The following is a 144,179-nucleotide window of genomic DNA, read 5'->3' on the forward strand; positions in this document are numbered from 1 at the left end:
ATACAGTAAATCTTTATGCACTTTCGGTAAAAAGTAAAATGTAGGAATTTTAGTATACTTCACATTCAGAAAATCAAATTCAGAATTTGTTAGAACACCTTTTATATTTGCTTCTTTTAGTATATTATAAAGGTCAGATTGTTGTTTCCTTATGGGGTTGTTTTTAAGTCTAGTGTATGTTGATGTATCATTTAGTGTATGTTGATGACCACGAATTCAGTTGTAATAAAATTAATTTTCTAGATATACAGATCGAAATTCTTAATAGTCAGATTAACACTAGTACTTATTTCAAACTAACTGATGCCAATAACTATATACACAACGAGAGTTGTCACCTCGAAAAATGGAAGTCAAATATCCCAAAGACCAATTTCTTCGTATTAAAAAGAACTGTTCCAATATTGATGAGTATGAAACACAATCAGAAATAATAAGTGAAAGATTTAAAGAGAAAGGATACAACATTCAAACTATACACAATGCTAAAAAAGAATTTAAACACATAGATAGAGCTACATTACTCATGCCCAAACAAAAACAAACCAAAATACTATCAAACAGAGATGATTCTTTATTTATACCATTTTTCACCAATTACAGCACTCAGCACTTTGAAATTAAAAAGATTCTTAAGTGACACTGGCACTATATTAAAGACGATCAGATCTTGGGCAACAAAGTTAAGAATAATCCTGATATTCTATTTAAAAGGGCAAAAAAAATAAAAAAACTATTTGTCCCTAGTGAATACAAAAACAAAAAGAAAATCTCAGATGTAGACCTTTTGGGGACAAAACTAGTAGGATTTTACCCTTGTCATACATGTAAAGCCTGCAAACATGGTACTAAAATCAAGGAAGTAAAATCTCAGAACACACAAAAATCAATCAAAATGAAGGAATTAATAAGATGTGGTGAAAAAATATTATTTATTGCATACAATGTACATGTAACCTACAATATTTTGGACAAACGAGCAGTATGCTCAGAGATAGGATACGTGAGCATCTTTTACTTACAGAGAAAAATTCTTTAGAAACTGCACTATATAAACATTTTATGGAAGTCCATAATGGAGACACAAAGCATCTGAAATTTTGGGGTGTAAAAAAAGTATTTTTAAATAATAAATGGCTAGATTACGAGTTTTGCGTTATGAGTGGCTCGGTACTAACTTGCAAGTTATTTTCAGTGCTCACCTCCCTATAGCGCTGCTATTACAGGTTTGCAAAAACCCGGTGTTAGCAGGCAATATGGCAGCATTGAGCTCCATACCGCACCCAAATACCAGCGCTGCTTTGAGCTGGTTTTACGTGCTCATGCACAATTTCACCATAGACATCAATGGGGAGAGCCGGCTAAAAAAAAGCCTAACACCTGCGTAAAGCGTAAAGCTCCGTAACGCAGCCTCATTGATTCCTATGGGGAAAGAAAAGTTATGTTTACACCTAACACCCTAACATAAACCCGAGTCTAAACACCCCTACATTACACATATTAACCCCTAATCTGCCGCCCCTGACGTTGCCGCCACCTACATTACACTTATTAACCCCTAATCTGCCACCGCCACCTACCTACACTTATTAACGCCTAATCTGCCACCCCCAATGTTGCCGCCACCTACATTATACTTATTAACCCTTAATCTGCCGCCTCCAATGTCGCCACCACGATACTAAAGTTATTAACCCCTAAAACTTACCATAAGTCTAACCCTAATGTAACCCTAACCTTAACACCACTAACTTTAACATAATTAAAATAAATCTAAATAAAAATTACAATTAATACCTAAATAATTCCTATTTAAAACTAAATACTTACCTATAAAATAAACCCTAAGCTAGCTACAATATAACTAATAGTTACATTGTAGCTATCTTAGGTTTTATTTTTATTTCACAGCTAAATTTGTATTTATTTTAACTAGGTAGACTAATTACTAACTATCTACATAGTTAAAATAAATACAAATTTACCTGCAAAATAAAACCTAACCTGTCTTACACTGACACCTAACATTACACTAAAATTAAATCAATTACATTAATTAAATACAATTAACTAAATTACAAAAAAAATAAACACTAAATTACACAAAATAAAAAAGAAATGATCAAATATTTAAACTAATTACACATAATCTAATAGCCCTATCAAAATAAAAAAGCCCCCCCCCAAAAAACAAAACAAAACCTAGCCTAAACTAAACTGAAAATAGCCCTTAAAAGGTTTTTTAAGGGTTTATTGGGTGGGTTTTATTTTTAGCTTAGGGTTTTGGGCAAGGAAAAAGAGCTAAATGCCCTTTTAAGGGCAATGCCCATCCAAATGCCCTTTTCAGGGCAATCAGGAGCTTATTTTTTTTTTAGATAGGATTTTATTTGAGGGGTTTGGTTGTGTGGGTGGTGGGGTTTACTGTTGGGGGGTTGTTTGTATTTTTTTTACAGGTAAAAGAGCTGATTTCTTTGGGGCAATGCCCCACATAAGGCCCCTTTAGGGGCTATTGGCAGTTTAGTTTAGGCAAGTGTTTTTTTATTTTGTTGTTTTTGTTTTATTTTTATAGGGCTATTAGATTAGGTGTAATTAGTTTAAATATTTGATCATTTCTTTTTTATTTTGTATAATTTAGTGTTTTTTATTTTTTGTAATTTAGTTAATTGTATTTAATTAATGTAATTTATTTAATTGTAGTGTAATGTTAGGTGTTAGTGTAAGACAGGTTAGGTTTTATTTTACAGGTAAATTTGTATTTATTTTAACTAGGTAGTTAGTAAATAGTTAATAACTATTTACTAACTAGTCTACCTAGTTAAAATAAATACAAACTTAGCTGTGAAATAGAAATAAAACCTAAGATAGATACAATGTAACTATTAGTTATGTTGTAGCTAGCTTAGGTTTTATTTTATAGGTAAGTATTTAGTTTTAAATAGGAATTATTTAGGTATTAATTGTAATTTTTATTTAGATTTATTTTAATTATGTTAAAGTAAGTGGGTGTTAGGGTTAGGGGAGAAGGGTATAAGCGCCTACTGTGTACCTATAGCCTAGGGAAGGTGCACCTAGCAAGCACCCAAGTGAAAAATGGAAATAGAAAATATGCCTAGGCGCCAACTATACGAAGGCAGGTAAATATAAGTGAAGTGGAATTAAAATCAATTTAATACATACAGTGCAAATACAATACAATAAATTACAATATAAACCAATATTTCATGGATCCATGATGGTTTTCACAATAAATGAAGAGAATGATTTAAAATCAATAGAGTATAAAAATATTAATTTTATAAAAACATTAATGGTATAAAAACAATAATAAACCTTCTTATAAAAATATCAAGACTGGAAATAGTAATGGTGTGTCCTATAGATATTGGGGTCTGACCAGGATCCTAACTGTCATGAACTCCAAGGAGTGCAGATAGTGCGGGCCAAAAATTAATATGTGAAATATGTGAAAAATCTGTGAGTAAAGTCTCAAAAAATTGTGTTTGTATGTCAAACGAATCAAAAAATCCAAAATTGGAAAAATTAAAAAATATATAAAAAATATATAAATATGTATGAAAAAATGTCTAATCAAATGTGAGTAACTGTGTCCTAGCAAACAACCCAGTGTAGACCAAAGATTGTGATAAGTAAAATAATAAAGTTCAATATTAAAGTCCAATAGTGAAAGTCCTGTTTTAATCCTATTCCCCTTGATAGATGTGAGTATCTCCAGAACACAATGTTGATTGTAGAAAATATCGCAAAATAAGTGAAGAAATGTGCCTAGTAATGGGCTAGTTTACAAATATGGTCCCTCCTAAAAAAACGAAAATACTCTTGAGAAAGGCCTGATACGGGCCGAAACGCGTAGACACTGGTAAGCCTTATTCTATTTGTTATATATTTTTGTACAATCTACACTATCTCTATTTTTGTTTTTTTTAGGAGGGACCATATTTGTAAACTAGCCCATTACTAGGCACATTTCTTCACTTATTTTGCGATATTTTCTACAATCAACATTGTGTTCTGGAGATACTCACATCTATCAAGGGGAATAGGATTACAACAGGACTTTCACTATTGGACTTTAATATTGAACTTTATTATTTTACTTATCACAATCTTTGGTCTACACTGGGTTGTTTGCTAGGACACAGTTACTCACATTTGATTAGACATTTTTTATACATTTTTTTATATATTTTTCATATATTTTTCCAATTTTGGATTTTTTTGATTTGTTTGACATACAAACACAATTTTTTGAGACTTTACTCACGGATTTTTCACATATTTCACGTATTAATTTTTGGCCCGCACTATCTGCACTCATTGGAGTTCATGACAGTTAGGATCCTGGTCAGACCCCAATATCCATAGGACACACCATTACTATTTCCAGTCTTGACATTTTTATAAGAAGGTTTATTATTGTTTTTATACCATTAATGTTTTTATACCATTAATATTTTTATACTCTATTGATTTTAAATCATTCTCTTCATTTATTGTGAAAACCATCATGGATTCATGAAATATTGGTTTATATTGTAATTTATTATATTGTATTTGCACTGTATGTATTAAACTGTTTTTAATTCCACTTCACTTATATTTACCTGCCTTCGTAAAGTTGGTGCCTAGGCATATTTTCTATTTCGGTGTTAGGGTTAGACTTAGGGTTAGGTTTAGGGGTTAATAACTTTAGTATAGTGGCGATGATTTTGGGGGCAGCAGATTAGGGGTTAATAACAGCAATGTAGGTTGCTGCGATGTTAGGGACAGCAGATTAGGGGTTCATAATATTTAACTAGTGTTTGAGATGCGGGAGTACGGCAGTTTAGGGGTTAATATGTTTATTATAGTGGCAGCGATGTTGGGAGCGGCAGATTAGGGGTTAATAATTTTATTTTACTGTTTGCGATGCAGGAGGACCTCGGTTTAGGGGTTAATAGGTAGGTTATGGGTGTTAGTGTACTTTTTAACACTTTAGTTATGAGTATTATGTTACAGCTTTGTAAAGTAAAACTCATAACTACTGACTTTCAGTTTACGGTACGGATCTTGTAGTTATAGGCTGTACCGCTCACTTTTTGGCCGGACAGGCAAACTCGTAACACCGGCCCTATGGAAGTCCCATTGAAAAAGGACTTTTTGAAAGCTGCGGTAGTTACATTGCGTTATGGCCAAAAAAGTGTGCGGTACAGATATACCTGCAAAACTCGTAATACCAGCGGTAGTGAAAAAGCAGTGTTATGAGACTTTTTCACTCATAACGCATAACTCGTAATCTAGCCAAGAGGAGGTAATATAGAGACCCTACTCCTTAGACAAGAGGCAGAATATATTTTTAATTTTAAAACATTATACCCCTCAGGTCTCAATGCTGAATTTGACTTGAACTTTTTAATATAAATATAATTCTTATTTTCCCCCCTTTTGTATTATTCACATATCATATCACTACATGTTATTATCAATTTATATTAGTAAACTAGTCATTACCCAAGTAGTTTTCTTTTTATTATTATTATTTCATATTCCCTATTTATATGATTTCTTATATTGGCACATTATATATATATACAGTAGTGTAGTATATATATATATATATATATATATATATATATATATATATATATATATATTTGTATACACATGCACGTGCACACATGCTCTATTGTATATATTTTATTTATAATATATACATATTTATTTTGTTTATTAATGAGTTTTTCACTAAATATTCTAAGGCACATTTTTTTCATCAGACACACGATTAGTACATATTTGAAAAATACTTTTATTTCTACTTATATTTTAATATAATATATAGATCAAATGATATATAAATCATGTGATGTAACATATAAAATATTGTTTTATCTTATTTTTAATCGCTGTTAAATACATTTATGTATTATTTTATATATGTATCTATCGGCCAGATTAAAAGTTTTTCGTTATGAGCTGTGCGGTGCTACCACGCAGTTTCTTTCTCACCGCTCACTTACCTACAGCGCTGGTATTACAGGTTTTTACAAACCCAGCGTTAAAAGGCAAGAAGTGAGCATAGAGCAAAATTGTGCTCCATACCGCACTCCAATACCAGCGCTGCTTAAGTCAGCAGTGAGCTGGTTGTACGTGCTCGTGCACGATTTCCCCATAGACATCAATGGGGAGAGCCGGCTGAGAAAAAGTCTAACACCTGCAAAAAAGCAGCGTAAAACTCAGTAAGGTAGCCCCATTGATTCCTATGGGGAAACACATTTTATGTTTACACCTAACACCCTAACATGAACCCCGAGTCTAAACACCCCTAATCTTACACTTATTAAGCCCTAATCTGCCGCCCCCGACATCACCGACACCTACATTATTCTTATTAACCCCTAATCTGCTGCTCTGGACACCGCCGCCACCTACATTATACTTATTAACCCCTAATCTGCTGCCCCCAAAATCGCTGACACCTACATTATATTTATTAACCCCCTAATCTCCCGCCCCCAACGTCGCCGCCACTATATTAAATGTATTAACCCCTAAATCTAAGTCTAACCCTAACCCTAACGCCCCCTAACTTAAATATAATTTAAATAAATCTACATAAAATTACTATCATTACCTAAATTATTCCTATTTAAAACTATTACTTACCTATAAATTAAACCCTAAGCTAGCTACAATATAACTAATAGTTACATTGTAGCTAGCTTAGGGTTTATTTTTATTTTACAGGCAAGTTTGTATTTATTTTAACTAGGTAGAATAGTTATTAAATAGTTATTAACTATTTAATAACTACCTAGCTAAAATAAATACAAATGTACCTGTAAAATAAAACCTAACCTATGTTACACTAACACCTAACCTAACCCTATAATTAAATAAATTCCCTACATTAAATAAATTAAATTAAATTAGCTTAATCACAAAAAACACTAAATTACAGAAAATAAAAAACAAATTACAGATCTTTAAACTAATTACACCTAATCTAATAGCCCTATCAAAATAAAAAAGCCCCCAAAATAAAAAAAAAACCTAGCCTAAACTAAACTACCAATAGCCCTTAAAAGGGCCTTTTGCGGGGCATTGCCCCAAAGAAATCAGCTCAAAAGAAATCTGTAATTTGTTTTTTATTTTCTGTAATTTAGCGTTGTTTTTTGTGATTTAGCTTATTTAATTTAATTTTTTTTTTTTTTTTAAAGAATTTTTTATTGAAGCTTCAAAAGGCAGAAAGAATACAAAATACAACAACAACAATTGCCCAATCATAAAATGAACAGAGTACGGTACGGAAATTGTGTCACCTGTTATATCTGTTAGGCTAGTAGAGGAGTAACTGAACTAGGTATCAAGTTAAGTCATACATTATTAGGGCTCACATAACCATAATGATACAGTAAGGTCAGCCTCAGCATGAAGAGACCTATGTTGTGTCTAGGAATGTGTCAGATATATGCTTGGGCAAACTGAAATGAAACTTAATTTTATATTTTAATATTTGTAATCTGGTCTCCACATCTTTAGGATGAACAGGATGAGAATTACTGCAATGATGTGGGAAGTTAGCTTTTAGAATGACCATAAGTAGGTCTTAGAGCATTGGAAGAAAGAGGGATTGCAGTGGGCAAGAGCCACTTGAGTTGTGGGAGGGGGGAGGTAAGGGGGAGGAAAAGCAGGGGGGGCGGAGCCCACTGTGAAGAGGCTGCATTATGGGTGTATTTAAAAATCTATATGTGCCATATATGTACATAGGAATGGCTAAATTAGGAAACTATGAGAGGCATCCCATGTGCTATGTGTATCTCTCTGGGGCAAGGGTATATATATATCAATGGAAGGTGGGGAGAGCTAAGCTTTCTATGTGCCCCCTAAGTGAGTTTATGTTGTGATTGGGGGACAAGACGTCATATACGGGTATATAACAAACGGTACATATGTAAATGATTGAGAGAAGGGTATTCTTATAAGACATGTCTTATAGCAGATATAGGGAGTGAACCGTAACTAAATAGCTGTGCTCATATATAATAAACAGAATAAGTGTAAACGGACAAAAAAAAAAAAAAATGTAGGTAGTAGCTATTAGCTAGATAATGCAGTTTCCCCAATATTGTGAGATAAACATATAGGATTACCACTATGATGTGAAACAGGGCTAATATATACTAGTGGGATACAATATAGGGCAAATTTAGGCTAGCTGGGCGACTTCAGACTTACAACATTTAAAATATAGTATTGAACAGTAGAGAACTTATAATAACGTAGCTCGCCCTACCTTTTAGCTTGGGAGGTAGTAGGGACCGCGCTTTAGAGGAGATAAACTGCACATATAAGTACTTCTATCTTTTAAACAAAAATAGTCCCATATGTAAAATTCTATATGAACCCATAAATATATATAGAGACATAAATTGATACATATGGGTACTCTTTTAGATACGTATAAACATACATAGAGAGTGTAAGAAAAAAGTAGGAATAATGTGTTATAATATGCTAAAGGTGCATAATATGTTCTAAAGAGTCATGGCTCTGTGTGTTGAAACTAGGAGAGACTATATAATGCTGAAAAACTATGCAAGAGTAGGGTTATGAAATAGAAACATAGCATAGAGCAGAGAGTAATCTCCATGAGGATTTACGTTGGGCTTATAGCAGAAGACCCTCTACAGAATTTAGCATTGTGACAGAGGATTTCCCCAAACTATAGAGCTGATCTAAATACATTATTAAAGTCCCAGGATCCAGCTTGCAGAAAATCAGCTATCGAGTTCCACCAATCATCAGGCATGGTGCCGTCATTAGTGGTATATGAAATAAACATTGTGAGAAGTTACCAATGCTTGTATTTTATGTCTTTTAACTGTCTCTGAGTGTCGCATCAACATAAGCTTAGTCGCTGTACACAACGCCATCTGACCTGTATGAGATGAGCTAATAACAGCCTAACCCACTCCAGTCTGTATATCACCTACGGCAGTATGTCTCCGGATCTGGGGGTACTTCAGGTCACAAGCTAGGGAAAAGTCAGAGCGCTGAATTGCCTGATCATGTCTTCTGTTATCCACTCTTGTTAATGATAACATCGGGAGTATTTGAAAAAGGTATTGTGGTACATCTACTACCCGGTCTGATGGAATATACATACGGTGAGGTTCACTCACAGTGAGAGCAGTGACATTGACTGTAGATGAGAGCGGGTATATATCCCTGCCGGTGTTCAATGAAAGCAGCTGAGCGGTTCCGAGAGAGTTGTAAGACCTGTTGTTAGCATACTTAGAACCGTCCATCTGGGAGAGCGAGTCCGTGTTGAGCAGTTCCTGGCTTAGTGGTGAGCAGTTAGTTACTGAAGGTGTGATACAGCTAGGTGTAAATAGAGCCTCCGCTTCCTCAGCCAAGATCCGGAGAAGCTGCTTAATGTCGAGGTAAGTATCATTAGCTGTGTCTTCACTACAGGGCCCCGCACTGATACCATGGGTGTTGTCGCTCCACTGAGAATCGGCTACCGCCATGGTTATATAAGTAGGTTGCTGAGCTAGTATTTCCATGTGTGTCTAGCTTAGACGCTCATATCTTCATCCTTGTCTGCGGATTAGAATTGTCAGGTAAAGCCGTAAACGGCTAATCTTGTCCTTCGTGAGTCCTCTCGGGAAGCTAAAAGATGGCTGCCAGCATGGGGCCTGATATACCTCAGATCAAGATCACATTGAGTGGCTTCATTCTGATATGTCCCAAAGTCTTTAAACTTCTCCAGTGAGGGCTATGGTTGACAGCTATCCGGTAAGAAGCATTTCTACTGAGCTGAACGGTCAAATATATGAATTTTAGTAGAAAATAGCAGGAGCTATGTTATCATGCGACCGTTCAGGCTCAGTGCTGGCTCCGCCCCCTAATTTAATTTATTTAATTGTATTTAATGTAGGGAATTTATTTAATTATAGTGTAAGGTTAGGTGTTATTGTAACTTAGGTTAGGTTTTATTTTACAGGTAAATTTGTATTTATTTTAGCTAGGTAGTTATTAAATAGTTAATAACTATTTAGTAACTATTCTACCTAGTTAAAATAAATACAAACTTGCCTGTAAAATAAAAATAAACCCTAAGCTAGATACAATGTAACTATTAGTTATATTGTAGCTAGCTTAGGGTTTATTATATAGGTATTTTGTTTTAAATAGGAATTATTTAGTTAATGATAGTAATTTTATTTAGATTTATTTAAATTATATTTAAGTTAGGGGGTGTTAGGGTTAGGCCTAGGTTTAAAGGGTTAATACATTTAGAATAGTGGCGGCGACGTTGGGGGCATCAGATTAGGTCTCAAACAAAAACAGTTAGGAGCACCAAAAAGCAAGTGAAAAAGCAAAATTTATTTACAGTTAATTTAAACATGAGGGTTAATTAACCCCAGGGTAAGAGTGTGAAAACAGAAAACAATAAACAGAGAACAAAAACGGCTGACCGGTTTCGGCGTCTGCCTTAATCCTAGCCTGCTTAAAAAGTGATTGTAAATTCACAATTTAAAAACCCTTCTCTGTGTTTCCATTGGGTGTGGAGTACAGACCCTTCAAGTAATTAACCAATGTCAAACTTCAACTTGATTTAGTTAAATTTATTCAGACACCTGATTCCCTACTGACACACTGTTAATAGGTGTGGCGATTTTGGATTAGCTAACTTGAAGTCTTTTATTTTGTTGTGAACTTTCAAATGCTATCATCCAAAACTGCATAAAAGTGCTCCTCGTCACATCTATTCAGCCACAAAGTGTGGTGTTCATAATAAGACATTATGCTTATATAACCAAAGTTTGTATTTTTGTAGTCTCATTTGTCAATTTTTAAGTTCTCTTTTATCTACCTCATCTTGGTAAAAGGAAAGAAAGAAAGAAATGTTACCTGGGACCGCCAGGATCAGAAATTGCCCACTGACTGTTGTGTATGTGACCTCAAGACCTGGGATGTGATTGCGGTTCTTAGATTACGTGTGTGTTTGTTTGTATGCTGGAGTGACGTGTGGTACACACCTCTATTTTGACCCTATGGGCTTTCGTTCCCCTCAGCTGCCAAAGCTAAACTACGCCTCTATCTCGAGTGATGTACGCTAAGGGGGTGTGTTGAGTACCTTTTATTAAGTGTTGATCGAATTTACTGGAGGGATTACTCTAACCAAATACCTTCCCTTGATATAAGGAACGTTATTCCCAGTAGGTGTGTAAAAATGATCTGGATCTAGACCCTTGTTATACTTCCCATACTGGGTATACCAAACCGTATATACTGCAAGTTTCTTAGCTGCGGGCGATTCAGACTCGTCATTATGTTACGTGTGAACAGTAATTTCAGTCCATCTAGATACATGTATGAATTTAGATTAGTGAATGGATTGTATACGTGTACTGTGTTGCTAGACTCCTTGTTGACATGTTATAAACCACTGTGCTGGCACTTTAACCCTGAATAACCTCCATATACTGAATTACTATAGTAAACGCACCTTCTCTATATTCATAACCAGTGTAAGATATGGAGGGGGGGGGGTTGTGGGTCTGGGGGGACTTGGGGAATGGGGAAGTGGGGAGAGAAGGGGGGGGGGAGAAGGGGGAAAGGAATTGAAGAGTTTAGTATGGGCCTAAGGGGGGAAGCTAAAGCTACCAAAAGTTAATTAAATCAAACTCTGAATTAAGACCCTCTGGAAACCTGGTTCTCAACCGAAAAATCCAGAAGGCCTCCCTTTCACCCAGTTTACGGGTTCTATCGAGCCCTTTGTTTTGTACTGGTACCCTCTCAATGATGGTCCACGAGAAGTACCTGGGATCTTTTTGGTGTAACCCCGAAAAGTGATTAATCAGAGGGGTAGTTAGCTCCCCTGCTCTTATATCAGCCAGATGTTCCTTTATTCTAACTCGCGCCTCTCTGGTCGTGAGACCTACATATTGGAGGGCACAATGTGTGCATGAAATTAGATACACCACGAAGTTTGACCGGCAATTTAGGCACAGTCTCTTCTGGAAGGTTTCACCCGTTACCAGGCACCTAAATGTGTCTCCCACTACCACTCTCTCACATGCTTTACATGAAAGATAGTTGCACCTATAGGTACCATTGAGTCTTAACCAGGTCGAGCCACTGGTTTCTTCCTGTCTCAGTTTAGTGGGGGCTATTATGTTGCCTATCGTACGATTCCTTTTGTAAGCGAATCGTATGCCCTCATTCACTATATCTTTCAAAGCATCATCAGCCAAGAGAAGTTGATAGTTGTTTTTGATTATCTGGCATATCTGGTGGTACTGCCGTGAGTAATCTGTTGTAAATTGAATTCTACTACCTTCATTTAGTTGTTCCCACCAGTTCTTATCTTTTCTCCTGTTCCTATTTTTGTTCTCCGGCTTTCTTTTAGATTGTTCTAGTAACCGGGCCCTGTCCAATCTACTGACTAGATCTCTTTCTCTTGTGACTATCAACTTACAGTACCCTCTTTCTAGCAACCTAGTTTCGAGTTCATCTGCTTGTTTTTCATATGTGTGTTAACTGGTGCAGTTTCTTCTCAAACGGATGAACTGCCCTCTCGCTACCCCTTTAAAAACTCTCCTTGGGTGGCAGCTTGTTGCATGGAGGAGTGAGTTACCTGAAATCGGTTTCCGATAGGTTTCAGTCATGATTTTTTGTCCTGTCTGGCCCTTCAGTGTAATGTCAAGGAAGTTAACCGTATGTTCCTGAACCTCTGAAGTGAAGCTGATCCCTACCGTATTCTGGTTTAGATTCTTAATAAAGTCATCTAGATCCTCTCTTGAACCCTCCCAGATAAACAACAGATTGTCTATGAACCGTTTGTACCACACTATCTCCTGCCTGAAGGGGTTCAGCTCTCCAAAGACGTGGGAGAGCTCCCACCAACCCATGAATAGGTTGGCGTAGGAGGGGGCAAACTTGGCCCCCATTGCCGTCCCACGCTTCTGGAGAAAGAACTCCCCCTCAAACAGGAAATAGTTGTGGGTAAGAAGAAACTTGGTTATTCTTATAACATACTTGGTAAATGCCTGATTCCCTGTATACCATCTGGAGAGAAAGAATTCTAAAGCCTCCAATCCCTTCTCATGAGGTATAGTTGAATAAAGAGACTTGACATCAACAGTTAACCAATGATAATTGCTTTGCCAAGTTACTTCAGTGAGTAAATTTAGGACATGTTTTGTATCAGCTAAAAAGCTCCAAAGTGTATTTACCATTGGCTGCAGAATGTCATCCAGCCATTCTGAAAGATGTTCAGTGAGGGGTACATCACTCGAGATAGAGGCGTAGTTTAGCTTTGGCAGCTGAGGGGAACGAAAGCCCATAGGGTCAAAATAGAGGTGTGTACCACACGTCACTCCAGCATACAAACAAACACACACGTAATCTAAGAACCGCAATCACATCCCAGGTCTTGAGGTCACATACACAACAGTCAGTGGGCAATTTCTGATCCTGGCGGTCCCAGGTAACATTTCTTTCTTTCCATTTACCAAGATGAGGTAGATAAAAGAGAACTTAAAAATTGACAAATGAGACTACAAAAATACAAACTTTGGTTATATAAGCATAATGTCTTATTATGAACACCACACTTTGTGGCTGAATAGATGCGACGAGGAGCACTTTTATGCAGTTTTGGATGATAGCATTTGAAAGTTCACAACAAAATAAAAGACTTCAAGTTAGCTAATCCAAAATCGCCACACCTATTAACAGTGTGTCAGTAGGGAATCAGGTGTCTGAATAAATTTAACTAAATCAAGTTGAAGTTTGACATTGGTTAATTACTTGAAGGGTGTGTACTCCACACCCAATGGAAACACAGAGAAGGGTTTTTAAATTGTGAATTTACAATCACTTTTTAAGCAGGCTAGGATTAAGGCAGACGCCGAAACCGGTCAGCCGTTTTTGTTCTCTGTTTATTGTTTTCTGTTTTCACACTCTTACCCTGGGGTTAATTAACCCTCATGTTTAAATTAACTGTAAATAAATTTTGCTTTTTCACTTGCTTTTTGGTGCTCCTAACTGTTTTTGTTTGAGAGATTTTGTGGCCATTGTGAGCACACACAGCGAGTTGAAAACACTTTTTAAATCCCCTATTGCGGAGGCTTGGCATTTCCCAGCTTGGACACTCACCAGCAGCAAAGAGGAGTATCACAACATTATCAACAGCACCGCAAGGACATATGAGACAGATCAACCTGAAACAGGACTGTGGTGAGTCTGTTTATGATATATACATATGTGATACCATTTGAACTGCGTATATTGAAGACATCCTTATTTCTATTTTTATCTTGCTATTGTCAGGGGACATTGGGGTGGACCCATGGACATAGCATGACCATGAACTCTTGTCTGTATAACCAGGCTGGTTATGTATTGTGATTCATCATTAAATTCACATATGAAAGTTTACACTACGTACACACCCAACCACAGCACCCCTTCTTTTCTCTGACGGCATCAGATTAGGGGTTAATAAATATAATGTAGGTGGCGGCGATGTCCGGAACGGCAGATTAGGGGTTATTAAGTATAATGTAGGTGGCGGTGATGTTAGGGGCGGCAGATTAGGGGTTAATAATATTTAACTAGTGTTTGCGATGCAGGAGTGCGGCTGTTTAGGGGTTAATATGTTTATTCTAGTGGTGGCAATGTTCGGAACGGCAGATTAGGGGTTAATAATTTCATTTTAGTGTTTGCAATGCGGGAGGGCCTTGGTTTAGGGGTTAATAGGTAGTTTATGGGTGTTAGCGTACTTTTTAGCACTTTAGTTATGAGTTTTATGCTATAGCATTGTAGTGTAAAACTCATAACTACTGACTTTAGAATGTGTTACGTATCTTGTCGGTAGAGGCTGTACCTCTCACTTTTTGGCCTCCCAGGACAAACTCGTAATACTGGTGCTATGGAAGTCCCACAGAAAAAAGGGTTTACGAAGTTTACGTAAGTCGGTTTGTGGTAAGGCCAACAAAGTGTGCAGTACACCTATACCTGCAAGACTCGTAATGGCAGCGGGCGTAAAAAAAGCAGCGTTAGGACCTGTTAACGCTGCTTTTTTACCTTAACGCACAACTTGTAATCTAGCCGAATGTATTTTATATGTATCATTGTTTTCTCATAAATTGACACAATGTGTTCATAGATTTTGGTGGTTGGTAAATACTTATGTCAATCAAACTTTTTCAGCAGTTTGCTGATTGGTTAATCAACTGCTTTTGAGGACCAATAGGATTCAACTTTTACTTATTTAAAGGACATTTTAATTAGCAGTGAACATCTTGATAAAGGCCACCTGGGCAGAAACCGGAAGCGAGTTCACTGACTTACTTGGATCCACACCACCTTTGAATAGCCCTCCCTTGTTTGGAACTTTGTTTTATGCTATAAGGGCTGTTATAAGCTTGGAAAAATTTGCTATACATTGCAATAGGCGTCCTCGTCGCAGATCACATTATATTTGGTGACTGGCAGGATTTTGCAGTGTTCTTCCGTTGGACAAGCTACTATTCACAGATACAGACATAGTCTGTTTGAAGCCTTATTTGTTTGGGCTCACACATCGCTATCTTTCTTTCCATAAAGCTTACTATCCACTAAGCTGAATTTTGACTCTACGGAATTCCTTGGGTTTGTGATACAGACATTGCCTAAATCTATTTCATGCACCAGAGCGAGTAAAGCCGGCATTGAACCTATCACCCACTTTGGATTTCACACAGTTGCCTCTCCACCAATCCCATGCCTCAGATTGAGTCAAGGTAACAGACAACATCACCCCCAGACCTGTGACATGTCTTGGATTATGGAGCAAGCATTGCCAACCAATCATGCAAGTACGCATCTGGTCACGTGACCCGGAACCATCTTGGCTTTCTTTCTCACATCGCAACACGCATTGGCCAAATTTGTTTACCAACAACCTAGTTGTAATATTCTGAACTCTCCGGCTCCACAATTTCTATAAGGTACTGTTAACCTTTGTCAACTCATTGCTGAGACTTTTCTGGCTATTATTAATATAGCTAAATAAGGTGTACATTATAACCTCATTGCTCTTATATGTTTAGTAATCTATATAACTATAACTCACATTTTATGATTATTTCTTACAAAACCTTGCAAAGTAAATTTTATTGGTATATATTATATCTGTATATGTTTTAATATTAACTTGTTCTTAATTTAATGTGTATAAACTTTTTAACTTACTTTTATATAAGCTGTTTATATAAACCGATCTTGGGTTTATCACATCATTATTTTATTATAGCCCTTATCTTAATTTGCTTTTCGTTTAGCGCTCACCTATACTGTTTGTTTTTTCTTTATTTTATTACATCTTGAGGAAGGTGTTATATATTTTGTAGGTGTAGCTACAATTGAGTTTTAGAAGTGTTTCCCCTCATACTGTTTTGTTTCCACAGCAGAGCTGTCAAGTAAGATAAGTATAGAGTAGTTGCCATTGTTTTTAGCAGAAATAAAATCATTAGTAACCTTGGTGGGGGCAGTCTCAGTTGAGTGTTGAGAAAAGGAGGCGAGATTGCAGGAGGTCAAACAGTGAGTTGGAGGACAGGAAGCGGGTTAGGTGGCCAAAAACTAGTTTTTCCAGGGTGTTTTGAAGCTAGATAAGTTAACATGATTAAGGTCAGTTGATGACCGAAACGTCATTGTTCTATGTAATGTCTCACTAATAAAAGGATATTGATGTATACCTAGTGGTGCTGCTGTCTTTTGATTCATTGAAGCTAGATAAAACAGTTATATGGGGATGTAGTTTGCAGGAGAATTTGGGTTGAGGGAAGGTTTTTTGAGGATGGGGGTGACCTTTACATGTTTTAAAGAAGATGGAACTTAACCGGTAGAAAGGGATAGGTTGAATATGTGAGTAAGAGCTGGAGTGAGGGTGGAAGACAGAGAAGGTGTGAAGGGATCAGGTGTAGTGAGGCATGAGGAAGACAATAAAGAACCCACTTCAGTGGCAGAGGGGGTGACCTGGGCTGAGATGGAAGATTGCAGGCTTGATGGTATGCATTTTGTTTAAAAAGTAGTTTGCCAGGTCTTGAGCACTAAAGGCAGATGAAGGAGGTGGTGCAGGTGGGTAGAGGAGAGAGATGAAAGCAGAGAAGGGTCATTTATGGTTCGAGGAGTGTGAAGATAGAAAAGAAGAGAGTTAAATCACATTCACCTAGATTACAAGTTGTGCGCTAAACCCAGTGTAAATAACGCTAAAATGTATCAGTACCGCACTTTCCATAGCGCTGCCATTACAAGTTTAAAAAAAAACCTTCTAAGCTCTATACAGCACAAAAGCCAAGTCCTAACTTGACATGCTCGTGCACGTATCCCCCATAAACATCAATGGAGAAAAAGTGTTAAAAAAAACAACACCTGCAATTGCGGAATGGCAATCGCTATAACACATTCCCCTTGATGTCTATGGAGACAAAAAAGTTTTGTTTAAATCTAACACTCTAACATTAACCCCTAGTCTAAATACCCCTAATCCACAGTCCCCCAACATCGCCAACACTAAATAAACCTATTAACCCCTAATCCGCCGCCCCCCGACAACGCCAACACTAAATAAACCTATTAACCCCTAATCCGCCGCCCACCCGCATCGCCAACACTACAATTAACCTATTAAACCCTAATCCGCCGCCCACCTGCATCACTAACACCTAAATAAAACTATTAACCCCTAATCTGCCGACCCCCGCATTGCAAATACTAAACTAAACCTATTAACCTCTAAAGCACCAAACAACCACATTGCAAATACCAAGCTAAACCTATTAACCCCTTATCCACCAAACACCCACATCTAAACTATTAAATTAAACTATTAACCCCTAAACCTTGGGGTTCAAATCAGCCAATAGGATTTCAGTAGCTCTCATCCTATTGGCTGATTTTACCTTGCATTCAATCTTCAGTGTGCGGACGATCGCATGAAAAGGGCCCTCCACGTCAGATGTCTGTGTGGCCGCCATTCCAGCAATGTGCCATTTTCGCTCCGAGTAACCAGGATGAAGATGAAAGATGGTGCTGCCCTGGAAGAACATCTTCTGTGCCTGGATGAAGACTTTGCTCCGCCTAGAAGAAGATGGATGCCCGGACTACATTTTTTGGGGTAAGTGTTTTTTTTAGATTAGGGTTTTTTTTTTTTTAATGTGATGCAAAAGAGCTGATTGTCCTTTTATTGGTAATGCCTATACAAATGCCCCTTTAGGGGCAATGGGTAGCTTAGTTTTTTTATTTTGGGGGGGGGTTGGGTGGGTTTTACTGTTAAGGGGTTAATTTGTATTTTTTTTTTTTTTTTTTTTAATTTTCAAACAAGCTTTATTGGTAATATCAGGTGCAGACATTACATGTATATCAAAATATTTGCAGGAAAAGAAAATCTTACAATTATACATGTTATCACAGACGTCAATTTATATATAGTTTGAGTTCTTAGAAGACAGTGTGAAAAGTCCGTTAGAAACTGAGGATGATCATCAATCTGGTAACCTTTGAGAAAGGTTCAGCGTCAGTTGCGTTCATTACCAGTGTTTTTAACATTGTTACCTTTTAATGATATGTGAAACTTTGAGAAAAATCATCAGAGTATAATTTCTTATCAAACCCAAATTACAATTATATTGACCTCTCATGGGCCTAAGAATAAGTTAACATATTAAAGAGTTTGGGCACGCATTTGTGACAAGCTTAATTCAATAGGGGGGGATCAGAGGGAGTGGAAGATAAGGGGTCATGCATAGTTAATGCGGTTCACTCCCAGCTACAGCTAATACTAATCTTGCATAATCTAGGTTTGATTGTGAGGCTCAGTAACTAATAGGTAGCATTTAGTACTTTATATAAGCTGGCTGTAGGGTATATATAGGGGGCACTATTCTTATTACCGGGTATGCTTGGGGACATAAAGTTGAGGTGCCTTACTTCTCTTTATCTAGCAGTGAGAGGGCTGCGACACTTTTAATTACTGTTAATGTCCTTAGACTCTCTGTCTTCTATTAGATGGTTACCCCATATTAGGTGAGGAGCTCTACTCTCTAAAGTAGGACACTTTATATTTTGAGGGGATATATCCAGCGCTTTGTTTGTTCCATCTACCATGGGCCTCGGCCGCAGGCTTCATGGAGGGAGATTATGCATAATAATTGCCCCTTTAGTTCATTAATTGCATCACATTATTAACAACATTTCAGGACTCTGATTAAGCCGCTATGTTTAAGTTTATGGAGCCCCTTTCTCCCCCAGTCTTATTCATATTGAAGCACAGTCGTATACCAAGCCGATCAAGCTCTCTAACTGATATTACCTTGTATCATGTATATCTTAAATACTCAAGGTTTATAACAGAACACATAAACAAACCAAGTTAACTGGGAACATCGTATAACTACTATAACATCACACAAAATAACATACACATCTCCAACTCAGCTGCATAGTTTGGACACCTTGCCGCAAAATTATTCCAGCCTATAGTTGCAGTGGGTGATAAATGTATATTTACCTCCAATTAACCCCCTGTGTCCAGCTGGCCATAGTAGACAATATTGGTGTGAGTTTTTGTGCGGCAACTGCCAAGCCAGTTCATATTTCGCATGGCTATCAGAGCTGGAAGTCTTGTTAACCCAGGTAATGTCTCTAATGCTTTAGTCATATTACCGCATACCTCAAATAAATGAGCTGACCCGTAATTGCAGTCTGTTAGGATTGTTGGTGTACCTCTGGCATTGCGATGGGTTCTGTGTGACATTCCAGTCTTGAATGTTATCTTTGCTTTACGCTGAGACTTCACCGCTGTGCCCTTCTCTGCTGCCACCTGTGTTACGGCACTAGTGATCTGGCTTTGACGTTCCTGGAAGTCCGTTAACATAGAGGGCAAGTCCGCTTGACAGATCTCCTCTTTGTGTCGCTCTTTAATGTTCTTGCTTGGAGTATAGATCTGTCGGTGCATGAGCTGTGTTGAGCTCCTGTGTGTTCCAGTAAGTGAATCTGCCTTCAGTGTATGTATCGCTCCATTTATCTCTTGCGTGACAGGGGAAGGATCACTTACTTCTGAGCCTGTCTGGGTCTGTCCCGGTGTGGGAGCACTAGTGGGTCTCTTACTCTCCTGATGTGCCTCCAAGCGCTGCATTAGATATTCAAATGGAGCTCTATCTATTAGCGCTTGCATGCGTGTAGTGAATCTTGCCATGGATTCCTCGTGGCGTAGCTGTTTATGTTCCTCCGCCATATTGGAAGTCTTCTGCTTTTTGCTAATATAGTCTAAACAAATTTGTGCTTTTCTTTCGCTGTTACTGGTATGTTGGTATAAACCTCTGATCCGTTAGAGCTGTGTGGTGGTGAAGAATCGGTAAGTCGGGATTAACCGACAGCACCAATAACCCGTTTCTTCCCGGGGGGGGGGTGGATACCTATCAGTGGGCCGCCGCCCTAGGCCATAGAGTTCCGAGCTGAGTCCCCAGGGTCATAAAAACGGCAGATGGGGTGGTTATGAGACCAAAACTACTAGAGCCGTGGTATCTTTATAGTTTTTATTTGTATTTCTGCCGTTTGGACACAATAATCAGCGGATTAGTGTCAATTCTGCTGGAGCCTTCAGAAGTTGCGTCCATTCCAGGACATTGCACGGACACGCCCCCTAATTTGTATTTTTTTAATGTAAAAGAGCTGTTAAACTTAGGACAATGCCCTACAAAAGTCCTTTTTAAGGGCCATTGGTAGTTTATTGTTAGATTAGGGGGTGTTTTTATTTTGGGGTGGCTTTTTTGTTTTTATAGGCGTATAAAATTAAATTTTTTTATTTTGGATAATTTCATTTTTTTTTGTAATCTTACATTTTTTTTATGTTTCGTAGTTTTAGACTTTGTAATTTTTTGTAATTTTAGGTTTTTGTTTTTTTCGTAGTGTTTTTTTTTAATTTTGTAATTTAATATTTTTTGTATCTTTTATTTTTTTATACGGAGTCCCAGAGGTGTAACACAAGATTTTTTTATAAATCGTGCACACATTTTGCTAAATCGTGAGCACATTTTACTAAATCATGAGCACGATTTATAAATAATTATAATCATTCTATTCCACCTTAAAGGGACATTATACACTAGGTTTTTCTTTGCATAAACTTTTTGCAGATTATGCATTTATACAGTCCAACTGGGAGTTTTTTGTAAAAATGTATAGTTTTGCTTATTTTTTTAATAACATTGTGCTGGTTTTCAGACTCGTACCCAAGCCCCAAAGTGTCAGATGTATTTGTGCGTTTACAGACCACTGCTGGCTCCTGTTTGCCTAAACTGTCTTTTCATATGCAGGGAATGGGGGGGAGGAGTATCTGCACCCAGACCCTTTCACTGGGTGTTCCAGCAAATGTCATCAACGGTGCTAAATTTGGAGCTTCTAAGTAAGTTTTTAAAAGGTTTTATACTGGATTTTTAGATCAGTATCTGTGCATATTATTCTTTATAGTAGTGTCTATTACATGCAGTTATATGAAAATGAGTGTATACTGTCCCTTTAAGCATGAATCATCCCCTTACAAATTAGCCTGCTCCTCCCCTAGCTAGTCATGTTTTGATGACCTATCTACAGGAGGAGGAGCTCCCACCCACCAGCTACTAGTTCTTTCTGTTCAGTTCAGTGTGTCCGTAGGGACGTGCACTCAAAGGAGGCAGAGGAGACAGGGGAGGCAGTGCCTACCCCACCATATGTGGCCAAAGCTTAATTAAATTTTAATTAAGAAAAAAAAAAAGTCCAAAATTCCCCCCCCCCCCATGTAATGCTATGGAGAGGCAGGTACAGGAACGCTTCTCTCCATTGCAGTACATGGGTCAAAGGAAAAGCTGTGCTGCAGCACCACCTGTGTTCTGTCAATATATTAGCAGCAAAAATTGGGGCCCCTCTTAAAGGGACATTAAACACTAAATACATGCTAGATAGAATGATGCATACAAAGAAAAGATTAGTCCATGACTAACATGTAGATGTATTTTTTAAAGTTTCATTAGTTGTTTAAAAAGTGACAAAATAAGTGTAAAGTTTTAGTGTCTATAAAACAATGGGAGCTGCCATGTTGTAACTTGTGTTACCTTCTCTGCTGTGGCCAATTAGGGTCAGTTATAAATAGGTCACTAGAGTGTGCAGCCAATGGTTGTGCTGGATTTAACAGAGTTCTGTACTTCCATTTCTAACAGGAACTGAAAAGCTCACAATTTCAGAATGGAATTACAGGCAAAGAGGACAAAATAAATAATGAAAGTATATTGCAGAGTTGTTTTATTATATACAATTTATCATTTTATATTATCATCTCAAAGTGTTTAATGTCCCTTTAATGCCTCTTAGCAATTGAAGGATATATATATATTAATCAGAAGGAGGATGCAGTGAGCAGGGTCATGTGACACAAATGGAAGCTGAGGTAACCTAAGATCAGATGACACCAAGTAGAAGAGTAAAGTAGTATTCTACATCTCTTGTGATTCACAAATTGTGTTCAGATACAGCTCATTAACAGGGGGGGGGGGGACGACGACAGTAAGTGAGCATAACCTAATACTGACAGGAAGTCAAACGGTCAATTCAAATTTAAATCCATCATTTAAAACCCAGAGTTTGAAGTTAAAGGGACACTCAAGTCAAAATTAAACTTCATGATTCAGATGCAGCATACAATTTTAAACAACTTTCCAATTAACTTCCATTAACAAAATGTGCACAGTCTTTTTATATTTACACTTTTTGAGTCACCAGCTCCTACTGAGCATGTGCAAGAATTCACTGCATATACATATATGCATTTCTGATTGGCTGATTGCTGTCACATGATACAGGGGGAGTGGAAATAGACATAACTTTGCAAAAATCTACTACTCATTTAAAGTTCAGACTAAGTGCTATTGCATTGTTATCTTATCATGCATTTGTTGATTATGCAAATCTACAGTGTTGACTGGTCCTTTAAGTGTGCAGTGTCCACATTATTTAAACTAAAGTTTTTAAAATTGAATATTACCAAGCCTCCCTTTTTCATGGTTATTTGATTTAATTAGGTACAAAATCCATATATGCTACTTTTATTATGTACTTCATTCTTTTGGTATCCTTTGGTGTCCTTTGTTGAAGAGCATACCTAAGTGGGATGTGCACGTGCGTTTCTTGAACACCATATTGCAGCAAATGTGTTGGCAGTATTGATAACTTGTCCTTTGTGTAAAACTTGTATGGTAAATTATTTCTATTTTTACAATACAGTAGTGAGTAGAGAAGAGATTGTGTATCATTCTAATTTCTTAGTAACTGGCACTGTGCCACAGAATTGTGTGAGTGTGTATGTGAGCAGAGTGTGTGTGGGTGTCAGTGAGCAGAGTATGTGTGCTTTATTCTCCAGGTAATCAAAACATCTCCGATGAGCTGGTGCTTTAGTGCAGTGTTTCTCAACAATGGTCCTCAAGTACCCCCAACAGGCCAGGTTTTCATTATAGTGGAATCAGTGCACAGGTGAAGTAATCAGCTGATCAGTAACTCAATGGTTACTAACTTGCTCTCACCCATCACCTGATTATGTCACCTGTGCACTGGTTCAGCTATCATTTAAACCTGCCCCGTTGGGGGTACTTGCGGCCCTCTGTACATGTGTTTCTCCGGGCGTATCATATCTAGTGCCTCACCAGCCTCTGACCTCACTGCACGTCACTGCCGTAGAGATGGGAAGTCTGATTCATCTTGATGAATCAGTTTATTTTGGACAGTTCGTTTAACTGAGTCAGTTCATGAACCAATTCATCAGTTGAATTCACTTGTTGGGCACGTGATGCATGAGGGACGAGCTTCAGATTCTTCTATTACGGATGCCCCACGAATCCCATTCTTGACCCCCGAATCACTGTCTGACTCATCCTGACACACAATGTAACATTACATCTATTTTTTTACCCATATCATATGGATAACCAGTCTTTTATTGTATATGAAAAACTAAGACAAATACATACAACATGGTGCATAGAAAAGAGTATGCTGCATATATTGTGTGGGTTCCAACACAGTGCATAGAACAGAGTATGCTGCATTTTGTACTGTTGTATTTGCCTAATAGTTGCATATCTGACAAAAGACTGGTTATCCATGATCATGCACAGGTTGTATAATACATTTAAATTAACAGAATAACTATTATCCCAGAGCTCCACAGCAATATTTGGGGTTAATTTAGGGGCAGTTAGGGTTAACAGGGGTCCTTAGGGTTAAGTTATGGTGCGGAGTAATTTAATTTAAGGTGCAGTTAGGGGTAAAGGCAGGGGTCTATTGAGAACTGCTGTGACCTGATATTTGAATTAGTGTACTGTTAACTGAGTGTTTCATTGCAAAGGAGTTTTATGATTCAGACAGAGCATGCAGTTTTAAGACACCTTCCAATCTACTTCCATTATCAAATTGTGCACAGTCTTTTTATATTCACACTTTCTGGGGAACAAGATCTTACTGAGCATGTGCACAAGCTCACATGGTATACGTGTACTAGTCTGTGATTGGCTGATGTCTGTCACATAATACAATGCTAAATAATCTGTGATTACCTTGTATCTATGGCTTTGCACCAATCCCCTTATCTCAGAGGTGTGTGCATACTTGAATTTAGCAAAACAGTGATCACTCACGATTTAACGAGAGTCAGCTCAGTGTTATCTATATGGTACACAACTAGCTTTTGTCTTGCTGTGAAAAATTTATAAAATGCTATGGATTTAAGTTCTTATAAATTATATTAATATAACAATGTTGGTTGTGCAAATCTAAGGAATGGGTAGTAAAGGCACAATGGGGCCTATCTATTAAGCTCCGAAAGGAGCTTGATGCCCCGTGTTTCTGGTGAGTCTTCAGACTCGCCAGAAACACCAGTTATGAAACAGCGGTCACAAAGACCGCTGCTCCATAACCTATCCGCCTGCACTGTAGCGAATCATGTCCACCTGATATTGCTAAATGCCGACAGCATACGATGTCGGCATTTAACATTGCACAAACATGGTGGATGAGTTAAGGAGCAGGGGTCTTAAGACCACTGCTTCTTAACCTATGTTTCCGGACGAGCCTGAAAGCTCGTGCAGAAACAGCTGCATTCGCAGCTACATAAATCCACCCCTTATTCTGTCTGTATTGATCCTCACTGACCACTGACTCACTGAACTGAAACTGAAAGTAATATTAGCTGGTGAGCCTGATCTGTAAGTGGGAGAATTAATGCTTAAGGTAGAATAGCATGATTATAATTAATTATAAATCATAAGCACGATTTAGCTAAATCATGAGCAGGATTTAGCAAAATGTGCTCACGATTTATAAAAAAAATATTGTGTTGGTGGAAAATTCCACTCTACGTTACTGGTTGTTGTAACATTTTGACATTCTCATCTGTACATTGTACTTTGATAACTTTCAATAAAGCTTTTTTAAAAATTGAAAAAAAAAAAAATATTGTGCGACACCTCTGGGGTGTATAGGTTTATTTAGTGTTGAAGATGCGGGGGGCAACGGATTAGGGGTTAATACTTTAATTTAGTGTTGGCAATGTGGGTAGGCGGCGGATTAGGGGTTAATAGGTTTATTTTAGTATTTGCGATGCGGAGGGTGGCGGTTTAGGGGTTAGTAGGTAGTTTATGGGTGTTAGTGTACTTTGTAACATTTTTCTTATGAGTTTTGTGAAATACTTTTGTTTCACAAAATCCATAACTACTGGCCTTTGATAGCGGAATGGATTGTGGCGGTATAAGCTATAACGCTAGCGGAATAACCTGACCGCAAAACCTGTAATACGGGTGAGCTGAATATTCCACACTCAAAAGCCATATTTTGAATGCTGAATGGATCGTTGTGGTATAGGCTAAAACGCTAGTGGTATAGCCGTACTGCCGCGACTTGTAATACGAGTGAGCTCAGCTGAATATTCTGCTCGCAAAGGCCAATTTTTCAGCGGTATAGCCGTACCGCACAACTTGTAATCTAGGTGATGTGTCTGTACTGGGGGGGGGATATAGTGTGTGCTTCTGCATGCCCATGTAACTGTCTGTAAGGGATTTCACATTTTTCATGATTCCATACACAAATAATTAATCAAACAGTTAATGTATTAGCAGTTTATATTAAAACTTTGCGTTTTGATAACACACATATATATATATATATATATATATATATATATACACACAGTTAAAATACATATATAGTACATAAAAACACATATATGTCCTTAAGTTAAATGCCTTTAAGAAATGTTACACTGGTATTTCACTCTGCTGTTCTGTTCTGAAGCAGTGTTATTATCTAGCAAGAGTCGGATGTTGCATTCAAAAAGAGATAATGCTACCTCACTAGTGTGAGAATATTTGATTGTTATGAGAACGCATTTTGGGGCTTGGGAGGCTTTGCCCCCTCCTTGTGGGAATGTGTGTCCCGTGCGTCCATGGCTCATGGACTCTTGCCACTATGAAAGAAATGAATTTGGCAGTTTCTTACATAAATTATGTTTTTTCAAGTTTAGTTTGAGAAATATAATAAATCTACCCCGAACAGGAAACCTGTTACTAAAAAAGTTTTTCTTTCTGGTAAAAGAATGGCTTTTGTTGACACTTCTTTAAATTAAGGTTCCAAGGAAGATTATCAGAATATTAATCTTAAGGATTTTTCAAGCTCATCTTTTGTACCCCAATATTGTATAGATTCATCTTGGAACGTATTGTTTCTTTTAGCAATTTATTTTGCTAGAAGAGTTCTCTGAATTGTCTGCTCTTCTTTGTGAGACTCCTTATCTTATTTTACATCAGGATAAGGCAGTCCTTCACACTTTATAGTTTTTTTGTCTACCTAAACTAGCATCTCCATAAAATATTTTTCTAAAGATTGTAGTTCTTCTTTGTGTCTTAGGCAATTAAGAAATTAAAGAAGGAGCAGAAGGTGTCCTAGCCATTTTTCCATTAAGCTCCCCACAAGCTTAACATAACAAATTTCACACAAGTTTTAGAGAATGAAAAAGGGGGCTTCCACAGCTGACAAGGAGTAAATATCAAAGTTTTTCTAAACAATTTTAAATAAATACAAAACACTTCTGACTATAAAAAAAAAATTCATTTTTATGTATAGAAAAAAGTATAAAAAAATATATATATATTGAAATTGAAAAAACAGTTGCAGTATATCAACAACAATGTAATAGCAACGTTTATAGCAACAGTTTTAACAAACCATAGCAATATATCAACAACAATGTAATAGCAGCATTTATAGCAATAATGTTTCTGTGTTAGTCTAAACAGCAGTTTATACAGCACTAATTCTGCAGCAAAAAAATAAACCTTTTATGTTCACTAAAAAAGTTTTTTATATTTCAAAAGGTATTAAGCATAAAGAACATATATAAAAAAAATATATATATATATATATATATATATATATATTCAAATTTTAAAAAACAGTTGCAGTATATCAACAACAATGTAATAGCAGTGTTTGTAGCAACAATTTTAACAAACCGTAGCAATATCTCAACAACAATAAAATAGCAGCATTGTATCTGTATTAGTCTAAAAAGCACAATTGTGTCAGTTTATACAGCACTAATTAAACTGCAAAAAATTATCCTTTTATGTTTACTAGAACATTCATATATTTCAAAAGGTATTAAGCAAAGAAAAACAATATGTTTTAAAAAACAGGGACATCTCCCTTTAGATTTGCTAGTGTTAAAAAATATACCACCTTAATAAAAAATGGTTTTACCACAATAAAAAATAAAAAATTTACCAAGGTGGTGAAACCATTTTTTATTAAGGTGGTATATTTTTTAACGCTAGCAAATCTAAAGGGAGACATCCCTGTTTTTTTAAAACATACTGTTTTTCTTTGCTTTCAGAAGTGTTTTGGATTTATTTAACCCCTTAACGATGCATGTCGTACAGGGTACGTCTTACACAAGCTGGTCTTTAAAGACCAGCGACATACCCTGTACGTCGTTAAGGGTTTCAAGCAGCTGGAAGCCATCCTGATCGCTTCCAGCCGCTTTCAAGGTATTGCAGTGATGTCTCGATATTGAGGCATCACTGCAATACCTTTTTAGGCACACAGATGCAGAGAGAGCCACTCTGCAGCCCTCTCTGCATCGGCCAGTGATGGTGCCGATCGTTGGTGGGTGGGAGCCATTGTAGGGAGGTGGGTGGGCGGCCCATCACTAGGTAACTTCCTTCCGGCTGTGGTTGATGCGCGCGGGAGCGCGCTGGAGCTCACCCGCGATCTAGCCAGACCAATTGATGGGGGAAAATGTTTTGAGGGGAGAGGGTGGTGGGTTCAGAGGAGGGGTGATCTGGGGGTGATCAGGGGGTGATCTGGGAGGGGGTAGGGTAGGGTAGGGAGGGGGGCAGCTACACTACAGAAAAAGTTAGGTTAAAAATAAATAAATAATATTTTATTGCAAATTGGGTACTGGCAGACAGCTTGAGGGCTAAGGGAGGATCCTACAAAGCAGAATTTTTTATTTTTTTTTAATAATTAAAAAAAAAAAAAAAAAACACTTTTATTTTAGTACTGACAGAATACTTAAAATTTGTTTACCTGATAAATTGGTTTCTTTCATGGTGGTTATAGTCCAAGAGACCTGCCCACAGTTATATTCATCAATTAGTGACAGTTCAAGTTTGCACCTTCTCCTGCTTTGTCCTTTCTTGCCTTTCTATTTTTTTTCCCTTTTCCTGGCTAAATTGACTGAGGTGATCAGAGAGAGGGATCGGGGGCTCTTGGTGTTTTGTGTGTGTCTTTGCCTCCTTTTAGTGGCCAGGCGTTCAATCTCAGGTGTATGAAAGAAATAATCATGTTAAGCACACATTTTGTTAAATTTAATCTAAAATCCTCCATACTTGTTTCATAAAGGGCAGGGTTACAACCCTTTCTGTGCTTGCAAATTGCTTATTGAATTGTGTGTGCACTTAAAGGGCCATACCCAAATGTTAAAACACTTGAAAGTGATGCAGCATAGCTGTAAAAAGCTGACTAGAAAATATCACCTGAACATCTCTAAGTAAAAAAGAAAGATATTTTACCTCAAAATTTTCTCAGTAGCCACATCCCATTGTAAAGGACTTCTAAGCAGCAAATCAGTATGTATGTCCCGGGACAGCTAAGGGAGTGAGCTTACATGCACACTCATCTTATTTTCCTATTCAGTTTAAGGAAGTTTACTTTGAAATCTCATGAGAGTTAAGTGAAATCTCATGAGATCACAGTAAAAGAGTTCATGACCTCCTCACTGCTGATACTGATTGGCTGCTGTTCATTTCTTCATTTTTAATTTTTTTTTACCTGAAGCTGGGCAGCAGCTGAATTATAACTTTTTACACAGAACTTACCCTGCTGAGCTGAGGAAACTGTGAGGTAAAATATCTTCCTTTTTTACATAGAGATGCTCAGGTGATATTTTCCTGTCAGCTTTTTACAGTTATACTGTATCAGTTTCAAGTGATTTAGCATATGAGTATTATGTCCCTTTAATTAGGTACAGGAATGAAGCAGCCCATTGGGAATATTGTCAGAACATTGTTAGGTAAAACTTTACAACTGAAAAAGAAGTGAATTGTGCAGCTAGATAAACATTGAAAGCAATAGCAAGCTAAGATGGTCACTTGCTATTTGTATTGAGTTTTATAAACTTGGACAATAAAACATATATAATAGACATGTGCAGCCGCGAAAAATTCGGTTCTGATCGATACGGACCGATTCGAATTTCAGTTCGGATCGATTCGAATTCGGAAGAAATTGAATGAATTCGTTTCAGATTCATTCGGATTCTTTTGGATTCGTGTGAAATTCGGTTCGATTCGGTTCAAATCTATTCGAATTTTCGGAATTTAAGTGGGATGTGCTGTGTATTACACTAGTATACTGTACAATACTAGTGTAATACATGGCCATCCGAATCCATCCGAATAAATTCGAATCGATTCGGATTTATTCGGTAGATTCAGCACTGCCGCAATTCGGAAATTTGAATCGATCCGAATTCCGAATTCGACAAAATTCGTCCCAATTTCGATTCGGACTGAACCGAATCGCACATGTCTAAAAAGAATTACAAGTTGTTGAGGTTTGTGAAATTGCTGAGGCTTTAACTTGGATACATGTTGATTCACAAAATTCACTACAAATTATAACAGAAATAAACAATGAAAAAGGAAGAAAACAAAAAAGAATGAGATAAAGGAAGAGAATATAAGTGAGGCTAGTTAAACATGTTAATGTGTATATGATGTCATTTTTTTAGGCTAATAGGAGAATCTTTTAAAGTAGATTTTACAGCAACTTGGCTAATTTGGATTAAGAAGGTTTTGATATAGTGTGATTTAGTGGGCGATTCCCCAGTTAAGGTCCCCTTTCAATTTCTACTATTCGGTTTAATGTCCTTTAAAGGGACATTAAACACTAAATACATGCTAGATAGAATGATGCATTCAAAGAAAAGATTAGTCAATGACTAACATGTAGATGTATTTTTTAAAGTTTCATTAGTTGTTTAAAAAGTGACAAAATAAGTGTAAAGTTTTAGTGTCTATAAAACACTGGGAGCTGCCATGTTGTAACTTGTGTTACCTTCTCTGCTGTGGCCAATTAGAGTCAGTTATACATAGGTCACTAGAGTGTGCAGCCAATGGTTGTGCTGGATTTAACAGTGTTCTGCACTTCCATTTCTAACAGGAACTGAAAAGCTCACAATTTCAGAATGGAATTACAGGCAAAGAGGACAAAATAAATAATGAAAGTATATTGCAGAGATGTTTTATTATATACAATTTATCATTTTATATTACCATCTCAAAGTGTTTAATGTCCCTTTAAGATCGTTCTACCAAGACTACAGCTCCATCATGGGCATAATATATATCTCACAGGTGAATATGAAGATATCACTGTATTGTAGACCCTTTCTTCAAGTGAGGGACACAAAACCATAAGAATATTGCATATGAAGACCACACCTAACTCTTCACATAAAAACATGCTTGAAGAGACTGTAAAATCAAAATAAAATGTCCATGATTCAAATAGTGTGCAGTTTTATGCAACTTTGTAATTTACTTGTATTATCAAATTTGCTTTGTTCTCTTGGTAGCTTTTGTTAGAGTATACATAAATAGGCTTATAGGAATTAGGAGTGTGCATGTGTCCTTAGCATTCTATGGCAGCAGTGTTTGCAACTATGTATAACAATGCTTGCGAACATTGCTGCCAGATGACTAGGGACATGTTGACGCTCCTGAGCTCACATGCGATTACCGTTTAACAAAGGATACTAAGAGAACTATGCAAGACTTAAAAAATAAGTAAAATGGAAACTTGTTTGAGATTTTGTGTTATATCCAGTCAGTTTAAGATTTTCACTTTACTGTCTCTTGTAACACCTTTTTACTTTTAGCTGTAGATTGAATGTTTCATGCACCATTTTTTCCTGCTCACAGCTGTCTGTGGACAGACAAGTGTACAATGATAGTCATTTAACATAATTGTGTGGTGTTTCTTTGTTACATTTTAAATGTTCTGTTAGATACTACAGGCTGAAACCTGTTTTGTATCTTCCTGTAATTTTTGTATTCACTTTTTTTCTGTTAATTTGCAACGCTTGTAAATACACCAGGACTTTAGCATTTGAAATGATACTGTTCAGCAGAAAATGTTAGTCTTCATTTTGATGTTTATTCTATCGTTGTATTGTTTATCAATGTAAAAATGTAATTTGCTTCCTTTGTTGTACAAATAAACAGCTACAATAACCTTAAAAAAATAAATAGGGTAGGGCTTTTAGTGACTGTTCCATGTCACTGTTATATACTGTACATATAATAGTTTATATAATATATGTAGTCTGCACATTGGCCATGGTGAGCGGTCCATACAAGGGGGCAGGGCTGGTGGGCCCCCACAAATCTGTTTTCCCAGGACCCCGCAAATGCTAATGGTGGTCCTGATGTGAGGTAATGTAATCCTTGTGGCTACTGTTTGTCTGCTTTCTGCTAATCAGGAAAGTGAGACAAGTATTTCAGTAATAAACTTGGCACTAATGTGCGTCTGTGCATTAACTTACCTATAACTGCTTTGGTTGTTTTGTATAGATTTTTTTCTGTACAGATCTGTAAACGTATTATTGCAACACCTGAGCTGCATGTTGTATTTTTCTATATGTTACATCTTAATTATTATTTATGATTTTACGATTTGTGTATTCTTTTCAGAATTGAACAATCTTGCCAGATCTTATTAGAATAATTGATCTGTGCATCATATTAAAACATCACAGAATGATTATTTCAATATTTATATATATATTTTTGTGGGGGTACTCACCTGTACTGAGCACCCCCAACGCTGGCAACTCATAACAGTTAGTATTTGTAATCATCATGTAAATACTCTAGTTTTCACAAGAGGGGGCTGCAGAATACATCAAACATTGTAAATAATGTCCCTTTCTAGAAGTTACTGAGCAGAATGTATCATTCAATAATAAATGAGTAACAGGAACTTTTTTTTCAAACCTGTTCTCAAACCTCCCTAACAGGCTGATTTTCAGGATTACCTAGGTAAAATAAGCATGTTTATTAATCAGCTGATTATTTTACCTATACTCTAGTTCAGTTATCCTCAAAATCTGGCCAGTTAGTCAGGCCTGAGGATAGGTTATATATATATATATATATATATATATATATATATATATATATATATATATATATATATATATATATATATATATATATATATATATATATATAGAGAGAGAGAGAGAGAGAGAGAGAGAGAGAGAGAGAGAGAGAGAGAGAGTGCAGAATTATTAGGCAAATTAGTATTTTGACCACATCATCCTCTTTATGCATGTTGTCTTACTCCAAGCTGTATAGGCTCGAAAGCCTACTACCAATTAAGCATATTAGGTGATGTGCATCTCTGTAATGAGAAGGGGTGTGGTCTAATGACATCAACACCCTATATCAGGTGTGCATAATTATTAGGCAACTTCCTTTCCTTTGGCAAAATGGGTCAAAAGAAGGACTTGACAGGCTCAGAAAAGTCAAAAATAGAGTGAGATATCTTGCAGAGGGATGCAGCACTCTTAAAATTGCAAAGCTTCTGAAGCGTGATCATCGAACAATCAAGCGTTTCATTCAAAATAGTCAACAGGGTCGCAAGAAGCGTGTGGAAAAACCAAGGCGCAAAATAACTGCCCATGAACTGAGAAAAGTCAAGCGTGCAGCTGCCAAGATGCCACTTGCCACCAGTTTTGCCATATTTCAGAGCTACAACATCACTGGAGTGCCCAAAAGCACAAGGTGTGCAATACTCAGAGACATGGCCAAGGTAAGAAAGGCTGAAAGACGACCACCACTGAACAAGACACACAAGCTGAAACGTCGACTGGGCCAAGAAATATCTCAAGACAGATTTTCCTAAGGTTTTATGGACTGATGAAATGAGAGTGAGTCTTGATGGGCTAGATGGATGGGCCCGTGGCTGGATTGGTAAAGGGCAGAGAGCTCCAGTCTGACTTAGACGCCAGCAAGGTGGAGGTGGAGTACTGGTTTGGGCTGGTATCATCAAAGATGAGCTTGTGGGGCCTTTTCGGGTTGAGGATGGAGTCAAGCTCAACTCCCAGTCCTACTGCCAGTTTCTGGAAGACACCTTCTTAAAGCAGTGGTACAGGAAGAAGTCTGCATCCTTCAAGAAAAACATGATTTTCATGCAGGACAATGCTTCATCACACGCGTCCAAGTACTCCACAGCGTGGCTGGCAAGAAAGGGTATAAAAGAAGAAAATCTAATGACATGGCCTCCTTGTTCACCTGATCTGAACCCCATTGAGAACCTGTGGTCCATCATCAAATGTGAGATTTACAAGGAGGGAAAACAGTACACCTCTCTGAACAGTGTCTGGGAGGCTGTGGTTGCTGCTGCACGCAATGTTGATGGTAAACAGATCAAAACACTGACAGAATCCATGGATGGCAGGCTTTTGAGTGTCCTTGCAAAGAAAGGTGGCTATATTGGTCACTGATTTGTTTTTGTTTTGTTTTTGAATGTCAGAGATGTATATTTGTGAATGTTGAGATGTTATATTGGTTTCACTGGTAAAAATAAATAATTGAAATGGGTATATATTTGTTTTTTGTTAAGTTGCCTAATAATTATGCACAGTAATAGTCACCTGCACACACAGATATCCCCCTAAAATAGCTATAACTAAAAACAAACTAAAAACTACTTCCAAAACTATTCAGCTTTGATATTAATGAGTTTTTTGGGTACATTGAGAACATGGTTGTTGTTCAATAATAAAATTAATCCTCAAAAATACAACTTGCCTAATAATTCTGCACTCCCTGTATGTGTGTATATATATATATATATATATATATATATATATATATATAATTTTATTTTTTTCTTCTTCAGTTCCAGAAAATTCCAAGTTTAAGTGAATAAGGCTGCCAGTAAAATTGGCAATTGCTATCCCCCCAGATTGTTTCTAGTTCCTACAACCATGGACCCAAGTAATGGAATATTTTTAAATGGAAATGGAAAGTCTGTTAGTGACATCAAATATGCAAATAATTTCCCACTATAAAATATTTCTCACAGTTGGCAAGTCTGCAGATAGAAAACACAGGCATCTGCAATATGTAAGGTTAGATATTCCCTAGATAGTATTTAGTAATTATTATGTAACCATATGGCAGCTCTTCAAAAGGGGTCATTGTGTGAGCTAGCTGTGGTGAAATTTTAGTGGAACAATGGGAGATTTATTTTTTATTCCTAAGTGAATTTGCTGAAAAGGGCCAATTTATGCAATTCGAGGGACATTTGGGGCCCAATATTTTTAAAATTCCACAGTAAAAACTCTCCAAAATTTATGATATCGTAAAGGGGTCATTGTGTGAGGTAGCTGTGGTGAAAATGTAGTGGCACAATGGGAGATTTTGCTTTTATCCCTAAGTGAAATTGCTTGAAAGTGATGATTTTTGCAATTTTAGGGAAGTTTGGGGCCCTATATTTTTAAAATTCCACACTAAAAAGTTTCCATACTTTGTGATATCTTAGTGGGGTCATTGTTTGAACTAGCTGTGGTGAAAATGTAGTGGCACAATGGGGAATTTTGTTTTTAACGCTTAGAGAAATGCTGGAATATGACTTTTTTTTTTACATTTGAGTGACATTTATAACAAAAATGCTTGTTGTATTCATTAAAACATTTCTTATTAGCATATATGTATGGTACAGCCTTTAATAGTCTTAAGAAAGTACTAACAAATAAGTGTCTGATAGCTTGACTACTGTTTTAAACCTGTCTGATAGCTCCAAAACAGTGTCTGATAGCTTGACTTGGATTTTTAAACTGTCTGATAGCTTGACTCCAGTTTCAAATGTTACCTGGAAATGCTTATTATTTTAGAAATTTACTTTTAAACGAATGGGCACTATACTTTTGAAAAAAAAAAAAAATTTAAATTATGTAAAACGATATATACTGTAGTTGTTCTACTGTTATAGAGTTTCTGACTATGTCAAACCTTCATAAAACAAAAAATACGCTACTTTGTTCTTGTCTTGTCACGAACCTCAGGAAGTAGTGAAGTAGTTTTCCTTTTGGTCACTAGGTGGCAACGTTGAATTTCCATATTCGTTAGCAAAGCTAATTCTTTCTATCACCACATTGAATTTTGTTGGTGTGTGGTTAGAAAGTGTGTGCTGTGAGCTTGGAATTACTTTTGACTTATTGTCTACAAAGGTTCACTCCTAGACTGAAAGAGTGAAATTGAGGTAAATATATTTTAGAGACGAACAATAGAATGAATATCTTAAAAAAACGAAGATGGGGTGCTGCATGTGTGAGATGGTTATAGAATGGGGATCGACGTTACTGGTGAAGTGATTGTAATGTATGTTAAAGCATTAGTGTCAGAAACATCCTCAATGTGTCACAATTACAATGTTGCAATGACTATTACAATAGTGCATAGATATTGTTAGGCTTTCCCATTTCTTTTGACATCTTTAACCCAGTTGCTCTATCTTTTTGGATGTATATTGTGTTTTTTTATGCATGTGGCTTGATAAAAAAAGAAATGCCTGAAACACACCCACCTAAAGTTAGACACTTTTTCGTTATTCATTATTCAAAATCTAATGGGAATTTCCATGTTAAATAAAAACAAAAATATATATATAAAAAAAATAAGCTTTATGTCACATAATAAATACTACCCAACCATACCCCTGACTGAGCATAACAAAATATCAAAGTTAGGAATCTAACTAGGGGATTAGACCCCACAGGAGCCCCCTAAGTGCACTGCCCGATCCACTCTCATAGATGATATTGAACATACATGCATCATATAAACATCTGCCCTATTATCCAAGTAAACCCCAGGGAGCAGAATCCAATTACATCAAAGTTAGGACCCTAACTTAGGGAAAGGACCCTGCAAGAGCCCCCTAAATGCACTGCCACTATCCACTCTCATAGGTGATACACACATCATCTAAGCACCTGCCCTATAAAAACTAGGCTTAGTGATTACTACTCAAATATACCCCAGACTGAGTAGAATCGAATGATACTATAGTTAAAGGGACACTGAACCCAAAATTTTTATTTCGCTATTCAGATAGAGCATGCAATTTTAAACAACTTTCTAATTTACTCCTATTATTAAATTTTCTTCATTCTATTGGAATCTTTATTTGAAAAGCAAGCAAGAATGTAAGTTTAGATGCAGGCCCATTTTTGGTGAAAACCCTGGGTTTTTCTTGCTGATTGGTGGATAAATTCACCCACCAAAAAACAAGTGCTGTCCAGGGCTCTGCACCAAAAAAGGCTGGCTCCTTAGCTTAGATGCCTTCTTTTTCAAATAAAGATAGCAAGAGAGCAAAGAAAAATTGATAACAGGAGTAAATAAGAAAGTTGCTTATAGGAACAGTCAACCCAACAAATGTTTACTCATACAGATAGAGTTTATTAGGATAAATAGTTCAAACTGTAGCCCAGTTTTCGCTAAATATATAGTTTTCAAGTAAAATTACTTACTACATGTCCCGGCCGCCAGCCACCTCCTCTCCCCATCTTCCTCCCTTCCTCTTCTGCCAGTGATCACAGTAACTTTGCGGTCCTCCATGTTCCCATTTTTGGCGCATGCGCAATGTGCTGATTTTAGTGCAGGTGGTGTAATGGGAAGACTTTGTTCAACATGTAAATAAAAAATAACACTTCAGAATGGCCATCACTGTTATTTGTAAAGAAATAAATTCAATCATCATCATTCATCATCATTCATCATTCATCATCATTCATCCATCCATCCTAAAAAAAAAAATATATATATTTTTTCCACCTCTCCCAGAAGCATGCAATCCAAGCTTAATCAAATTAGCAGAACTTCCTTTCTGCCTATCTGTAACCGAATCCCACTAGCAAATGTCCCTTGCATGTTTCCTGAAGAATGTAACCTAACGGCCAATGTTGTCCTTTCTAGTTTGTTCTGCCGCTAGTAATGAACAGCAGTATGCTAATTGTACAACCATTGAACGGGTTAAAATCAATAAGATGGCAATATCCACACACAACAGGTGCACAAACATCTCTGTCTCTGCAGTGGCCCTGTAATCTCAGCCAGATAGGATAGCGTATCAATTGTACCATTCAAAAGCATACAGCCGACTACTAATGCCTCACACTGATTAAAGATACCTCTCTCCCAAACAAAACCAGCCTACAATAATTGACTTTTCTTTGCTCTTTGAACGACTTTTAGGCACTGAAGTAATATTTTCAATGAGTCAACCAGCATTTTATTGTTCAGTCCGGAGAAGTGATGCCAAAATGTAAAGTCAGTGAATGTGGGTGTAATTAGATAACTTCACATTTGGCAGGTCAGGAAGCTGTGACTTTATTTAGCAGTCAGTGTTTTGTGGCAGATGAAGATGTAGACAGAGAGCAACAGATATTTGAATACTAGAATGAATCAGAGCTGAACTGCTCTGTGACCGGTAAATGGAGAGAAGCCCACTGGTCCGCCGCATATGGGAACCGCTAGGAAACTGAGCAGTTATTTTTAGTTCCTACTTCAAAAGGCCCCCTGCACTAAAATCAGCACATTGCGAATGCGCCAAAATCGGGAACGTGGAGGATCGCAAAGTTACTGCGATCACTGGCAGAAGAGGAAGGGAGGAAGATCGGGAGAAGAGGGGGCTTTTAAACCTATATATTTAGCGAAACTGGGCTATAGTTTGAACTATTTATCCTAATAAACTTTATCTGTATGAGTAAAAACATTTTTTTCAGTTGACTGTCCCTTTAAAGGGACATGAAACCCATTTTTTTTCTTCCATGATTCAGATAGAGAATACAATTTTAAACAACTTTCCAATTTACTTATATTATTTAATTTGCTTCCTTCTCTTGATATCCTTTGCTGAAAGGTTTATCTAGGCAAGCTCAGGAGCAGTAGAGAACCTAGGTTCTAGCTGTTGATTGGTGGCTGTGTGTGTATATATATATATATATATATATATATATATATATATATATATATATATATATATATATATAGTGATTGGCTCACCCATGTGTTCAGTTAGAAACCATTAGTGCATTGCTGCTCCTTCAATAAATGATACCAAGAGAATTAAATAAATTAGAAAATAGGAGTAAATTATAAGTTGTTTAAAATTGTATCCTCTATCTGAATCATGAAAGAAATTTTTTGAGTTTCATGTCCCTTTAAAATTACATGCTCTCCCTGAATCCCGAAATAAAAAATTTGGGTTCAATGTCCCTTTAAGACCTTAACTTGGGGATAGGACCCCTCAAAAGCCCCCTAAATGCACTGCCCCTATCCACTCGCATAGGTGATAATGCAAATGAATATATATTGAACATAAATACATCATATAAACATCTGCCCTATAAAACTAGGCTCTGTGTCACTTAGTGACTACTATCCAAGTAAACCCCAGAGACACAGTACAGAGACACAGCAACACCACTTATAATGTCCAAAACTTCTTTTATTCCATATCAAGAAAGGGAGCAAACAGCAGGTAAAAAGAACAACGTTTTGGGTCAAACACCCTTATTCATGTTAATACATTGTATGTACACACAAGCCAACTTAAAGTGATGGTAAACTCTCCCCTTTTTAAAATCAGATCTGGAATGTAAGCGCTATTTTAGATGGAGTTTAATTCATTCGCTGTAATGAAGATGCAGTATAACATGCTTTTTAATATAGATATGAAATTCAAATACTGCATGCTCTTCCGCCCACTTCAAAAGTAAAATTTTCTGTGAGCTAACAGATTGAATTGTTGTCCAATCAGCGCTCTCCCCATATGGCACTTTTGTTGTAGCTAGAGCATTGATTGGAGAGTAATTCAATCATTTAGCTGACAGGAAAATTGACTTTTGAAGTGGGAGGTGTAACGTGGGGTATTTGAATTTCATATCTATATTAATAACTAAGTTATAGCGCATCTTCATTACACATGATGAATAAAACCCTATTTTAAAATAGCGCTTACATTCCAGATCTGATTTTAAAAAGGTAGAGTTTATCATCACTTTAAGTAACTAAGCAGGTGAGACCACACCTATTCAAGTAACACCTTAATTACACCTTTATATTTTTGAGACAACACCTATTCAAGTAACACCTTAAAGCAGTGCTTTCCAAACTGTGTGTCGGGACACACTAGTGTGTCGGCAGCAGTGTATAGGTGTGTCCCTGCTTCAGCACAAATTTGTTTAAATTTAATTCTTTTTATTTTTATTGTTTTTTGGTTTCTGACTTTCCACCTGCCTGCTACGCATATCACATGGTTGACACGTGATTGATACCTAGTGAGTCACAGATCATCTTAACCAATTGGCACAGCTCAGTAGGAACTATTCCCATTGGCGGCTTTGGTGGCACATTGGCTCCTGACTGCACGTGTAGTCTCCTTAATTGGCTCGTAACTGCACGTGTAGTCAGTGAGTGGGACAGCAGTGCGTTTGTAGCGTTGGCAGTAGTCAGTCGGACTCACAGAGCTCTGAGGGCTGCAGCTTAAACACTGAGCTGAAGTCAGTGGGGTTTTTTTGCAGCTAGCTCCCAGTAGTGCATTGCTGCTCCTGCTCTTGATATATGGATAGGAAGTGGAAGCTTAAAAATACTTGATGATGAAATGTGAGTGTCTTTATCTAATATTCCACCAAATATTCCGAAACTGTGTTCATCCCATCAACCTCATACATCCCATTAAACTAGTAAGTAGCTATTGGTGTTATTAAACTTTTTTAAATTCTTGCACATACTTACTGTTACTTGTATATACATTTTGTTATTATATAATTTATGCATGTCTCCATATCTCTTAAAACAAGTTAGTTTAACCTCCTTTTTGCTAGTACAACTGAATTAATTACTGTGTCGCGAAATGATGTAGGTTTAAAAAGTGTGTCACCAACATGAAACGTTTGGAAAGCTCTGCCTTAAAGGGACACTCAAAATCAAAATTTAACTTTCATTATTCAGATAGAGTATGCCATTTTAAACAACTTTCTAATTTACTTCCATTAACAAAATGTGCAATTTTTTTTTATATTTAAACATTTTGAGTCACCAGCTCCTACTGAGCATGTGCAAGAATAAGTGTGTATGCATTTGTGAATGGCTGATGGCTGTCACATGGTACGTGTATGCATTTGTGAATGGCTGAATGTCAGAAGAAAAATCTACTACTCATTTGAACTTCAGACTAAGTGCTATTGCATTGTCTTGTTATCTTGCATTTGTTGATTATGCAAAATCTACTGTGTTGACTGGTCCTTTAATTACACCTTTATGTTTTTGAGACCACACCTATTCAAGTAACACCTTAATTACACCTTTATGTTTTTCTGTTATATATATATATATATACTGTCCTCTAGTGTCTAGCACCTGTATAAACTATTTTGGGAAAAAAAACAATTTTTCTACAATTTAAAACACATCAAAACAGAAGTGGAAAGCAGCAGTTCTAACATATAGATTTACTCAAAGACAAATGCAAATATGTCAAATAGCTTTGTCAAATCCCTCTAGATCTCAATATTTATATGAATACGCTCAAATCCAGTTCCCTATTCATAACTTTGGGGATTAGTGACTCCAGTTTATTGATCCAAAAAGCTTCACGCCTTTTAAGAAGTAATTCCCTGTTACCTCCTCTTCTAGGAATGAGTACATAGTCAATAACCTGAAATCTCAATTGTGAGATAGTGTGGCCTTTTTTCAAAAAATGGTATGCTACTGGGGCATTAAGGTAATTGGTCCTAATATTCGACTTATGTTGTAGGATTCTGTCCCTGACCCGTTGGGTCGTACCCTTTAATCCTAAACTTCTGTCCTGTGAGGAAGTGGGTAAACCTATCCCCTTTAGTCATATTGTTACAATTTGAACAATTAAGACAGGGAAAACAGCCATTATTCTCAGAGGTTATAAAACCTTGCCTGCATTTCTTTTTACTACCCACATCAGCTCAAATTATCTTATCTCTTAAAGGGACACTCAATCAAAATTAAACTTTCATTATTCAGATAGAGCATGCCATTTTAAACAACTTTCCAATTTACTTCCATTAACAAAATGTGCACATTCTTTTTATATTTAAACTTTTCGAGTCACCTCACCAGCTCCTACTGAGCATGTGCAAGAATAAGAGTGTATGCATTTGTGAATGGCTGATGTCTGTCACATGGTACCTGTATGCATTTGTGATTGGCTGATGGCTGTCACATGGTACAGGGGGAGTGGAAAAAGCCATAACTTTTAAAATTGTCAGAAAAAAAAATCTACTTCTCATTTGAAGTTCAGACTAAGTGCTATTGCATTGTCTTGTTATCTTGCATTTGTTGATTATGCAAAACTACTATGTTGACTGGTCCTTTAAGCTGGAAAGTCTAGTATACACAGGCATAGGTGGCTGTTTAAAGACTTTCACTTCTGGATTACAATCACGCAGAATGTGCCAGTGTTTCTTTATTATTTTTTGTATTCTTGGGCTACAGGCATTGTACTCTGAAACAAATACCATCCTGTCAGGGTCCTTTTTTACTTTGGCTATTCTCCTTATTGACCCTTCCATTCGGTAATTTTAATACCTCCTTAATAACCTCCTCTTCCAAGGAATCATCCCTCACAATCTTTCTCACCCTGAGCATTTGGCTAAAAGGCAGCAAACTAATTAAAGCAGGGGCATGTGCGCTGGAATTGTACAGAAGGCTATTTCTGTCTGTGTCCTTTCTGTACAAATCTGTTTTTAGCAGACCCCCATCTTTATATACCTTAGTGTCTAAAAAGTTTATAGACTCTTCACTCCAGGACAATGTGAATTTTATGCTTTTTGTTGCAGAATTAAATTCCAGCACAAAGTGCTGGAGGGTGCCAACGTCACCCACCAAATGCCGAAGTTATCGTCTGTTATGCCACCAAGTGGCGCCACATATAAGAAAAAGTTTATTTTCATATACAAATCTTTCTTCAAAGGTATTCATAAAAATGATAGCATAGGTATTGGAGACGACGGACCCCATAGCTGTTACTTGTTTTTGCATGTAATATGTATCCTCAAACTAAAAGTAATTACAGTATAATATAATTTCAAGAAGTTCAATTATAAAATGTTGTTCTTATGAGAATCTATTACTTTTAGAAATAACAAAATGTATAGCATCTAGGCCGCTAGTATGGGCTATTGATGTGCAGAGGCTTACAATATATAGGCTGTACAAGATACATTTATCAATAGACCCAGATAAACTATTGATTTTCTCCAAAAAGTCATTAGTGTCTTTAATAAAATACATAGTTTGAGACACAAATGGTCTTAAAAGTGTATCTAGGTATATGGAGATGTTTGTAAAAATAGAGGCAGTGCCTGCCACAATTGGACGCCCAGGAGGGGTCTCCAAACTTTTATGCACATTTAGAGGTGTATAAAAAACTGGGGTTATAAACTCATCTTTAATTAAAAAAATCCTTAGTTTCATTGTCAACGACACCATTCAGGAATATGTGCAAAAACAAGGAACAGCTATGGGGTCCAACGTCACCCCTACCTATGCTTACGTAAAACGGACCCTGACAGGATGGTATTTGTTTCAGAGTACACTGCCTGTAGCCCAAGAATATAAAAAATAATAAAGAAACATTGGCACATTCTGAGTGATTGTAATCCAGAAGTGAAAGCCTTTAAACAGCCACCTATGCCTGCGTATACTAGATTTTCCAGCTTAAAGGGACAGTCTAGGCCAAAATAAACTTTCATGATTCAGATAGAGCATGTAATTTTAAACAATTTTCCAATTTACTTTTATCACCAATTTTGCTTTGTTCTCTTGGTATTCTAAGTTGAAAGCTTCACCTTGGAGGTTCATATGCTAATTTCTTAGACCTTGTAGGCCACCTCTTTTCAGAATGCATTTTAACAGTTTTTCACCACTAGAGGGTGTTAGTTCACGTATTTCATATAGATAACACTGTGTTCGTGCACGTGAAGATATCTGGGAGCAGGCACTGATTGGCTAGACTGCAAGTCTGTCAAAAGAACTGAAATAAAGGGGCAGTTTGCAGAGGCTTAGATACAAGATAATCACAGAGGTTAAAAGTATATTATTATAACTGTGTTGGTTATGCAAAACTGGGGAATGGGTAATAAAGGGATTATCTATCTTTTAAAACAATAAAAATTCTGGTGTAGACTGTCCCTTTAAGAGATAAGATAATTATAGCTGATGTGGGTAGTAAAAAGAAATGCAGACAAGGTTTTATAACCTCTGAGAATAATGGCTGTTTTCCCTGTCTTAATTGTTCAAATTGTAACAATATGACTAAAGGGGATAGGTTTACCTACCCCCTCACAGGACAGAAGTTTAGGATTAAAGGGTACTATAATTGCATTGCCTCCTTTGTAATTTATTTGATCAAGTGTCCGTGTGGCATAATTTACATTGGCGAGACGACCCAACGGGTCAGGGACAGAATCCTACAACATAAGTCGAATATTAGGACCAATTACCTTAATGCCCCAGTAGCATACCATTTTTTGAAAAAAAGGCCACACTATCTCACAATTGAGATTTCAGGTTATTGACTATGTACTCATTCCTAGAAGAGGAGGTAACAGAATTACTTCTTAAAAGTCGTGAAGCTTTTTGGAACAATAAACGAGAGTCCCTAATCCCCAAAGGTATAAATAGGGAACTGGATTTGAGCGTATTCATATAAATATTGAGATCTAGAGGGATTTGACAAAGCTATGTGACATATTTGCATAGTAAATCTATATGTTAGAACTGCTGCTTTCCACATCTGTTCTGATGTGTTTTAAATTGTAGAAAAATGGTTTTGATTTTTAAAAAATAGTTAAACACTAGACGACAGTATATATAACAGAAAACATAAAGGTGTGATTAAGGTGTTAATTGAATAGGTGTGGTCTCACCTGCTTACAGTTGGCTTTTGTGTACATACAATGTATGAACATGAATAAGGGTTTTTGACCCAAAACGTTCTTTTTACTCCCTTTCTTGATATGGAATAAAAGACGTTTTGGACATAAGTGGTCTCTGTACTTTGGTATTATCTGTTGAGATTAGCAGTTGCCCCTACACAGCGTGTACATACCTTGGGGCATTTGTGCTGGATATTAACTACAAGTAAACCCCAGAAGAGCAGAATCCAATGACATCAAACTTAGGACCCTAACTTGAAGATAGGACCCCGCAAGAGCCCCCTGAATGTACTGCCCCTATTCACTCTCGTAGGTGATAATGAAAAAACATGCATCTTTTAAACATCTAACCGAAAAAACTAGGCTTTGTGTCACTTAGTGACCACTACCCAAGTATACCCCAGACTGAGCAGAATCAAACAGCACCAAAGTTAGGACTGTAAGTTTGGGATAGGACCACTCGAGCCCCCTGAATGCACTGCCCCTATCTACTTTCATAGGTGATAATGCAAATACATACATCGTATAAACACCTACCATATAAAAACTAGGCTTTGTGTCACTTAGTAACTACTACCCAAATGTACCCCAGACTGAGCAGAATCAAATGACACCAAAGTTAAGACCCTAACTTGGGGACAGGACCCCTCAAAACAAGCCCCCTGAATGCACTGCCCCTATCCACTCTCATAGGTGATAATGCAACTACATACATTGTATAAAACATCTGCCCTATAAAAATAAAGCTTTGTGTCACTTAGCGACTACTATCCAAGTAAACCCCAGAGAGAGTAGAATCCAATTACATCAAACTTAGGACCCTAACTTGGGGATAGGACCCCGCAAGTACTCCCTAAATGCACTGCCCCTATCCACTCTCTTATGTGATAATGGCAAACACATACATTGTATAAACATCTGACCTATAAAAACTAGTCTTTGTGTCACTACCCAAATATACCCCAGACTGAGCATAATCAAATTACACCAAAGTTAAGTCCTTAAATTGGGGATAGGACCCTCAAGAGCCCCCTGAATGCACTGACCATATCCACTCTTATAGGCGATACATACATCATATAAAGAGCTGCCCTATAAAAACTCGGCTTTGTGTCACTTAATGACTACTACCCACGTATACCCCAGATTGAGCAGAATCAAATGACACCAAAGTTAAGACCCTAACTTGGGGATAGGACCCCTCTAAAGCACCCTGAATGCACTGCCCCTTTCCACTCTAATAGGTGATAATGCAAATACATACATCATATAAACATCTGCCCTATATAAACTAGGCTTTGTGTCACTTAGTGACTACTACTCAAATATACCCCAGACTGAGAAGAATCAAATGACACTAAAGTTAAGACCCTAACTTGGGATAGAACCCTTCAAAAGCCCCCTTAATGCACTGCCCCTATCCACTCTCATAGGCGATAAAGCAAATGAAGATATCATATAAACATCTGCCCTATAAAAACTAGGCTTTGTGTTGCTTAGTGACTACTACCAAAGTAAAGCCCCAAGAGAGCAGAATTCAATTACATCAAACTTAGGACCCTAACTTGGGGATAGGACCCCTTGAAGAGCCCCCTGGATGCACTGCCCCTATCCACTCTCATATGTGATAATGCAAATACATACATCATATAAACACCTCCCCTATAAAAACTAGGCTTTGTATCACTTAATTACTACTACCCAAATGTACCCCAGACTGAGCAGAAACAAATGACACCAAAGTTAAGACCCTAACTTGTGGATAGGACCCCTCAAAACAAGCCCCCTGAATGCACTGCGTTTGCCATTATCACCTATAAGAGGAAATAGTGGTAGTGCATTTAGTGGACTCTTGCAGGGTCCCATCCCCAAGTTACGCTCTTAACTTTGGTGTCATTTGATTCCTCTCTCTCTGGGGTTTACTTGGATAATCGTCTCTCTAAGTGACACAGTCTGGGGTATACTTGGGAAGTAGTCATTAAGTGACACAATGGCTAGTTTTTATAAGGCAGATGTTTATATGATGTACGTAGTTGCATTATCACCTATGATAATGGATAGGGGCTGTGCATTCAGGGTGCTCTACATGGCTTCTATCTCCAAGTTAGGGTCTTAAATTTAGTGTCAATCGATTTTACTCAGACTGGGGTATACTTGGGTAGCAGTTACTGAGTGACACAAAGCCTAGTTTTTATAGGTCATATGTTTAAATGATTTATATATTTGCGTTATCACCTATTGGTGTGGATAAAGGCAGTAGAGTCAAGGGGATCTTGCTGGGTCCTATCCCCAAGTTTGGGTCCTTACTTTGATGTAATTGGATTCTGCTCTCCCTGAGGTTTACTTGAATAATAGGGCAGATGTTTATACGATGCATGTATGTTCAATATCATCTATGATAGGGGCAGTGCAGTCAAGGAGCTCCTGAGGGGTCTAATCCCTAAGTTAGATTCCTAACTTTGTTATTATTTTGTTATGCTCAGTCAGGGGTATGCTTAGGTAGTAGTCATTATCTGACACAAAGCTTATATTTTTTATTTGTTTTTATTTAATATGGAAATTCCCATTACATTTTGAATAACGAAAAAGTGTCTAACTTCAGGTGGGTCTGAAAAAAGCATGTTGGCGCCATATTTTGCACTAATCTGAGAGGCAGTAAATGCACAATTAAACTTCTATCATTATAGTTAGAGCATGCAATTTTAAACCCCGTTTTCCCATTTTGTTAAAGCTAATTTGCTTTGTACACTTGGTATCCTTTGTTGAAAAGCATACCTAGGTAGGCTTAGGAGCAGCAATTCACTACTGAGAGCTAGTTGCTGATTGGCGGCTGCACAGATATATCTCTTGTTATTGGCTCACTCAATGTGTTCAGCTAGCTACCAGTAGTTCATTGCTGCTCCCGAGCCTAGACCTTTACAAAGGATGCCAAGGAACCAAGCAAATTAGAAAATAGAAGTAAATTGGAAAGGTGTTTAAAAATGTGCTCTATCCGAATCATGAAAGTATAATTTGACTTTACTGTCCATTTATACCTACAGTTATTTATAAATGTATTTGTGTTTATAATTTATATCTATTTATAGAACAAATGGCTCCTAAGCGGAAGCATAGCACTGAGGAGCAAGATAAAAGAGAAAAACTGGTAAGTCTGAATTTTCTATTGTTAAGAGCTGATGCTTTTATAATCTTTGGCATTTCATTTTTTTTTTTCTCTTAAAAAAACAAACCTGTCTAATATATTAAACAATGTCATATTCACTCTAATACTTTTAGGTCAAAATAACAAAAGACTAATACATCACTGTTATAAGATAATAATGTGTAAAGAAAAAACTTTTTTTATTTTAATGAATCGTTTGTATTTTTTTAAAGGGATAGAAAGGTCAAAATTGAAATGTGAATGGGTCCATTTAATAATACATACATTTTTCCAATATACTTCTGTTAGCAAAAATGTTTCTGGTAAAAATGACTGCTGTTTGCAGAGGCATACGCAGGTATGCTGTGCACCAGTAACACCTTCTCAGAGTCAGCAGTGGTTTATAAGAGACAAATTAAGTTTTCACAGACACAACTCACACCACAAGAAGCTCTCTGAGTTTGAATACTGATGCACAGGCCCTCACAGCATATATGCGTATGCAGCTGAAAAACAGTAATAGCTTTTACTAGAAGCATATTTGCTAATGGAAGTATTTTGCAATATGTTTTATTTAGAATTGAAATGCACACAAGCACATTTCAATTTTGACCTTGCTATCCCTTTAATGGAATAATCATGAAAGAATTATTTTTTTTTAATTTCGTGTCCAATTAAATAAAGTTAAATTAGTAGTGCAAGCCATTGGCAGCACAATTTTTTATTTTTTATTTTTTTTTAAATGCGGTCAGGATTGGCCAAGAAAAAAAGTAAAGCTTACCTTTTCTCTTGCAAGGTGTATCCAGTCCACGGATTCATCCTTTACTTGTGGTATATTCTCATTCCCTACAGGAAGTGGCAAAGAGAGCACACAACAGAGCTGTCCATATAGCTCCCCCTCTAGCTCCACCCCCCAGTCATTTTCTTTGCCGGCTCTAAGCACTAGGGTCTCTCTCGGGAGGGTAAAGTGAATGTGGTGTTAGAGTTGTAGTTTTATTATCTTCAATCAAAAGTTTATTTTAAATGGTACCGGTTTGTACTATTTACTCTCTAGCAGAAAAGTGATGAAGATTTCTGATGAGAGGAAAATTATTTTAGCATGTTGTAACTAAAATCCACTGCTGTTCCCACACAGGACTGAGGAGTACCAGAAAACTTCAGTTGGGGGGAACAGTTTGCAGGGTGATCTGCAATAAGGTATGTTCAGTCATTTATTTCTAGACAAGACTGAGATAATGCTAGAAGAGACTGACAATATCCCCATGAGGGGAGGGTAAGCTATGTTCACAGACTTAGTAAGGAATTGAATGCTTACATAATAGGGCTAATATACTGGTTGACACTCATTAAGGGCAATCGATTGTTTAGCTAGAAAAAATCGTTTTGCAAGACACTTTGAAAGCCCTTTTGGGTTCTTTCTGGGGTTATTACCCACATGGCTGTTTTTTATTCACTTAGGAGTGATTTAGTAGGCCTCACAGCTCTGGAGTAGAGTGGGAGGGGCCTAATTTCGCGCCTCAGATGTGCACTTAGAATTCCAGAGAAGTTCATGCTGCTTCACATGGAGGGTCCTGTTGCTGTTTGAGGACCTTTAAAGAAGCTATATTCCCCCAAATCTGATTCCTAAGGGCAGGTAGGGCCACAGCAAGGCTGTGGCAAGGTGCTGTAGTAATTTTAACTGGGTGTTTGCTTTAAGCTGCTCCGGTTTGGGCATTAAGGGGTTAATCGTTCTGCAACTTGTGGTGCAATCTTATTAAGGCTTTAGGTACATACTGTGAAAATTTCAAAAGGATTGCTGCATTTTTCACCGTTTTGTAAAATTGTGTGCTCTTTTTATCTCTTAAAGGCACAGTAACGTTTTTTCAAATTGTGTTTTTTATTTGATTAAAGTGATTTCCAAGCCTGTTTGTGTATACTACTAGTCTGTTAAACATGTCTGACACTAAGGAAAATCCTTGTTCAATGTGTTTAGAAGCCATGGTGGAACCCCCTCTCAGAATGTGTCCCACTTGTACTGATATGTCTATACACTTTAAAGATCATATTGTTGCACTTAAGAATGTGGCCCAAGATGATTCTCAGACCGAAGGTAACAAGGGTAGCCCGTCTGCCTCTCCCCAAGTGTCACAACCAGTTACGCCCGCGCAAGCGACGCCTAGTACCTCTAGTGCGTCTAACCCTTTTACATTACAAGACTTAGCGGCAGTCATGGATAATTCTCTTACAGCCTTCTTATCTAAACTGTCGTGTTACCTGCAAAGCGTGATAGCTCCGTTTTAAGAACAGATTATGAGCATTCTGACGCTTTGGTAGCTGTATCCGATATACCCTCACAACGCTCTGAAGTGGGAGCGAGGCATTTGATGTCTGAGGGAGAAGTCTCTGATTCAGGAAGGGTTCCTCCTCAGACAGATTCAGATACATTGGCTTTTAAATTTAAACTAGAACACCTCCGCGTTTTGCTTAGGGAGGTATTAGCTACTCTGGATGACTGCGACCCTTTGGTGATCCCAGAGAAATTGTGTAAAATGTACCTAGAGGTCCCTGTTTACACTGATGCGTTTCCAGTCCCTAAGAGGATTGCGGATATCGTTACTAGGGAGTGGGATAGACCAGGTGTTCCCTTTGTTCCCCCTCCTGTTTTTAAGAAGATGTTCCCCATATCTGACCCTGTGCGGGACTCGTGGCAGACGGTCCCTAAGGTTGAGGGGGCTGTTTCTTCACTTGCTAAACGCACAACCATACCAATTGAAGACAGTTGTGCTTTCAAAGACCCTATGGATAAGAAGTTAGAAGGTTTACTTAAGAAAATTTTTGTTCAACAAGGTTTTCTTCTCCAGCCTATTGCCTGCATTATTCCTGTAACTACTGCAGCCGCCTTCTGGTTTGAGGCGCTGGAAGACTCGCTCCAGACGGAGACCTCATATGAGGAAATTATGGATAGAATTAAGGCTCTAAAGCTAGCTAATTCTTTTATCACTGACGCCGCTTTCCAAATAGCTAAGTTAGCAGTAAAAAATTCAGGTTTCGCCATTTTGGCGCGCAGGGCGCTATGGCTAAAGTCCTAGTCGGCCGATGTGTCGTCTAAATCCAAGCTTTTGAACATCCCTTTCAAAGGAAAGACCCTCTTCGGGCCTGAATTGAAAGAGATTATTTCAGAAATCACCGGGGCAAAAGGCCATTCTCTCCCTCAGGACAAGTCCTTTAAGACAAAGAACAAAGCTAATTTTCGTTCCTTTCGTAATTTCAGGAACGGCCCCGCTTCATCCTCTACAGCTGCAAAGCAAGAGGGTAACGCTTCACAGCCCAAGGCAACTTGGAAACCTTACCAGGGCTGGAATAAGGGGAAACAGGCAAAAAAGCCTGCAGCTGCCACCAAGACAGCATGAAGGGGTAGCCCCCGATCCGGGACCAGATCTAGTAGGGGGCAGACTCTCTCTCTACGCTCAGGCCTGGTCAAGAGATGTACACGATCCTTGGGCGTTAGATATTGTATCCCAGGGATATCTTCTAGAATTCAAGGGTTCTCCTCCAAGGGGGAGGTTCCATATTTCTCGTCTGGCTACAGATCAGACAAAGAAAGAGGCGTTTTTACGCTGTGTAGAAGATCTACATACAATGGGAGTGATCCAACCAGTTCCAATCGTGGAACAAGGGCTGGGTTTTTACTCAAACCTGTTTGTGGTTACCAAAAAAGAGGGAACTTTCAGACCCATCCTGGATCTAAAAATTCTAAACAGAGTCCCATCATTCAAAATGGAGACCATTCGGACAATCTTACCAATGATCCAGGAAGGTCAATATATGACTACCGTGGATCTAAAGGATGCATACCTACACATTCCTATCCACAAAGATCATCACCAGTTTCTCAGGTTCGCCTTTCTGGACAAGCATTACCAGTTTGTGGCTCTTCCTTTCGGCTTAGCCACTGTTCCCAGAATTTTCACAAAGGTGCTAGGGTCCCTTCTGGCGGTACTAAGACCGCGGGGCATAGCAGTGGCGCCTTACCTAGACGACATTTTAATTCAGGCACCGTCTTTCCAAAGAGCCAAGTCTCACACGGAGATTGTGTTGGCATTTCTGAGGTCTCACGGGTGGAAGGTGAACATCAAAAAGAGTTCTCTTTCCCCTCTCACAAGGGTTCCCTTCCTAGGGACTCTAATAGACTCGGTAGAAATTAAAATATTTCTGACGAAGGTCAGAAAATTAAAACTCTTAACTACTTGCCGGGTTCTTCATTCCATTCCCCGGCCATCTGTGGCTCAGTGCATCGAGACAATCGGATTAATGGTAGCGGCAATGGACATAGTCCCTTTTGCTCGGATACACCTCAGACCACTGCAACTATGCATGCTCAAACAGTGGAATGGGGATTATGCAGATTTGTCTCCTCAAATTCAGTTGGACCAGGAGACCAGAGATTCTCTTCTCTGGTGGTTGTCTCAGGACCACCTGTCTCAGGGAATATGTTTCCGCAGGCCAGAGTGGGTCATTGTAACGACAGACGCCAGTCTGTTAGGCTGGGGTGCGGTTTGGGACTCCCTGAAAGCTCAGGGCTTATGGTCTCGGGAAGAAACGCTTCTCCCGATAAACATTCTAGAACAGAGGGCGATATTCAACGCTCTTCAGGCATGGCCTCAACTAGCTGCGGCCAAATTCATCAGATTTCAGTCGGACAACATCACGACTGTAGCTTACGTCAATCATCAGGGGGGAACAAAGAGTTCCCTAGCGATGACGGAAGTAACCAAAATAATCAGGTGGGTGGAGGACCACTCCTGCCATCTCTCAGCAATTCACATCCTAGGAGTAGACAACTGGGAGGCGGATTTTCTAAGTCATCAGCTCAGCTGACTCGGCTATGGGGCACTCCAGAATTGGATCTGATGGCGTCCCGTCAGAACGCCAAATTTCCTCTCTACGAATTTCCTCTCTACGGGTCCAGGTCCCGGGACCCCAAGGCGGTATTGATAGATGCTCTAGCAGCGTCTTGGTCCTTCAATCTGGCTTATGTTTTTCCACCGTTTCCTCTCCTCCCGCCAGGAGAAGGCTTCAGTGATTCTGATAGCACCTGCGTGACCACGCAGGACTTGGTATGCAAACCTAGTGGACATGTCATCTGTCCCACCATGGACACTGCCAATGAGACAGGATCTCCTAATACAAGGTCTGTTCAAGCATCCAAATTTAGTTTCTCTACATCTGACTGCTTGGAGATTGAATGCTTAATTCTATCAAAGCGTGGTTTCTCTGAGTCAGTTATAGATACTCTGATTCAGGCTAGAAAGCCTGTCACCAGGAAAATCTACCATAAGATATGGTGGAAATATCTTTGTTGGTGTGAATCCAAGGGTTACTCATGGAGTAAGATTAGGATTCCCAGGATATTGTCCTTTCTCCAAGAAGGATTGGAGAAAGGATTGTCAGCTAGATCCTTAAAAGGACAAATATCTGCTTTGTCTATCCTGTTACACAAGCGTCTGGCAGACGTACCAGACATTCAAGCGTTTGCTCAGGCTTTAGTCAGAATCAAGCCTGTCTATAAACCTGTGGCTCCGCCATGGAGTTTGAATCTAGTTCTTTCAGTTCTTCAAGGGGTTCCGTTTGAACCTTTACATTCCATAGACATTAAGTTGTTATCTTGGAAAGTTTTGTTTTTGGTAGCTATGTCTTCTGCTCGAAGAGTTTCAGAATTATCTGCCTTACAGTGTGATTCATCTTACCTGGTGTTCCACGCAGATAAGGTGGTTTTGCGTACCAAGCCTGGTTTTCTTCCTAAAGTTGTTTCTAACAAGAATATTAACCAGGAAATAGTTGTTCCTTCTCTGTGTCCTAATCCATCTTCGAAGAAGGAACGTCTTTTACACAATCTTGATGTAGTTTGTGCTTTAAAGTTCTATTTACAAGCAACTAAGGATTTCAGACAAACATCTTCCTTGTTTGTTATCTATTCTGGTAAGAGGAGAGGTCAGAAAGCGACTGCTACCTCTCTTTCCTTTTGGCTGAAAAGCATCATCCGTTTGGCCTATGAGACTGCTGGCCAGCAGCCTCCTGAAAGAATTACTGCTCATTCTACCAGAGCAGTGGCTTCCACATGGGCTTTGAAAAATGAGGCTTCTGTTGAACAGATTTGTAAGGCAGCGACTTGGTCTTCACTGCATACTTTTGCCAAATTTTACAAATTCGATACTTTTGCTTCTTCGGAGGCTATTTTTGGGAGAAAGGTTTTGCAAGCAGTGGTGCCTTCCGTTTAAGGTACCTGTCTTGTTCCCTCCCTTCATCCGTGTCCTAAAGCTTTGGTATTGGTATCCCACAAGTAAAGGATGAATCCGTGGACTGGATACACCTTGCAAGAGAAAACAGAATTTATGCTTACCTGATAAATTACTTTCTCTTGCGGTGTATCCAGTCCACGGCCCGCCCTGGCATTTAAGTCAGGTAAAAACATTTTTTATTTAAACTACAGTCACCACTGCACCCTATGGTTTCTCCTTTTTCTTCCTAACCTTTGGTCGAATGACTGGGGGGTGGAGCTAGAGGGGAGCTATATGGACAGCTCTGCTGTGTGCTCTCTTTGCCACTTCCTATAGGGAATGAGAATATCCCACAAGTAAAGGATGAATCCGTGGACTGGATACACCGCAAGAGAAAGTAATTTATCAGGTAAGCATAAATTCTGTTTTTATTGGCTGACATAAGCATCAATCAGCTGACAAGACATTGCTAAATTGTTATTGAAGAGTGTAAATGTAAACTGTTGGAAGTGTTTCCCACCTTTAAAGTAACGTTTCCAATCACACAAACTAATCAGCTCTCATCAAAGATGTTCTCTTTTTTTAACCCATTCAAAGGGATTTAATAAAGCTCTGCATCTTTATACTGGGCGAAGCCATCTTGGTACCTACATATAATTGCATCCTGTGGCAGAAGCAGTGCACTTTCACAGATCAGTACTGACTTTTTGATATCTGTACCTTGCACTTTGGGTTAGCTTGCACAATAGAAAGCAAAAGATTCACATTTTTGTTGGTTTGTTTACAAAGTTTAAAAGTTAAAGGGACAGTCTAGTCCAAAATAAACTTTCATGATTCAGATAGGGCATGTAATTTTAAACAATTTTCCAATTTACTTTTATCACCAATTTTGCTTTGTTCTCTTGGCATTCTTAGTTAAAGGGACAGTCTACTCAAAATTAAGCTTTCATGATTCAGATAGGGCATGACATTTTAAACAACTATTCAATCAACTTTTATCATTAAATTTGATTTTTTTTCCCATGGTGGTATTTTTCAAAAGCTAAACCTAGCTAGGCTCAAACTGATTTCTATAAACTGCATGTCTGTCAAAAGCACTGAGATAAGGGGGCAGTCTGCAGAGGCTTAGACACAAGGTAATCACAGAGGTAAAAAGTATATTAATATAGCTGTGTTGGTTATATAAAACTGGGGAATGGGTAATAAAGGGATTATCTATCTTTTTAAACAATACAAATTCTGGTGTAGACTGTCCCTTTAAAAGCTAAACCTAGGTGGTTCATAAATCTAATTTCTAAACCCTTGAAGGCCGACTCTTCTCTCAGGGCATTTTGACGGTTTTTCACCACTAGATTGTGTTAGTTCATGTGTGTCATATAGATAACACTGTGCTCACGCACGTGGAGTTCCTATGAGCCAGCACTGATTGGCTAAAATGCATGTCTGTCAAAAGAACTGAAATAAGGGGGCAGTTTGCAAAGGCTTAGATACACTTTTAACCTCTGTGATTATCTTGTATTAATATAACTGTGTGTGTTATGCAAAACTAGGGAATGGGTAATAAAGGGATTATCTATCTTTTAAAACAATAACATTTCTGGTGTAGACTGTCCCTTTAATTAGCAAATATAAAACGACCTTCAAATACTATAGAGAAATGCAGCCACTGCAAAAATGTACAGCCCCTGCTCTGTATTTTGCATACTAAACTGAAATGCATAATACATCTTGTTACGAAGACAACAATGTCGCTAATCTATGAATGTGCACCTCTCACTCAGTACAAGAATAGTTAAACTCCAAGATGGCGGTGCACAGTGTGATGATGCAGAACTTCACTAACCAGTACTTGTGATGGGTAAACTTTCCAATTTACTTCCATTTTTTAAATTTGCTTAATTCTCTCTGTATCCTTTGTTAAAGGAGCAGCAGGGCACTACTGTGAGCTAGCTGAACACATAAAGTAAGCTAAGGACAAGAGGCATATATGTGCACCACCAATCACCGGCTAGTGTGTTGCACTGCACAAGACTAAATCCGTCTCATTTCCAGATGCGGCTTGCAGCTGCCATCTTTGGCATTCGAATCAGCCAGAAATAGTTGAATGCACATGTCTACTAGGTATGTTTTTCAACAAATGATACAAAAATAATTAAGTAAATTGGAAAGTTGTTTAAAATTGCATGTTCTTTGTGAAAAGTGAAAGTTTTATTTCGGCTTAACTGTCTTTTTAAATCTTCATGATAACTCCCTTTTTTTTTTATTAAAGGGACATTATAGTGGAAAAATTGTAATGTCTAATTCATTAGAGCATGTCATGTTAACACTAGTGGCTCTGCAATGCTATTTTCTTTATCCCCTGTAAGGGATTTAAACGCATTAATAAAGTGCCTCTTGAGAACCATAAAGGCTGTGACACACTGCAAGCGATGCGGCGCGAGGCGAAGCAGCTGCTTCGCTCCGCGTCGCATCGCTTCTGAAGTTCAGATATTTCATCTCTGAGCGCTCAGCTACGCGACCTGACGCAGCAGAGTGCTCAGAGATGAAAAGGCAGGACACACTGAGCGCGCACAGCCGCATCTACACGCTGCGCACCGCTCCGCTTGCAGTGTGTCACAGCCTTAAAGCATTGCTGGTCACCCAGTCAGCAGATGTAGTTGATTGGGTCGTATCCGCTCAGGAATTTCAGCATGTAATTTTTTTCCACTATAACCGCCTTTTAACATTACCAGTTGTATCATTTTGTTTACTTTTTCTCTTTTCTTGCACCTGCAGAGTGCTATGTTAGATAAAGAGCGTCACAGCCGTCCATTGCCCATCGACCCAAAAAGCATCCATATGTGGGATCCTATCACAACTGAAGATACTAAAGAACCAGAAAAATCTGCACTGGAGACAGATAGTCAATCTACATCCAGAATAGGCAAGAATGATTGGTGTTCTTGCTCCAACTGCATAGCAATGCCTACAGAAGAAGAATCTGTGTGTTGCAGAGAGATTAGAAATATTGATCCTCATTTACCTAATGAGAATTTGTGTGTATGTGATGCACATTTTGTCCAGACATACCTGATGAACAGAGCACATTTAAAAGAGCTACACCGTTATGCTTCAGGATTTAAGAAGCTAAGGTTACCTAGTGTTAATGCATTGCAAGAAATGTAAGTATCCAGTCTGTGTAATGTTTGTATGCATAATGAATGTGTATATAATATATAGCCTTACGTTTGTGTATTTTACTTTGTAAAAATAGAAAGCTTACAAGCAGCAACATTTCTAAATATGCAAAACAGAAAGAGGGCGCCTCAAATGGTGCAGTACTTTCAAATGATGTAAATATATATACTCATGTTGTGAGCTCGCTCGCCTCAGGTGCAGTAATAAAGAGGTCCAGACCAGATATTTATCAATCAAGGGCTCACCTCAGGAGAGGTAATCTTTATTACACTGTTGCAACAGTGTCCCAGCACAAAACACAGCAACGCAAGACTAACACATTTTCATATACATGCATTTTTATACTATTACAGTAACTTACAAAGCAGAGAGCTAATTGGCTGATAATGATTGGCCAATAAATCTCACGTGATTAGTGGTTGCTAAAAAAACTGGTTCTCTATGTTAGAATTAGTAAGAGATGCTTTCTTGGAATTTGGCCAGATACTAATTGGGTTGGAAAAATAATACTAGACAAAGAGGCCTTGATTTTAAGACATTTAGAAAACAATCTATGAGAAAAAGCCAAAACAAAGTTATATGTATGTGTAACTTATTAGGTTAGAAGCAAGTTGTTAGAAAAATGCAGATACGTAGCTTATTAGGTTATAAGTGAATTGCTGGAAAATACAGAAGTAATATATCTGCAGTTTCAGAGAAGAGTTCAGTAAAAGAAAAGGAAAAGTTTGGTTAGACATATAAAATAATGAAAATAGAATAAGCAGCTCATAACACTCAGAATAAAAATTACTCGCAATACAGGGAGTACTAAGGAGTGCAGGTCTGGCAGACTGGACCATTAGGCACCATCCAGCAAGCTTATACTCCGGTCACCTTCAGGGAAGTAACAAGTTCTCCAGATAACAGCCTGTTCCCTTGATTGCCGTTATAAAATCTCTACCTAAAACTGCATTGAAGGTTATTGCAAACTCCATCCCCACAAATCATCAGCCTCCGTTTGTAAATTGACACAAGAGCTATGTTGTGTTGGTACTCTTGGCCAAAAGCTTAATCACACAGTCCGGAAAGTAGCATAAAAGCAATAAACATTTAATAAAAGCTTATAAAAACACTCACTTTTATATAATGAATTAAAGCATGTCATTTTTTTTAATGTTATGGCTCTTTAAATTACAGGGAAAGGGGGCAAAATAAAGGGGGGGTATATACCGGTTTTCATATAACTCATGTAATAGATACTACTATAAAGAAGAATATGCATAGATACTGATCTAAAAATCCAGAATAAAATATTTTTAAAACTTACTTAGTTTCCAGTTTATCACTGTTGATGAGGTTAGTCTGGGACACCAAATGAAAAAGGGGCTGAGAGCAGATCCTTCCCCCTCCTTCCCTCCCCTGCTTATGAAAAGACCCATTATACAAAAAGTAGCAAGCAGGAGTCTGTATACATCTAAAACTTTGGGGCTTGGTTAGGAGTCTGAAAATCAGCACAATCTTATTTAAAAATAAGCAAACCTATACATTTTTACAAAACACTCCCAGGTGGGCTATATAAATGGATCATCTACAAAACATTTATGCAAAGGGAAATTCTAGTGTACAATGTCCCTAAGTCTCACACTGTTTAATGGCATTTTAAAGGGACACTGTATTAGTCATACGAAAGAGCAGCATTTAAACATTTAGGGTTTTTTTTAGCCTGAAAAATGTGAAGTAACCGCGTTTGATTTTACATTTGAACTAAAATACCAGAGTTACTTGTGCACATCATACTTCTGGTTATTGGCTTTTCCTTCACATTTTTACATGTTTAGATGAGATTTGTTGTCAAGGTAAATTCACAAAATGTTAAGAATATAATTAAAAATATGATGCAAAAAAATATGATTTATGGCTAAAGGAAATTAACCCCTTAAAGACCAGTGCTGTACCCTGTACGACGATGGTCCTTAAAGGGACAGTATACATCAAATGTTATATAGCTGCATGTAATAGGCACTACTGTAAAGAATAATATGCCCAGATACTGATCTAAAAATCCAGTATAAAACGTTTAAAAACATACTTAGAAGGTCCCAGTTTAGCTCTGTTAAAAATGTTAGCAGGAAAACTCACTGAAAGTGGGTGTAAAGCAAAAAAAAAACACTCCCCCCTCCCCCTTTTTCTGCATATGAAAAGACTGTTTACACAAACAGAAGCAAGTTGTAGTAGGAATACATCAGTATACTTTAAAACTTTGGGCTTGGTTAGGAGTCTGAAAATCAGCGCAATGTTATTTAAAAATAAGAAAAACTATACTTTTTATATATATATATATATATATATATATATATATATATATATATATATATATATATATATATATAAAAAACTTTATAGGCTACATAAATGGATCACCTACAAAACATTTATGCAAATAATAATCTAGTGTATGTCTCTTTAAGCCCTTAAAGGGACAGTCAAGTCCAAAAAAAAACATTTTAATGATTTAAATAGGGAATGTAATTTTAAACAACTTTACAATTTACTTTTATCACCAATTTTGCTTTGTTCTCTTGGTATTCTTAGTTGAAAGCTAAACCTAGGAGGTTCATATGCTAATTTCTTAGACCTTGAAGATTGCCTCTAATCTGAATGCATTTTGACCACTAGAGGGCATTAGTTAATGTTTCATATAGATAACATTGAGCTCATGCACGTGAAGTTACCCTGGGGTGAGCACTGATTGGCGAAAATGCAAGTCTGTCAAAAGAACTGAAATAAGGGGGCAGTTTGCATAGCTACAAGGTAATCACAGAGGTAAAAAATGTATTTCTATAACAGTGTTGGTTATGCAAAACTGGGGAATAGGTAATAAAGGGAAAGAAAATTCTGGTGTTGACTGTCCCTTTAAAGGGACATTGAACCCACATATTTTTTCATGATTTAGAAAGAGCATACAATTTTGAACAACTTTCTATTTTACTTCTATTATCTAATTTTGCTTTGTTCTCTTGCCTTTGCTGAAAGTATATCTAGAGTAGCTCAGTAGCTGCTTTTTGGTGGCTGCACATAGATGTCTCGTGTGATTGGCTCACCCATGTGCATTGCTATATCTTCAGCAAAGGATATCTAAACAATGAAGCAAATTAGATAATAGAAGTAAATTGGAATGTTGTTTAAAATTGTATAGAAACAAACGAAATCCATGGCGTGCGGCTGCATTAGACCTGAACCACAATGGTAAAGGCTATCCAATCAAGAAGCTCAAAAAGCAAAGTGCCATAGATGCGGGCGATCAACTTACTGTCAATAGTACTGAATAACAAAGTGCAGGCACTGCTGGTGTGAGATGCAATAAAAAACAGTCCTTTATTGGGCTTCCATAAAATACAAAAAATCCATACGGATGGCAGACACACAGACAAGAGGGACAAACAGCCTGGCGCGTTTTGCGCCCCCTAGTGGTGCTTAATCATAGGCATTATTTTAGTTTAAAATTGTATACCTGAATCATGAAATATTTTTTTGTTTGTTCAGTGTCCCTTTAAGGACCAGCATTGTATCCTGTACGACGCTGCTGTCCTGGGCCTCTCTCTGCCGCAATCTCACTAAAAGTAACAAGTTTGCGCTATTTCTGCACGCCCCAGTGCAGAAATAGACTTGCAGAGGTACCGATGCAGATACGGACACTCTGCGCCCCTCTCTACATTGGGCAGCAGTAGTGCTGATCGTTTGTAGTGTGGGAGGGTTAGAAGGGAAGCGGGTTGGCGGCGCATCACGCAAGGGGGGCTTGACTGCTACGCTACAGAATGTCTTTTTTTTTTTTTTTTTTTTTTTTTGGAGCAGCAGTGAGTGGGAGGAAGGAAAAGGAGGGAGAAGGGGGGCCTTTTATAGTGGAGGGGGTATTAGAGGGTGGAAAATCGATTTGGGAGCATTATAGGGGGGCAGCTACACTACAGAAAAGTTTTATTAACCCCTTAGTGACCAGACCATTTTTCAATTTTCTTACCGTTAAGGACCAGGGCTGTTTTTACATTTCTGCGGTGTTTGTGTTTAGCTGTAATTTTCCTCTCTCATTTACTGTACCCACACATATTATATACCGTTTTTCTCGCCATTAAATGAACTTTCTAAGGATACCATTGTTTTCATTACATAATATAATTTACTGTAAAAAAAATATATATAAAATATGATGAAAAAATGAAAAAAACTAAACTTTTTTTTTAACTTTGACCCCCCCCCCCAAAATCTGTTACACATCTACAACCACCAAAAAACACTCCCCTACCCATAATCCCAAGTCATTCTCTTTGCCTCTGTCAATGGAGGAGGTGAAGTTTGGTGTCTGAAGAAATGAATTCCTTTTTCGGGTACTTTTCCCTGCAAGCAAGGATTTGGGTTTAGCTGATTCCACGTCAATCTCTTCAGTAGAGTAGTGGTAGCTTTTAAGCAGTTAGGAAGTTGTGTGGTAGTCCTTGCTGCCCATAGTACAGAAAGCCAGAGTTTGTTACTCTGTTCTTTCCTTTTCTACAGGTCTCTGTAAGGAGTATGTGTCCTTTCACGCCTTGTGAGCTGTCTTTCTGCCGGACAACTAGACTGCAGGTAAGTGCTTTTGTCTTCTAGGTCTTGGAGACTTGCACTTCAGAATAATATGGCATATGTAGTAGATGGGGACATTTTTAAAATCCTTTATACAGGATTTTCTTTGGCAGTGGGCAGGTACATTATGTAGGTTGAGACTAGGGGTTAATCTTCCCTTTATTGGGACGTTTTTCCTCTTTGGGCTAATTTTGTTGAAATACTTTTAGTATGTGTGTGGCTTATGTTTTATACAGGGATTTATGTATAAACTTAAAATTCGCAAGTTGGTTTTCTTTGCTTGCTTTGCTAGAACAGGCTAACTGACAGACTGACTGACGGTGTTGTAGGCAAAGGGAAACGTGCGCCTTTACTTGCTGCGTAGTTTCCTCTCTCTGCCAGTCATGTGACTTCTCTCTGCTGTTGGATATTCACGGAGCGAAGCAGCGTCATTGAATTTCAGTCTCTTCAGTGTCAATCTACTATATGATCGTTTTAGAAACTTCTGAAAGCCAAATTTTGTATAAGTGTTAAAGGGGCATGAAACCCACATTTTTTCTTTCATGATTTAGAAAGAGAAATCAATTTTAAACATCTTTCTAATTTACTTCTATTATCCAATTTCTTTTATTATCTTGATATTATTTGCTGAAAAGCATATCTAGATATGCTCAATAGCTGCTGATTGGTTTCTGCACATAGAAGCCTTGTGTGATTGGCTCACCCGTGCATTGCTTTTTCTTCAACTAAGGATATCTAAAAAATGAAGCAAAACAAATAATAGAAGTAAATTGTAATGTTGTTTAAATTTGTATTCTCTATCTGAATCATGAAACAAAGATTGTGGGTTTAGTGGCCCTTTAAGGTAAGGCACCTCAGCCTGTCTGAGGTGTAGGGGGCCTGATTGGTTTATTATTTTGAAGAATTTTTGCATAACGTTAAGAGGCTGTGGTATTAAAAATTCTTAAAGTGACTGTGTATTTAAAAAATTTCTACAATTTGGGGAATTTTTTATTTAGTATTATGGACATGGACCAAGACTGTGTATTTTGACAAATGCTTGTTATCCCTTGAGGCACAAATCGTTTTGCCTATGCAATTCTGTGCTGCATGCTTAGCTAGAACACTTCAATTTAAAGATAAATTGTTGCCCTCTGAGCCCAATGTCTCTCAGAATGATGCTGTGCAGGCAATGCCACAGCTTTCTCCTCAAACGTCCCAAGCCTCTATGGCGTCGCATACAGTGCCCTGCAGTTCCTCTCAGCCTCCTGGAGGAGTTTATTTGCCTGCAGATTTTGCTGCACAGGTATCTTCTGCGGTGTCTGCAGCATTATCTGCTTTTCCTATGCTGGGAAAACACAAGAGGAAAATTACACATTCAGATAGTAAGGTTTTTGTTCCACCTACTGCTACGCAGGTTGCCCTCCCTCATAAGTCTGATGATGAGGATACGTCGGTAGTCTCTAAGGGTGAAATCTCAGATTCGGACAGTATTATTCCTTCATCTGATACTGAAGAAGTAAACTTCATATTTAAGCTTGAGCACCTTCGTGTTAAATGAGGTATTGGCTACTTTGGACGACTCTAATACTTCTATTGTTGTCAACCCTAAGAAGTCTAGTAAACTCAATAAATACTATGATGTTCCTTCCTCTGTGGAAGTGTTTCCTGTTCCAGACCGTGTGATGAAGAGTATTTCACAGACGTCTCCCGCCTTTAAAAAGATGTTTCCTGTTGCTGACTCCATTAAAGATTCATGGTGCACGGTGCCTAAAGTAGAAGGGGCTATTTCTACTCTGGCTAAGAGAACTACAATCCCTATAGAGGATAGCTGCTCCTTTAAGGAACACATGGACAAAAAACTGGAGGCTTATTTGAAAAAGATGTATGTTCATCAAGGTCTTCAATGGCAACCTGCAGTTTGTATTGCCACAGTAGCAAGTGTGGCATCTTATTGGTGCAACGCCTTGTCTGAATCAATTTTAGTAGAGACTCAGTTGGAGGAGATCCAAGATAGGATTAAGGCTCTCAAACTAGCCAATTCCTTTATTTCTGATGCTAACATGCAAGCTATTAGACTGGGAGCCAAGATGTCTGGCTTCACTGTCTTAGCCCGCAGGGCTTTGTGGCTAAAATCTTAGCTGATGTTACCTCCAAGTCCAAGCTTCTGGCGCTTCCTTACAAGGGTAAGACCTTGTTTGGACCTGGTCTGGCAGAAATAATTTCTGATATTACAGGTAGAAAAGGATCTTTTCTACTACAAGACAAGAAGAACAGACCTAAAGGATGTCAAAGTAATTTTCGTTCCTTTCGTAACTTCAAAGGTCAAAAGTCTTCCTCTCCCAAGCAGGAACAGTCCAAGTCTTCTTGGAAGCCCAATCAATCTTGGAATAAGGGGAAGCAATCAAAGAGACCCTCAGCTGAGTCTAAGTCAGTATGAAGGGGCAGATTCCACCTCTCAAGATTATCTGCAGATCAGGTAAAAAGAGAGGCATTCTTGAACTGCGTTCAGGACCTTTCCTCCCTGGGAGTGATTGTTCCAGTTCCAGTAAGGGAACAGGGTCTAGGATTCTATTCAAATCTGTTTGTGGTTTCCAAAAAAGAGGGAACCTTTCAACCCACTTAAGACCTAAATTGTCTCAACAAATTTCTCAGGGTACCGTCCTTCAAAATGAAAACCATTTGTTCCATTCTTTCTTTGGTCCAAGAGGGTCAGTTCATGTTGACCATAGACCTGAAGGATGCATAACGTCATGTTCCCATCCACAGGGATCATCACAAGGTCCTGACATTCGCTTTCTAGACAAACACTTTCAGTTTGTGGCTCTTCCGGTTGGCCTTGCCACAGCTCCCAGAATTTTCTCAAAAGATCTGGGGGCTCTCTTGGCAGTGAGTGTCTTTAGCCCAGTTTATCAGGTTTCAGTCGGACAACATCACCTCGGTGGCTTACATCAACCACCAGGGAGGAACTCTGAGTTCCTTAGCCATGAAGGAGGTGGCAGGGATTATTCAGTGGGCGGAAGATCACAATTGTTGTCTGTCTGCCATCAACATTCCTGGAGTGGACAACTGGGAAGCGGATTTCCTGAGCAGACAGACATTTCATCCCGTGGAGTGGGCTAACCATCCGGAGTTGTTCTCCAGGTTAATCCTCAAATGGGGGGTACCGGAGTGGGATCTGATGGTGTCTCTGCAGAACGCCAAGCTTCCAAGGTACGGCTCAAGGTCAAGACATCCTCAGGCCGCTCTGATAGATGCTCTGGCGGTTCATTGGGATTTCGGTCTAGCATACCCGTTTCCTCCATTTGCGCACCTACCACGAGTTATTGCTTGTATCAAACAAGAGAGAGCATCAGTAATTCTAATAGCTCCTGCATGGTATACAGACCTAGTGAAAATGTAATCTCGGCCACCTTGGAGGTTGCCTCTGAGGAAGGACCTTCTAACTCAGGGTCCATTCCTCCATCCAAATCTCATTTCTCTGAAGCTGACTGCTTGGAGATTTAACGTTTAGTTCTGTCTAAGCGTGGATTTTCTGAGTCGGTCATTGAGACAATGATCCAGGCTCGCAAGCCTGTTACTCGAAAAATGTACCATAAGGTATGGCGTAAATACCTTTATTGGTGTGAATCTAAGGGCTACTCTTGGAGTAGGGTCAGGATTCCTAGTATTTTGTCTTTTTTTCCAGGAAGGTCTAGAGAAAGGGTTGTCAGTCAGTTCTCTGAAAGGTCCGATTTCTGCAATATCTATTTTGTTACACAAGCGTCTGGCGGATGTGCCAGATGTTGAATCTTTTTGCCAGGCCCTGGTCAGAATCAGGCCTGTGTTTAAACCTGTTTCTCCTCCTTGGAGACTTAATCTTGTTCTTAAAGTTTTGCACAGGCTCTGTTTGAGCCAATGCACTCCATAGAAGGTTTTGTTTCTTATTGCTATCTCTTCTGCTCAGAGAGTTTTGGAACTCTCGGCTTTGCAGTGTGATTCGCCTCACATTATCTTTCATGCAGATAAGGCGGTTCTTCGTACTAAATTGGGGGTTCTTCCTAAAGTGGTTTTGAATAGAAATATTAATCCGGAAATGGTTGTTCCTTCTCTCTGTCCCAATCCTTCTTCTCATGAAGAACGTCTGTTGCACAACTTGGATGTTGTGTGTGCTATAAAATTCTAGCTGCAGGTGACTAATGATTTTCGCCAGTCTTCTGCCCTGTTTGTTTCTCAGGAAATCGTAAGGGTCAGAAGGCTACTTCTGCTTCTCTTTCCCTATGGTTGAGAAGTATGATTAGTTTTGCTTATGAGACTGCTGGACAGCAGCCTCCTGAGAGAATTACAGCTCATTCCTCTAGGGCTGTCTCCTCTTCTTGGGCTTTTAAAAATTTATGCTTCTGTGGAACAGATTTGCAAGGCTGCAACTTGGTCCTCTCTGCATAATTTTTCCAAATGTGATACTTTTGCTGAGGTCTCTATTGGGATAAAGTTTCTTCAAGCGGTGGTGCCTTCGGTTTAGGTCTGCCTGTCTTGTTCTCCCTCCCTGTTCATTCTGTGTCCTCTAGCTTGGGTATTGGATCCTACTAGTAATTGAATGACGTTGTGGACTCTCCATATCTTAGGAAAGAAAACAAAATGTATGCTTACCTGATAAATTTATTTATTTCCGGATTTGGAGACTTCACAACCCAACCCTTTATTAAGACAGTTATTTTTGTCTAACCTCAGGCACCTCTACACCTTTTTGTGCTACTTCTTTTCCATTTCCCTTCGGTCGAATGACTGGGGATTATGGTTAGGGGAGTGACACTTAACAGCTTTGCTGTGGTGCTCTTTGCCGCCTCCTGCTGGCCAGGAGTGATATTCCCACTAGTAATTGAATGACGTTGTGGACTCTCCATATCCGGAAAGAAATTTATCAGGTAAGCATACATTTTGTTATTTCTTTTGCATGATGTACTGAGTCCACGGATTCATCCTTACTTGTGGGATATTATCCTTCCTAACAGGAAGTGGCAAAGAGAGCACCACAGCAGAGCTGTCTATATAGCTCCCCCCTTAACTCCACCCTCCAGTCATTCTCTTTGCTGGCTCTAAGCAGGAAGGGTAAAGTGAAAGAGGTGTTAAACTGTTAGTTTTATTTTATCTACAATCAAGAGTTTGTTATTTTTAAATGGAACCGGTGTTGTACTATTTACTCTCAGGCAGGACATAGATGAAGATTTCTGCCTGGAGGATTATGATCTTAGCATTTGTAACTAAGGTCCACTGCTGTTCCCACAGAAGCTGAGGAGTACAGGAAAACTTCAGTGTGAGGAACGGTTTCTTGCTATACAGCAATGAGGTATGTTCAGTCATATTTTCTGCAGAGACTGTGTTAACTAAGAAAGGCTGACAGTATCTCTATTAGGGGAAGGGTAATCCTAGTGGTATAAGAGGCTTTACTAGCTTGCATTAAGAGCTAAATTTTTTTGGGCACTCAGTTTGTATATGAGAGATTGGAGCAAACGTTTGTGTGTTCTGGGAGTAACATTTTTTATTCTGATGGGACATTGGGTTCATTTGGCTTATTTGGGGTTTTTATAACAAACAAGGTTTGAAGATTTTGTGTAGGCCCAAGCAACATCGAGTGCGGTGGGCGGGGCCTATTTTCGCGCCTCAGTTGCGCATTTAGTTATACAGTCAAGCAGCAAGCAACTTCTCCAGAGGTCCTGTTACTCTTCTGAGGGCCTAATCGAAGCTTTAACCTCATATTGTCTTTCCCTAAGGGCAGGTAGGGCGGCAAGGTGCTAACAGGGGTTTTTACCGGTTTTAGACATTTATCAATCCGTTTTTTTCATTTGGGGGTTTATTGCTTATTTACTTGTGGTGCAATCCTTCTAAAGCTTAGTGGGTACACTGTTAAAATTTCGGAAAATTTGAAGCAATTTTAACCTGTTTTGCAGTTTGTATATGCCTTTTCTCCAACATTGGTGTGTCCGGTCCACGGCGTCATCCATTACTTGTGGGAAATGTTCTCCCCCACAGGGAAAGGCAAGGAGAGCACACAGCAAGAGCTGTCCATATAGCTCCCCCTCTGGCTCCGCCCCCCAGTCATTCTCCTTGCCGCTCTGAACAAGTAGCATCTACCACGGGGATGGCAAGGAGTTTGTGGTGTTAGTTGTAGTTTTTTATTCTTCTATCAAGAGTTTGTTATTTTAAAATAGTGCTGGCTTGTACTATTTACTCTATAACAGAAGAGTGATGAAGATTTCTGTTTAAGAGGGCTATGATTTTAGCACAAGTAACTAAAATCCATTACTGTTACCACGCAGGACTGTTGAAACAAGAGAACTTCAGTTGGGGGTAACAGTTTGCAGACTCATCTGCTTCAGGTATGACTAGTCTCCTTCTAACAACACAGGCTAATGCTAGATGACAGTCATTTTTCCCCTCAAGGGAAACGGTAAGCCATTTGTCTTTCACCTCAGCAAAAAAGATAACAGGCTTCCCCTTTTTGTTTTTTATGCTGGTAGACACTGTTAGGGGCTAAATCGATTGGTTTTTATTACAATATTATACCATTTGAAATATTTTATAAGCTCACATACACTTGGGAACGTTTTTGTTTAAAATCGTTTTTATTGCATTGTTTGCCTGCCTAAATCTGTTTAACATGTCTGTTCCATCAGATAACCTATGTTCTGTGTGTATAGAGACAAATGTGGTTCCCCCTTCAAGTGTTTGTGATAATTGCGCCATAGCGTCCAAACAAAATCAGGACAGCTCTGTTATTTTTCATAATGTTGCCCAAGATGATTTATCTAATGAAGGTAGTGGGGATAGCTCTACATCCTCTCCTTCTGTGTCTACACCAGCTTTGCCCGCGCAGGCGACACCTAGCGCGCCAGTGCTTATTTCTATGCAACAATTATCAGCAGTAGTGGATAATTCTATAGCAAATCTTTTATCCAAACTGCCAGTTTTTCAGAGAAAGCGTGATTGTTCAGTTTTAAATACAGATAAAAAGGATGAACAATCAGACGCTGACGATGCCTTATCTATTTTACCCTCACATCAATCGGAATTGGCTGTGAGGGAAGGGCTGTCTCAGGGTGAAATTTCAGACTCAAGAAAAATTTCTCAACAGGTAGAACCTGATCTAGTGGCATTTAAGTTTAAGCTAGAACATCTCCGCGCTTTGCTTAAGGAGGTATTAGCTACTCTGGATGACTGTGATTCCATGGTAGTACCAGAGAAGTTGTGCAAATTGGACAAATTTTTAGAGGTCCCAGTGCACGACAACGCTTTTCCAATATCTAAGAGGGTAGCGAACATAGTGGAAAAGGAGTGGGAGAAGCCAGGTGTACCCTTTGCCCCACCTCCTATATTTAAGAAAATGTTTCCCATAGTAGACCCTAGAAGGGACGCATGGCAAACGGTCCCGAAGGTTGAGGGAGCTGTTTCAACACTAGCGAAGCGCACAACTATTCCTATAGAGGACAGCTGCGCTTTCAAAGATCCTATGGATAAAAAATTGGAAGGATTGCTTAAAAAGATTTTTGTTCAGCAAGGGTTCATCCTTCAACCAGCTACGTGTGTTATTACTGTCACTTCAGCGGCGTCCTTTTGGTTAGAAGAACTAGAAAGGTCGCTCCAGAAAGAGACTTCCTATGAAGAAGTCATGGACAGAATTCACGCATTAAAGTTAGCTAATTCCTTTATATTGGATGCCGCCTTTCAAATAACGAAATTGGCGGCGAAAAACTCAGGTTTTGCTATAGTAGCGCGGAGGGCGCTTTGGCTAAAATCCTGGTCGGCAGACGTGTCGTCCAAGACTAAGTTACTGAATATTCCTTTCAAGGGTAAGACCCTTTTTGGGCCGGAATTGAAGGAAATTATTTCAGACATCACTGGGGGTAAGGGCCATGCCCTCCCACAGGATAGGCCTTTTAAGGCTAAGAACAAGTCTAATTTTTGTTCCTTTCGCAATTTCAGGAACGGACCGGCTAATAACTCCACTGCCGCTAGACAAGAAGGTAACGCGGCCCAGCCAAACCCGCTTGGAAGCCCATGCAAGGCTGGAACAAGGGTAAACAAACCAAGAAACCTGCTGCTGCTACCAAGACAGCATGAAGGGGTAGCTCCCAATCCGGGACCGGATCTGGTAGGGGGCAGACTATCTCTCTTTGCTCAGGCTTGGGCAAGAGATGTTCTGGATCCCTGGGCACTAGAGATAGTTTCCAAGGGATACCTGTTAGAATTCAAGGGACTTCCTCCAAAGGGAAGGTTCCACCTGTCTCGCTTAACTTCAGACCAGATAAAGAAACAGGCATTCTTACATTGTGTAAGAGACCTATCAAAGATGGGAGTGATAAACCCAGTCCCCTCCGGGGAACAAGGTCTAGGGTTTTACTCAAACCTGTCTGTGGTTCCCAAAAAAGAGGGAACTTTCAGGCCAATTCTGGATTTAAAGATATTAAACAAGTTCCTCAGAGTTCCATCCTTCAAGATGGAAACCATTCGGACAATCTTACCAACAATCCAGCAGGGTCAATTTTTGACTACCGTGGATCTGAAGGATGCGTATCTGCATATCCCAATCCACAAATCTCATCATCAGTTCCTGAGGTTCGCCTTTCTGGACAAACATTACCAGTTTGTGGCTCTTCCATTCGGTTTAGCCACCGCTCCCAGAATTTTCACAAAGGTGCTAGGGTCCCTTCTAGCGGTCCTAAGACCGAGGGGCATCGTTGTAGCACCTTATCTAGACGACATCCTAATCCAAGCGTCGTCTCTTTCCAAAGCGAGGGCTCATACAGACATTGTGTTGGCTTTTCTCAGATCTCACGGGTGGAAAGTGAACATAGAAAAAAGTTCACTGTCACCGTCCACAAGGGTTCCTTTTCTGGGAACAATAATAGATTCTGTGGAAATGAAGATCTTTCTCAGACATCAGAAAGACAAAGCTTCTAAAAGCTTGTCGAGTTCTTCACTCTATTCCTCAACCCTCCATAGCTCAATGCATGGAAGTAATAGGACTAATGGTCGCAGCAATGGATGTGGTTCCTTTTGCTCGAATTCATCTAAGACCATTACAGCTGTGCATGCTCAATCAGTGGAATGGGGACTATACAGACTTGTCTCCCCAAATTCAAGTAGACCAGGTAACCAGGGACTCACTTCTCTGGTGGTTGACCCAGGATCACCTGTCTCAGGGAATGAGTTTCCGCAGACCGGAGTGGGTCATCGTCACGACAGACGCCAGCCTCTTGGGGTGGGGCGCAGTCTGGGACCCTCTGAAAGCTCAGGGCCTATGGTCGCGGGAAGAGTCGCTTCTCCCGATAAACATTTTGGAACTAAGAGCTATATTCAATGCGCTCCTGGCTTGGCCTCAGCTAGCGGAAGCCAGGTTCATAAGATTTCAGTCGGACAACATAACGACTGTTGCGTACATCAATCATCAGGGGGGAACAAAGAGTTCCCTAGCGATGAAGGAAGTAACCAAGATAATCCAATGGGCAGAGAATCACTCCTGCCATCTATCTGCTATTCACATCCCAGGAGTAGACAACTGGGAGGCGGACTATTTGAGTCGTCAGACTTTCCATCCGGGGGAGTGGGAACTCCATCCGGAGGTCTTTGTTCAGTTAACCCAATTATGGGGCATTCCAGACATGGATCTAATGGCGTCTCGTCGGAACTTCAAGATTCCTTGCTACGGGTCCAGATTCAGGGATCCCAAGGTGACTCTAGTGGATACATTAGTGGCGCCTTGGTCGTTCAACCTAGCATATGTGTTTCCACCGTTTCCTCTCCTCCCCAGGCTCATAGCCAGGATCAAACAGGAGAAGGCCTCAGTGATTCTGATAGCTCCTGCGTGGCCACGCAGGACTTGGTATGCAGACCTGGTGAATATGTCATCGGCTCCACCATGGAAGCTACCTTTGAGACAGGACCTTCTAGTACAAGGTCCATTCGAACATCCCAATCTAGTTTCTCTGCAGCTGACTGCTTGGAAATTGAACGCTTCATTTTATCCAAGCGTGGGTTTTCAAATTCTGTGATTGATACTCTGGTCCAAGCCAGAAAACCTGTGACTAGAAGGATTTACCATAAAATATGGAAAAAATATATCTGTTGGTGTGAATCCAAAGGATTCTCCTGGAGTAAGATTAAAATTCCAAAGATTCTCTCCTTTCTCCAAGAAGGTTTGGATAAAGGATTGTCAGCTAGTTCTCTAAAAGGACAGATTTCTGCATTATCCGTCTTGTTGCACAAATGACTGGCAGCTTTGCCAGATGTACAAGCTTTTGTTCAGGCTTTGGTTAGAATCAAGCCTGTTTACAGACCCATGACTCCTCCTTGGAGTCTAAATTTAGTTCTTTCAGTTCTTCAAGGGGTTCCGTTTGAACCTTTACATTCCATAGATATTAAGTTACTATCTTGGAAAGTTCTGTTTTTGGTTGCTATTTCTTCTGCTAGAAGAGTTTCTGAATTATCTGCTTTGCAGTGTGATCCACCCTATCTGGTATTCCATTCAGATAAGGTTGTTTTGCGTACTAAGCCTGGTTTTCTTCCAAAAGTTGTTTCCAACGAGAACATCAACCAGGAAATAGTTGTTCCTTCTTTGTGTCCGAATCCAGTTTCAAAGAAGGAACGTTTATTACACAATTTAGATGTTGTTCGTGCTTTAAAGTTCTATTTAGAAGCAACAAAAGATTTTAGACAAACCTCATCCTTGTTTGTCGTTTACTCTGGTAAGAGGAGAGGTCAAAAAGCTACTGCTACCTCTCTCTCTTTCTGGCTGAAAAGCATTATCCGCTTGGCTTATGAGACTGCCGGACGGCAGCCTCCTGACCGTATCACAGCTCACTCTACTAGGGCTGTGGCTTCCACATGGGCCTATAAGAACGAGGCTTCTGTTGACCAGATATGTAAGGCAGCGACTTGGTCTTCTCTGCACACTTTTGCCAAATTCTACAAATTTGATATTTTTGCTTCTTCGGAGGCTGTTTTTGGGAGAAAGGTTTTGCAAGCCGTGGTGCCTTCTGTTTAGGTAACCTGATTTGCTCCCTCCCTTCATCCGTGTCCTAAAGCTTTGGTATTGGTTCCCACAAGTAATGGATGACGCCGTGGACCGGACACACCAATTTTGGAGAAAACAGAATTTATGCTTACCTGATAAATTACTTTCTCCAACGGTGTGTCCGATCCACGGCCCGCCCTGGTTTTTTTAATCAGGTTGAAATTTTTTTTCTTTATACACTACAGTCACCACGGCACCCTATAGTTTCTCCTTTTTCTCCTAACCGTCGGTCGAATGACTGGGGGGCGGAGCCAGAGGGGGAGCTATATGGACAGCTCTTGCTGTGTGCTCTCCTTGCCTTTCCCTGTGGGGGAGAACATTTCCCACAAGTAATGGATGACGCCGTGGACCGGACACACCGTTGGAGAAAGTAATTTGTCAGGTAAGCATAAATTCTGTTTTTTTCTCTTAAAGGCACAGTACCGTTTTTGCAAATTGTGTTATTTTCATTAAATAAAGTTGTTTTCCAAGCTTGCTTGCCTCATTACTAGCCTGTTAAACATGTCTGACATTGAGGAAACTCATTGTTCAATTTGTTTAGAAGCCATTGTGGAACCCCCTCTTAGAATGTGTCCCACTTGTACTGATATGTCTATAAATTGCAAACAGTATATTTTGACTTATAAAAGTTTGGCATTAGATGATTCTCAGACAGAAGGAAATCAGGTTTTGCCATCTAGTTCTCCCCAAGTGTCACAACCAGTAACGCCCGCACAAGTGACGCCAAGTACTTCTAGTGCGTCTAATTCTTTCACCTTGCAAGATATGGCTTCAGTTATGAATACTACCCTCACAGAGGTTTTATCTAAGCTGCCAGGGTTGCAAGGGAAGCGCAGTAGCTCTGGGTTAAGATCAAATGCTGAGCCTTCTGACGCTTTAGTAGCCGTATCCGATGTACCCTCACAATGTTCAGAAGTAGGGGTGAGGGATTTGCTGTCTGAGGGAGAGTTTTCTGATTCAGGAAAGATGTTCCCTCAGACAGACTCAGATATGACGGCCTTTAAATTTAAGCTAGAGCACCTCCGCTTATTGCTCAGGGAGGTTTTAGCGACTCTGGATGATTGTGACCCTATTGTAGTTCCAGAGAAATTGTGTAAAATGGACAAATATTTAGAGGTTCCCGTTTACACTGATGTTTTTCCGGTCCCTAAGAGGATTTCGGACATTGTTACTAAGGAGTGGGATAGACCAGGTATTCCGTTCGCTCCCCCTCCTGTTTTTAAGAAATTGTTTCCCATATCTGACACCATTAAGGACTCATGGCAGACGGTCTCTAAGGTGGAGGGAGCTATTTCTACTCTGGCTAAGCGTACAACTATACCTATTGAAGAAAGTTGTGCTTTCATTGATCCTATGAATAAAAAATTAGAGGGTCTCCTAAAGAAATTTTTTGTTCATCAAGGTTTTCTTCTTCAACCTATAGCATGCATTGTTCCTATAACCACTGCAGCTGCCTTTTGGTTTGAGGCTCTAGAAGAGGCTCTTCAGATGGAGACCCCACTAGATGATATTCTGGATAGAATTAAGGCTCTTAAGCTAGCTAATTCTTTTATGACAGACGCCGCTTTTCATCTTGCTAAGTTAGTGGCAAAGAATTCAGGTTTTGCCATTTTAGCGCGTAGAGCGTTATGGCTTAAGTCCTGGTCAGCTGATGTGTCATCTAAATCTAAGCTGTTGACCATCCCTTTCAAGGGTAAGACCCTATTCGGGCCTGCACTGAAAGAGATCATTTCAGACATCACTGGGGGGAAGGGTCATGCCCTCTCTCAGGATAAGTCAAATAAGACAAGGACCAAACAAAATAATTTTCGTTCCTTTCGAAACTTCAAGAGTGGTCCCACTTCCTCTTCCTCTGCTGCAAAGCAAGAAGGGAACTTTTCTCAATCCAAGCCAACTTGGAGACCTAATCAGGCTTGGGACAAGGGTAAACATGCCAAAAAGCCTGCTGCTGCCACTAAGACAGCATGAAGGGGTAGCCCCCGATCCGGGAACGTATCTAGTAGGGGGCAGACTCTCTCTCTTTGCTCAGGCCTGGGCAAGAGACGTTCAGGATTCCTGGGCAGTAGAAATCGTTACCCAGGGATATCTTCTAGATTTCAAGGATTCTCCTCCAAGGGGGAGGTTCCATCTTTCTCAATTGTCTGTAAACCCAACAAAAAGAGAGGCGTTCTTACAGTGTGTAGAAGACCTTTTTACCATGGGAGTGATCTGCCCAGTCCCGAAAGCAGAACAGGGGCAGGGGTTCTACTCAAATCTGTTTGTGGTTCCCAAAAAAGAGGGAACTTTCAGACCAATTCTAGATCTCAAGATCCTAAACCAATTTCTAAAAGTCCCATCTTTCAAGATGGAGACCATTCGGACTATTTTACCAATGATCCAGGAGGGTCAATATATGACCACTGTGGACTTAAAGGATGCGTATCTACACATTCCTATCCACAAAGATCATCACCAATTCCTCAGGTTTGCCTTTCTTGACAAGCATTACCAGTTTGTGGCTCTTCCCTTCGGGTTGGCCACGGCGCCACAAATCTTCACAAAGGTGCTAGGGTCCCTTATGGCGGTTCTAAGGCCGCGGGGCATAGCAGTGGCGCCTTATCTAGACGACATTCTAATTCAAGCGTCGAATTTCCAACTAGCCAAGTCTCACACGGACTTAGTGTTGGCCTTTCTAAGATCTCACGGGTGGAAGGTGAAGGTAAAAAAGAGTTCTCTTTCCCCCCTCACAAGAGTTTCATTTCTAGGGACTCTGATAGACTCGGTGGACATGAAAATATTTCTGATGGATGTCAGGAAATCAAAGATGTTGTCCACCTGCCAAGCTCTTCATTCCATTCCTCGGCCGTCAGTGGCTCAGTGTATGGAGGTAATCGGTCTAATGGTAGCAGCAATGGACATAGTTCCGTTTGCTCGCTTGCATCTCAGACCACTGCAACTATGCATGCTCAATCAGCGGAATGGGGATTATGCGGATTTATCTCCTCAGATAAATCTGGATCAAGAGACCAGAGACTCTCTTCTTTGGTGGTTGTCATAGGATCATCTGTCCCAGGGAATGTGTTTCCGCAGGCCAGATTGGGTTATAGTGATGACAGACGCCAGCCTTTTGGGCTGGGGTGCAGTCTGGAATTCCCTGAAAGCACAGGGTTTGTGGACTCGGGAGGAGGCCCTCCTACCGATAAATATTCTGGAATTAAGAGCGATATTCAATGCTCTTCAGGCATGGCCTCAGCTGGCTTCGGCCATATTCATCAGATTTCAGTCGGACAACATCACGACTGTGGCTTATATCAATCATCAGGGGGGAACAAGGAGTTCCTTAGCGATGATAGAAGTTTCAAGAATAATCCGTTGGGCAGAGGCTCACTCTTGCCATCTGTCAGCGATCTATATCCCAGGGGTAGAGAACTGGGAGGCAGATTTTCTAAGTCGTCAGACTTTTCATCGGGGGGAGTGGGAACTCCATCTGGAGGTGTTTGCTCAACTGGTTCAGCTATGGGGCACACCAGAATTTTATCTGATGGCGCCTCGTCAGAACGCCAAACTTTCTTGTTACGGATCCAGGTCAAGGGATCCTCAGGCAGTACTGATAGATGCTCTAGCAGTACCCTCGTCGTTCATCCTGGCTTATGTGTTTCCACCTTTCCCTCTCCTTCCACGTCTGATTGCCAGAATCAAACAGGAGAGCGCATCAGTGATTTTGATAGCGCCTGCGTGGCCACGCAGGACTTGGTATGCAGACCTGGTGGACATGTCATCTCTTCCACCATGGTCTCTGCCACTGAGACAGGACCTTCTGATTCAAGGTCCATTCAAGCATCCAAATCTAATTTATCTCCAACTGAATGCTTGGAGATTGAACGCTTGATTCTATCGAAGCGGGGTTTCTCTGAGTCGGTCATAGATACCTTGATTCAGGCTCGAAACCCTGTTACCAGGAAAATCTATCATAAGATATGGCGTAAATATCTTTTTTGGTGCGAATCCAAAGGCTACTCCTGGAGTAGAATCAGGATTCCTAGGATTTTGTCTTTTCTCCAAGAGGGATTGGAGAAAGGATTGTCAGCTAGTTCTCTAAAAGGACAGATATCTGCTCTGTCTATTCTGTTGCACAAGCGTCTGGCAGATGTTCCAGACGTTCAGGCTTTTTGTCAGGCTTTAGCTAGAATTAAGCCTGTGTTTAAACCTGTTGCTCCGCCATGGAGTCTAAATTTAGTTCTTAAAGTTCTTCAGGGGGTTCCGTTTGAACCCATGCATTCCATAGATATTAAGATTTTAACTTGGAAGGTTTTGTTCTTAGTTGCTATCTCTTCAGCTTGAAGAGTTTCTGAACTATCTGCATTACAATGTGACTCGCCTTATCTTGTTTTCCATGCTGATAAGGTGGTTTTGCGTACCAAACCTGGGTTCCTACCTAAGGTTGTTACTACCAGGAATATCAATCAGAAAATTGTTGTTCCTTCTCTGTGTCCTAATCCTTCTTCTAAGAAGGAACGTCTGTTGCACAACTTGGACGTAGTTCGTGCTTTGAAGTTTTATTTGCAGGCAACCAAAGATTTTCGTCAAACACCTTCTTTGTTGTCTATTCTGGAAAGCGTAGGGGTCAAAAGGCTACGGCTACCTCTCTTTCCTTTTGGCTGAAAAGCATCATCCGTTTGGCTTATGAGACTGCTGGACTGCAGCCTCCTGAAAGGATTACAGCTCATTCTACTAGAGCGGTAGCTTCCACATGGGCTTTTAAAAATGATGCTTCTGTTGAACAGATTTGTAAGGCTGCGACTTGGTCTTCGCTCCATACCTTTTAAAAATTTTACAAATTTGATACTTTTGCAGTGGTGCCTTCCGTTTAGGTTCCTGTCTTGTCCCTCCCTTCATCCTTGTCCCAAAGCTTTGGTATTGGTATCCCACAAGTAAGGATGAATCCATGAACTCGGTACATCATGCAAAAGAAAACAAAATTTATGCTTACCTGATACATTTCTTTCTTTTGCGATGTACCGAGTCCACGGCCCTCTCTGTCTATTCAAGACAGATGGTATTTTTTATTAAAAACTTCAGTCACCTCTGCACCTTATAGTTTCTCCTTTTCTTCCTTGGCCTTTGGTCGAATGACTGGGGGCTGGAGTTAAATAGACAGCTCTGCTGTGGTGCTCTCTTTGCCACTTCCTGTTAGGAAGGATAATATCCCACAAGTAAGGATGAATCCGTGGACTCGGTACATCGCAAAAGAAAGAAATTTATCAGGTAAGCATAAATTTGGGGTTTTTTTTAGTAGACAACCCAAAGTTTTGATCTAGGCCCATTTTGGTATATTTCATGCCACCATTTCACCGCCAAATTCGATCAAATAAAAAAAATAGTTTACTTTTTTCACAAACTTTAGGTTTCTCACTGAAATTATTTACAAAGAGCTTGTGCAATCATCGCACAAATGGTTGTAAATGCTTCTCTGGGATCCCCTTTGTTCAAAAATAGCAGACATATATATGGCTTTGACATTGCTTTTTGGTAATTAGAAGGCCACTAAATGCAGCTACGCACAACACTTGTATTATGCCCAGCAGTGAAGGGGTTAATTAGGTAGATTGTAGGGTTAATTTTAGCTTTAGTGTATAGATTTAGTGTATAGATTACCCTCCCACCTGACACATCCTGATCCCTCTCAAACAGCTCTCTTTCCTCCCCACCCCCACAATGGTCACCCCCATCTTAAGTACTGGCAGAAAGTCTGCTAGTAGTAAAATAAAAGGCTTTTTTAAAAATAATAATAATAAAATATGTATTTTCTGCAGTATAGGATCCCCCTAGCCTCGCTGATTCTGCCAGTACCCAGTTTCCTATAATCTTATTTATTTTTAAAATGAATAAAACATTTTTTCTGTAGTGTAGGTGCCCCCCTCATTACACCCCCCCTTCCTCCTTCCCACTCACTAACTGTATTATTATTATTATTATTATTTTTTTTTTTTCTGTAGCGTAGCGGTCCCTCCCACCCCTCCAGCGATGGGCCACCCACCTCCCTCCTAACCCTCCCATGCCACCAACAGTCGGCACCATCGCTGGCCGATGCAGACGACCTCTCTGCATCGGTTACTGCCTGGAAGGTATTTCACGATGCCTCAATATCGAGGCATCACTGCAGTACCCTGAGAGCGGCTGGAAGCGATCGCAATATCAAGGTATTGCAGCGAGGACGTGCCAGGTACGTCCATGGTCGTTAACAGGCGTTTTTTGGAGGACGTACCTGACATGTCTTTGGTCGTTAAGGGGTTAAATGAAATTAAAAAAATTGATAGATAATTGGTTACTGGCAGACAGCTGCCAGTACCTAAGATGGCGGGAATTAATTTGAAGCGTGAGGGTTAGAGCTTTTTGGGAGGGATCAGATAGGTGGAAAGGTAAGGGGGCAATCCTACACTAAGGAAAATAATAATATATTTTTTTTTTTAAATGTAAAACTGCATACTGGCAGACTGTCTGCCAGTACCTAAGATGTGAGTGAACAGTGGGGGAGGGAAGAGAGCTGTTTGAGAGAGAACAAGGGGTGAGAAGACTCAGTTGGGGAGCGTAACCTCTATACTAAAGCTAAAATTAACCTTACAAGCTACCTAATTAACCCCTTAAACTGCTGGTAATAATAAGTGTGGCGCGCAGCTGCAATTAGCGGCCTTCCAATTACCAAAAAGCTTGTCTATTTCTGAACAATGGGGATCCCAGAGAAGCTTTTACAATAATTTGTGCGATAATTGCACAAGCGGTATGTAAATAATTTCAGTGAGAAACCCAAAGTTTGTGATAAAGTTAACGTTTTTTTAATTTGATCGCATTTGGCGGTAAAATGGTGGCATGAAATATACCAAAATGGGCCTAGATCAATACTTTGGGTTGTCAACTAAAAAAAAAATATAGTCTCTATAGGTAAATTAAAAAAAAAAGGCTCTATTTCTGTTTAAATGCAGTGATGGTAAAAATGCTCTGGTCTTTTTTGAGAAGTCTTATTCTGAGCTGCCCGGTCCTTAAGGGGTTAAACTTTATCTCATTCCCCATAAAATGCTTAATTAAAAATACTTTGCAATGCATTTTCATTATTTATTTTCCTTGCTTTCACTGTAATTTCAACTGGAACATTTCCACCCCCAGAGAGACTGTAGTGTATTCTTTGGAATGCAGATCTGACAGTCATTTGTGCTGCTCATTGATTGGCTAATAGGTACAGGGGATTTTTATATCTGTCCTTGATTGGTCACAGTAAATAAAGGAAGATCAATAATATTCAAGAGCCTTTCTATTGGGTGTGCCCTGGGCTTGCAAAAAGTGCATATTTTTCTAATAAAATGACATTATTTTAAAACATTAATTTTGTATTCAGATTTTTTACAATGCAGTTAATAATTCCTGATGCATACATTTTTAAAAATGTCACTTTAATGTAACAAGTATAAAATGTTTACAATTTTATTTATTTTTATACATGACATTTTCTTCATTGGCAATACATGCAATATAATTTCTAAACTTTATACTTGCTATATATTTTTTTCCCTCCTTAGGGACCTTCGCAGGATTGCTTATCGGAAGTTCACTATGTGGATCTATAAGTGTATTGGGCCGACAGATCAAAGACCTATTCCATCTTGCTTGGTAAAAGCAGTTCGTTCACAGTACCCTGCACAGGACGACATAAATGTTGGATTCCACACTGTAGAATGTGATGGTAATGCAGCCTATATGATCCATGAATAATGTCTTTGTCAGCATTGTTTGTATATTTATTTGTTTTCTTACATTTTTTTTATAGTTATGAGTTTCATTGTTACATTTTCTAATATCTACTTTTATATATTTAGTGTTGTGTGTTTTGTATAGCTCTATTATAATACAATTTCAAAATAATTTTATATTATACAACAATATAACATTTGATAATTAAACTTTGAAATTGTACATTGTTTACATTATGAGGAATGAAAATAAACAGTAAAAGAAGAATTAAAAAAGGACATTAAACACTTCTTGATTGTGTGCAAAACGTGTACTTTCTCCCACACTCCATAGAGAGGTCAGTTTTCCTTTTGGTCTCTCTAAGTAAATTGGAAAGCTGTTTAAAATGTAATGCTCTGTCGAACACTGTGGGGGACTTTAAGAATGCGTGGGGTAGGCATAAGGCTATCATACACACTAATTAAGCTTATACTTTACAGGAAATGTGAGCAGACTTGATGAGCCTATGGTTCTTATCTGCTGTTAAAATCAAAGTTTCTATGTTTTCTTCTATGAATTACAAAAGTTTAAATTTGACTTTACTATCCCTTTAAAGGACCAGTAAATAGCTGATTTTGGTATTAATTTTAAATGTTGTATAGTTTAAATATATGTAAGTGATCACACAGATGTAATGATTTTATAATAAAAACTTATTTTAACTTATTTTATAGTAGATTTCTGAATTCCCTCAACAAGCTCTGTTTTCAAAGCAGACCTTCCACCACCCACAGAGGCGTTACTGATCTTGATTGACAACTTGAGACAATGCAGAAGTGAACATGCTAAATAAAAAAGGTGTAAAACTGCAGACTGTTTGCTAGTACTTAAAGGGACAGTCTACACCAGAATATTTATTGTTTTAAAAAATAGATAATCCCTTTATTACTCATTCCCTAGTTTTGCATAACCAACACAGTTATATTAATACACTTTTTACCTCTGTGATTATCTTGTATCTAAGCCTCTGCAAACTGCCCCTTATTTCAGTTCTTTTGACAGACTTGCATTTTAGCAAATCAGTGCTGGCTCCTAGGAACTCCACATGCGTGAGCACAGTGGTATCTATATGAAACACTTGAACTAACACCCTCTAGTGGTGAAAAACTGTCAAAATGCCCTGAGCTAACAGGCGGCCTTCAAGGGCTTAGAAATTAGCATATGAACGTCCTAGATTTAGCTTTCAACTAAGAATACCAAGGGAACAAAGCTCAATTGGTGATAGGGCATAATTACATGCCCTATCTGAATAATGAAAGTTTGTTTTGGACTAGACTGTCCCTTTAAGATGGGGGTGACCATTGGGGGGTGGGGGAGGGAAGAGAGCTGTTTGAGAGGGATCAGGGAGTGGGAAGTGTCAGGCGGGAGGCAGATCTCGACACTAAAGCTAAAATTAACCTTACAAGCTACCTAATTAACCCCTTCACTGCTGGGAATAAGTGTGGTGCGCAGCTGCAATTAGCAGCCTTCTAATTACCAAAAAGCAACAGCAAAGCCATATATGTCTGCTATTTCTCTTTTACAAATACCAAGAGATCAATGCAAATAATAATAGGATAATTAAATTGGAAAATGCTAACTGTCATCTAAGTTAACAGAGGTAGGTAAAAACAGGGTTTCAATTTGAATGCTTTTTAGAAAATCAATATACTAAAATAAAATAATGGCATAAATTGTTAATGTACAGTGGTTATTTTCTTACTAGCACACAGCTAGATTAAAAGCAAAATGCATGAGTTAGCTACAGCTTTTAACCAATTGCTAAAAGGCCCATGTCAAAATCTCTTCCTCTCTGGCTTTCTAACTTATTGCCATACAATGCGGGGATGGAGAGATGGACCTTTTAGCACTTGGCCAAATGCTGTAACTAGCACTTCCATTTTGCTTTTAATCTAGATGTGTATGTATATGTATGTAATATATATATAAATATTTAGCCTTTCATGATTGTTTGGTACTCTACGCATCCAGCCCCCCTTGAAAAACAATAGGACAGACACTTTGGTTTAAAATTTAGCCTTTAATGAATTTCATAATAGCACTACATATCTCCTCAAATACCCCCAACAGGCTAGGTTTTCATTATAGCTGAACCAGTACACTGGTGAAATAATCAGCTGATGGTTGCGAGCAAGTTAGTAACCATGGTGTTATTGATCAGCTGATTATTTCACCTGTGCACTGGTTCAGCTATAATGAAAACTTAACCTGTTGGGGGTACTCAAGGACCACGATTGAGAAACTATTTGTTACGGAACCTTTATCTAATGGAGCATGTAACAAAAACACTTTTATAGAGCTTAAACGTACCACAACCAATCGCCAATAATAAAAACAGCTGTGAGCCCATCGTGTGCACGAGCATGTAATTTCTCTTGTAAGGTGTATCCAGTCCACGGATTCATCCATTACTTGTGGGATATTCTCCTTCCCAACAGGAAGCTGCAAGAGGACACCCACAGCAGAGCTGTCTATATAGCTCCTCCCCTAACTGCCACTCCCAGTCATTCTCTTGCAGCTCTCGACAAGAAAGGAAGTATCAAGAGATATGTGGTGATAGTGTAGATTATCTTCAATCAAAAGTTTGTTATTTTTAAACGGTACCGGCGTTGTACTGTTTTTGCCTCAGGCAGAAATTAGAAGAAGAGTTCTGCCTGAGGTTTTTGATGATCTTAGCAGGTTGTAACTAAGGTCCACTGCTGTTCTCACACATAACTGAAGAGTATGGGAAAACTTCAGCTGGGGGAATGGCCTGCAGAGTTATCTGCTCTGAGGTATGTTCAGTATATTTTTTTCTAGAGAGATAAGGTCTAGAAAATGCTGACAGTGCCTGATATATTTAAGGTAAGCCTGATTACAGTGATTTAACAAACGACTGGGATCATGCTTGCAGTAAAGGGTAATATTCATGTTACTTGCTCTTATTACTTAGTATGTAAAACTAAACTAAAAGTATGTAATCAGTATTGTTCAATCTGTATTGTTATTAATATAATAATTTATATAGAGCTGCAAAATTCCGTAGCGCTGGTATGTTTATGGAACTTTGCAGGGATTAAACACATAGCAAGTGATAATGCAGTAATAAAATATTCTAACTCATTGGAGTATGGTTTTTTTGCACTTGTTTCGTCCCTCCCCATTTACATCACAAAGTTATCTTCTCTACATCTGACCTATGCCTGCAAGGTGAGTGGATCACATTTATAGATTTTTTGGCAAATAATTTTTCTTCATAAATTTGTTTATAAATAAATACATGTTCAGATTAAAAGCTGATCACATGAACTGATACCAAAAACAAAAAAATAAAACATTCTAAATGTTGCCACTGAAGAAGATGGATATCGCCAACCAAAAGTATTTTTCAGCTTGTGAAGAAGCTCATTCACTGCTCGGTAACACTGAGTCTTTGGAAATCTATGGTTGAAGATTTGGTGATCTTTCATTCTTCTTTAGAAGTCAAGGTGGGTTCTGTGTGAAGAGTTTCTGACAGTGAAGTGTGCAAGTATTTGTCCTGATACAACCATGAGGAGCAACCCACCGCCTGTAATAGAGGAGAAAATGTATTTATGTGATAGTTACAATCCAGCTCTAGGATGCAGCTAATTGCCTTTATTTGCAGGAAGGATAGCAGTGTGTATGGGCTGCTTTCTTCTTGATTGAGACGCTGGACTGGGAGTGCACACAAGTAGGATATCTATGGGGCAGGTGGTAGCCTTATTAACTGTACCACCTGCTGCTGAAGTAAAGATAAACATGCAAGCTTGGGGGCTACCAGGGGAAATATATTATATGTACAATGTTTTATTTATGATATTGAAAATTCACAAGTTATGTATATTTTAAAACTTACAAATATATGTTTTACTGTCTCTTTAAAGCTCACTGTTTGTGGTTTAGGGGTAGATTTACCAATGTCTGTCTGACATAATACAATGTAGCGTATCATGTCCGACAGACATCGCTGAATACCAACAGCATACGCTGTCGGCATTTATTGTGCAAGGCCGCCCCCTGCATATTCGTGACCAATCGCCCACTAGAAGGGGGTGTCAATCAGCCCGATCGTATAGGATCGGCGGATTGAAGACCGCAGTCTCAGAGGCAGCGGACAAGTTATGGAGCAGTGGTCTTTAGACCGCTGCTTCATAACTGCTGTTTAAGGCAAGCCTGAAGGCTCGTGCGTAAACAAGGACCATTTGGCCCTTGTTAAATCGACCCCATAGAGTGGAATGAGAGGGAAAAAGGCAGGTGATAGTGCGAGTTGCTTTATAAGGTCAAACAGAGTGAATTAGTTTTTTGGGGGTAAAAGGTCAAGAAGTGGGCTTTGGCACACTCACAGATCCTTATCCCAGGGCCCAACCATAAGAACTAGGCAAGCAGGGGGAGAAGAGGAGAGTTTTGTATTCACAGTGCCAGAAACACTCTGCAAGAGGCGTGGTAAAGCCCTTTCCATTCACATAAATAGGACAGATGGGGGGGATCCATATAAGCTAAACAGATCTAGTTGTTAAAAAAGGGGAAAGAAATGGAACTGCATAAGAAAAGAAACATTCTCAAAAGAAAAACTTCCTCATCACCATATTATCCTATTCCTAGCCAAACAGAAATTAAACGTGTTAACAAAAGGCTAAACATTATGGATCCAGGTTTCACTCAAGTAGAGACATTACTGGAAAATAAACATTAGGTGGGGAGGCAGTGACAGGTGGATCCCTTGCACTTGGGGAGTTATGCATTTTGGGCCTTGGGTGCTTGCAAGGCCTTTGCACTGGGGGGGTTGTACATAGTTGGGTTATAGTGGAGGAGTATGTGCTCATGGAGATGGTTGATTACTGGGGGAACATTATACTAGGTACTTCCTTTAGCTGGGTAAGCGTAACAAATAGAAAGAATATTACCTATTTCTACCCACCAATGCCACATCAAAGGGAATTCAGCAGTTACTGGTAGTGGAGAGAGAAAGGTGTATGTTAATATTGTTTTGAAACACTATAACTATGCCCATTGCATTATGATAATATATTAATTGAAAAGCAATTCTTGCAAAACAAAGAGAAATGTTAGGTTTAAGTTCTCTACATTTAAATGCTTCCCTCTCAGCATGGTGATGTGATGACATTATTGGCGATAAGGAAGAGACTAGAAAAAAAATAGAATCAATGGGAGAATTGTAAGCAAACAAATACTAAGTTTAACATTAGTGCATGTTTCACATTTACAAAAAGCACATTGAGAACCCCTAAGCCCTTTGTTATAATCTACTATGGACTGGTAAGTCAATAGTGGAACTATTTTGAAGACATGGGTCCTATTATGCTTGGCTGGCATAAAACGAACACAGAATTTTACAATAAGTACATGATACCAACAGTCAAACGTGGTGGTGGTAGTGTGATGGTGTGAGATGCTTTGCTGCCTTTGGGTTTGGAAGACTTGTAATCATAAATGTTTAGAATGTCCAGTCATCAATTTGTAATTTAAAGGGTGATTGGGTTATACAGTAGAACAATGATCCAAAGATGATCCATAAGAATGAGGCCACCTTAGAATGTCTCAGAAGAAACAAGATCAAAGGTTTGGATAGGTCTAGTCGAAATTCTCATTTGAACCCCATTGAGATGCTGCGGTAGGATCCTAAAAAAAACAAACTGTTAATTCTAAAAAAAAAAAAAAATCTTCAATGTTGCAGAATGACGGCAATTATACAAAGAAGAGTTGGCCAGAATTCCACCACAGTGATTTAAAAGACTAAATCTCCAATTAGCGCTTAACTTTTCACACAGTTTCTTTTGGATAATAACCAGACCCATTAACAGGTCTTATACAGAGTAACAACCACTGCACAGGTTGTATACTGATAGAATACCCATAAACATGCCCTATGGAGGGAGCTAGGGCTTGATTCTCTAAAGCTCTCTTGTTTGGTGAGATTCTATAAGAGAATGTTTTAAATGCAGTTTTTACCTTGTGTATCTTATTAAAGGGATACTAAACCCAATTTTTTATTTAATGTTTCAGATAGAGCATGCCATTTTAAGGAACTTTCTAATTTACTCCTATTATCAATTTTTCTTTGTTCTCTTGGAATATTTATTTGAAAAGCAGAAATGAAAGCTTTGGAGCAGGCACATTTAAGGTTAAGCACCTGAGTTGTGCTTGCTGATTGGATGGATAAATGTAGCTACCAATCAGCAAATGCTATCCAGGGTTCCAAGAAGGGGCCGGCTCCAAAGCTTTTATTCCTACTTTCTTCTGTTAAGTGTGATCAGTCCACGGGTCATCATTACTTCTGGGATATTACTCCTCCCCAACAGGAAGTGCAAGAGGATTCACCCAGCAGAGCTGCATATAGCTCCTCCCCTCTACGTCACTCCCAGTCATTCTCTTGCACCCAACGACTAGATAGGATGTGTGACAGGACTATGGTGATTATACTTAGTTTTATATCTTCAATCAAAAGTTTGTTATTTTAAAATAGCACCGGAGTGTGTTATTATCTCTCTGGCAGAGTTTGAAGAAGAATCTACCAGAGTTTTTGTTATGATTTTAGCCGGAGTAGTTAAGATCATATTGCTGTTTCTCGGCCATCTGAGGAGAGGTAAACTTCAGATCAGGGGACAGCTGGCAGATGAATCTGCATAGAGGTATGTAGCAGTTTTTATTTTCTGACAATGGAATTGATGAGAAAATCCTGCCATACCGATATAATGTCATGTATGTATACTTTTCACTTCAGTATTCTGGGGAATGGTACTTCACTAGAATTACACTGTAAGAAATACATAAAGCTGTTTAATAACTAGAGATTATGTTTAACGTTTTTGCTGGAATGTAAAATCGTTTTCATTTGCTGAGGTACTGAGTGAATAAATGTTTGGGCACTATTTTTCCACTTGGCAGTTGCTTAATCTGTTTTCTGACAGTTTCTGTTCTCCCTCACTGCTGTGTGTGAGGGGGAGGGGCCGTTTTTTGGCGCTTTTACTATGCATCAAATATTTCAGTCAGCAACTCATTGTATTCCCTGCATGATCCGGTTCATCTCTACAGAGCTCAGGGGTCTTCAAAACTTATTTTGAGGGAGGTAATTTCTCTCAGCAGAGCTGTGAGAATTATAGTTTGACTGAGATAAAAAACGTTTATTCTGTAATTTGTTTCCTGCTTTCAGAATTTGTTATCTTTGCTAATGGGATTAAACCTTTGCTAAAGTTGTGTTGTTTACAAGGATTGAGGCTATAACTGTTTCAATTTATTAATTTTCAACTGTCATAGATCTTCTGTGCTTCTTAAAGGCACAGTACGTTTTAATATTATTCTAATTGAATTGTATTTCCAAGTTGCAAGTTTATTTGCTAGTGTGTTAAACATGTCTGATTCAGAGGATGATACCTGTGTCATTTGTTGCAATGCCAAAGTGGAGCCCAATAGAAATGTATGTACTAACTGTATTGATGCTACTTTAAATAAAAATCAATCTGTACAAATTGAACAAATTTCACCAAACAACGAGGGGAGAGTTATGCCGACTAACTCGCCTCACGTGTCAGTACCTACATCTCCCGCTCAGAGGGAGGTGCGTGATATTGTAGCGCCGAGTACATCTGGGCGGCCATTACAAATCACATTACAGGATATGGCTACTGTTATGACTGAGGTTTTGGCTAAATTACCAGAACTAAGAGGTAAGCGTGATCACTCTGGGGTGAGAACAGAGTGCGCTGATAATATTAGGGCCATGTCAGACACTGCGTCACAGGTGGCAGAACATGAGGACGGAGAACTTCATTCTGTGGGTGACGGTTCTGATCCAAACAGACTGGATTCAGATATTTCAAATTTTAAATTTAAACTGGAAAACTTCCGTGTATTACTAGGGGAGGTGTTAGCGGCTCTGAATGATTGTAACACAGTTGCAATACCAGAGAAAATGTGTAGGTTGGATAAATATTTTGCGGTACCGACGAGTACTGAGGTTTTTCCTATACCTAAGAGACTTACTGAAATTGTTACTAAGGAGTGGGATAGACCCGGTGTGCCGTTCTCACCCCCTCCGATATTTAGAAAAATGTTTCCAATAGACGCCACCACAAGGGACTTATGGCAAACGGTCCCTAAGGTGGAGGGAGCAGTTTCTACCTTAGCTAAGCGTACCACTATCCCGGTGGAGGATAGCTGTGCTTTTTCAGATCCAATGGATAAAAAGTTAGAGGGTTACCTTAAGAAAATGTTTGTTCAACAAGGTTTTATATTGCAACCCCTTGCATGCATTGCGCCGATCACGGCTGCAGCGGCATTCTGGATTGAGTCTCTGGAAGAGAACATTGGTTCAGCTACTCTGGACGACATTACGGACAGGCTTAGAGTCCTTAAACTAGCTAATTCATTCATTTCGGAGGCCGTAGTACATCTTACTAAACTTACGGCGAAGAATTCAGGATTCGCCATTCAGGCACGCAGGGCGCTGTGGCTAAAATCCTGGTCAGCTGATGTTACTTCTAAGTCTAAATTGCTTAATATACCTTTCAAAGGGCAGACCTTATTCGGGCCCGGGTTGAAAGAGATTATCGCTGACATTACAGGAGGTAAAGGCCATGCCCTGCCTCAGGACAAAGCCAAAGCCAAGACTAGACAGTCTAATTTTCGTTCCTTTCGTAATTTCAAAGCAGGAGCAGCATCAACTTCCTCTGCACCAAAACAGGAAGGAGCTGTTGCTCGCTACAGACAAGGCTGGAAACCTAACCAGTCCTGGAACAAGGGCAAGCAGACTAGGAAACCTGCTGCTGCCCCTAAAACAGCATGAATTGAGGGCCCCCGATCCGGGATCGGATCTAGTGGGGGGCAGACTTTCTCTCTTCGCCCAGGCTTGGGCAAGAGATGTTCAGGATCCCTGGGCGCTAGAGATAATATCTCAGGGATACCTTCTGGACTTCAAATACTCTCCTCCAAGAGAGAGATTTCATCTGTCAAGATTGTCAACAATCCAGACAAAGAAAGAGGCGTTTCTACGCTGCGTACAAGAGCTCTTGTTAATGGGAGTAATCCATCCAGTTCCACGATCAGAACAGGGACAGGGGTTTTACTCAAATCTGTTTGTGGTTCCCAAAAAAGAGGGAACTTTCAGACCAATCCTGGACTTAAAGATCCTAAACAAATTCCTAAGAGTTCCATCGTTCAAGATGGAGACTATTCGGACAATTTTACCTATGATCCAAGAAGGTCAGTACATGACCACTGTAGATTTAAAAGATGCTTACCTTCACATACCGATTCACAAAGATCATTATCGGTACCTAAGGTTTGCCTTCCTAGACAGGCATTACCAGTTTGTGGCTCTTCCATTCGGATTGGCTTCAGCTCCAAGAATCTTCACAAAGGTTCTGGGTGCTCTTCTGGCGGTACTAAGACCGCGGGGAATCTCGGTAGCTCCATACCTAGACGACATTCTGATACAAGCTTCAAGCTTTCAAACTGCCAAGTCTCATACAGAGTTAGTGCTGGCATTTCTAAGGTCACATGGATGGAAGGTGAACGAAAAGAAAAGTTCACTCGTTCCACTCACAAGAGTTCCCTTCCTGGGGACTCTTATAGATTCTGTAGAAATGAAGATTTACCTGACAGAGGACAGGCTAACAAGACTTCAAAGTGCTTGCCGCACCCTTCATTCCATTCAACACCCGTCAGTGGCTCAATGCATGGAGGTAATCGGCTTAATGGTAGCGGCAATGGACATAGTACCCTTTGCACTCTTACACCTCAGACCACTGCAACTGTGCATGCTAAGTCAGTGGAATGGGGATTACTCAGACTTATCCCCTTCTCTGAATCTAGATCAAGAGACCAGAAATTCTCTTCTATGGTGGCTTTCTCGGCCACATCTGTCCAGGGGGATGCCATTCAGCAGACCAGACTGGACAATTGTAACAACAGACGCCAGCCTTCTAGGTTGGGGTGCCGTCTGGAATTCTCTAAAGGCTCAGGGACAATGGAGTCAGGAGGAGAGTCTCCTGCCAATAAACATTCTGGAATTGAGAGCAGTTCTCAATGCCCTCCTGGCTTGGCCCCAGTTGACAACTCAGGGGTTCATCAGGTTTCAGTCGGACAACATCACGACTGTAGCTTACATCAACCATCAGGGAGGGACAAGAAGCTCCCTAGCTATGATGGAAGTATCAAAGATAATTCGCTGGGCAGAGTCTCACTCTTGCCACCTGTCAGCAATCCACATCCCGGGAGTGGAGAACTGGGAGGCGGATTTCTTAAGTCGTCAGACTTTTCATCCGGGGGAGTGGGAACTTCATCCGGAGGTCTTTGCCCAAATACTTCGACGTTGGGGCAAACCAGAGATAGATCTCATGGCGTCTCGACAGAACGCCAAGCTTCCTCGTTACGGGTCCAGATCCAGGGATCCAGGAGCAGTCCTGATAGATGCTCTGACAGCACCTTGGGACTTCAGGATGGCTTACGTGTTTCCACCCTTCCCGTTGCTTCCTCGATTGATTGCCAGAATCAAACAAGAGAGAGCATCAGTGATTCTAATAGCACCTGCGTGGCCACGCAGGACTTGGTATGCAGACCTGGTGGACATGTCATCCTGTCCACCTTGGTCTCTACCTCTGAATCAGGACCTTTTGATACAGGGTCCCTTCAAACATCAAAATCTAACTTCTCTGAAGCTGACTGCTTGGAAATTGAACGCTTGATTTTATCAAGACGTGGGTTTTCTGAGTCAGTTATTGATACCTTAATACAGGCTAGGAAACCTGTTACCAGAAAGATTTACCATAAGATATGGCGTAAATACCTATATTGGTGCGAATCCAAAGGTTACTCTTGGAGTAAGGTTAGGATTCCTAGGATATTGTCTTTTCTACAAGAAGGTTTAGAAAAGGGTTTATCTGCTAGTTCTTTAAAGGGACAGATCTCAGCTCTGTCCATTCTGTTACACAAACGTCTGTCAGAAGTTCCTGACGTCCAGGCTTTTTGTCAGGCTTTGGCCAGGATTAAGCCTGTGTTTAAAACTGTTGCTCCACCATGGAGTTTAAACCTTGTTCTTAATGTTTTACAGGGCATTCCGTTTGAACCCCTTCATTCCATTGATATAAAGTTGTTATCTTGGAAAGTTCTATTTTTAATGGCTATTTCCTCGGCTCGAAGAGTCTCTGAATTATCAGCCTTACATTGTGATTCTCCTTATTTGATTTTTCATTCGGATAAGGTAGTCCTGCGTACTAAACCTGGGTTCTTACCTAAGGTAGTTACTAACAGGAATATCAATCAAGAGATTGTTGTTCCTTCTTTATGCCCAAATCCTTCTTCAAAGAAGGAACGTCTACTGCACAACCTGGATGTAGTCCGTGCTCTAAAATTTTACTTACAGGCAACTAAGGAATTTCGACAAACGTCTTCTCTGTTTGTCATTTACTCTGGGCAGAGGAGAGGTCAAAAAGCTTCCGCTACCTCTCTTTCTTTTTGGCTTCGTAGCATAATTCGTTTAGCTTATGAGACTGCTGGACAGCAGCCTCCTGAAAGAATTACAGCTCATTCTACTAGAGCTGTGGCTTCCACTTGGGCCTTCAAGAATGAGGCCTCTGTTGAACAGATTTGCAAGGCTGCAACTTGGTCTTCGCTTCATACTTTTTCCAAATTTTCCAAATTTGACACTTTTGCTTCATCGGAGGCTATTTTTGGGAGAAAGGTTCTTCAGGCAGTGGTTCCTTCTGTATAAAGAGCCTGCCTATCCCTCCCGTCATCCGTGTACTTTTGCTTTGGTATTGGTATCCCAGAAGTAATGATGACCCGTGGACTGATCACACTTAACAGAAGAAAACATAATTTATGCTTACCTGATAAATTCCTTTCTTCTGTAGTGTGATCAGTCCACGGCCCGCCCTGTTTTTAAGGCAGGTAAATATTTTTTAATTTATACTCCAGTCACCACTTCACCCTTGGCTTTTCCTTTCTCGTTGGTCCTTGGTCGAATGACTGGGAGTGACGTAGAGAGGAGGAGCTATATGCAGCTCTGCTGGGTGAATCCTCTTGCACTTCCTGTTGGGGAGGAGTAATATCCCAGAAGTAATGATGACCCGTGGACTGATCACACTACAGAAGAAAGGAATTTATCAGGTAAGCATAAATTATGTTTTTTCATATAAAGATACCAAGAGAATGAACAAAAATATATAATAGGAGTCAGAGGGGTAACGAGAAACCTCAGGGCCCCAGTGAAAGAATCCATGAAGGGCCCCCCTCCCAAAAAAAAGTGATTTTGATACAATCAAGCCCCAAGTGAATAGTAACACAATCAAAGACAGTACTGTGACATACAGGAAATGTGTCAACATTCAAGGGCTTGGCAAATTCCAGGACTCACAGAGCAATAGCTCTGGCCCCTAATATGTTTATATACAGATTGTTTTTTGGCTCAATCAGAGGTTAAATGGCAGGATCAGGACACACCAGCTTGCACACATGCCTCCCCAGAGCAGTTAGTAAATAGCCAAGGAGGTGATCCAGCAGGGCCAGAAGCATTATACAACTCTGTCAGCTCTCAGTGCTGTGTGTGGCCACACAGAAAGTCTGGCACCATTGTGCATTCTTAACTACATGCCATACATGTTCCTGTAACTGCCCTGTCAGAGGGGAGTATCATTTAATATATTCTGTACAATCCACCACTGACACAATAGCTATCATCTGTGCTGCTCATGTCTTCTGTCCCATCAGTAATGTACAAAGGACATCAATGCTCTTGTAAGCAGGTTCCTTTAATGATATCAAGGCTTCCAGGCCAGAGAATAAGAGACTGTGTATACATGGTTTTCACATGGCACTTAGTGTATTCAGTATAAAGCTGACTATGATTTGCTGCTGTTAGGTTCAGTTTACTGCTATATTCCTACTGAGTAGTGTTCTGTCAGAATTTAAAGAAATGTGATACAAATATAATTAAAATAAGGTATATACTATACATCCATTGCCACTCTTCATATAGTACACACATAGACAAGCGCACTCTCAGGAACACTCTTCATACAGTGGCAGCTGTCTACATATAAGCTTTCAGACCTCTTTTACCAGCAAAGATCACAACTCACCTATACAGCAAAGGCAAACATGTAGAATTGTGACTGTGACAGCGTAATCCCATACCCAGGAGCGTACAATGGGAACAAACAGAAGGCCGCTGAGGAAGTAGGTGATCTCTATAGACAGTAAGTTCACTTAAAGAGGACATGATAATAAAATGTTAGTAGAATTCCAATATTATAGCATTTTGTTATTAGGTTAATATAATTTAAATGCTAACAGGTTTATAGACAGATTTAGTAGATTTCTAGACATTAAACAGATTATTCTTTTTTTAACCCCTTATTGATCAGACCATTTTTAAATTTTCTTACCGTTAAAGGGACAGTCTAGGCCAAAATAAACTTTCATGATTCAGATAGAGCATGTAATTTTAAACAATTTTCCAATTTACTTTTATCACCAATTTTGCTTTGTTCTCTTGTTATTCTTAGTTGAAAGCTTAACCTAGGAGGTTCATATGCTAATTTCTTAGACCTTGAAGCCCACCTCTTTCAGATTGCATTTTAACAGTTTTTAACTACTAGAGGGTGTTAGTTCACGTATTTCATATAGATAACACTGTGCTCGTGCACGAGAAGTTATCTGGGAGCAGGCACTGATTGGCTTTACTGCAAGTCTGTCAAAAGAACTGAAAAAAGGGGCAGTTTGCAGAGGCTTAGATACAAGATAATCACAGAGGTTAAAAGTATATTATTATAACTGTGTTGGTTATGCAAAACTGGGGAATGGGTAATAAAGGGATTATCTATCTTTTAAAACAATAACAATTCTGGTGTAGACTGTCCCTTTAAGGACCAGGGCTGTTTTTACATTTCTCCGGTGTTTGTGTTTAGCTGTCATTTTCCTCTTACTCATTTACTGTACCCACACATATTATATACCGTTTTTATTGCCATTAAATGGACTTTATAAATATAACATTATTTTCATCATATCATATAATTTACTATAAAAAAGTTATAAAATATGATGACAAAATTGTGTGCTTAGAGGAATATGGCTACACCTCACTGACGAGGCCCAATGAAGGCCGAAACAATTGTCTGGGGTTGCTGTGTTCCTTGTTCAGAGAGGAATTGCCTGGTATTTCGGTGCTGTACTGACCGTAATAGGTGGGATCAGCCTGATATAACCTGGGTTGTTCTTGCTGATTGAAAAGAAAACAGTGGTGTCAACTGAACTAAAAGAGTGCGATCAAAACAAAAAAATAGTTGTAGGTAAGGATGTGGGTGACGCCTCTTGGCCTTCTGTGTATAAAATAATGCGTCTTGAGAACAAATTATTTATTTTGTATTATAAATGAGAGATCTATATAAGATATTTATCTCGACCCCTTCAAGATAACAGGCAAATATTGATGTGGCAATATAACATAAAAATGTATTAATAATAAAAAATTATTACGAATTTGGTAAAATATATGCAAAACTTGGCTAAGTAAAATTTCAACACTGGTGTCTTAATATATTCTAAATATTTTATAATTAAAAACATGAATTGAGATATATAAAATATATCCATATACGCTAATATATAAAAAACATTAAATTTCTAGCAATGACTAAACATCCACAATTTGTAGGTGTATTATCGATTTGTAATCCAATCCTGAATGACAACTGAAAAGACTGGATATACCTAAACTAGATTAAGGAGCGGTTAATTATGCTGTGTAAAAAAGTCTCTTATGTGCACAATTTGTAAAGTAAGTTCATTGGTTGGAGTCACAATAAGCAAGTGTATGTATATTTCTCTCCTATTTATAAGTACAATGTTTTCATAAACCTTTAGTTTAGGCTGTCCCTTGATGTTAAGAATATTTGTTTAATCGGCAATGCCTTGATTACAGAGCAACTTTAGTGCAAATTGTTGTCTATTCCAATATCTGTTAAACTGTTAATGATCATATAAACATATGTTCTTGCTGATTGGTGGATAAATTCACCCACCAATAAACAAGTGCTGTCCAGTTTTTCTAAACCAAAGAAATAGCTTAGATGCCTTCTTTTTCAAATAAAGATAGCAATAGAATGAAGAAAAATTGATAATAGGAGTAAATTAGAAAGTTGCTTAAAATTGCATGCTCTATCTCAATCACAAAAGAAAAAAAAAATGGGTTCAGTGTCCCTTTAACTCCTTAACCCCTTAGTGACCAGAGCACTTTTCCATTTGTTGACCGTTTGGGACCAAGGCTATTTTTACATTTCTGCGGTGTTTGTGTTTAGCTGTAATTTTCCTCTTACTCATTTACTGTACCCACACATATTATATACCGTTTTTCTCGCCATTAAATGGACTTTCTAAAGATACCATTATTTTCATCATATCTTATAATTTACTATTACAAAAATTTTAAAATATGAGGAAAAAATGGAAAAAAAACAATTTTTTCAAACTTTGACCCCCAAAATCTGTTGCACATCTACAACCACCAAAAAACACCCATGCTAAATAGTTTCTAAATTTTGTCCTGAGTTTAGAAATGCCCAATGTTTACATGTTCTTTGCTTTTTTTGCAAGTTATAGGGCACTAAATAAAAATAGCACTTTGCTATTTCCAAACCACTTTTTTTCAAAATTAGCGCTAGTTACATTGGGACACTGATATCTGTCAGGAATCCTTGAATATCCTTTAACATGTATATATATATTTTTAGAAGACATCCCAAAGTATTGATCTAGGCCCATTTTGGTATATTTCATGCCACCATTTCACCGCCAAATGCGATCAAATAAAAAAAAAATGTTCACTTTTTCACAATTTTTTTCACAAACTTTAGGTTTCTCACTGAAATTATTTACAAACAGCTTGTGCAATTATTGCACAAATGGTTTTAAATGCTTCTCTGGGATCCCCTTTGTTCAGAAATAGCAGACATATATGGCTTTTACGTTGCTTTTTGGTAATTAGAAGGCCGCTAAATGCCACTGCGCACCACACGTGTATTATGCGCAGCAGTGAAGGGGTTAATTAGGGAGCTTGTAGGGTTAATTTTAGCTTTAGTGTAGTGTAGTAAACAACCCCAAGTATTGATCTAGGCCCATTTTGGTATATTTCATGCCACCATTTCACCGCCAAATGCGATCAAATAAAAAAAAACTTTAAATATTTCACAATTTTAGGTTTCTCACTGAAATTATTTACAAACAGCTTGTGCAATTATGGCACAAATTGTTGTAAATGCTTCTCTGGGATCCCCTTTGTTCAGAAATAGCAGACATATATGGCTTTGGCGTTGCTTTTTGGTAGTTAGAAGGTCGCTAAATGCCGCTGCGCATCACACGTATATTATGTCTAGCAGTGAAGGAGTTAATTAGGTAGCTTGCAGGGTTAATTTTAGCTTCAGTGTAGAGATCAGCCTCCCACCTGACACATCCCACCCCCTGATCCCTCCCAAACAGCTCACTTCCCTCCCCCACCCCACAATTGTCCCCGCCATCTTAAGTACTGGCAGAAAATCTGCCAGTACTAAAATAAAAGTTTTAGGTTTTTAAAAAAAATAAATAAATAATTCTTCTGCTGTGTAGGACCCCCCTTAGCCCCCAACCTCCCTCATCCCCCCTCAAACAGCTCTTTAACCCCCCCCCCCCCCCCCTCTGCCTTTATTGGGCACCATATTGGGTACTGGCAGCTGTCTGCCAGTACCCAGTTTGAAAAATAATAATGTTTTTTTTTTTTTTTTTAAATATTTTATTTATTTCTGTAGTGTAGCTGCCCCCCCTCAACATCCAACCCCCCACCCTCTCCCTGATGCCTTGATTTCAAAATCCCACCCTCCCCAGTCCTCTCTCCCACCCTCCAGATCTACAGCATATTGATGCTGTTTTGATAGACATCACGTGCACGCGCGCGCCCGTGCACGCGCACGCACCCGCACTAGATCCCTCCCCCCTCCTCCACCAATAACTGCCCACCCGCCTCCCTGGATGAGCTCCCACCCACCAACCATAACGGCCATCGGTAGCCTATGCAGAGAGGGCCACAGAGTGGCTCTCTCTGCATCGGATGGCTAAAAACAGTTATTGCAGGATGCCTCAATATTGAGGCATCACTGCAATAACATGAAAGCAGCTGGAAGCTATCAGGATCGCTTCCACTGCTTTCAAAGACCAACGACGTATGGGGTACGTCCTTGGTCATTAACTGCATTTTTTTGCAGGACGTACCCCATACGTCGTTGGTCACTATATAGATAACATTGTGCTCACTCCAGTGGAGTTACATGGGATTCAGAACTGATTGGCTAAACTGCAAGGCTGTTAAAAGAACTGAAATAAGGGGGCAGTCTACAGAGGATTAGATGCAAGGAAATCACAGAGGTAAAATGTATATTAATATAACCGTGTTGGTTATGCAAAACTGGTGATTGGGTAATAAAGGGATTATCCCTCTTTTTAAGCAAAATTCTGGAGTAGTCCCTTTAACCACTGAGCAATCACACCACCCTATATATGTTTTGCACATGTTTCTGATTTGATTTCTATATGTATTATTTAGAATACAATGTACAGAGTAGTTTTGCTGTTCATTCTGAACTCACCAAAGTATTCAATGCTGTCATATGATGGTTGCGTCTTATGGTCAAATGGGATCTTCCAATCAAAGTTTTCCATCCTAGAAACAGAGATCATAGAATTTTGTCACCAAAAAGAAAAAAAATCACACAACTATTAAAGGGACAGTCTACACCAGAATTGTTATTGTTTTAAAAGATAGATAATCCCTTGTTTACCCATTCCCTAGTTTTGCATAACCAACACAGTTATATTTATATATTTTTTACCTCTGTGATTATCTTGTATCTAAGCCTCTGCAGACTGCCCCTTTATTTGTTCTTTTGACAGACTTGCAGTTTAGCCAATCAGTGATGGCTCCCAGGTAACTTAACGTGCACGAGCACAGTGTTATCTATATGAAAAACATGAACTAACACCCTCTAGTGGTGAAAAACCTGTTAAAATGCATTCTTAAGAGGCGGCCTTCAAGATCTAAGAAATTAGCATATGAACCTCCTAGGTTAAGCTTTCAACTAAGAACAAAGCAAAATTGGTGATAAAAATAAATTGGAAAATTGTTTAAAACTACATGCTTTATCTGAATCATGAAAGTTTTTTTTGGACTAGACTGTCCCTTTAACATGGGAATACTGTTAAAACCAATTATAGCTTCAAACTCTGGCAGTAAATACATAAGGTAATATTTCTAAAAACACTAAAAGTATACCGATAAAGGGACGTGCTAATTCATTAGAATATGTCCCCTGCTAGTTACATTTTCAAACCCCACAAAGTCGTTAAACATATAGCTAAATCGCTGCTTCTATGTAGTACATGACAAGTGGGCCAATTAGGATTGGCATACACATGTAGCTGCAAACCACTGGCCTCCTGTCTGCATTTTTTTTTTTAATAAGCAGTACTGCCAATCAGAGATTGCACTGCCCATTTCATATACAGGTCCAGACCACCACAATAAAGCCAAATATTGCAATAAAGCGAGTCACACACATTTTTTGGCTTTCCAGTGCATATAAAAGTTATGTTTAGACTATAATATAGTCTGTTAAGTATGCAATAGCATTATGGCAACAAAAATATGCAATGTACATACCTTAATTAGAAAATACTTTATTGCTAAATATTGCTAACCATCATCTGAGTTGTAATCTTTTTGCTGGTGAAGTGTGTGTGTGTATGTATGTGTGTGTGTATATATATATATATATATATATATATATATATATATATATATATATATATATATATATATATATATATATATAAAAAAAAATAGAGAGAGAGAGAGTGAGACAGAGATTTATATGTGTAAATATGTTGGAAAAATGCACCAATAGACTTTCCACAAACCTTGAATTTGTAAAAAACGCAATATCTGCATAACACAATAAAGGGAAGCACAATCTGCTCCTTAACAGCTGTCATTGGATTGGATAGAGCATAAAACAACTTTCTAATTTACTTATATTATTAATTTTGCTCAATTCTCAGTAAACCTGGGTGAGCTCAGGAGCGTGGACGTGTCTTTATTAGGTTTGCCAACTTTTCTAGAAAAAAATACCGGCCATGTTCATTAGCATACATTTGCAAAAATGATTATACCACCTAACTAAGGAACTAAAGCTGCTAGGACTGATATTAAATAATAATTTGTTTACAATTAGATTCTAACACACTTTGAAGAAGATTCCCCATGATATAATTTTCAACTTTGACCTAAGCCTTAAAAATACCTACTGGGTGGCAACCCTAGTCTTTAGCCATCTGGCAGCAGTATTTGCAACAATGTTTATAGCAATGTTTTAGATAGTTGCAAACACTGCTAAATACACATGCATACTCTAAGCTCTTCTCAGCCTACCTCAGGGGTTTTCAAACCTGTCCTCACGCCTCCATAACAGGCCTGATTTTCAGGATTACCTTGGGTGAGAGCAGAGCAGGTTAATAACCATGTTCATATGCTTATTTCACCTATGCTCCAGTTCAGATAGCCTAAACATCTGACCTGTTAGGGAGGCCTGAAGACAGGTTTCAAAACACATGGTTTACCTTGATTTACTCTTTAACAAAGAATATCAAGAGAACAAAGCAAATATGATCATAAAAGTACACTGGAACGCTGTTTAAAATTACATTATTTATCTAAATCATGAATGTTTAATTTTGACTTTACTGTCCCTTTAAGCAACTATGGCTATTTTTGAGACATATTCTGTATTTTATTTAGTGAGAGTTTACTGTCATTTTTTCGCTACTTTATGACAGATAAATCAACATTGTTAGACTATGTTGGTTACATTTAAAGGATTTCTATAGACACTCCTATTAAAGGGACATTGAAGGGTTTTGTACAATATATATCATCAATTAAGCATATGAAAGTATTACTTACAAATAATTACTTTGCATAATTACTTGGAAGCTGCCACACTACTTTAGCTGCCCAACTTTGACGGACTTCTTATGTGATGGATTACAGCCAACTGATGATAATGCCAGGACTGCAACATTGTTGTTCAGCTGTCACTATTAGAATCCATAGGATTTAGGCCAAGTTTTAGTGTCCTAGTATGTGGCCAAGTGCTGGGCCTAAGGTGAAGTTGGGGCACAACCACTGAAATTACCAATGGGCTCAAGCCCCTAGACTTTTTGCATCTCTGTTGCTGGGGACTAGGTAATTTGAGTAGAAAGAAGCCAGAGCAACTGACTTTAGTCATGGACATAGTTCTGGCCTTTTTTTCTATTCACAACAAAATAACATTATTTTTGTGGAAGATGTTTTCAATGTTTTATTTCTGAATATGAGTCAAAGATAGACATTTTCAATGTAAAATTTCCCTTTGAGATTAGCCTGGATTTCTTATTTTACAAAGCTGACAGAAACTGCACTCAGTGAGGCATTTTATGTTTTTTTAGTGAGTGAGCACAACTTTCTTACATTCTGTGTTCTATACATTTTATTGTATAGCTAATCAGAGGCTGCACAAGAGGTTTCTCAGCCAGAAAATATATTACCCAGTGCACAAGAGTGGAGAAATGACCTAAGTAATCCCGATTTTTTTCTTTAGAACTATATACTTCCTATCAGCATCCACCAGCAATTCTGCAGCAGCAAATGTGTTGCTGTCTTACCTTGCGGCTCCTGTACATATGCTGCATGTCATGTAGAACACAGTGTAAAAAATGAGAAGACACAGGAAGAGGTTCACACAGACATACTGCAAAGAAACAGACACATCAAAGACTTCACGTTGGTCATCTAAATATCTCTGCACTTTCAATATTATCTCTCCAAATATTCCCTATAACTCCTACTGCTTCATATAACGCCAAGTGTAAATTATTATATCTATAAATAATCTCTTACTATAACTCCTATTACTCATTGAACTTTCTCCCTATAACTCATACCTTGTTATACAAATCTTCCTGTAACTCCTGATGTATCTCCATTAAACATTTCCATGTAAGTTATTCAATCTCTGCAATTAACGCCTCCCTATAACTCCTCCTATCAATCCCTATAGCTTCTCCCTATAACTAATCCTATGTATCCCTATAACTTCTCCCTATAACTAATCTTATCTATCCCTATAACTTCTACCTATAACTAATCCTATCTATCCCTATAACTTATCCATATAACTAATCCTATCTATCCCTATAACTTCTCCCTATAACTCCTCCTATTTATCCCTATAACTTTTCCATATAACTAATCCTATCTATCCCTATAACTTCTCCATATAACTAATCCTATCTATCCCTATAACTTCTCCATATAACTAATCCTATCTATCCCTATAACTTCTCCCTATAACTAATCCTATCTATCCCTATAACTTCTCCATATAACTAATCCTATCTATACCTATAACTAATCATATCTATCCCTATAACTTCTCTCTATAACTAATCCTATCTATCCCTATAACTTCTCCCTATAACTAATCCTATCTATCCCTATAACTTCTCCCTATAACTAATCATATCTATCCCTATAACTTCTCCCTATAACTAATCCTATCTATCCCTATAACTTCTCCCTATAACTAATCATATCTATCCCTATAACTTCTCCCTATAACTAATCCTATCTATCCCTATAACTTCTCCATATAACTTATCCTATCTATACCTATAACTAATCATATCTATCCCTATAACTTCTCTCTATAACTAATCCTATATATCCCTATAACTTCTCCATAAAACTAATCCTATCTATCCCTATAACTTCTCCCTATAACTAATCCTATCTATCCCTATAACTTATCCAAATAACACTCTATAGATCTCCTCCCATCTCTCCATATAACACCTCCTATCTTTATATATAACATCCTATCTGTCCATAAAGCTTATCCCTATAACTATTCCCATTTCTACATACAGGTATATAGACCTAATTTGTTCACCATATCAATTCTATAGCTCTATATAACTCCTCCTATTTTTTCATATACTGTAACTCCTATCTCTCAATAAAACTTCTCCCAATAATTACCCTACCTGGCAATGCCACAGCTATCTCTCCATATAACTTTTCCCTGTGACTCCTCCTATCTCTCCATATAATCACTGCCAATAACTCATCCATTCTATTTAAAGAAACTCGCCCTAACCTATCACAACTCCTATGTCTTGGTCTAGATAAAGAGGACATACATCTGCAATAGTAAACATGCTTTTAGTTAGAGCAATCTCTTGCACTATTGTGTGTCTATAATTATGTGTTTAACTCTTCACAATTATTAAATACATGGATAAAGTCAGCTCTGGAGTGGCTGCTCCTGAGCTTGACATGGGCCAGTGAGCCAGTCAAGCACCCCCAATCCCTGGCTACATTCAGCTCATGATCAGCACTGCATTGCCCATTTTGTGGAGGTTGTGCACATAATACTAAACAAGCAATATTGCAATAAAAAAATGCTGTAACCCATCGCTCCTCTAATCTCATTATAACCTTTTCATTTATCACCTCCTATCTCTACATATAAGCTGTCCCTGAAACATCTTTGTACCATTTGCTGCACCTTAACATTGTATGTAAGGTTTGCCAAGGTCTCTATCACATTGTACAACATTACCATGCTTCTGCTGTCTCTGGAGTTAAAGGCACGACAGAGAAGGATTATTGGCTAGTCTGAAAATCCGGTTATTAGCTAACAAGAAATGATAAGGCAGCAAAAACACCAACTGTTACTTCAGGGATTGTATCTGACAGAACACTGCCTCAGTGATTCAGTCTGTGTGACATGGAAAGCTGTTAATCTCTGCATATAAAATACATCTTTTTAAAGCAATTTTTAAAAATGTAATTGTGTTAACAATTGTCACACGGCTTTGCAGTCCAGCCTCTTCAGTGTTATTATCGTATCTGACTCTGCTTTGGCCAATCAGGGGTGGATATAAATAAGCTACTTTACATATTAAGACTTCACTGTGCATTTTGTAAGGGTCTCCATTTCATAGTAAGTACCCTCAGGCAATGGAAAAACTGTACTTTTTTAAATTACAGCAAAAGCAGATAGATAAATAATGAAAATATATTGCAGTTATTATTATTATCATTATTATACCGAATAAGAGATTTTTTAGAATATTACATTTTGAGTTTAATGTTGCTTTATTGTACAGAAGCAATATATCATCTATACAATAAACAGCATGCTTAATCTGCATTTTCATGAAACATTTTTATGGAAACTTATTTTTACTTTTATTTTATAAATGATATTACAAACAAAATTTTCTCATAACTACGTCAACAAAGATAAAAAAAAACTATTGGTCCCATTTGCAATCAGTATAAGGGTGTATTTAGTTTTTGTGCTGCTCTAGGCACTGCAAAATCTGCTACTCCACTACCAGTACCTGACTACCTGATGCCAGGGATGTATAGAAGGCTTATGTAACCCAACTAGACAACCAATGATCATTGATTTGTTTTTGTTTTTTTAAATAATAATAATAATAATACATTTGAAGACCATGGGAGTGGGAATGCATTATGCCTCAAAATGTATGTTCTCCTTCCCTCTAAATCAGACATTGTCAAACTTGGGCCTCCAGAGGTTTTGAAACTACATTTCCCATGATGCTTAGCCAGCATCATGGGAAATGGAGTTCCAAAACCTCTGGAGGGCCATGTTTGAGGATGTCTGCTCTAAATGAACTACATTTTAAATACACAATGTTACTGGCAGCTAAGGAGGGTAATAAAAAAATATATTGTCAAAGGAAGTCTTAAAACACTGTTATGTGTGTGTTATGCTGAGCTAGTAGAGATAAATCTCTGCTCTGCCTTTTTTTTACGGTCAATCATGGTGTGTAAAAACATTTCTCTGTGCGTATTAGTGGCAGACAAGGAGGGTAAAATCACTGCTGTAAGTGTGTTAATGGTGTTAATGCAAAAGAGGTAAAAAAAATATATTTGTTAATCACAATCATCCAATAGCATAACGCCAATGCTCAATTGTAAAAAAATATATATGGCAGGAGAAAGGGTGGGACATAAGATAGAGCTTTTGGGAGGGGCCATTGTGTCACCCTCACTTACCATCATGAGCCCAGTCACCTACAAATTATCTTGCATTTTTGAAGAACAGCAGACAATTCTAATTGATCATGATTACCAAATAGATTTATTTTTAGAATTTTATGTTGATTAAAAGGACAGTCTAGTCATAATTAAACTTTTATGATTCAGATAGGACATGCAATTTTAAACAACTTTCCAATTTACTTTTATCATCATGTTTGCTTTGTACTCTTGGTATTCTTTGTTGCTAAACCTAGGTAATCTCATATGCTAATGTCTAAGCCGTTAAGGGGCCGCCTCTTACCTCAGTGCGTTTTAAAAGTTTCTTACAGTTAGACACTGCTAGTTCATGTGTGTCATATAGATAACATTTTGCTCACTCCTGTGGAGTTATTTATAAGCTAGCACTGATTGGCTAAAATGCATGTCTGTCAAAAGCACTGAAATAAGGGGCAGTCTGCCAAGGCTTAGATACAAGGTAATCACAGTGGTAAAAAGTATATTAATATAACTGTGTTGGTTATGCAAAACTGGGGATGGGTAATAAAGGGATTTCTATCTTTTTAAACAATAATAATTTTCAAGTAGACTGTCCCTTTAACATTCTTTTTGTAGTGCACCTTATTCAACCCCCACTGTGGCTCAGAGAGTCAGTAGTGTGTATGGTACAAATTAAGTCATCACTGACTAGGGTTGCCAGATGTCCAGTATTCAACCAATATTTTAGCAAGCTGTCCAGTAGTGTATATATAAAATATAAAAGGCTTTCAAAGCCTAAATGTATTACATATATGGGGCAGATAGAAGTAAGAGACTGTTAACATGGTCAAATCACTTCTCTTTACATGTTACTGGTAGCCAAGGAGGTAAAATGATTGATTTGTATGGTACGGGTAAAATGACTGCTCTATTGTGAAAAATATACAGGGAGTGCAGAATTATTAGGCAAGTTGTATTTTTGAGGATTAATTTTATTATTGAACAACAACCATGTTCTCAATGAACCCCAAAAACTCATTAATATCAAAGCTGAATAGTTTTGGAAGTAGTTTTTAGTTTGTTTTTAGTTATAGCTATTTTAGGGGGATATCTGTGTGTGCAGGTGACTATTACTGTGCATAATTATTAGGCAACTTAACAAAAAACATATATATACCCATTTCAATTATTTATTTTTACCAGTGAAACCAATATAACATCTCAACATTCACAAATATACATTTCTGACATTCAAAAACAAAACAAAAACAAATCAGTGACCAATATAGCCACCTTTCTTTGCAAGGACACTCAAAAGCCTGCCATCCATGGATTCTGTCAGTGTTTTGATCTGTTCACCATCAACATTGCGTGCAGCAGCAACCACAGCCTCCCAGACACTGTTCAGAGAGGTGTAATGTTTTCCCTCCTTGTAAATCTCACATTTGATGATGGACCACAGGTTCTCAATGGGGTTCAGATCAGGTGAACAAGGAGGCCATGTCATTAGATTTTCTTCTTTTATACCCTTTCTTGCCAGCCACGCTGTGGAGTACTTGGACGCGTGTGATGGAGCATTGTCCTGCATGAAAATCATGTTTTTCTTGAAGGATGCAGACTTCTTCCTGTACTACTGCTTGAAGAAGGTGTCTTCCAGAAACTGGCAGTAGGACTGGGAGTTGAGCTTGACTCCATCCTCAACCCGAAAAGGCCCCACAAGCTCATCTTTGATGATACCAGCCCAAACCAGTACTCCACCTCCACCTTGCTGGCGTCTGAGTCGGACTGTAGCTCTCTGCCCTTTACCAATCCAGCCACGGGCCCATCCATCTGGCCCATCAAGACTCACTCTCATTTCATCAGTCCATAAAACCTTAGAAAAATCAGTCTTGAGATATTTCTTGGCCCAGTCTTGACGTTTCAGCTTGTGTGTCTTGTTCAGTGGTGGTCGTCTTTCAGCCTTTCTTACCTTGGCCATGTCTCTGAGTATTGCACACCTTGTGCTTTTGGGCACTCCAGTGATGTTGCAGCTCTGAAATATGGCCAAACTGGTGGCAAGTGGCATCTTGGCAGCTGCACGCTTGACTTTTCTCAGTTCATGGGCAGTTATTTTGCGCTTTGGTTTTTCCACACGCTTCTTGCGACCCTGTTGACTATTTTGAATGAAACGCTTGATTGTTCGATGATCACGCTTCAGAAGCTTTGCAATTTTAAGAGTGCTGCATCCCTCTGCAAGATATCTCACTATTTTTGACTTTTCTGAGCCTGTTAAGTCCTTCTTTTGACCCATTTTGCCAAAGGAAAGGAAGTTGTCTAATAATTATGCACACCTGATATAGGTTGTTGATGTCATTAGACCACACCCCTTCTCATTACAGAGATGCACATCACCTAATATGCTTAATTCGTAGTAGGCTTTCGAGCCTATACAGCTTGGAGTAAGACAACATGCATAAAGAGGATGATGTGGTCAAAATACTAATTTGCCTAATAATTCTGCACTCCCTGTACATTGTGGGATCAAGAGTGGGGAAGCATTTTTTTACAGAAAGGGTGGTGGGTAAATGAAATAAACTTCCAATAGAGGTAGTAAACACGGGGCTGTAAAATAATTCACAAATGCTTGGGACATGCTAAGGCTGTCCTAAAAAAACACAGCCCTTAATCATGATAAACTTTGGGCTATGTGTAGACCTAACCGTCGCATCTGTAATTTTCTCCAGTAAATAGACCCAGGTGGGGTACTTGTAAATGAGTAGTGTTGGACTTTTTGTTACTATGTTCTGACTGAAGGGGTTGTAGAGCCCTGTGAATTATGTGCACACGCTTACTGAAAAGGTGCTGCTCTTTTAACTATTATACACATTTCTAAATGGCAGCCTTTATTTAACACACAACACATGATGTTTGTTGCTGATCAAAGTTTTATTGGTTAAAGAATGCAGAATCAATACACATTGCTTATAAAGGCAATCTACATGATCCGGTAATGATTGAAAATGATCAGCTCACATGTAATCAAGAGATTTTTTATATTTACTGCATGATGAAGGAATCTATAAGCATAGTTTAATGCATTAAAGTAAAAATTATGTTTTAAACATATTTTAATGGTTTTGGATGTCTATAGCTCATAATCAGAGCAAGCATTTTGTTATCTGGCAAGAGGTTCTGTTACAAATCAGATGTTTACTAAGATGACTAAGTGGTCCAAGGGATTCAAAATTGTGAGTTTAGTGGTCCCTGAGGTCCGAAAGGTTAGCGACCCCTACTCTGTTGGATTTCCAATTCTTTGGGATAAATTTACTACAGAGGAGAATTCCAAATTCCTTGTAGGTTGTTAGATAAAAACAAAACATTGTACTACGAAAGATGTATGTATCTTTTCTAAATTTTAGTTGCCCAAAAAGAAAGTTTGCACCAGAACCTCTGAGTTATTTTGCAATGCCAAAACTAGTGAAAAGTATCTGCTCATCTAAATTTATCTTTTAACCCTTGTGAGAAAGACATTGGTGTAATATAGGTCTGGTATAATACTTAAAATTATTGTTCTCTATAAGATCCCCCTTTCATGGATCTAGCTGTCCTTGTGACAGAACTCATCAGTAAAGAGACCTCCTTCTTATTCATATTATCTATGGCCCATTTTATTTTAATTAATCTTATATTGCTATCTTCCTGTGATTTTAATAATAATCTATATATGTTTCTGGTAGAAAAATCATCTTGCTGAAATAATATACAAATGTGTTTCATATCCCGATTATCCCAGTCTACCTTTTTAAGTTTTACTAATTGTTCAACATAATGCTGACGTTGTATATATGAATGTCTACCTTTTTATGTTGGTTTGATCCAAACTCATCCTTACATTTATCAAAAGATTTTATCACATTATTTTTCAGAATCTATTATTAAACAGATTTTATGCCAGGCCCGTATGGTTTGTTTAATAACCAAAGTTGCATATATTTTTTTGTAATCTGTTTAAAGGTATATGATTTTAACCAATGAGAGAATACAGGTGTGTACTTAAGGTCAGATTGGACCTTTGGACTTTAGCATCACTCTCTATCCACATTACTGCTGTGTAAAAGAGTTAATCTGAAATGTGGATTTCTTAATTTTAAATTGAATAAAAGTTACATTTTAACTCAGCTGAGAGTGCTCTTTCATTGGATATTCTGGAGGCTTGGATTCCTTTGGGAGAGTCATACTGCCAGTTATAGGAGTGTATATGAAGCATCATGACATGGATAGAGAGTTGACGGAACTCCGACAGCTTGCACTCCAGAATTGTATGGCCCTGGACTACCTACTGGCTGCCCAAGGGGGAAGGTCTGCAGTCTCATTGGGAGGAGGTGTAATAGTTATGTCTCTGACTACTCTCTAAATATCACACATCACAAACATAAACACATAAAAGGAGATATGCAAAAATGTTATGTAATGTGCTTGTAGGCATAATCCTTTTTATAGTATGATTTATCTCTCTTTGTTATTGCATACATTGTATCCTTGGCCTAGTGGCCCTGTTTAAGGGAATCTTTAAATTATCTATGTGTTGTACCGGGTTAATCAACCCTGAACCAGTCAATAGTTTAGCACAGAAAAGGTTATCTGACTACCATAACCAGTTTGCTAAAGTCTAGCCACTCCAGGCAAGCCTGTGACTTCATTGGGTGCAAGGGTTAACCAACACTCGCTAGTCTGTACTAGACCTAAAAAAATGCCCAAACTCCCCTATAATACCACCCCCACTAAACAATCTCTGCTACTACCACCTTAAGATTATTATAAGGGAAATCCTAAGGAAAAACCCAGACTAACAAATTAAAAATCCTAAAAACAATTTTGCAAAAATCAATCTATAAAGTACAATAATATTATTACCACTCTTCAGTAATGTGGTTCAAATATTACACAAAGGCAAAAACTTAATAAAGGAACATTTATTATGAACAAAAAAGAGTCACAGTGCATTTATTAAAAAAAGAGTTAAACAGAATTACACACAAAATCATTTTTTAAAAAAAAAAAAAATATAACAGAACCTATACGTTTACCAGTTTAGCCTCTGTTCCAGGGAGATGGCAGAAATATTTTGTCAAACACACTGCTACACGTAACCTCCTATTTTGCTGAAATTACGAAATTATACTTAAATACATTTTTTCATAAGGTAACGTTTTTAACAAGGCCCCTTTCAGAGTGGGCAAGGAATGAAGCCATCCCTTTTTTTACGGCCCACCATAAACCACAGTGCAAACCCTGGCTTTAGTTATAGGATAACTTATAATTTCTAGCTGTGTATATCTAGTACATATACCCTTATAAGCAATCCCCTTGTGATATCATGAGGGTTATTTTGGTACCAAACATGACATGTCTGTCATATTTGGTCATCCTATACCATAAATGTGATTAAAGCATGTTTTAAAATATTTATTATATAGAAAAGTTAGGGGATGACACTAACAGATGGGTAAATTACTATGGGTGCTAGTACAAGTTGTTGATTAATATCAAATGTCTATAGCTCAGCATCCATAGAGGGTAAAGACAAATAATACGTATCCCAATTGTGTGAGTTGCAAATGAAAAGGACACAAGTCAAGAGAAGTCTTGTCACTATTGTATTAGATAAGGATAACATATATAAATGTATCACCTCTAAGTGATTTATGTTTTAGCACTATTCATTATCTCTATTTTTTTCCAAAACTTAATATAAGCACTTTCATTCACCTCACATTCAGTGTTTTAAGCCTATTACACATTATTTAACTCCCACATATAAAATGTCTACTGACATCATCTAGTATTAAACGAGCAGAAGTCTAAGTGCATTAAAATCTAAGAAGAACAAGCATAATAGTGGTATAATAATAAAAAAATTAATCTGCTGAAATAATATGCCCAACAAGCATAACTATATTTGTGAGCTTCACTAAAGAACATAATAAATAATTCTAACAAGAACAAGATGGATGCATTTTCAACTTGGATAAGCTATCCAGCATAAATAACATCACATAATCCAGTACGATCCACAAGATAAATCATAATGCGCACAAATAATATCCTGATACGTATACTTTACTTTCTTTATTAAACTAATTGTTACAGAAAGTATAAAATGTCACAGTTAGATGACACGTATTAAACATAAGGATTGGTATTACAACAAAGTATTGTATGATGGCAGGTAAACAATGATCAGCCAATACGTCTATAGCAGGAAGCGGATGTTAAATCGGATTAATGTGACATGCGATCACGTGACCTTACAACGTCACCGATCAGACAATGGATATCTTAATCTGATTTATACAATCTGACAACTAATCACCTGCCAAAAAAACGCCAATCAAAAACAGGAGGAGGGATTTGCAGACCTTTAAATCAAAGGATTCTAAACCGTTGCGCACCCCCTCTAAAGAAGCGTTATGTAAAACACGCATCAGGGGTCTTTGTGGAGAGCTGTGTCTCTCAATTTTTAATGCGCTTGTTGACAACAGTTAAAAATGATATTTTGGATTAGAGGCTATTACCTTATCTAGTTAACATTAGTGCATACCTTCTGTATTAAGAGGGATTTACTTACCCTAAAATATTTTGTTTGGTTAACTTGAGCCTCTGCATTGCCAGAAAATATATTTATAACAGGGCCAGGTAAAAGTAATACAACTCCCGCTATAGAAGGAGTTTAGCCGCTCAGGTCACAGATAACTTTATTTCTAGCCTCTGTGATGTTCCCCTATTATTTGTTACAGTTTAACTGTTCAACTTAAGTGATTTTAACTTAGTATTTGTGTGTCAGTCTGATAGAAATTAGATATATTAAAGTTGAAATGAATGTAGCATGAATGGCAATCACACTAAACACAGTGATTTAACCAGGGTAAAAGACACTTTTTTTCTGTGAGGTGCAACCTCCTTTTCTTTTGCAACTCACACAATTGGTATGTTTTAAGATGTTGACATCTCTGCCTCATAATATTTTCTCTACTGAGAAGATTGCACCTTGTATCTATTTCCCCAGATGTATGTAATAAAAATAAGTGGTCCCATAAGTTTTACTTTTTAGCTAGGTTTGGTACAGAGTTGTAAATAGCAGAGAAAAAATAAACCACTGGCATCCTAATATCATGAGGCCTTCATGGCAACCTGCTAAAGTCACTCCTTTGTTATACTGTATATAGTGGAAGGTATCCCTCTGAGACAGCATTAGAGCTTGAGGCTACCTTGGATCCACCATCTGTGGGTCACCATATTACCTTTAAATTCCCCTTTACCCCTTACCTAGCCCTTTGGCTACATTACATCCTAGGGATGTTCTTGAGCTATCTTGTAGGAACAGGCCTCAGACTGGCATTCGGGAAACTGCTTCAACGGTCCGTCTTAATATTCTAAAAAAAACGGGGCGTGTCTGAGCGATGCCGCTCGTCTGCATTTACTGATGGGGGTGGGGCATTTGAAGTGTGCTTACAAGGTGCAAACATTTTGCTCACTGAAACTAAAATTAATTTCAGTGTAGGAACACTTCAAATATTACTATTGGTACCTAAGTTTTACAACACCTAAGGTGATGTTGTCTTGGCAGCCGATAGCTGGCAAGACAAACATGGCCGCTACCCTCCTCACAACCTGCACTTTACTGCTTTGAACATATCGATCTTGTGTCGTTGTGTCCAAAGCAAAGTGCAGGCTACTCCCACTAGCAGGCCTCGCTAACTCCCCCTAAACACCTATAACTACGTCACGCTACCTCCCACCGAACACCTACGTCACGGCTAACTCCCCCTACACTCCCCCTACACCGCCCAACTAACTCCCCCTGACCACCTACACCTACGTCACGCCTAACCTACACACCCCCAGAACGCCCAGCTAAGTCCCTAATACTGCCTACACTGATGTCATGTCTAAACAACACTCCCATGTAACGTCCAGCTAACTGCCTACTGTAAAAAAATAACTAACTTTAATAAACTATACTATAAGTAATAAACCTCTTTATTATAACTATGAAGCTATTTTGCTAAAGTTATAATCAATGTTTAAATAATGAGTCACAGCGATGTGCTAAAGCACCTGCAGCCGACTTCCGGAGGGCCGGCAAAACCTCCTCTGCTTATTTGACCGCCTGGAACTCAGTGCCAGACAGGAATTGTGCCCTGGAACGCCAGCAGACTGGCAAATCCTCCTCAGCCTATCCGTCCTCCTGGAACTCAGTGCTGGACTGGAAATCGGTACCCCATTCCTTCCAGAAGGTAGCACCCTCAAACAAGTGGTAACCCTACGTGCCTCATCAAATCGGTGACAACATACTAAAAGACCGACTTGATCCCTTGCACCCTACTCGATCGACACCCCTTTTAAATATTGGAGGACCGGGCTCAATTCCGGTCCGGCACTGAGTTCCAGGAGGCAGGAAAGGCCAAGGAGGTTTTGCGGGTCCTCTGGCGTTTACCTCATCTCCATGACAAAATATGCATTGTTATGTACAATGTAGATTATTTAAAGTATTGCAGATATCTTAAATGGGGTTTAATGGTTGCTTGCTATTATTTCAAACATAAATATATATTTGAAAATATATGTTTAAAATAATATTAAGCAAACATTAAATCCATTTAAAGATATTTACAATAATTTAAACAATATGCATTGTACATGACTTCCTAATCTGCAATAACATAAAACTAACTATAGAAGTTAAGGCCCTACAGATAAATATTAAATATTTAACCCTTTGGCTGCTAAGCCATTTCCCACCTGTGTGCTAAGCTGGTTTTGAGTTTTTTTGTTGCAGTTCACTTTAGAAGTAAAGTTTGTGTGAATAAACTATACAAACTATATATTGTTTTTTACAGCAGACCTAGCAGATTACAAATATACCATATTTATATGTGTATGTCTCAACAGGTTTTAAAAATAAAGCATAAAATATGAAAAAAGTGTATTTTTTTACTCCACACTTACTAAAAATTAGTTTGTAGTTTTATTTTTCTAAACTCTATCATCAAAACCTGTGTTGCTAAATATTTGCATTAGGTAACCTGTCTAAAATAAGCAGAAATTGAGAACATTTCACTGTGTTTTTCTACTGTTTTATTGCCGTGTCAATTTAATAGACCTTAACAAAAAGCATCTTTAAATTGAATGTATTGTTGCCAGCAATTAAACAGCTTCAGCTGCTTGGGAAGTTAAGATCGGACAACAAAACTATATATTTTTAGAAACTACACCCCAGGTGAATCAAATGAGGTCTTATTTGTATTTGTATCACAAATATGAAGTGTGCAACAAATAAGCGAATATCACACTTATAAAAAATAAAATAAAAAATTAGACGTTCATTTATATCTTACGCACTCCAAATTTGTGCTAGCAATACATGCAGCCCCTCATTTGATGCGCCAAGGGGTGTACTTTCCAAAATTGTGTACCTTGTATACTGTGTCTTAAATTCCCAGGTGGCTAAAGCCAGGGCTCAAAATTTCAGGTCTTAAGCTACTAGCCATGCAAAAAATTTTTACTCGCCACTTCTGATCCCACCCACTACCCGCCCACTGCATACCCAGGCCACGCCTACTCACCCGCCCAATGCATACCCACGCCACGCCCTCTACTTCAACCCTTCTTTTCAGTGCCCACATTTTAATTAGGAGCTAGCGACACACACATTGAAACAGATAGCATACACACACACACACTGTGACAGGGAGCACACACACACACTGTGACAGGGAGCACACACACACACTATGATAGGGAGCACACACACTGTGACAGGGAGCACACACACACACTGTGACAGGGAGCACACACACACACACTGTGACAGGGAGCACACACACACTCTATGACAGGGAGCACACACACGCACTGTGACAGGGAGCACACACACACACTGTGACAGGGAACACACACACACACACTGTGACAGGGAGTACACACACAGTGACATGGAGCACACACACACACACTGTGACAGGGCTTCCTGTCACAGTGTGTGTGTGTGCTCCCTGTCACAGTGTGTGTGTGCGTTCCCTGCCACATTGTGTATACATGCTCTCTGTCTCAGTGTGTGCTCCATGTTACAGTGTGTGTGTTCCCTGTCATTGTGTGTGTGTGTTCCCTGTCACATTGTGTATACATGCTCTCTGTCTCAGTGCATGTACGTGTGCTCCCTGTTAGAGTGTTTGTGTGTTCCCTGTCACAGTGTGAGTATGTGTGTGTGTTCCCTGTCACAGTGTGTGTGTGTTCCGTCACATTGTGTATACATGCTCTGTGTCTCAGTGTATGTATGTGTGTGTGCTCCCTGTTAACTATGGCCTAGATTTGGAGTTCGGCGTTAGCCGTGAAAACCAGCATTAGAGGCTCCTAACGCGGGTTTCATACGCACTCCGGTATTTAGAGTTTAGTTACCGCCACTCAAAAAACACCTAACGCTCACATTTCTACCGCCACCTCAGACCCAGTAGTAAACATATACCGACAAAATTAAATTCAACGAATCAAATTAAAAATATTACACAAACTACACTTACACTCATACAAACACGACACTATATTTATTTTTCATATTTAATATTTTTTCTTCAAAATACAAAGGATTAAAGTTGCGAGATCTCGGGTGTTTGAAAAAAAACAACACAAATCCATTTTCCCATTGACTTACATTGACATACGGGAAAAGACCCTCATATACCTACATCTAACTAATAACATTATCACAAACATACACTCATCGATGCATACAAACAATATACACCACATGACATACAAAAAATATTTATTTATCACAAAAAGAACACGATTTAGTTACTTTTTCACAAAAGCTCATGACGTCACTCACTTTACGAGGAAAACCAGTCTTAGAAAAAAAAATTGGAAATCTTTAGAGCCTCCATTGACTTCTATTGGGAAGACGTGCTCGTGCACGCGAAACCCTCATTTCCCTAACGCACGCAAATAGCGTAGACTGAAAAACTCCAAATACCAGCGCAAGAAAAGACATGATTTCATGCGTTAGACCCAGCTATGATAAATAGATTAAGAAATGACTATTTCCCTATGGTGGATTTATGGATTTTACTTTTTGAATATTCACAACACCATTAAATTGTTTCACACTTTTAGATTACATCAACTACAAATCCACATCACTAGTAACACATTATTATTTAAATAAAATTACATTTAAAATTAAAATAAAATTCACTAAACATTTCTGGATTCACAAACAGTACACAATGGGAAACACCTCTCATTTACCTTTATTATTGCATTTATGTTATTCAACTCATATGCTTGCAGCAACTGCATATCTACATAGGCTTAACACATGATCACTCATGGATGCACATACATTACTTTTATCATTCACTCATACATGTGCATTCAAATGATGGGGGACAAACACATTACATTCTCTACAGGAATCACAAAACACAACATATGGATTTGACTGTACTTTTAACATCATTATTCCATCACAATAAACCATTAGGAATTACCTACAACAAAAACATCATTACACCAGATTACAGATGTCACTTTATGGGAAGGAACAACAATGCCAGACCGCTATATAGAAGTCAGCATATGTGGGACACAATCACAATATATACGTACATGTACATAACACGCATCACCCATCACGCAACCACAAAGCACACATTTAGATTTTATTCAGCACACAATAACAATGTAGCACAATACAACAACACAATGAGGATTTAAGAACTACATAGGCAGGTTAAGAATATCATGACGTCATTACAAGATTCAACCATACACATCACAGATTCACCACTGTACCGCCCCTTTCTGAACTTTAACACTCAATACTACAATACAACATATACGTAAACCACACTTTTGAACAGCATTATTAGGGAAATTTCAATGGGACAATTAAGAAATATTGTCAGATCGCAAATCAATTATATATATAATACTACAGATGGCAGCCGGAAGTTATTCAGTATTAGTGCCATTTTTATGGGACGCATACAATATTGTCAGATCGAAAATCACTTATATATACAATACTACAGATGGCAGACGGGAGTGCTTCAGTATTAGTGCCATTTTTATGGGACGCATACAATATTGACAGCTCGGCAATCACTTATATATACAATACTACAGATGACAGCCGGAAGTTATTCAGTATTAGTGCCATTTGAAAGGGACGCATACAATATTGACATCTCGCCAATCACTTATATATACAATACTACAGATGACAGCCGGAAGTTCGGAATTATTATTGCGATTTGAAAGGGACGCATACAATATTGACAGCTCGGCAATCACTTATATATACAATACTACAGATGGCAGACGGGAAGTTCGGAATTATTATTGCGATTTGAAAGGGACGCATACAATATTGACTGCTCGGCAATCACTTATATATACAATACTACAGATGGCAGACGGGAAGTTCGGAATTATTATTGCGATTTGAAAGGGACGCATACAATATTGACAGCTCGGCAATCACTTATATATACAATACTACAGATGACAGCCGGAAGTTATTCAGTATTAGTGCCATTTGAAAGGGACGCATACAATATTGACATCTCGGCAATCACTTATATATACAATACTACAGATGACAGCCGGAAGTTATTCAGCATTAGTGCCATTTGAAAGGGACGCATACAATATTGACATCTCGGCAATCACTTATATATACAATACTACAGATGACAGCCGGAAGTTATTCAGCATTAGTGCGATTTTAAAGGGACGCATACAATATTGACAGCTCGGCAATCACTTATATATACAATACTACAGATGACAGCCGGAAGTTCGGAATTATTATTGCGATTTGAAAGGGACGCATACAATATTGACTGCTCGGCAATCACTTATATATACAATACTACAGATGGCAGACGGGAAGTTCGGAATTATTATTGCGATTTGAAAGGGACGCATACAATATTGACTGCTCGGCAATCACTTATATATACAATACTACAGATGACAGCCGGAAGTTATTCAGTATTAGTGCCATTTTAATGGGACGCATACAATATTGACAGTTCGGCAATCACTTATATATAAAATACTACAGATGACAGCCGGAAGTTATTCAGTATTAGTGCCATTTTAATGGGACGCATACAATATTGACAGTTCGGCAATCACTTATATATAAAATACTACAGATGACAGCCGGAAGTTATTCAGTATTAGTGCCATTTTAATGGGACGCATACAATATTGACAGCTCGGCAATCACTTATATATACAATACTACAGATGACAGCCGGAAGTTCGGAATTATTATTGCGATTTGAAAGGGACGCATACAATATTGACTGCTCGGCAATCACTTATATATACAATACTACAGATGGCAGATGTTACTTTATCGTTTACAAACAATATTGCAGCAACATTGATCGATCACATTCGATGCACATTATACACAACTATGCACTTTCATTCATGTTAGCCTGGACGTGTGCTTGTTACTATAAGATCGCGTTTAAGAAATATTGATTACGCATATGAACAAACATTACAAACATGCACTGTATGTGTGATATTTGACACTTTCACATTGAGATTTATTGGCGGAAAACAACATTTCAGCCAAAAAAAATACTACGCCCACTGTGAAAGCATTCGCGCCGCTCACATACAAACAGGTGAATACAATCAGCAATCATTACAAACTCACTACCATTGGACTAATCGTACTATAAATCCCCCAAACAACATGGCCAAAGCATCACTTGTGATCCACATCAGATCAAGTGCTTACCTTGTTACGCTGTTTTGAAAGATGGATGACGATGACATGGTAGACACTGCTGGTGCTGCTATTGGCGAACTAGCTGTTGGTCGAATCAGGCAGCCTCGGCGGCTCAGACCGAGACGAAGGGGTCGTCTGGTTCGAGGTCCTCCTGTCTACAGGGTGAGACCCACCTTGGAAAACATGAGCGACTTTGAGGTTTTTGATAAGTATCGGCTCGATCGCGAACAGCTCATTGGCCTTTACGAGCTTCTTAAACCTCATTTGGAGCCACGTATACAAATAAGGACTGCTGTTCCCCCCATGAGTAAGATGCTAAGCTGTCTATACGTCCTGGCCTCCGGGAGTTTTCAATCCGGAGAACTGTACATGCATGGCCTGGCTCAAGGTACATTCTCTGTGGTGTTTGATAACTTTCTGGACGCCATGGTACGTATCAGTAAGCAATACATAGGATTCCCACAGAATGATGGTGATTGGAGGCGCCTGAAGCGGGAATTCTTTGATATTGCTCAATTGCCCAATGTCTTGGGAGCCATAGATTGTACCCACATTGCGCTGCGTGCTCCAATTGATGACTTGCCCTTCAGAAATCGCAAACTTTTTCATAGCCTCAACGTGCAGTATGTTTGTGACGCACGGATGAGGATTATGCATGTGTATGCGAATTTTGGAGGGGCTTGTCATGATGCCCGCATCCTCTCTCTGTCGTCCCTGTGGAGACAGTTTGAGGAAAGACAAATGCCCCCTGGTTATCTCGTTGGTGAGTATTTGTGCACAACATGGTTAATTAGTTTGACAATTGCCACTGTAGTTTGTAAATGTTAGCGTCATGTTCAGCTATAGGATGCAATTTAACCATTTGTTATTTACCGACGCTAATGTTTACTTTTATTTAAATGCAGATATGTAGCATGTCTTACCTTAAGTGCTCAGATAGAGAATGCAATGTAACCATGTAGTTAGCATTTTACACAAGGTTTGTTTTATGAGAATTACGCATATGTAGCATGTCTTAGCTGAAATGGGAAGATATTATCTCATGCAATTTAACCCTGTCATTGTCTCTTTCCGCTAATGTCTAGTTTTAGTTCAATGCAGATATGTAGCATGTCTTACCTTAAGTGCTCAGATAGAGAATGTAATGTAACCATGTAGTTAGCATTTTACACAAGGTTTGTTTTATGAGAAATACGCATATGTAGCATGTCTTAGCTGAAATGGGAAGATATTATCTCATGCAATTTAACCCTGTCATTGTCTCTTTCCGCTAATGTCTAGTTTTAGTTCAATGCAGATATGTAGCATGTCTTACCTTAAGTGCTCAGATAGAGAATGTAATGTAACCATGTAGTTAGCATTTTACACAAGGTTTGTTTTATGAGAAATACGCATATGTAGCATGTCTTAGCTGAAATGGGAAGATATTATCTCATGCAATTTAACCCTGTCATTGTCTCTTTCCGCTAATGTCTAGTTTTAGTTCAATGCAGATATGTAGCATGTCTTACCTTAAGTGCTCAGATAGAGAATGTAATGTAACCATGTAGTTAGCATTTTACACAAGGTTTGTTTTATGAGAAATACGCATATGTAGCATGTCTTAGCTGAAATGGGAAGATACAGAATAATATAGAAAGTTATTTTTTTGATGTTTCTGAAAACTTTTAATATGGATTATCGTGTACAAAAAATATTTATAAAACAATATACTAGTTTAAGGATTCTGTTTGAATTATGTTCTGTTCAAAATTTATAGGTGATTCTGGGTACATGAGCCGGCCTTGGCTCATTACCCCCTTGCGTAGCCCGACTGATGTGTCTGAGGAGCGCTACAATAGGGCTCATAAGAGAACCAGGGCGGTGGTTGAAAGGATGTTCGGGCTCCTGAAGATGAGATTCAGGTGCCTGGACCGTTCTGGAGGAGCACTCCAGTACAACCCAAAGAAGGTGGCTAAGATCGTTGTAGCCTGTAGCGTCCTGCATAATATTGCACAGCGGGCTGGGATGCTGCAGGCCGTCCCGGTGGACAGAGACCTCCTCAGAGATGAGGAGGATGATCCTGTTCTAGAGGGGGAATTCCAGGACGAGGGACTTGATGTCAGAGCAGACGTCATCAACCGCCACTTTAGACGGTAAAGAATAGAAGTTAGACTGTAGTATTTTCAATAGATGTGAACTCTAGGGAAATGACAAGTAGAGAATTGTGCAAACATGTTAGGATTGATCAAATGTTAGAATAATTTTTAAATTTATTCATATAGGTGATGCTCTGGGCATTGGGTCCTATAGCGAGTCTTTGCCACCTGGTTTTTAAAGAGGACATCAGATGGTAAGTAGAAATGTATGGACTGTTGCTGGCATGAATTGTACACAAATACATCATATGGCATACATTTTTAAAAATATAATTTTGTTTACACATTACTTAAAATGTACATAATCAGAAAGGGATACTCTAGAATGACTATGGTTCAATGTCACACAGAGGTTTGTTCTGCTCAATATGACTCATCTTCACACTTGATAGAAAATAACACAGGTTCATACACAGGCTTAGTAAGCTAGTGACATAAATTTATTATGAAATGGGGGGTGGGAGAGGGGTACAGAACTGATTCACACACTTGTATGAATTTTATTGAAAATATTTCTTCCATTAGGGAGATGACTTAATCTAAAGACTGAAAGGGAACAATTAGAAGCCTGACAGTGAAGATTGCCCAGACTGACAGTGGGGGAAAAGCCAAGATTGAAATTGAAGTATACCAATGGGATCATGTCTGGCATTATCTTTCAATTCTGCTGACCTTGAAAACCATACAAAGACATGTTCACATGGTAAGTGCAAACTATTTGATAGAATAAGGCTGTGGAGACATCCTATTGGAGACACTTAGATGATTTTCTATTTTGTAGATGGTATTTCCCAGTCCTCTATTTAATGAACTGATGAATAAGACACCTATTGAAGATCAACTGTTTACCCCTGAATTGACTTTCAAAGACCATGCATTGTCCAGGTTGGTGTACCAATGCATGCTAGTGAAGACTGTTGAATATTAGTAGCTTACATACATTAGTCATATTTAGTTCAAAATTATATATTTAGGGATCACAATCAGACACTTAGATGATTGTACTTTTTTAGATGGTATTTCCCAGTCCTCTATTTAATGAACTGATGAATAAGACACCTATTGAAGATCAACTGTTTACCCTTGAATTGACTTTCAAAGACCATGCATTATCCAGGTTGGTGCATGCTAGTTAAGAATCACATGAAGAATGTTGATTATTGTTAGCTTACATACATTAGTCATACTTATTTCATCATTAGATATTTAGGGATCACAATCCGAAAAAGGAATACATATTATAGTTGATATAGAGGTATTTGAATGGACATGAAATATTACATTTATGTTCAGCATACATATATTGTTGAAATGTGATATACATTATTATGTATAATTTGAATTTTTGATATTTAAATAGAATTTTGAATCAACAATATAATGGTGTATGTATTTCATTTCTTTTAAATCAATTTAATAATTATCTTTAAAAAATGTTGATCAAAGTTAGAGCATAGACACCATATGAAAGTATTTTAGGAATATTTGACAACGTGTGTATTAACTTTGTTCCATTTTTATTATTTGTCATTTCAGATTGGCATCTGATGACTTCCAGGAATATTTTTTTTTTTTCTATAAACTTTATTTTTACATGTTAATACTAAACATTTTATTAAATACATTCTTTTGAACAGATTCTACTAAATATCAATATAATCTGTAAATAAATAAAACTTGGACTCCCATGACTGGTAGTTGGCTATTTGACAAGCACATGCATAAGATCAAATAATGCATTAATATTAGAAAATCAAATGATTCCGAGAATATTACATTAAAATATCTTTTATAACATTAATTGGGGAGTGAGATTCTTCAATGCTTTTCTTTTGAAAATGTAGATATTAAAATTATTTTGGATATGTAGTCAAAAGTTTTTTATTTTAACTTTTAAGAAGGTGAAGTGGTTCAATTACATGAAAGTGACAGTGTTGTTGAATGTAAAAATAATTGTATAAGATCTTGTATCTTCCTTAGGTATCTCAAAACATTATTTTCAAAATTCTTTTAATTATTACATTTATAAATGGTAGGTCATTTAACTTGATATTTTTGCCAAGCTAGTTATTGGATGCCAGGTTAATCTATGTAATTTTCTAGTGGAGTCATTTAACTATACTTAGTAATATTATGTATTTATTAAAATCTTACCTCTTGGGTTAGACATCAAATATCTATATAGAATTTAAATTCCCCTTTTGTTTATTTTGTCAATGTTAAATCAAAATACAAAATGTTTGGGTCCTTAAAGGGACATTCACAAAGTATATTGTGTATAGATTTTTAAAAATATCATACAAGAATTTCAACATATTTAGAAAGTACTATAGAATTACATTCAGTCTTTAAATATACTTGTTAAAAAAAACATCAATGCACATATCTTAGTCAATTACATAAGGCATCTATATGCAAACAACAATCAGAATCAAAATAGCCTATGTAGAGATGTATTTAATCCAAGAATATATATATATATAATTACAATATAATGATTGAATTACAAAACATATTAAGTTGTTCAAATATAAGAATATTATAAAAAATGCATACATAACATATAGCTTAATGTCCCTCTAAGCTGAAGGCTCAAAAATACCTCCTTTAATAAATATATTTCAGTCAGTGTGTAAAACAATCTAGAAGTTAATCTAAATTTGCTTTACTCATATGTTAGACTAATTTAGCAAAAGGAAGGTGCCTAGGTTTATGATATTTTAAGCATTATTGTGAAATTTTTATTTAAAGGGACATGAACTAAAAATATACTTAAAGGTAGACAGTAAAAAAAATAATGATTTATACATTCTGAATGAGTATACTATTTTAATCAACTTTAAAACTTGTCTCATATTATGAATGCTCATTGTGATGTTGCTATCATTACTTTAAAAATAAGGCAGTAAATAGCTAATTTATTTGCTTCAGTACTCTGGACAGAACTTGATTGTTTGGAATAATTGATACAACAATCGTCAAGGACAACCCAGGTTTTTATTAAACAATTGTCCGTAATATAAAATATCATTATTGATTTGCAAAGAAACATAGCAAGATAACTGTTAACATTTGATAATCGGATTAAATAATAAAGTTGATTAACATTTCATGCTCAATCACCAATGCTAAATTTGTTTGGACAGTGTCCCTTTAATAGATTTAAATAGTGTATTTAATTATCTTCCTATCTTGACATACTTTGCTTGAAAAGCATATCGAGATCGGCTCAGTAGATGAAGATTGGTGGATGCACAGAGATGCCTTATGTGATTGTCTCAACCATGTGCATTTAAATTTCTTCTGTTGAGGATATATAAATACTAAGAGAAAATGATTTACATTTTAAACAATCTTCTATCTCTACAGATCATTTGATACAATTGTTTTTTTTTTAATGTCTCTTTAAAACTAAAGACGCCATTGCACAATAACATATATGAGCACTTCAGACAAATACAAGCTCGAGGTTTATTTGCTAATAACAAACCTGTAGTTTAACATTTATAAACAGATTATCCAAGTTACTGACATTCTAACCTGAATTTGAACATTAAGAAATATTGCGTGGGAAACGCATCTTGAAACACCAGATTAGCATCTTTAAACATTAGAGTCTAATGTCACGCAATAGCACACAATCAATGTGCATTATAAATACATTTAATAGAGCAATATCAATACTTCACAATAAGTCAATAAATGGATTTTATGAACAATAAAGACATACAATATTAAATGTGTATTTGTATTAAAGAAACAGACCGTTATTAAACCGAGAAATGTCGACAACATTTAATAATGTGACAGTATTAGATTTTAAAGAGTATTTAATCATTAATATTTAACGGATCACGGATATTAAATCTGCGTCACACATATCCGCATGACAGGCCCATGAGTTACAAATAAGTCTACATGAAAAATGAAGTAACAGCACCACCAAGCGGTATGTGTAAGGAAGTTACTAAGATATGAAACATTAAGGAACGGCCAATCAGAGTTCATCACACAAACACAACTTGAGTCAGGATGGTCTCACAGACATTATAACAATATTTCAAACTTTTATCCAATCAGATGTACAGATAACTTGTCCCATGGTGGATCTCATGTTTACTTCACCATATAAAAGTCCATTACACGTTGCCATCTTTGTCAGTTCTCTAATGCCTGCAGGCAGTATATATTATATCCATACATATATTCTACAACCCAGCAGGCATGTCAGTTCCCAGGTTCACCAAGGAGGAGAGCGCTGCACTGGTCCACGCCGTCAAGGACTTTTATCCCCAGCTGTTTGGGAACAAGAGGAGCTCGACAGATGCGCCTGTTAAGAAGGCCCTCTGGGAGTCTATCACCAATGCGGTTAGATTGGTGTGTGACGTCCAGAGGACCCAGGATCAGATCATGAGGAGATTCGGAGATATGAGGTTGCGTTTATCGAAAAAAGTCAACCTCATAAGGGACTGGGTACAAGCCCGTAAAAGAGGGGGCCAAAGAAAGGCCCCGCGGAAACTGTACCTACTCCCTTATGAGGTGACTTTATGCGAGCTCCTCAATCTCCGGGTCCCCAAAAGATTTAGATCCTCGCCATCCTCGGCCTCCTCTTCTTCCCTCCCAGCTGCGGGATCTGAAAGTCCTGACGCGGGGGCCAGGGCAGATGCTTCTCCGTCCGGTGGCCTGGGAGGAGATAGAGAATCTGAACCAGGTAATTATCCAACTTCATATAATATCTTTTTTTTTTTTTTTAATCAAAAAATGTGTATATAGTCAGATACTAAACCTATACAGATCTCACAACATACACTACATATGATGTTTAGATATCTGATTTTAGATTAGTGACACATGAAATAGTAATGATGTTTCTTGCGCTCTACAGAATATGCGTCACAGAGCGGAAATGTAATTTCTCATCCACGTTAACATGGGTTTGCGGAAAGTGACATTGCTTTATACATGTTGGTCAAATGACGGATGCGTAATTCCGCTTGGAATCATTGCGCAATGATCGCGAAAATGGCATTTCTTATCCACGTTAACATGGCTTTGCTGTAAGTGGCATTGCTTTATACATGTTGTTCAAATGACAGATGCGTAATTCCGCTTGGAATCATTGCGCAATGATCGCGAAAATGGCATTTCTCATCCACGTTAACATGGCTTTGCTGTAAGTGGCATTGCTTTACACATGTTGTTCAAAATTAAATGTGAATTCTTATATTAGTGAAGAATACAGTATTCTTATTTTCAATATTATAGCTAATAAAAAACGAAGAATACAAATAAATTATAACATATGGCCATCAATTGATGATTATGAAATAACAACCAGATATTATTAAAGATACAGTAAACAACACAACTGATTGAAAATAAGAGTCCAGGATATATTTATCATTAATTTAATTGAGGAAACAATTAACTCATGGGACTACCAAAGGATTAATATTTTTAAATTGATTTGTTAATAATGTAAAGATGTTAAACATGGCATGATTAGTATTAATGATATGCAATCCTCATTTAATATATTACAGATATGGATGTGGCTGCTGGATCCTCAAGCCAGGGCTTGTCACAGTATGGTATGTCTCTTTTTAATTGACATTTGTCTTAGAAACATGGACTGAACATTACATACTAAATACACATTGTTCAATATTTATATGTAATGTCTCTTTAATAGATGAAAATTAAATAATTCTTCGGATATCCTTAAATAACATATTAGATTTGAATTGCATGCTCAATCCCATTCATTACATCAACATATGGAGTAGATAATTCATTAACAACAACATTGTGGAATCAATTTAATTTTAGATTAAAGGGATACTGAGCTACAATTATTAATGTTGTCATTCAGATACAGTATGCAATATTAATAAACATAAAAATATAATACTATCATCATATGTGACATATTCTATTGCTAAATGTATTTTAAAATCAAGAAAGTACGTTTATGTGCATCTAAATTTTGGTTGACCAACCTGGCTTTGTATTGATGATTGGTGGATACCTTAAAAAAACAATATTTATTGAATCCAATATTGCTTATCTGCCTTTAAGATTAAAATCGAGCAACATTCTAATTATAATAGGAGTCAATGTTCAATCATTTTGAACAGTTTGAACATAGAAATCAATTATTTAAATTAATCATGTCAGTGTCCCTTTAAGACAAAATAGATTCATTCATCTTTACATTCTTTTTATTAAAAACTATTGATATATAATTCACATTCTCTGTTGGAGTTACTTTATAGATATCTGCATACTCTAACAGCACCATGATTACATATTTGTAATAATCAATTTTTTTTTGTATTGTAATAAATATGTGTTGTTTCCTAAACAAGATTACTGTACATTGCACAAATGGCTCGATGTGACACATGTGTTTGTTTAGATTTGTCAACAGATGCTCTTCAATATGTGGTTTGTGTGTATTCTTTTAACTTCTTAAGGACATATGACGGAATTATTCCGTCATAAAACAATTGAGCAAACTGAAAGCTGTGTCCTTAAAGGGTTAAGAACATTGATCAATGGGTATATTTAGATATGCAATAGCAGCGTCTGAGATGATTTTGATGTCTAATATAGTCTGACATTAAACATATGTTCAATACAGAAATTTTAACAGAATCCCCTTGATTCAATCAAGCATTTTCTGGTGTAATGACTGCTCTATTCTTCACATTTTAAAGTTGATTAATGTTAAAATTCGAGACAGATGTGATTTAGTGATATCCCAAATGTGTTTAATAATATATATCTATATCATTCATAAAGAGAGTTGGTGTGGTGAGCCCACAGGAATCCAGCAGTGACATAGAGCCGGCTTTGCGGTCTCCTGGTAAGTCCATTGACTCATTTATATGTAATTGAAGGTGTATTGCTAATCAATATTATGATCATGATTCTGATGAAGCATAACATTATAAAAATTAAAATGATTTCTCTTCTGATTATATATTAATTTTCTTTTAATATTGAACGATTAATAATTTCAACTTTATTAGTCTCCACATTTGTTATTCAGAAGATGTATAACATATGTTTGTTTCCATGTTCTTTTTTGACAACAGTCATCAAGTGATACACACATGAGAAATCTTAAATGTTCTATGTACTATGCTTTTATGATTTTAACATTAATACAAACAATACATTGAAAATCTGAATCATTGAGAATAACAAATCTAATGTCATTTGTATGCTCCATCAAAATGATGTAAATCATAACTTTGGGTGTGTATATCTTTAATGCAACATTGATGTGCGTATTTGAGCAACAGTAACATATGTTATAATATCTGATCTTAACGTGTACACAACATGTTATGTTTTACAGAGATTGATTTAACATGTGGGACGGAGGAGGAAGAGGCTGCCTTGGAGTCTGATGGTATGTGAAATATATCTATCATGTTTCCAACATGTTGCTTTATTGGAAATCATTTTATTGAAGACATTCAAAGTCTACAGCTTTTGCACTTTAAAAAGGAATATTATTTGTCTGTTCAAATACACTACTGCCCCCTTTCTATATCAGGCAGCATGAAAATCTGCTTGGATTTTTTTTTTTTTAAATATATAATTCATGCCATCATTATGTCACATGCATATTCCAGGCCAAAACACAATAATAATGTTCTAATTGTACAGACAGTCATTGATATTCATCTGAGTGCCTATATACATACCATATCCTCATTTCAGAATTCTTTACAAATTCAAACACACTTCGAAGTATATTGAAAACATAATCAATTTGAAATGCGTTGATTTTATGTCAGGATGTATGAGATGTTAATATATTTTCTTTACATTTTCAGATGGATCCACCACTTCTGGTCATCTGGTTTCCGCCCCTGCCCAGTCACAGACCCCTCCCCATGCACACACCCCTGACCATGGCCAGACCCCTGCACAGACCCAGACCCCTGCCCATGACCAAACTCCTGACCATGCCCAGACCACTGCCGGCCCTTCCCGTAGTTCATATCATGTCCCTCCCAAAAAACGCCCATACACCCCCCCTTCGCCGCTCTCCCCGTATTCTGGCCCGTACAGCTGCCCAGACCCAAACTCCCCACTCCCCAGCTGTACGGCCTACCCCGGAGCGGCAGCTCACCACTCCCCAAGCCATTACCATCCCTCCCCAAGCCACTCCCATCCCTCCCCAAGCCAATCCCATCCCTCCCCCCTGTCTCAACCTTCATTGTCCTGGGTGTCGGATTGTCCTTCCCAGGCACAGCTGTAAGTATCATTCAAAATACACGTTATAAGATACTTAAAGGTACAGTGAAGTTAAATTTTTTAAATTGTGATTCCAATCCAGCATGCAATGTTAATCAAATTTATAATTTACTACTCTTATGAATTATTCGTCATTCTCTTGATATATTTTTGGAAACAAAGTAATTCCTATAATTAGTTTAAACAATAAAATAAATCTGGCCATCATTTCTTTATTGTTGGATGAATGTATCCATCAACCAGCAGGCACAAACAAAGTTGATAAACAAATATTGGCTTCCATAAAAAGCAACATTCTTGCATTCAAAATCTAGCTTGAGAATTAAAAAATTTAATGAATATGTGTAATTTATAAAGATTTGTAATGTCATGCTCTATCTGAATCAGTCCATTAAATATTTAGGTTCAGTGTCCCTTTAATTGGATATCACTACATATACCAATCACCACTACTTGGATCCAACAATTTATGTACAAATGTTGATACATTATCTCTTGTCTAACCCAGTGGGAATGTAATTTCTTCAGGTTGCTATGTTTACACAGCTTGTCCTCAATGCCAAAATGTTTAAGGATAGGTGTGCCTACCACAGTCTAAATTTAATTTTTAAATTGCTGATGTAAGTACAATGTAAATCCTTTAACAAGATTTGATACACTCAAGCTGTATAAGTGGATCATCTAAAACCAATTAAAGGGGACAACATGTTTGAGTAACATGTCCCTTTAATGATTTCTGTCTGTCTGAATAACCTAATTCATGTGTAAAGAATAAATGTAAACTAATTGATGTAAAGAATTATTTGTCTTTATGATGACAATGTATGTAGTAAAATTTTTTCGTCTGTTGTGTAATTATCCTTAATATTTAATGTATTCTTTATTTTAGGCTGTGACTCAGCATGGCTCATGCTAGAAGGTATAGCAAGAGTAGAGCAGGCCGTGTTGAGGAACGCAGCTGTCCTGAGAGGGATGAACGACACCATGCAGGCCCAGCTCCGGGTTCAGGACTTGACTCTGCGTGAAATTATGCGATTAAGTTCAAGGCCTGAATCTGGAGCTGGACATGCACAGGACGATGAAGAGGATGACCAGTAAGTTGAGGATCTGGATATGCTCCATGGTGGCAGATAAGAATCCTCCGTCCACATGTTGAATTTGTTTTTTTATTGTTGCCATTTGGCCTTTTTAAAAGTTTATTGTTGTGCCTGTTGCACTCTTTTACCTTGTCATATGTCTCCAATGGGGCTATGCTGGCCGTTGGCAACTCTCTTCATGGACTGTGATGCACTGTGTTACCTTGTCATATGTCTCCAATGGGGCTATGCTGGCCCTTGGCAACTCTCTTCATGGACTGTGATGCACTGTGTTACCTTGTCATATGTCTCCAATGGGGCTATGCTGGCCCTTTGCAAATCTCTTCATGGACTGTGATGCACTGTGTTACCTTGTCATATGTCTCCAATGGGGCTATGCTGGCCCTTGGCAACTCTCTTCATGGACTGTGATGCACTGTGTTACCTTGTCATATGTCTCCAATGGGGCTATGCTGGCCCTTTGCAAATCTCTTCATGGACTGTGATGCACTGTGTTACCTTGTCATATGTCTCCAATGGGGCTATGCTGGCCCTTTGCAAATCTCTTCATGGACTGTGATGCACTGTGTTACCTTGTCATATGTCTCCAATGGGGCTATGCTGGCCCTTGGCAACTCTCTTTATGGACTGTGATGCACTGTGTTACCTTGTCATATGTCTCCAATGGAGCTATGCTGGCCCTTTGCAAATCTCTTCATGGACTGTGATGCACTGTGTTACCTTGTCATATGTCTCCAATGGGGCTATGCTGGCCCTTTGCAAATCTCTTCATGGACTGTGATGCACTGTGTTACCTTGTCATATGTCTCCAATGGGGCTATGCTGGCCCTTGGCAACTCTCTTCATGGACTGTGATGCACTGTGTTACCTTGTCATATGTCTCCAATGGGGCTATGCTGGCCCTTTGCAAATCTCTTCATGGACTGTGATGCACTGTGTTACCTTGTCATATGTCTCCAATGGGGCTATGCTGGCCCTTGGCAACTCTCTTCATGGACTGTGATGCACTGTGTTACCTTGTCATATGTCTCCAATGGGGCTATGCTGGCCCTTTGCAAATCTCTTCATGGACTGTGATGCACTGTGTTACCTTGTCATATGTCTCCAATGGGGCTATGCTGGCCCTTGGCAACTCTCTTCATGGACTGTGATGCACTGTGTTACCTTGTCATATGTCTCCAATGGGGCTATGCTGGCCCTTTGCAAATCTCTTCATGGACTGTGATGCACTGTGTTACCTTGTCATATGTCTCCAATGGGGCTATGCTGGCCCTTGGCAACTCTCTTCATGGACTGTGATGCACTGTGTTACCTTGTCATATGTCTCCAATGGGGCTATGCTGGCCCTTGGCAACTCTCTTCATGGACTGTGATGCACTGTGTTACCTTGTCATATGTCTCCAATGGGGCTATGCTGGCCCTTTGCAAATCTCTTCATGGACTGTGATGCACTGTGTTACCTTGTCATATGTCTCCAATGGGGCTATGCTGGCCCTTGGCAACTCTCTTCATGGACTGTGATGCACTGTGTTACCTTGTCATATGTCTCCAATGGGGCTATGCTGGCCCTTTGCAAATCTCTTCATGGACTGTGATGCACTGTGTTACCTTGTCATATGTTTCCAATGGGGCTATGCTGGCCCTTGGCAACTCTCTTCATGGACTGTGATGCACTGTGTTACCTTGTCATATGTCTCCAATGGGGCTATGCTGGCCCTTGGCAACTCTCTTCATGGACTGTGATGCACTGTGTTACCTTGTCATATGTCTCCAATGGGGCTATGCTGGCCCTTTGCAAATCTCTTCATGGACTGTGATGCACTGTGTTACCTTGTCATATGTCTCCAATGGGGCTATGCTGGCCCTTGGCAACTCTCTTCATGGACTGTGATGCACTGTGTTACCTTGTCATATGTCTCCAATGGGGCTATGCTGGCCCTTTGCAAATCTCTTCATGGACTGTGATGCACTGTGTTACCTTGTCATATGTCTCCAATGGGGCTATGCTGGCCCTTGGCAACTCTCTTCATGGACTGTGATGCACTGTGTTACCTTGTCATATGTCTCCAATGGGGCTATGCTGGCCTTTGCAAATCTCTTCATGGACTGTGATGCACTGTGTTACCTTGTCATATGTCTCCAATGGGGCTATGCTGGCCCTTGGCAACTCTCTTCATGGACTGTGATGCACTGTGTTACCTTGTCATATGTCTCCAATGGGGCTATGCTGGCCCTTGGCAACTCTCTTCATGGACTGTGATGCACTGTGTTACCTTGTCATATGTCTCCAATGGGGCTATGCTGGCCCTTGGCAACTCTCTTCATGGACTGTGATGCACTGTGTTACCTTGTCATAATGCTCATATATTCCTTATTTTTACAAGATTATTTATAAACGTTGTGTATGTTTTCTTACATACTAATAAAATACATTTTATTTCACAAATCTTTGTCCTCATTCTTCATGTTATTTTTTTAAAGCTCTAGTTTATGTTGTTGATCCTTAAAGGGACCTACCAAATATATTTGTAATAATAAAATCATATATGTAAGACAATAGTAAATGACTTTAAGATTAACATCTCCAATGTAATCTTATTATTTGTCTTTATATTTTTTTCTCTTAGCTTTATCATTGCCTGATTATGATTAGCATAGTAATTGTTTTATATATGTATATATAGATTGTTATTTGTGTATATATGTATATTTCAATGTTCAGATCCATGTGTGTATGTAGAAACTCTGCATGAATTGATGCACCTTTACCAAATGATCTGAGTATTGATACAATGATATAATCCCTGTAAAGTGTTCATTTTATTGAAATAGTATTGTCTATGTGTATGCTCTTTTTAAAAACAAAATAATGTCCCTTTAAGTGATGGTGATCACAATTGTTAATGAATGTATTTCCATTTCTAAAGCGTTTTTGTCCTTTTTACATGAACAAGGACATATAATCTTATTAATAAACAATCTTATTGTAATGTTGACAGCACCTGTATTTCATTTTCAATTCTATATTATTGTAAAAGTGTAACCAAATAAATCTCTGTGTGTAATGCAAATAATTTAGATGATGAATATTTGTTAACAAATATGTTAACAAAATACATCTCCTCCCATATATGGCTATAGGTAGGCTGACAATATTTAAACTTGAATAAATGACACGTTTAATCAATCCATGTATAACTATTGTTATTCCACAACAATCCAAACATATCTTAAAACATCAATGGCATATGTATTTCTCATGTGTATCTTTTAAATGTTAAACATATACACCATAGCTATAGTTCAAGGGACAGTCAAGTCCGAAAAGATGATTCATGATTTGTTGACATTCCTAGATAGCAATCTACACACATACTAGTTCCTAAAATATAAATACGTTTCTTAGTGATATGCCAAGATGTCACTGAGTCCTTGTATTGTCTGCGGTTTTTCAGCGATCTCGGATGCGCCATGTTGCTTAAGACGTCACCTGCCAGGCTGTCCAATGATTCCTTGTATTGACTGACGTTCTTACGTGATCAGGAATATGCCTTTTATTGGATTGCGTTTTGACGCGATCAAGGATGCACCTTTTTTTTTGGGCGTTCTTACGTGATCAATAATGTGCCTTTCATTGGATGGCGTTCTTACGTGATCAAGGAAGCGCCATGTTAAGACGTCACATGCAAAGGTAAAAAAACGTCTGATTGGATTACGTAGTCCCGCAATATTTGTGCACGTTAAAAACGTTTGTGACTGCAGGCAATTTTAAAAACCTTGCGAATATGTATTATTTGCATCATGTTACATTGTTGACCCGTAGCTGATAAAGACCACCACATTCTCTTTTGCTGGATGTCTGGTTGAATCAACGAACGAAAGCAAAATGTTTTCATGCATATGATATTTCGAGGCAAGTGCAAATCTCTATAGTCCATGTTTAATATGTTTGTCACCAATGTTCCTTTTTCTGAAAAATTACTGTTGTGTTTAATGTTGAATATATCTAATTAATAAATATGCGCTATTGTGTTTGAATAAAGTAATCAATATGCATTTATCTTTATCATATGCTAAATATATGATGCCGACTTCTTCTAAATGTAATTTCGTTGTATATTTTATTAAAGGTTCATTAGACACTCACATTATAAATCAAAAGCTTTGATTTTGTCTCTAGTTAGATAGTCCATTGTTTAACCAATACGTTTATTTTTTCTTCTGTTCTACGAAAATGTAAGTAATTTTCTGACTCCTCGCAAAGCCTCTGAGTTTCATGTGAGTACCATCTCCAGCTTTCTCCAGTTTGTGTAAAGGGTCTTTTCATATGTTAATGATGGGGTATTGTGTTGTTTTACGGTTGTAATGGGGGTTCATCTATATTTTCAATATAGCTAACCCTATTTTATTTTAAAGTGTTTGAAGCTTTTTAATATTGATATCAGTATATGTTAATCTTGTTGTTTGTAGTAGTGTCTATTACATACAGTTCTGTTAAAAATATAGTATACTGTCCCTTGAATGCAAATGTTGTTTTTTGTATCATGTATGAGATCCACATAGTTTAATCTTCAAATATATTATTGTTAGCATATTTTCACCCCCCCCCCCCCACTCCTAAAAGGACTTTAAACCATATTCATTGTTAAAAAAAAATGTATTTACAATAAAATATTAACACAATAATGTCTCTTAAAGAAAATAGACTTTATTTAACACGTCAATATAAATGTGATTTCAATATTTATTTTTTCACAAAGTACATGTAGATATACCAACAAGCTTCAAATATGTGTTAGCATATGTAATGTTGTTAAAGGGACAGTTTAGAAAAAAAATAATGTTTTTCATTATTCTAAAAGTCAATTATGTAATATCAAGGATATCAAATGTTTCTCAACAATTGAACATTTGTCTGGGTTTATTTAAATTTGCTATCTAAACCTATGAGGTTGGTGTGCTCATTTCTTCGATCTTGAAGAGTGCTTGTAATCATTATACAATTTGAGCACTAGAGGGCATTTGGATAGCATTTGTATATGTAAAACCTTGTGCTCATACAGCATATTATTGACCATGTATTGATCATTGATATCTAAAATGTTATTATGTATGAACAACAAATAAGTGGTCATTTTTCATAGTCAGAGATACAAGGGTAAGCACATAAGTCACACGTATTTCTCCATGTTTTGTTGTTTCCAACTTTATAATGCGTAATACAGTGTTTTCGTTGTAATCAATAATTTTCTGACTGTCCCTTTAAGCTGTGTTATTGGCATTCAAACAGTAATATGCCATCATGGATAATTGTTATGGTAATTTAGTTAGCGATTCGGGAAACAGTTTGGACATCACATCACAGAAACCAATCAATATCATGAACAAGGATAGGTATGTGATGATGTGGTTTTCACACACTTATAACCCACACTCTGCAAACAATCTGCCTCCATGGACCCGGTCCCATAGAAGTCGATTATATACAGAGTGTGGTCCACAAGTGTATGAAAACCACATCATCACATACCTATCCATTACACATTAAATTAAAAAAACCAGTAAAGAAGAAAAAAATACTTACTTCCTCTTCCTTCCCCTCTTCCCACGGGGCTGAGGCTCTGGGAGAGGCAACTGCCGACTCCGAAGAGTTCTCCTTGGAGCTGTTGTGGGAAGAGTGGAAGGAAGAGTACTGGGACGACCAAGGTGAGGAGAAGATGGATGAGGAGGAGAAGATGGATGAGGAGGAGAAGATGGATGAGGAGGAGTAGATGGCTGAGGAGGAGTAGATGGCTGAGGAGGAGTAGATGGCTGAGGAGGATGAGATGGGCCGGCAGGAGGAGATGGCCCAGCAGCAAGAGGCCCAGCAACAAGAGGCCCAGCAACAGGAGGCGGACCAGGAGGTAGACCAGCATGCGCCTCCCGGAAAAAAGTGAACATTTCTTGGTGAAGCTGAAATATTCTGGTTTGTCCTTCTTCTATTCGATTCAGTATGGTGATGATTTGATTTTGTCCTTGAATAATTTGATTTTGGCCATCAAGTATTCTGTTGCGTCCTTCTATGTTTTCTATCCGGGAGGTACGCATCTGGTCTATGTAGTCCAGTAGAACCCGCACCTCCGCTATTTCCTCTTGTTGTGCTTGTTGTACCCGTGCACGGCGGGGTGCCCGTGCACGGCGGAGTGCGGGTCTTTGAGGGGCCTCGGGTTCCGCAGGATCCTCCTGTGCTTCCGGGGCCTCTTCATCATCTCCCGTGCGCTCTTCGTCACGGGGGGCCTCTTCCCTCCGAAGTGGAAATTCCTCACCACCACTCTCATCCCGGGGAGATGCAGGAGGCTGTGCTGCCTCGTCCCCAGACTCTGTATATTAAAAAAAAAATAAAAAAAAAAAATGTATATATTAGCATATTTGCAAATCAAGGTTTAAATGACTTAGCTTACGATACAATTACAAATGCAGAATCATTAATCCACTTTGAAATCTAACAAACAATCAATACGATTTCCGCTTTTTCTAAACCGTGTTTGTGATATCTGTGGTCATTGTGAATGTTTTTGCGTTTGTTTTCAGTCTGTTTAAATGCACACCTAACCTATAGCCTAGATACTGATGTAACCGCAAAGTAATTGAATGCGTGTAAACAACGTTATAGCATTAATCTGATCCTTAACACATGAAACCCAATGTTTTATCTTTCATGATTTAGAAGCATACATTTTGTATCAACTTTCGAATGTACTTTTCTTATCTAATTCGCTTAATTCTCTGGATATTCTTTGCTGAAAAGCATATCTAAATATGCTTATAAGATGCTGATTGTTAGCTGAATATAGCTGCCTCCTGTGATTGTTTCACCGTGTGCATGGCTATTTCTTCATTAAAATATATCTCAAGAAGGATTCAAATTCGGTAATTTAAGTACATTTGAATGTTTTGTCAAATTGTATTCGCTACCTCAATCATGAAAGTAAATGTTTGCGTATAGTGTCCATTGAAATACATTCGTATGTTAAATTATTGTTCAATGAGCTTACCGTCAGATGAGAGTGACAGGTTCCCGGTATCGATTCCTCCGATACCGACTACTTCCACCTCGGAGATGCTGGGCCGCAACATTTCCTGCCATCGGCAGTACTCGATTTCAATGGCAGGTCCGCCACCGGTTCCTGCGGCATGTCGTGCCTCCAGACCTAACTTTTTTTTCAGTTCCAGTTTACAGTCCCGGTAGCGATGTTTGATCGAATCCATATCTCGGTTCCGGCCACCCACTGCATTGACTGCATTCCTGATCTCATTCCAGAGACTCCTCTTCTCAGTCGGGGTGGTCTTTTGGTGCTGCAGCCTCCTATGCCTGGCCATATAGGCCTCTACGAGGGCCTCCTTCTCCTCCATCGTAAACCTCGCCTCCCTAGTCGCCTTGGCCTTCCCCTGTGACGATGCCCTCTGTTTCCCGGACTGTGAAGCCCTACTCTGACCGCCACTGGGCCCAGCCACTTGGTCATCTTGAACCAAGTGGCTGGGTCCACCCACCGCTTCCACCCCCGCTTCCTGACCCCCTTCCTGCCCTGTTCCTCTCCCCCTCCCTCTACTCCCCCCTCTACCTGTCCCCTGCCTGGCCTCCATCTCTTCCCTAAACTAAACCCCAAATAATCAAACAAAAAGTGAGTGTGATGAAATTAAAGGGGGGCAAAATAAAGAACTAAAAAGACAAAAAAGGTGCTTAAAGTGTGAGAGGGATGTAAAAAACAAAGAGGGTAAGGAGTATTTAAATAAACGAAAAGAAGAAGACTAAAAGGAGGATATGTAAACTAAATGTAACTAGGGGATGGGTATGGGATGGGTATGGGGTATGGGATAAGAGTAAATGGGATGAAAGGGAATGGGACTACAAGGAATGGGGTATGGAGTGTAGTATGAGGGGGTAGGGGGTATGGAGTGTATGTAGTGTTATTGATAAGTGTATGTATGTATTGAATGTGTTTGCGTGTAAATGTGTTAAGTGTACAGAAAAATCACTCGCTCGCTAACTCACACTACTACTAATTCTCACTAACAAACACTCCCACTAACTCTCACTAACAAACACTCCCACTAACTCTCACTAACTACCACTAACTCACGCTCCCACTAACAACTCTCACTAATAACTCCCACTAACTCACTCACGCTCCCACTAACAGACTCTCTCCCACTCCCACTAACTCCCACTAACTCACTCACTCTCTCACGCTAACACTAACTCACTCTCAAAAATTCTCAAACTCTCTATTTTTAAACCTCCAATCTCCAAAGACCCAACAGCAACACAATCAAAGAAGCCCTGCTTGTGTGTTGCTTATATACCCTGTGTAAATGTTTAATGATGTCCCAATTTCCGTTGTAAATCGTGTTCAGGTGTGCTTTATTAGCAATTAATATTATTGCAATGTGTATTAAGTGTGTGAATTTGCGCATGCTCATTTAGAGTTGGTATTTGTGGAATGTGTAGAATGCGATGATGTCATAGTGTTCGTTTTATCTTTCATTGTCCAATAGTATACTTTTTAAATGTGAATTTGCGATGGTGTGTTATTAGTGAAGTGTTGTATATGTATGTTTGTCATAATATATATTGATATTGAATGCGATTTTTTTTCTAGTGGATGTATATCTTTTTTAATCCTTGTTGCTATTTTGCGATTTTCCGCATCTTAAAGTATATGCGTATTCCCCGTATAAAATTGTATTAAAACTTCCCCCGCTTGTGAATGTGTAATTCTTGTGTGCTTTGTTGATTGATTGTTGTTGTGACATTTGCGGCGTGTTATTGTTGTGCATGATGTGGTATGCGTCATATGACCGAGCTGTACGTATTCTCGCGAGATCGAGTGTTAGGTGAAAAAAGCTATTTTTTGCCTTTCCCATTGATCTCTATGGGAGACTGTCTAACGCGGGCAGTATTACGCGTGTGACATACACGCGTTAGGAGCATCGTTAGATGGTCTTATTTGAACTCTAAATACCGGAGTCAAACAATGCCGTGCGTTAGACATGAAACACGCGTGGCGTTAACAACCCATCTACCGCCGAACTCCAAATCTAGGCCTAAGTGTTTAACCACAGTTCTAATGGGACATACTGTAGATAAACATATCTGGTGAGCCAATAATGATGCATAGGTGTATAGCCTACAATCAACAGCTAGCTCACGTTTCAATACCGTGTTAACTCTGTAGACTGTAGACTTTAGAAATATTGCCAGGTATAAGTTATTATTATAGATTTATACATAGTCACATTCATGTTCGCACAACCAGAGGGGAGGGGACTTTCTCCAGTTTTGTTTTCTAGACATGTCTTTGCGAGAGGTAGGATTCTTGTTTTACACAGAAAAGGGGCTGTCTGCTGTTTGTTTCAGTTCAGCACCATTCGCTGCTTACACCGGCTACTACTTCCGCATGGGTGAAAAAGAAAGTGTCTAGTACGGAGGGGTCGCTGTGTGTACATTTGTGCTGCAGTATTTGCCAGCATTTAACCCATTGACTGCTAGAGATGTTTTTTCAGCCCTACATGACAAAACTGCTGTAAATTTACAACTGTGGTGTGACATGTATTTTTTAGCTGACCCTTCAGCTATCAGCTTCAGCTATCAGTTTTTGACCCTTGGCTAAAGCTGTCTAATTGTAGATGTCACACCTAAATGTTTAAAGACAATTTTTAAATAAGATTTTCAAGGTTGCCATATCTGCCGTTAAACATCTCTATCCACCTGGGAAGTTAAATAAGGGTACATAAAGTACCCATTTGTAGAAAGAACACCCCCTGACGCACCAAATGAGGGGCTATATGTACTTCTAGCACAAAAGTGGAGTGCGCAAATATTCATGGAATATGGTGCTTTGCTTTGAAAATATGTTTTTTGTAAGCAAAGTGACATGTTCATTTATGTCTTACACACTCCAAATTTGTGCTAGCAATACATGCAGCCTCTCATTTGATGCACAAAGGGGTGTACTTTCCAAAACTGTGTACCTTGTATACTATATCTTAAATTCCCAGGTGGTAGCCTACAGCTGCTAAGCCATTTCCCACCTGTGTGCTAAGCTGGTTTTGAGCTTTTTGTTGCAGTTCACATACACACTTTTAGAAATTGTTTTTGTGTGAATAACCTATACAAATTATATATATTGTTTTTTTCAGCAGACTCTGCAGATTAAAAATATATCATTATTATATGTGTATTTGTTATCATGTTTGAAAAATAAAGCAAAACATTAGAAAAGAGTGTATATTTTACTCCTGACTCAATAATTAACTGTATGAAATTTTATTTTTGTAAACTCTATCATCAAAACCTGTGTGGATAAATATTTGTAGTAGATAACCTGTATAAAATAAGTAAAAATTGAGAACATTTCACTGTGTTTTTCTACTGTTTTATTGCAGAGATGTCAATTTAGTATATAATCAAAAACAGCGTTTTTAAAATTAATATTCTTTTACTGGCATTTAAACAGTTCTAGCCGCCAGGGAAGTAAAGATCTGGCAACTAAACTATACATTTTTAGAAACTAGACTCCCAGGTCTATTAGATGAGGGGTTATTTGTATTTATTTGTATTTATATCTCAAAACTGGAGTATGTAACAAATATGTAAACTTAAAAAAAAAAGTTTTCTGAGCAAAGTGCGCTGTTTAGTTATTTAGTTCTGCAGCCAAAGGGGTGCGTTAGCTACGCATGCTTTTTTTCCCCCGCACCTTTTAAATACCGCTGGTATTTAGAGTTCACAGAATGGCTGCGTTAGGCTCCAAAAAAGGGAGCGTAGAGCATATTTACCGCCACTGCAACTCTCGATACCATCATTGCTTACGGACGCGGCCAGCTTCAAAAACGTGCTCGTGCACGATTCCCCCATAGAAAACAATGGGGCTGTTTGTACTGAAAAAAAACCTAACACCTGCAAAAAAGCAGCGTTAAGCTCCTAACGCAGCCCCATTGTTTCCTATGGGGAAACACTTCCTATGTCTGCACCTAACACCCTAACATGTACCCCGAGTCTAAACACCCCTAACCTTACACTTATTAACCTCTAATCTGCCGCCCCTGCTATCGCTGACCCCTGCATATTATTATTAACCCCTAATCTGTCGCTCCGTACACCGCCGCAACCTACGTTATCCCTATGTACCCCTAATCTGCTGCCCCTAACACCGCCGACCCTATATTATATTTATTAACCCCTAATCTGCCGCCCCCAACGTCGCCTCCACCTACCTACAATAATTAACCCCTAATCTGCCGACCGGATCTCACCGCTACTCTAATAAATGTATTAACCTAACCCTAACACTAACACCCCCCCTAAGTTAAATATAATTTAAATCTAATGAAATAAATTAACTCTTATTAAATAAATTATTCCTATTTAAAGCTAAATACTTACCTGTAAAATAAACCCTAATATAGCTACAATATAAATTATAATTATATTGTAGCTATTTTAGGATTAATATTTATTTTACAGGCAACTTTGTAATTATTTTAACCAGGTACAATAGCTATTAAATAGTTAATAACTATTTAATAGCTACCTAGTTAAAATAATTACAAAATTACCTGTAAAATAAATCCTAACCTAAGTTACAATTAAACCTAACACTACACTATCAATAAATAAATTAAATAAACTACCTACAATTATCTACAATTAAACCTAACACTACACTATCAATAAAGTAATTAAATAAAATACCAACAAATAAATACAATGAAATAAACTAAAGGGACAGTCTAGGCCAAAATAAATTTTCATGATTCAGATAGAGCATGTAATTTTAAACAATTTTCCAATTTACTTTTATCACCAATTTTGCTTTGTTCTCTTGGTATTCTTAGTTGAAAGCTTAACCTAGGAGGTTCATATGCTAATTTCTTAGACCTTGAAGCCCACCTCTTTCAGATTGCATTTTAACAGTTTTTCACCACTAGAGGGTGTTAGTTCACATATTTCATATAGATAACACTGTGCTCGTGCACGTGAAGTAATCAGGGAGCAGGCACTGATTGGCTAGACTGCAAGTCTGTCAAAAGAACTGAAAAAAGAGGCAGTTTGCAGAGGCTTAGATACAAGATAATCACAGAGGTTAAAAGTATATTATTATAACTGTGTTGGTTATGCAAAACTGGGAAATGGGTAATAAAGGGATTATCTATCTTTTAAAACAATAAAAATTCTGGTGTAGACTGTCCCTTAACTAAAGTACAAAAAATAAAAAAGAACTAAGTTACAAAAAATAAAAAAATATTTACAAACATTAGAAAAATATTACAACAATTTTAAACTAATTACACCTACTCTAAGCCCCCTAATAAAATAACAAAGACCCCCAAAATTAAAAAATGCCCTACCCTATTCTAAAATTAAAATAGAAAAGCTCTTTTACCTTACCAGCCCTGAAAAGGGCCCTTTGCGGGGCATGCCCCAAAGAATTCAGCTCTTTTGCCTGTAAAAAAAAACATACAATACCCCCCCCCCAACATTACAACCCACCACCCACATACCCCTAATCTAACCCAAACCCCCCTTAAATAAACCTAACACTAAGCCCCTGAAGATCTCCCTACCTTGTCTTCACCACGCCGGGTTCACCGATCGATCCAGAAGAGCCTCCGATGTCTTGATCCAAGCCCAAGCGGGGGGCTGAAGACATCCATCCTCCTGCTGAAGTCTTGATCCAAGCGGGCAGAAGAGGACATCCGGACCGGCAAACATCTTCATCCAAGCCGCATCTTCTATGTTCTTCCATCCGATGACGACCGGCTGATCTTCAAGACCTCCACCGCGGATCCATCCACCGGATCCACCAATCGGAATTAAGGTAGGAAAATTCTGATTGGCTGATGGAATCAGCCAATCAGATTCAAGTTCAATCCGATTGGCTGATCCGATCAGCCAATCAGATTGAGCTCGCATTCTATTGGCTGATCGGAACAGCCAGGATTCTATCAGCCAATCGGAATTCGAGGGACGCCATCTTGGATGACGTCCCTTAAAGGAACCTTCATTCATCGTCTAGTCGTCGGAAGAAGAGGATGGATCCGCGGTGGAGGTCTTGAAGATCAGCCGGTCGTCATCGGATGGAAGAACATAGAAGATGCGGCTTGGATGAAGATATTTGCCGGTCCGGATGTCCACTTCTGCCCGCTTGGATCAAGACTTCAAGCGGAGGATGGATGTCTTCAGCCCCCCGCTTGGGCTTGGATCAAGACATCGGAGCCTGGACGGATCACTGATACCCGGTGTGGTGAAGATAAGGTAGGAAGATCTTCAGGGGCTTAGTGTTAGGTTTATTTAAGGGGGGTTTGGGTTAGATTAGGGGTATGTGGGTGGTGGGTTGTAATGTTGGGGGGGGGTATTGTATGTTTTTTTCCAGGCAAAAGAGCTGAATTCTTTGGGGCATGCCCCGCAAATGACCCTTTTAAGGGCTGGTAAGGTAAAAGAGCTTTTCAATTTGTATTTTAGAATAGGGTAGGGCATTTTTTTATTTTGGGGGGCTTTGTTATTTTATTAGGGGGCTTAGAGTAGGTGTAATTAGTTTAAAATTGTTGTAGTATTTTTCTAATGTTTGTAAATATTTTTTTATTTTTTGTAACTTAGTTCTTTTTAATTTTTTGTACTTTAGTTAGTTTATTTAATTGTATTTAATTGTAGGTATTGTATTTAATTAATTTATTGCTAGTGTAGTGTTAGGTTTAATTGTAACTTAGGTTAGGATTTATTTTACAGGTAATTTTGTAATTATTTTAACTAGGTAGCTATTAAATAGTTATTAACTATTTAATAGCTATTGTACCTGGATAAAATAATCACAAAGTTGCCTGTAAAATAAATATTAATCCTAAAATAGCTACAATATAATTATAATTTATATTGTAGCTATATTAGGGTTTATTTTACAGGTAAGTATTTAGCTTTAAATAGGAATAATTTATTTAATAAGAGTTAATTTATTTCGTTAGATTTAAATTATATTTAATTTAGGGGGGTGTTAGTGTTAGGGTTAGACTTAGCTTTAGGGGTTAATACATTTATTAGAGTAGCGGTGAGATCCGGTCGGCAGATTAGGCGTTAATTATTGTAGGTAGGTGGAGGCGACGTTGGGGGCGGCAGATTAGGGGTTAATAAAT

At 38.4% G+C, this 144,179-nt stretch overlaps 1 protein-coding gene across 2 annotated transcripts; it reads left to right on the forward strand.

Moving 5' to 3' along the window:
- Positions 1-35,801: 35,801 nt before the first annotated feature.
- Positions 35,802-81,242, forward strand: LOC128651795 (P2X purinoceptor 7). 2 transcript variants are annotated; one of them, XM_053704779.1, is made up of 5 exons: positions 35,802-35,907; positions 47,710-47,768; positions 56,075-56,143; positions 56,798-57,183; positions 80,366-81,242. In XM_053704779.1, the coding sequence occupies exons 4-5, from the start codon at positions 56,804-56,806 to the stop codon at positions 80,556-80,558; spliced, it is 573 nt and encodes a 190-aa protein (XP_053560754.1). In that variant the 5' UTR covers positions 35,802-35,907; positions 47,710-47,768; positions 56,075-56,143; positions 56,798-56,803; the 3' UTR covers positions 80,559-81,242. The 2 variants fall into 2 exon arrangements, with proteins under 2 accessions (XP_053560754.1, XP_053560753.1); XM_053704778.1 differs by lacking the exon at positions 56,075-56,143.
- The last annotated feature ends 62,937 nt before the right edge of the window (positions 81,243-144,179 follow it).

The sequence above is a fragment of the Bombina bombina genome, chromosome 3 (genome assembly GCF_027579735.1).
Source record: "Bombina bombina isolate aBomBom1 chromosome 3, aBomBom1.pri, whole genome shotgun sequence".
Taxonomy (NCBI): Eukaryota; Metazoa; Chordata; class Amphibia; order Anura; family Bombinatoridae; genus Bombina; species Bombina bombina.

Bases quoted from the DNA above. Each gene is read 5' to 3' on its own strand.
- LOC128651795 (XM_053704778.1), top strand. From the start codon at position 47,715: ATGGCTCCTAAGCGGAAGCATAGCACTGAGGAGCAAGATAAAAGAGAA. The intron at 47,769-56,797 runs GTAAGTCTGAAT...TTGCACCTGCAG, and splicing joins AAGATAAAAGAGAAAAACTG to AGTGCTATGTTAGATAAAGA. The intron at 57,184-80,365 runs GTAAGTATCCAG...TTCCCTCCTTAG, and splicing joins GTTAATGCATTGCAAGAAAT to GGACCTTCGCAGGATTGCTT.